Source organism: Amia ocellicauda, chromosome 12 (assembly GCF_036373705.1).
Source record: "Amia ocellicauda isolate fAmiCal2 chromosome 12, fAmiCal2.hap1, whole genome shotgun sequence".
In the NCBI taxonomy this organism is placed as follows: domain Eukaryota; kingdom Metazoa; phylum Chordata; class Actinopteri; order Amiiformes; family Amiidae; genus Amia; species Amia ocellicauda.
The window spans coordinates 2,113,631-2,240,988 of record NC_089861.1 but is presented as its reverse complement, the minus strand read 5'-3'; the positions used below and the strand labels follow the sequence as shown (position 1 = coordinate 2,240,988).

At 42.3% G+C, this 127,358-nt stretch overlaps 1 protein-coding gene across 2 annotated transcripts; it reads right to left on the bottom strand.

Moving 5' to 3' along the window:
* Positions 1 to 44,245: 44,245 nt before the first annotated feature.
* Positions 44,246 to 114,809, bottom strand: tll1 (tolloid-like 1). Of its 2 annotated transcripts, XM_066718057.1 has the most exons (22): positions 113,551 to 114,809; positions 90,159 to 90,272; positions 86,629 to 86,709; positions 86,036 to 86,191; positions 84,515 to 84,632; positions 82,212 to 82,390; positions 81,357 to 81,462; positions 80,911 to 81,035; positions 77,039 to 77,154; positions 74,429 to 74,531; positions 73,786 to 73,902; positions 73,172 to 73,317; positions 72,062 to 72,257; positions 67,644 to 67,769; positions 67,365 to 67,525; positions 66,961 to 67,141; positions 64,850 to 64,972; positions 61,899 to 62,024; positions 56,004 to 56,131; positions 49,899 to 50,112; positions 46,694 to 46,944; positions 44,246 to 46,504 (listed from the first exon to the last, which is right to left on the bottom strand). In XM_066718057.1, the coding sequence occupies exons 1-22, from the start codon at positions 113,693 to 113,695 to the stop codon at positions 46,370 to 46,372; spliced, it is 3,147 nt and encodes a 1,048-aa protein (XP_066574154.1). In that variant the 5' UTR covers positions 113,696 to 114,809; the 3' UTR covers positions 44,246 to 46,369. The 2 variants fall into 2 exon arrangements, with proteins under 2 accessions (XP_066574154.1, XP_066574155.1); XM_066718058.1 differs by lacking the exon at positions 64,850 to 64,972 and having other exon boundaries at positions 113,551 to 114,808.
* Positions 114,810 to 127,358: the final 12,549 nt, after the last annotated feature.

The window sequence follows — 127,358 nt, the reverse complement described above, 5'->3', positions numbered from 1 at the left end:
ACTGGGTACGTTTTTGATCAGTGTTACTAATATGATTATTTCTCTTTATTTTTAGGTAAAACTACGACAACCCTGATTGAGTCGCATGGTATACTCTGCTCCACCGTGTAAGAGACGGTATGCAGACAGATTATAAAAATAAGGGCACAAGAAACCTTTGGAATTTAAGTACAATGTTAAACAGAGTACTTAATGATACTGAATTCATCTGGAGAAATATGCTATAAGACATTAAGTGATTTAATAAATAGATCAACATTCAATATGATAATGAGTCTTCCGCATCCTGCAGTTATCACTCCATGAACACTGGTTTTCCCATAAATTAAAGGCAATCTGTAGATATTTCATCATCATCATCATTGTCAGCCTATATCCACCCACTGCTATAGATTAGTTCCAGTTTTCTTGCTTGAATCCAAGGGATCGTTAATTTAAAGCTGCAGGTCTTCAGGTGACAAAGTCTCCGCACAAAGTTTCCTCATTGTTTTGATTTCTTAGAGCCCTGATGACTGAGTTTGGAAACACTGAATAAAATGCTTTCTCACAGTCACAGCACAGAGGAAGCTCACATCCTCTGCATCTTTCCAGTCTCTGAAAACTTGTATATGATCCATCGTGTTATAGACACTTCTGAATCCTGCTGGCTCTCTTAGTTGGGCGAGGATGAGAAGTAGACCTCTAGTGCTTCAGGTCTTGTATCCTTTCTTGTGAAGAAGAATGACAGTTGTGTTGTTCTCGGTTGTTTATTTCTGAGACACTTTGTGAAACGTTTTGCAGGAATCGATTCCATTTATTCTCCAGCTTCCATTTAACAGCTTTGTTTAATCTCAGAAAATGTAAGCAGATCAACAGATATTTCAATAAGTCGAAAGTTATGTCTATCTTGGACAACAAATCAGTGCAGATGGAGATATTATAGAAGAAATCAAATGAAGAGTTAAAATGGGAAGGAGTACATTTGGAAGAAACAACTGTTGAGAGGAAATCATCCCTCTCAACGAAAGGATCTTGGAAAGATGTAGGTTTAGAATAACAGGAAGAGAGAGAAAAAGAAAGGAGGACAAACTAAAATATGTGACATCATTAAAAGGGAGAAAATGTTAACCTGGCGATGGGACGGACACACTGCGAGAAGAACTGATCAAAGATGGACAAAAGAAGCTATCGATTGGATCCCAGTTGAAAAGAGACCTAGAAGACGAACACAGAGAAGATGGGAAGATGAAATGACTTTGCAGCGTGAGGTGGACAAGTGGAAACATCTTGAGGAGGCGTTCATCCAGCAGGGGATCACTATAGGGGGAGGATGATGGTACACATCATCTTTACATCTGTATTGGGAGATACGGGCGGTTTCTTCAGTCAGATATCTTCTCTAAATTAAGTTATTAAATAAAAGCTGGCTCGTTGACCTGGAAAGCATAAAAGCTTTTAGTATGAAAAGAGACTCTTTTCAGTTTTATAAAATGCATTAGTATTTCTGCTGTGGGCTCAAAGAAATTCAGCTGAAAATAAAATGTTTGAAGAGAAGGACAAATAAAGGAGATGAAAGAACACTACTGTCTCAACATGTTATGTCCAAGAGTGTTTTTCATTTGTTTAACACATTTTTAAAAAGATACATCTCCTAACGTGTCACTGTTGTGTATCTATAATGTATATAACAGCACAAACACTGATAAGAAAGAATTGTAACTGTAAGAGCTGGTGAAGATTAAAAAATCATCAATTCACATTTCTTTCCTGTAAAGATGATAATAACAAGTCAGTAGTTTAAGATCAGGAAACGACTGTATAAATATGTTCACACTTATGTTCCTTTACCGCAACAGGACGTGGGAGGAAAGATGATTTTGGATTTGAATCAAATAAACCTCCTTCCTAAATCAAACAGCCGCCATACCAAAAACAAACTAAACGCCTTGACGTACTGCTGAAAACCATCAGGATTCACAAAGATGAGAATGAAAAGCAGCCTGCCAGCAGGGAAAATCTAAAACTGTGAAGTGGAGATTGTCAAGATGGGCACAAACATGTCAAGGTGCATCTGGCTGGAGCGCAAGTGAGCCCTCATGAATAAAGATTGTGACCCTGATACAGAAAATCAAGTCCTTCATGGAAGTGGGAACTGCTGAGTGCAGTATAGGAAAGTCCAGCTACAGTAAAGTGCAGAAAAAATCTATGAAATTGTAGTTATGTGGAGAAATATATTAAGGATCTGTACCATGGAAATTCAAGGCTCACACATAGGAATAAACCATAGGATAAAAGCCAAGATACCATGGAATTCTTGTTGTGGTCAACTGTGATATGGACAAAGCATAAAAGCATTAAAATATCTAAAATCACTAGTGGCAGAGATCACCTGAAACCCTTGTTGTGTTAGAATGATTTGATTTCTTTGCCAAAAACAAGCTAAATGTGGTGCTGGTGTGTGTTTGTTTTTACAGGGTGTGTGTTTGTATGGATATTCAATACATACAATAGCTTTGCATTGTCACTGCTGTTTTAAAATCCGCAGGAGGCTCTTGAGATGTCTTCACGGATCATTTACTTAAGCGGACAATTCAAATATTGCTCTCGGGGGCTGGAGAACGTTCTTAGACATGAGCAAACGCAGCGAGAACCAACAAGACAGCTGCATTCGATCTGCCCTGAATCAATCGCACGCCCAGGTCGGCCCTTGGGACGCGGCGCGGCTCTCTGGGTGGTGAGCGGGGCTTAGGCCGTTATTGGGACTAACGGTGTGATCTAAGAGTCGACTCGGGAGCACGATTGGACGGATGGATGAGTGCAATGTTAGACTGTTCCAGCAGCTGTTCTAGATAAGATCACTGTTTCAGGATATTTGGGATAACGGCTAAGCATTTGAACAAGCGATTCACAGCAACAGGTTTACTCCTCTACACCTGCAAGCTGGATGTGGTTTTCCATTGTCTATCTACTCGTGGAAGGATTGCCTGTGTCTCTCTGGAGAAGAGATTTACTCCAAGACAAATCCCTGTCAGAGGAGGTGTTTATTCAATGGGTTGTTATTCTCTCAGTTGTTCCAACATTTTCCTCCAGATTATGTAGGTGTGACGGTGGATGTTGGGATGCAGGTCAGCTCTTTACTTGGCCGATTATTAATCACAATGTCTGGGGCAGAGGTTTGCAAAAGTAGAGGAAATGTTTTGATTGAAACTAATCTTGTTTTGATAAGTGGTTATAGTCCATTATAAAAGGGAAATTTCTTTTAGTCTACTGTAGGTGGAATGAATAACGCAAGCTACACTGATCAAAAGTGTACAAAAGATCATTTGGGTCAGCTCTTCTGTTATTAGCTTTAATCCCCCAAAGTTGTCGTTATTCGATACACATTTCTGTAGGCACACGTTTATATGAGAAAAGTTTGTGATTTAGGTGTCTATTCTCAAGTTAACTTTTTGTTGAAGATCCTTTTGTGGGGATCTTTTTAGGAATCTGACTTTTTAAAGTTTCATTATCATTATTAAACCACTTTCCAAACCGTTGTTACTGCCCAACTGCTATTATGTCCCCATTTATGTTACTGAGTTGTAGTGTGCTTTCTTATAAAATTATACAGTCCAGATCATGAAAAATTAATGTTTGTTTTGCCAAAAAGAAGATCTCACATTGGCTGGTGCTTTTTTCCTCCGCAGTTCATTCACAACAATACAGTCAGTTCTGTCCTGATTATGAGAGAAATGTAACATGGTTTTAATTTAGTTTGTGTGTCCATGACCCATTTGCTTATCAGATTGACCTAATTTATAGGTGGACAGTTCAAATCCAATTAAAAGAGTTTCGCCTTGAGCACAAGCACATTTTTAATGGCTGTCATTCAGATGTCTGATGCAGCATTTCTAAGTAGTTCATGACGCTGTCCATGTGACCAAAGTTGTAACTGGCAGTTCACTTAAAAACAACAACTGAAGCCCACCGACTAAGGACAGTCCTTTAAGAATGTACATTTGCACTTTGTAGAGTGCTTTGTCATGTTATACCATGATTCGGATGAGGGTTTACCGTACTATACTGTACTGTACCAACCCCTGCTTTTCCGTGATTTCACTTTGCTTTCCAACACTTTCCTGTGGTTGTACCGCGGTGTACAGCAGTGAACCAATGAGGGCAGCTACTCGTCGAACTGATTGGCGATGATTATTTGGAGAAATTGTCCATTTTAAGAACACAAACTGTGATTAAGGAACTAGGAATGATGAGACCTTTAACATACATTTTAAAAAGGTCTGCATTATCAGTCTGACTCATGCCCTTTTATATGAATATCAACTCCTCCAAGACGTTCACTTATCAAGGTGTTAAATGTCGATAAACAACTTCCAATCCTGACATCAGCACCTTCCGCTATTGACCGCCGCTGGTCGGACAAGGCTTCTTCCTTGTCAAGCCAGCAGTGACAAGACCAGCCGTCGTCATGAAATAAATTGATCTGCGTTGACCAGCCTCTGGTACCCGTGTCCTCACGCTATCGATCGATGTGCGGCTGAAGTTTGTCCTGAAAACATAAGGCTGCTGCTCATCTATGGGAATTTGATTTACTATTGCAGAAGATGTGTGTAGTTGGTGTTTTTGAAGCTCTTCTACATGGCTGCTTAAAATGATTGCCCCTGTGCAGCACACTTCCGCTGCTCATTCCTCTGAACTGTGTCATCCCCAATTTGCCTTTCAATTCCAACAGTGGAGCAGACAGAGATGTGTACTCACCGATCTGGCTGTCATAAATAAATAAACACATCCCTACAGACACACAGTGGGAATAGGACGTATTCATCCACCTTGGATTTTCACATGTTGTGTTGTTACAAACCACAGCTTCCCACAACTTTATCCTGAAGCTTCATGGTAGTGTCTTTGCTTTGAGTGCACTACCCAACTGTGGGACCTTACAAAGACAGGTGTATGTCATTTAAAATCATGTGAAACACCTTGACTGCACACAGATGGACTCCATTCAGCTTATTGTGTGAATTATGAAGGTAATCAGTGTCACTTGAGCTTATTAAACACACACACACACACACACACACACACACACAACAATCACCACTGACATTAAGTGCATAATAGCGTTGGTGGTCCCGCTAGTTACGGAGAGATTTCCTGTCCTCTTTCCCCCCTGTCTTACAACATAAAGACTCAAAACACCCAAACGTGAAGAACACACGTGCGTCTGACATGAGTCGACATCTCCCGTCTGCAGCGGAGGACAGAGTTGGTAAGAAATAATGCATTTGCAGCCAGTAGGCTCTGCTGTGTCCTCATGCGTCACTAAGTGCCAACAAACTGAATTGTGACTTGCCTCATAGGCTGCTCCAGTCATCTTTCTGCAGCCCCCCCCCCAAAAAAAAAAAGTCTGTCAGAACAAATTAAAGTCACTAGTGTGTAAACAAGGTCATTAAAGGACTTTGTAGTGCCTTCAATTTACAGACAATCACTATGTACATCCTGGGGGGGTGGGGGTGCTGTTCTTAATTCTTTAAGGATATCAACAAGCAAGAGGTCTGTCCCCATTATTTATTTATTAATTAATTTATTGGTAGGGCTTGCTTTTTGTCATGGATGTTAAAGGTTTTCAGTTGCAGCAATGTAGTGGCCCATTAACAGAGCTGAACTAAACTTGAATCAAGACAATTATTCACTAACAATCATTACTGACTTAATTAACCATAATAATGTTTGAAGACCACATGGCTAAAGATGTACTGAGAAGGAAAAGCTTCTCCTGGGATTCCAGCAATACATTGAGAAGGTTAATAAATACAGAACACAATAAAAATGCCTATGCCTTCAACACAGAGTTGTAGCAATTCCCAGTAGGAAACCACCACAGTTCCTAACATTATAGCTTTACATGTTGCTATAGTGTATAAGTAAGATGTATAGCACTCTTCCAGATCTATGTTATCATTTAATCAACTTTTAACGTAATGTAACACATAATGGTGTATTTGAAAAGCTCATCCAGGTTTCAGGATGTGTGGTGTAATAATTTCCACCATTAGGAGTTGTAAGCGCATTAGAGATGGTTTGTGCGAGTGAACAATCCCACATTCAAGAAAGGAGGCTCCGTGATCTCCAGAACCTTCTGAGTCCTTCTCTGATTCCTGCCTTCTGATTTGGCACCAGATTAACCTTGACCGACCCGTTTATAGCAAACTGTAGATCTGTACTTCACAGTGATTGTGAGTAGAAGGACAAAAATGACAGAATTGAACTCAAGTTTGCCGTCTTCACTGTATATGGGTGTCAACGTTTACATTTAATCCCAGCCTCCCAGAACCACACCCAATAGAAGTGGCTCAATGTGGAAAACTCACTGGCTGAGTGCGACCAAAGCTCCTGTTACCAGTTTCTATACAAACAACACTTCAGGATATGGTTACAGACATGTTTAAGAATAAATTAGGAACAGATTGAATTTAACACTTCCAAAAGTTCAGAAAGTCAATGTGATATGTGCTGAATAGCAATGAAAGGGAGCTGATTTGGTAAACTATATAAACGCATCTGCAGTCAGGAAGAAAATGAGCCGGAGGCTTTCCTCAAGGCCAACAACTATTAATAATACATTTGTTCAACACGTCTGGTGCACAGAAAGCTGATAGTTTTTTAGTTGTTGTGTGTGTGTGAGTGGGACAGTATTCAGGCTTACATATGAACAATATAGACCTGTTACTGGCCACATCCACATGACTGCTGATGATCTGCATGTAAACAGACTTTTCATAACAAGTTTAGCCTCTTATATGACTTTTTAACATTTTGAGACTCTTTCAAGGAGATAGCAAAACCTTCAATGAAACAGCTAGACAGTTTAACTATATATACACCTATATCGCCCATACCGATCCACTGCTGGACGAAGGCCTCCCTCAAGATGTTTCCAATTGCTACAAACACAGAGTTTATGATTTCTGTCTGTCTTCTAGGTCTTTTCTCATCTCTTAGTATCCATTAGATAGCTTCCTTTGTCCATCTTTGATCTGTTTTTCTTGCAGTGTGTCCGGCCCACTGCCATTTTCACATTTTCACATTTTCATTGGTTCTAAAATGCATTCATTTATTTTTCTATCGCTTCTTTTTATTCCAGTCATATACCTCTCCATACTCCTTTGTGTCGTCTGCAAGTCTGCATCTTTTTTGCATTAAAGTCAGTCCATATCCATATCAAGTGAGCGCTGGTAGTGTGCATTGATCAAATACTTTTCTCTCCAGGCAAGTGGGTAGACTCTCTTTCAACTGCATTCTGTTCCAACCTCCAAATGCATTTTACTCTTCTTCTGATTTCTTCCATAATATCTCTGCTGATTTGTTGTCCCAGGTAAACATAATTTTTGACTTCTCCATTGATCTACATCAGTTTTCATAGATTTAACAAAGCTGTTAAACATGACATTAGACTTGTATATGATCCATCGTGTTAGATACTTCTGAAGTCCTGTGTGTCTTGAAGGCGATGTGTTCATATATTTGTAAATACTCTGTATAAGATGGGAAGGAGACTAATGGGCCTTTAGTTCTTCAGATACTCTTTGTCTCCTCTCCTGAGAATGACAATTGGTCCCTTTGTCTGCGATTTGTTTATTTTTCAGACACTTTGTGAAAGGTTTTGCCAGAATCTTCTCCATTTCTTCTCCAGCTTCTTTCAGGATCTCCACTGTGAGTCCATCGTCTTCAGGAGCTTTTCCACTTTTCATCGTCTTCATGGGATAGCATACTTCGTCTGCAATCATATCTGCTATTTCACGTGTTCACAGACACCTCTTCTTCTTTACTGCTGTCATCACTACTGTATATGTTCTGTAGAATTCTTCCACACATCTGATAACCTTAGTCCAGCTACTGGGGACTGAGGGACGTTTATTCAGTTTCAACATCATGGGGGTCTGTTAGCCATAACTCACCATGTTGGCCAGATAGGTTGGTGAGTACCGCTTTAGATATATTTGTTAATCTGGTATTTAACATCTGTTAGATAAAGTTTTATTTCACCTTCCATCTAGTTACTGTCAGTTTATCAACCGAATAAATATAATTAAATAGACAGACAGCAAACAGTCCAACACGTATTCAAGTTCAATTCACTTCTCCTTGTCTCGGTCTGTCTCTCCAGATATGTTTATCAGTACTAATGGCAAACAGATACGATGTGAATTGTGTGAAGTGTAGACAGTGACTTTCATACCAGCAATTGAGTGCATGAGAATTAAAAAATAAAGCAAGACAAAGACACGTCTGTTAGTGTGTTGTATTCGGTTTGTCTAAAGACATATCTAACATAAGGAAGCTAAATAATCCATCTGCTATATGTATAGGATACCAACTGTCATGTAAGCTCTGTGGAGCAATTTCTTCTGAGCCAGAGAACAAACAATGACCTTGAATGTAATGTCTCCGTGTCTTTTTTTTTTTTTGGCACATACCACTAGCACACACAAGGAATTACATGTATATTTCTGTTTTTAAGAAGTAGAGTTAGAGCTCATTTTACAATAATTAAAATGTACAATAAAATAAAAAAAGGTCAAGACTTTCTTAAACACTAAGATGTGCTAATATGAGTTGAATCACAATGCAAACATAAGTTTTGCAACAACAGTCTGATTTATGTATAAAAATACAATGTGTGTGATTGATTATTATTATTTAAAAAACTCAGCTCTTTTTTAATGAACATGTCATTTATTTTCTTTTTTTGGAGAACACAATTGGTAAAATTGCTGTCCATTTCCTCTGTTCCCTCTTCTCTTCTCTCCTGCAACTTAATGGTCTTCATCTGTTGCCCTCAGTCACTAAGGACAGCTTTGCTCTTTTTTTCTTGTTCTTTTTTAAATAGAGAAGTAGAATAGTGTCTACTATTCCTTCAGCATTGGTTTCTACATCGTTTATTGCCTAGGCATGTGACAGCACGGAAAATAATTAAACGCAGATTATAAAATCAACAAGCAAGCATTTTAGTGCACTTCCAAAAATGCCATTGTTTCAGAAAATAAAAATAAATCTTCATGATGTAATCAGATAATTGTGCAGCGTACAGCCCAGTGAAATGAGATCCAAAGAACCTAAAACAAACACATCGACTCTTCAGGGGTTGGGATGACATCCAGATATGTAGAGATATAACGTCTGTCAGTTCAGTAGTAATCCACGAGACACTCTCCCTATGGGATGCCTAGGGCTTTCAGAGTGTAGAAGTGATAGAAAACTCCCACATCCACCTGCTGTTAGTCTACAAACAGTGTAATGAATTAAAGCCGAGGACAGTGGCATCTCACAGGTTGGACTCTGATCTCAATCGGGTCTTTGTTCTTCTGTCCTTTGTCACATTCAGCTCATATATGGGGTGGGGTGATTTCTCACAATACAAGTGGCTTGACCAAATTTGACCGTGAATATTTTATCTTCTGCAACGGATTATAAATGTTTTCAAAAACCTTGTCTTTTGCCTTTTTCCCCAAAGATTCAATGTATATACCATTATTGTAAATATACTGTGATTGTAATTAAGCAGTTGTTCATCTCCTCGGTACCTGTTTTCTAAATATTGGTGGCGTTTACCAGGTAAAGTAATGGCCAGTTTCTCTTGTGATGCAGAAATGTGTTTCTGATTTAGGGTGAGGAATAGGCCATGCAATTGCAAATGAATAACTGCTTAATTGTCTTTGGGAGGGGAAATGTATATGTATAATCAGGAGGAAATGGTCATGCTTTGCCATATAGATTCAAGCATTGGCGTGTTTAGTGAGTGTGTGTTTTTAGTTACGGCTTTTGAGCTATGGAGTAATGAAAGATGGCAGTAGGCAAATGAGATCTCAACTGCAAAAACCTGCAGGCCCAAATACATTTCCTTTTCCACTTTACCTGGCACTTTAAAGCAACTGCATGTCAACCCAGGCTTATTCAGCTCTTGTAATTCAGTCGTGGTTCTCTCTTTGAGGCTGCAGTTTGACAAACATTTAGCAGGCATTCGTTCTCAGTGTTCAAAGCTAAACCACCAGGCAACACATTCCTCAACCCTTTCATGTGACAATTCAATCAACACTTTTTTCAGAAAGCTTGAACTTTGACTGTGACTCTGACTGCTGCTCAGCTCATTTCAAATGATACCAGGTTGTGCGTTACACAACAATATACAGCGACCAATCAACCTACCCTACGGGAAAACGGGAGCACCCTGAGAAAACCCACACAGCCACGGGGAGAGCAGGCCCACTCCTCACACCCAGGGCCAGAATCGAACCCGGGTCCCTGGAGCTGTGAGCGTTAACCCCTGCACCACCGTGCCACCTGCATTTCCTGTTAAATTCTTGACATCATTTCCTTGATGTCTTATTAATTTACCAACACTGCAAAATATCACCACAGCATCATACGATCTTATTTAAAGCACGTTGTTCCTTTACCATAAATGTACAAAGGTTGACAAATGTCCTTACAAAATTAAAAATGCAAAATGTAACCATCAATAAAATAACAAAAGATGATATGTGAACTTACTTTAAACCTCTCACTCTCTCTCTCTCTTTCTCTCAACACTTTGCATTTAGGCCACATAGTTCCATTTTTGTTTCATCAACAACAATCTTTTGCCACATCTTTTCAAGTGGGATTTTATCTGTGTTCAGAAAATTATTTCCTTGAAGCCACTATTCCAGATTTGTGGAGCAGCTGAGCTGTTGATGACACTTCGACAGTTTCTCTCATCTCAGTCATGTTTGTTTGTGGAATAATGATCCATTTGCTACCACCACTTGTGTTCACATATGACTGTAAAATGAAGCTGAATTTACATTATTCAAGAGATTATTATCGTTTTATTTTTATACACATTTGTTATTAGTAATAGAAGTAGCAAAGCTCTTTATTGAAGGCGACGTCAGTCTCAGTTCTCCGTTTAGTGATCATTGTTGTCTGTACATAATCAATGTGTGGATTAGTGCTATCAGCCTATTGCTGTGGGTGGCCGATTTCATAAAACAGCTGGAACATGCGTGGATGGAGGTGCCCATGACGTGGCCAAGCAAAAATATATATTTATCTTATAAGGTGGGCACTGACAGTTTTTTTAACAGAAAATAAATATATAAATCTAGAATGCTGTTATTTATGTCTAATAAAAAAAAAACCACTACACTGTATCAGACCATAACTCTGTGCAAAGTCAGTACTCAGTGCTGCTGCAGAAGCAGATGTGGAGTCACTTATGCCAGCTGTGCTTGTGTTTATTTGTCAGTGAATTAATGCGTCACATGACTCCCACTTCGCTGTGACTCATGTGAGGAGAGAGTCAGATCAGAGATCACAGGTCACACAGAGACACCGTCCTGCACACGCCCCAGGCTCGTGTCTCTACTCAATATTCACACCGTATAAGATTCACAGTCCCTGCTGGAAGTTACATTTAAAGCTAAAATTGTTCATGAGCTGAGAGGGTGGCAGCAGGAAATTAAATACAGTAGTAGGCTTTAGCCAAACGAACGAGCACAAGATGCCAGGTTCATCTTGCAATTAATTTAGGTTAAAAAATAAACAGAATACAATTAATTACCTGTGTGTTTAATTAATGTGTGTTTTTTATAGCAGAGCCTCATTCACTTGATTTGAAATAATTAAATTAAATGTTGTATAACTGCAGATCTGCTCAATGAAAGCATCTTGAATTCTGTACAGAAATTGGCACAAGGCATGTCTTTACTACGATCTGCTGTAATTCAAAAGCATCATCAATACACTTTGAGTATTTTTGGGCAGAGTTTATTTTAATGTAAGCATTCAAATGTTATCATATTTGTCCTGTTGCTTTATCACACTGTAGTGGTCTCAACGGTCAAGGTGACAATTACAGCACAGTCCTGTCTGATCCAGGAGCAGGGCTTTGTTCACAGTGGGGAATTACACAGTTTAAGGGAATTCAGATATTGAGGAGAACCAGAGCGGAGCTGTACGTCAGTAACCCAATGCAATATCACAGAAACATGGCATTGGCTGTTTTGGTTTATAGTGCTAAAGATCTGGGTTCAAAGTTGCTCCTAATGACTCTTATGCTACTGACTGAATAACTGGCCAAAGACCTCACTTGGAAGATTATTCCTAAGTCTTGATGATCATCATGTGTCCAGAACAGTTGATTGCTCTATACTAGGACCACTGTAACCTAATTAAGACTCAAAGAAAATAAACCCCTACCCCTAGGTGGAATTAGCCTTTGAGTTGTAGATACGCTGGTTCTCTCTGTAATCTGTCATCCAAATTCTGGTTCCCCGTGTAGGAATGACAAATGCTAATGGCCCACTCAGATCCCTGTCTAATACATATCTGCCCATGATGCTGCATGTTTAATCTCATACCTCTGCTGACAGGAGCCATTTCAGAAATGCATTTCTTGGAGTAAGTGGAATAATAACAATACATACATACATACATGAATACATACATACATACATAACTAACATAAGTAATTCTGTATTCATTGAAAATGGATTTGGGGTGGTGATGCATGCAGATTCTTAATTCTTAAATAAATCGAGTTGCCTAGGAGGATAAGTTTACAAAGCATCTTCAAAAGCCGTGCTCAGTAGGGTTTCTCATCTTGCCTAAGGATTAGTGTGAAAAAAAACACACAACACAGCGAATTTAACAACGATAACAAGTGTACAACAGCACGTCGAGTAATGCCGCTGGATTTGGAATTGGTGTGTTTGCCTATTTGTTTGCAATGCGAGAGGGACGTCCTTCAGGTAAACACGTGGATGGAAGGATTTCTGCTGATCTTTTATTTGCAGTGTCACCGTGTGAATCAGGGTTATATTCTGGATGATTTCATAATTGATTGTGGAGGCAATTCATGTTATTTCTTGGTAAGATTCTACGCGTTTTTGCATGAGAGAAATAGGTTGTGTAGGAAGATTGATCTTAGGCCGACATCACAAGCTGTTTTTGTAAAACCTGCTTGGATTTAGGTTTGTGTTGGGAAAACTGTCTTGATCCCTACGTGCTGTTAGACCTAATACTAGCCAAGACTTCAGCGCTAGACAGCAGCACCATTTGAAGCTCAGCTCACCCGAGAGTTCAACAGCTTAACACTTCATTGGAAACCTAACAAGATCCCAACCCAATCCCTGTCTCCAACCCTGAGAGCAGGGCGAATCAAGAGAGGGATTATATCCCAAGGGGTAAATTACACCTTCAACACTCCAGTTAATACAAGCAAAACATGACATGAGCAAAACCCCACTCTTAAACTTAAACTCCACCAAAACTGTTGAATGTCTTGAACCTTATTAATCTGTGATTCTCCCTCATCCGCCCCCGAGGGCCACGCTGTCTGTGTCAGACCCCTGAAGAGCACAGAGAGATCCTCGTTACCGGCCCACTGCATTAGATAGACAGAATATATTACCACACACTAATACTGATCAGAATAGACGATTTGTCTGTCCTTTTATCTCCATGCCTCCCAAAATCACCAAAGCCCCCCTTTGTGGCTTCATCTGTCCTTATGTTCTGTGGATTTAACACACTTGAGCCTGGATTTGCTCAGATTGCGGGGATTACCAGATACTTAAAAGCTGTAATCCAAGAGGTTTCTCAACCGATTTGTTGATACGTTCTCCAAACGCTAGACAATATATTGAAATATATTTTGTAAGAATAATTAAATTATGTCTGTGTGTATTTATATAGAATATGCTTTCTATACCATCATCATCCCCATCAGCCCATATCGACCCCCTGCTGGATGAAGGCTCCCCAAGATGTTTCCTCTTGCTTCGATCTACAGCTTCTCTTTTCCACGTCATCTTCCCATCTTCCATGTGCGCGTCTTTTAGGTCTTCTCTCATTTCTTGGGATCCATTCAATAGCTTTCAAAACCATTTTTGATCTGTTCTTCTTGCAGTGTGTCCAGCCCATCACTATTTTAACAAGCCATTTATTTATTTATTTTTCGATCTCTTCTTGTTAATCCAAGCAGACATCTTTCCATTCTCCTCTGTGTTGTCCACAGTTTCTGTAAAATGTTTGCGTTTAATGACCAGGTTTCTCTCTCACACACATACATATCATTTTTTCCAAATATATTTCAATACAAAAATATATTAAATATATTTTCAGGATATGTGTTGTTGTTATTGTTGTTTACTAACTTTTCCTTTCCATATAGTCAGTTAAATAACTTGACTATATTCCAATTTAACTTGAAAAAGTGTGGGCAGACACACAGCCAAATTATTTAACTAACCGCCATCTCCACGGTTTGCATATTAGTGTCAACAGAACAGCCTGCTGTGCTTAATTCTGGACACGGCAGCCGGCGCAGACCTCCCAGCTGCTCCGCGGGTGAAGGAGGAGACGAGACGTCTGTGTGGAAGCTTTAGGAAAATGACTGATAGCAGCTACACACTTAACCAGGAGGCTTTGAGCTCCTGTACCTTCAATCCCTCTCAACTGGCACATGCGGCTGGTAAATTAGTTCAATTACAGGAACTGGAGTGCCTGGACTCTCCCTGGGTTCACCTCATTGGACCATAGAGACCACTTTTCATCGACACATGAACGCTCCTGACCCCACGTGGCACACAAGCGGCTTTTATGCGTTTATTTGTTGTTGTGCTTTGAAAGTTAACAATACATGACATCACTGTCCACTGACGTCTACTGCCTTAAAATGCACTTTAAATATTTCTGCAAATGACCATATGCATATGGTTAAAATTAATAGGTGTTTGTGTGTGTGTGAGCGTGCATTAAATGGTTAATGGGATCTGTAATGTGCTCAGCAGAATATTTTGAAGAATTCATCTTATTGTAAACCAATTAGAGTATCAACTGTAGCTTAATAACAAATCTGCAAATAAATGTCAGTTCACACAGCAACCCACTGCATAACAAAGGGTCTTAATCCGTGATGCTTAAATCATAAAACTTATTTTTAAATGATACTGATAGGAACTATATTGAAAAAAATAATTAATGTAAACAAATATATGTATATACAGACAGACAGGAGTAAGATTGTGTTGTTGCTGTGTTTGGTGTAAGTGATTAAGTACCTCACTCATCGCACCTGTGCTGCATGTCTTTTATTGCCTGCTGAGGAAATGTTTCTACGAGACAAAAACATTACTAGTAAGACAATTCACTCTTCACTAAGCACAGTTCATAAATATTGCATAATGGGCATCTCTACCCCGGTCCTGGGGGGAGATAAAGAAAAGCCATGGCACCTCACCACTTTCTCACTCCAACACATTTCAGATAAAAGCACCAAATTAACCTGTCACTTTCTAACAGGGTCTTTACCCAGAATGCCCTTTGTCCGTGTTGCCTTTGCACAGAGAACATTCTAGGCCAAAAGCCAAGGGCTGTACTTCACATTTTTGGTGAAGGGGAAGAGAACATGTCTAGTAATGGCAGTTCTTACTTTAAATAGGTTCCTGAATACAAACCGCAAAGACCAGACTCTTAAAATCCCGTCAGAGAAAGAACAATGAAAGAGAAAGATGAATATGGCAATACGTACATACATGCATACATGCATAAAGCAAACCGCGCATCTGTTGTGCTATACAGTACATTAATCTTGCAAGGAGTGCAGAATAAGACTACATATCAAGATGGGAAAACATTGTGGAGGTCAGTGTCAACTGTAAAACAAATCAGACTTCAGCACTTCATTTTGTGTGGACATTCCACACCAATTATAATGCAACATCAAATGTTTTAAATAAAGAACAGACTTGCAGACTATAAATACACACTTTTCTGCCTCCCTCAGCACACTCCTTCCTTAATCTGGGACGAACATGACATTGATATATGAGAACCCCTCAGACTGAATTGACAATATTTATTGTCCCTCAGGACTCTGGGAAAGATGTCACATTTGATACTAGCTTTTATTAATCTGCTATTTTATTTCACAACCTGAGCCTGGATTCCCTCCACCTTATGTGTATCCAGAGTTTCTTCTAAAGCCTTTTTGTTTGGGTTTTTCCCTAATGTCATCAAAACGGTTTTCAAATAACAAAACATTCAATAATGGTTCAAATGATGCCTGCCTGCTCAACTTCAATCTTAAAATAAGCAACTGCTAATAATTGATTAGCAAATACACTCACCTAAAGGATTATTAGGAACACCATACTAATACTGTGTTTGACCCCCTTTCGCCTTCAGAACTGCCTTCATTCTACATGGCATTGATTCAACAAGGTGCTGAAAGCATTCTTTAGAAATGTTGGCCCATATTGATAGGATAGCATCTTGCAGTTGATGGAGATTTGTGGGATGCACATCCAGGGCACGAAGCTCCTGTTCCACCACATCCCAAAGATGCTCTATTGGGTTGAGATCTGGTGACTGTGGGGGCCAGTTTAGTACAGTGAACTCATTGTCATGTTCAAGAAACCAATTTGAAATGATTCGACCTTTGTGACATGGTGCATTATCCTGCTGGAAGTAGCCATCAGAGGATGGGTACATGGTGGTCATAAAGGGATGGACATGGTCAGAAACAATGCTCAGGTAGGCCGTGGCATTTAAACGATGCCCAATTTGCACTAAGGGGCCTAAAGTGTGCCAAGAAAACATCCCCCACACCATTACACCACCACCACCAGCCTGCACAGTGGTAACAAGGCATGATGGATCCATGTTCTCATTCTGTTTACTCCAAATTCTGACTCTACCATCTGAATGTCTCAACAGAAATCGAGACTCATCAGACCAGGCAACATTTTTCCAGTCTTCAACTGTCCAATTTTGGTGAGCTTGTGCAAATTGTAGCCTCTTTTTCCTATTTGAAGTGCAGATGAGTGGTACCCGGTGGGGTCTTCTGCTGTTGTAGCCCATCTGCCTCAATGCTTTGCTGCATACCTCGGTTGTAACGAGTGGTTATTTCAGTCAAAGTTGCTCTTCTATCAGCTTGAATCAGTTGGCCCATTCTCCTCTGACCTCTAGCATCAACAAGGCATTTTCGCCCACAGGACTGCCGCATACTGGATGTTTTTCCCTTTTCACACCATTCTTTGTAAACCCTAGAAATGGTTGTGCGTGAAAATCCCAGTAACTGAGCAGATTGTGAAATACTCAGACCGGCCCGTCTGGCACCAACAACCATGCCACGCTCAAAATTGCTTAAATCACCTTTCTTTCCCATTCAGACATTCAGTTTGGAGTTCAGGAGATTGTCTTGACCAGGACCACACCCCTAAATGCATTGAAGCAACTGCCATGTGATTGGTTGGTTAGATAATTGCATTAATGAGAAATTGAACAGGTGTTCCTAATAATCCTTTAGGTGAGTGTATATTGTAAAGCACTATCAGACTCAATATTATATATTGTTGTGACCGAGCTAGACTCTGTCCCTTTAAGACATGTCTGATCCTCGGACAAAATACATTTCCCAGAACTCCATGCAGCCCAATCGATGAGGGGAAAACACAAACAGATAGCTTGAGGCAGCTGGCCTTTGGTCAAGCTTGATGATGGTTCCTACCATGGAGGTCTTCTGGATTTAATCAGTGTTGTGCTCTGCCTCACTGTCAAGTATTTATCTTTGAGGTTATTTCCCCGGGTTGTCTGAGTAAAATTATGGTGTTTGTGTTTGACGTGTGTAAGAGAGAGTCTGCCTTGTAGTCATTGTACCTGGGCCACCATAGGCATCTGGCCAACAGCACCAAGACACCTCCCACCTAATAAACATCTTACCAAATATATTAAATAAAAACAACGACCTGGCTCTAGAAGAAAATTCCTTCATATAGTTAATCTTCTTTAAAAAAATATGAATAATTTAACCTAAATGAATGGAATCAGCGCATGGACTCCCACAGAAATCAATTTATATCTGATGAGTAGAAGGAAAAAGTGTGATTCTATTATTTCGTTTCATTCCATTTATTTTGGAAGATTGGAGTTAATCATGGGTCTAATTCTGTTTTAATTGCAACTGCGACGAAAGGGCAAATTGGAATGACGATTGATTGGGTCTAACCTGTTTGCTTTTCCATTCCTGTCTTGTGAATTTCAGTTCCTGTCCCTTCACTTTTAAAAGTCTGCATTTGCAACTAATCAGTCAGCGGTTAGCCTTTCCCATTGTAGTAAAGATCCTCAGATGGGGATGAAGGAGATTGTGTTTTTGTATTTGTGTGTTTGTTTTGTATTGTACAATTGCTCTTCACAACAAACTCTACAACAACCCCCCCGCCTTTCCATTTTCTGTTGGAAAAATATAATTAAATAAACACATTTTAAAAACTATAATGAAGTTCCTGGTTTTCCAAGCAAAACACTAGTCACTCCAAAACTATTTATACCTTCCACAACAGGACAAAATGAAGAAAAGTCTTACATAGGGTCACAGGGAACAGATCCATATTGTGAGCCCAGCAACAGGTTCTCCGGCCTGAACTATGCAAGATGAGGAAGAACTTGTGTGATTTTGGTCACGACTGACTGAAGGACAGGTCATGGATGACACCGGCATTGACGCTTCATCAGCACTGACACGAACTTAAAGTTTTACTCCAAAAACTCGTGGCCGTTAATCACACGTTCATCGATGTAGGAATGAAAGATTCTGAATGGAGAAGTGTCACTTTAGTCACTTGCCATTTCCACAGCCATTTCATCCCAGTTCTGGGTTTCCCATGAATAACAAAAGCAGGTGGTGGAGCTGCTGTGTTTCACAGTCCCAATCCAGTATCACACAACCAGTGTTTTGAGACCTCTGTGTTCAGCCAGGGGTTTCAAGAGTCCAGTATTCCTGCAGATGGGAAGACCCGGGGCCCACGACTGGCTCTTACAAGTGGTTAGCAGACGTGTTGCTAAAATGAGAGCTACACGTCATCCGGTGCACCATTTCGACAGCTGGGCTGAAGGTACCGACCCAACATTGGTGGCAAAGCATGCTGGGAGCTCTCTTCTGTGTCAGTCACTGGGCCAAGGAGGAGCTTCTCTGTATATGTGCCTCTCACGCAAGAGGACATGAAAGCAGCGCTGCAGTCCGTATATCAAAGACAAGCACCTCAGGAGGCATCCGGTGATCACTGCTGTTCACCCTAATCATTCCCCATGACTAGAGGTGTGAAAAGGTCTTCAGCTCCCAATGTGGGCCGTAAACAAGCCCTCTGTGATGCGGCTGTGAGAGCTGATGAAGAGAGTCCTGCCTTGTTAGAGATGTGCACAGGGTTGCATGTGCTCACGTTATGCCGGGCTGAGAACGGCCAAAGCTTTTAGTTCGTCCTGATCAGGTTGTATCAGTTTCACTGATTGATGCCTTGTAAGATAAACAATGCTGGCACTGATGGCTAGTTTTGAAATCACAATGAAATATATTATTTGTGTTTTTCTATTATGGGGCATAATCGCTTTTTCTTGCTTAATGCAGCCCATTCAATACATTCAAACAATTTGAAGTTAATAACTACAGTAATCAGTCCTGCAAGAAAGCGAAGCAAAATGGAACAAGGCACAATACGTCTCATTAAAGTTTTGCTTCCTCTTCTTTTGATGCCATATTTTAAAAAGCACACACTGAAAATACTACAAATATTGTTTTATTTTTACCAGGAATAGCTGTCGAAAAAAGAGCATTTAAACTGCAGTTTTCTAAGTGCAAACAGCTGTGATGACACACAGATTTAGCACCACCTGATACGAGGAAACGTGTGTCCAACATCCTGAGAAATCACTATTTAATTACGAGTTCAACAGTTTCAAAACCCCCTGTGAATGAACACATAACCCGATTACTAAAGATGTAGAGAGAGGCCCTGGATTCCCCTTGATATTCAAAGCTGTAAAACAATATGTTCCTGTATTATTACCACCCGTACTTATTTTCTATATTGACCTTGTTTCGTGCGCTTACCTTCTGTGTTCGTAGCCAAATTGGTTTTGTTCAGCAGGGAAGAGTAGCCCGCCAAAGGAGCATTACAGGAGAAACAAATCCATATAGATAAACGTCAAAGAATCTAAATTAATAAACAAAAAACAAGAATCAGAAAGTCCATCCCTGCTCACAAAACAGATTCATTATTATTTGTTATTGATGTAGTAACAGACACCCTTACCCAGGGTGATTTACCATTTTCACAAGGAACATTTTCAAAATATGCAATCAAACGCACTATACGCACACATCATTATTGATATTGTCACGTGATCGTCTGGAAACCTGTGAGTTGATACAATGTTGGAACAATGACCTCAAAACAAACAAACCAACATCAAAGCCAATGATGGTCCAATGTTTCCAGTTTACTGTCATTATAGACACTGAATCTACATTTTCCTCGCATTGAAGCATCGCATCAGACATGGCGGCGGTTCGTTTGATTTTTCTAAACCTAGCGGACAGATTTTGGCTGCCCTCCATGAATTCACATTGGCTTCACAGCGGACTGCGGATGTTTTCCAAACAGACCAACCAAGTGCTGATAAATCGTATACATCAAAAAAAGCTGTTTTGAAGTCTGTGAGTAGCTGTTTTATCTCTGAAAAGCAGAGGCCCTCCGCGGGGAAAGGTGAAGTCACGGGCGAGTGAATCAGGCCTGTGTCTGAAAACACGCGGAGAGCGAATCTGCGGCTCTGAGTGAGGATGCACGGGCCCGGCAACAGATTTTCAGAGCACCGAGACCGAGGCATGAACAGGAATTAAAATGCAATGCTAAGCACGGAGTATAACATCCAGAATCTTCTATTAAAAGATGGCTAGATTGTCTTTGGGGCGTTTATTAAATTGAATTTGGCACCGAATACCTGGAGGTTTTTTTTAAAGGCATAATCCGTGTGTGCGTGTGTGTGTGTGTATAGGCCAGTTGTAATACTGACTCAATTCTGTTTGTCTTTTTTAATTTAGTGGATATGCTCCACGGATAGCCCAGGGCCTGCTTTGTTCACTGATATTTTACAATCGTTCTCCTTTTCTGCTCGGAATTTGGCGACCACTGCGGTGGCTGAGAATAAAATAATAATAAAAAACCAACATAAAAGCATGTCATATAAAGCAGACTTAACCTGATGGGACATCTTATCTCATTATGTTTGTGGCTTTGCAGCTGTTCATTCAAGGCTTATTTTATTGTTCTTTGAGCTTTTGTTTTTTTACATATAGGGGGAAAAGGCTCCCTCCTTTCAACGAGGACCTTGAGAAAAGAAACCATACTGTACAGGACCTTAATATACATGGACTTTTCAGAGCAAAAGGTTATTGTATGGGTCACAGACGTTCATACTAGAGGCTAATAGCTGGAGACCAGGGGCCGTCGAGGTCATATTCAGACCTCTGACCTCGCTGGGCAGACAAGCAATCGCATAAAATTAACTTCAAACAGCCCTGATCACAATGGACTGCTTTTATTACCCAGGCCTCAAATACCCAAACTTCTAATAAAAAGTAAGATACTCCGCCAATAAAGAAACATAACATGCCACCAGTGGAAATAATATAGTTCACATTTTCAGCTTCTATCGCTGCAGAAAAGCTTTTTTTTCTCCCCTGCATAGTTAGAGCATTTCGAAATCATATAACATCACGCATTTTCATTTTAATTACTTTTCGGGGGTTTCGACCTTATTACAATGGTCTTTAGTTTTTGATTAATAAGTAAACAAAAAAGGATATATACACAGGTTAGTCAATTCCAGATTCTGTTTAGCATGTTTAGCGTTTAAAAATAGAGGAAACAAATATGTTTTGTGATTATTGATTTGATCGACAATATTTACCAAATAGTCTCCTATAAGGAAGTTGCAGTTTTACGGTTGAAAGATGTAGATACAGGGTCGGGGTTGGGGAGAGGGTGACAGACCAGGTTTGTCATGTCAGTGGAACTTCATGAGGCGTTACTTCTGTGGGATTCGTACATTCATTCATTGCGAACTGGTGCCCATTATTGTAAAGTGTTACAATTTCCCCCCCCCCCCGCATTTTACATATAACCTATTCCTGTTAATTCTGAGCTCGCCTGCGCTGTGAGGGAGTAATCTCCGTGGGTCGGGTGCTCTTCTCAGTCTGATTGTTGCCTGCAGCTCCGCGGCTTCTCATCTTCAGTTTAACCTTGAAAGAAGGGTCGTGAATCATCGCGTGGCTCTTCGGTTCATAACAAGTCCCCGTGCAGTACCTCTCCAATCGACCCCTAACACACACGGAGGGGTTATACCTTTTTTATACCTTTTTCACAGAATCTGTCCTTGCCCAGACCCCATAGATAAAAAGCTCCTCTTTAAAATCCTCGCCGAGGCCATTCCTTGTCATTATTTTTTATTTTATTTCAGATGATTAAACTCCACATGGTCTCTCTGCACGCCAGGTCATGCAGAACAGTAAATATTAGTTAATTTGCTCTATAAATCTATATCCATTATCACAGCGCAAGGGCTCTGGAGATGGTTCGACAAGTCCCATAAGTGTAGGGTAGGGTAGTATAAATTAACTATCCAGGGGCTCTTATCTCATCCATCACCAGGGATGGAGTAACTGCCCCGTGCATTACAGACGCAGGACCCTCAATCTTAAAAACATGAAAGGACAATACTCCCAGCCTCCTCTTTTCTTTGCCCCCCCGTGTCTTTCTCTGCCAAGACTGCCGTCGTTAGAGGGGCGAGTACATCTCTGTAGCTGTGTGGCTTTGGCAGGGAGGTACAAAGACTCTTCTACCGGCGCAGTTAATTTCTCTTCTTAATGATAATGATAAATCAAAGTAAATGTAGTGCAGATCTCTCCCCCTAGGTGCCTGGCCTGATACCAATGCTAACAACAGTGGAAGAAAAGTGCCAAGGAAGGCCGTTTCTAAATGGATGCAGATTTTCTTTTTTGTCACCGTCGCTGTGTTTGTCACAGTTACATGTGATTCGCCTCCGCTAAGGGCCCCCCAGGGATGACATACTTGACAATACGAAAAGTTGCATTCGTGTGCACGGTTTATTCATGAACGCGCATGTTTTAAATATTGTGTACACGATGTCTGAATGGGTGCCCACGGTTTAGTAATCCGTGCAGACAAATGACTTATGATGGATTTGTGTGCACACAGAAAACCACGCGCACCACTACAGTGCGCTACCACTACCTCTGGTTTGTTTCTTTGTTTGTGTGTGTAAGTTAACTCATAGGCTCCATACTTTTGCGTTGATTTCTAATCGGTCTGCTTGTGATTCGTCGTGGTGGTTGAGTATGAGTAATTTTGAAGCAGAGATCATATGTATGTATGTATGTATGTATGTATGTATGTAGAATTAGAACAACAAACTCACGTTCCCTCCTTGGCTGCTGGTTTGAAGGCTGAATTATGGTCTTGTTTCCAGACACAAACACATTTTATCCCAAACAAAATCGCATAGGCTGGAAGTCCATTGCCAGCATCACCCCAAGCGATTCATCTATACGACCCTTTCACTGGTTAGTGGTTATAACAAGTACCCAGCAAAGTATGAACAAGTGTCTTTGGTAAGTCTGTGAAATATATTGGTCCGGCAATAAGGCACAATGTCAATCTAAGTATAGTTGGATGACAACGCTGGGTTCAAAGTGCAGGTCCTCTGAAGGTCGCCTCCATTTTGTACATGATTGAATTCATGATATTTTCTTGAACACAATATTTCCTTTTCAGCCTGTTATTCTTGTCATTGATGCGAGGGCATTTGCACAGCTGCATCATAAACACTAAGAGGCCCATGTAAACATTAATCTGTGCCTGGACTCTGGTGCCAGTCGCACTTTCCAAGTTGAATTCAATCAATAGAAGTACTGTAGAGATTCTGGCTGCCGAGTTAAGGATGCAACACATGGTTATATTCGTTGTGCACCCCGGAGTCGGGGCTTCGCCGGCTTGTCACAGTCCCACAAATCAGACCACACCAGTCACAGCCGAGGAGAGGACATGGCAATTACAGCCCCTACATAAATCCCAGCGCTGACAGAGAGCCACACATTAACACACCAATAACACTCCATAACTGTAAACACATGACGAGACCCTTGTGGTTCCCTGAGAGAAGGATGGTTTGTTTGTGTCAAAACCAACGACGACTAAATGCACAATAGTGTCTCGGCAAATGGTGTCCATGGAACATCGATCTGCCTCCATTAGAGAGATCCTGCTTCATTTGTAATGATCAGACTCTTGATAAAACCATTTTAATTTCAACCGGGAAAACCACAACTAAACTAACCATTGTTTGAAACATGAACACATATAAATGTAAGTATGAGGGTATTGGTAATGACCTCTTTGTATGTGCTGTATTGTGTTCTGTTAATTGAAAGTTAAATGAGATGTCGTCTGCAGAGATCCCCCCCAAGGTGTAGGATTGTGACAATAAAACGGGAAGAAATGGGAAGAAAAAAGGAAGTCAGGCTGGGGGAAATAAATAGACACATTTGAATATTGACTATTAACAACATGGACTAGAGCTCGGAGTGTTGTTTTTTCTACTTTTCCCCCGCAGTAATATGCTTTTTAATTAGTAACCTTTCATACTTTGTGAATAAATAATGAATTCGACTTTATCCGCCAGCACACACATGCTGCCAAACGGAAACTGATTGCCTGCTGTCACCTCTATTAAACAGACAACTGCTTAGGTAAGACAGAAAGACACTTCCTAAACACTCACTTTCCGCCTTATTTGAAGCGATTTCCATATGTTAAAAGATTTCTATTATCGATGCGAGTCTATAGTGGCGACAGCGCTGAAATTGAAGCGAAGATGAATACAAACAACTTCCTCCGACGCTGAATGGGAGCCAAGGTGCAACGCCATTCAACGCTCCCGTCTAAAGACTTCATTCACGGCCCTCTTTTAAGAGATATGATGTCATGGCAAATCCATTGGAAAATGTTTATGTTGCTTTTTTCATTCAGAGGCTTTTAATGCAGCCCGGGGGGATTCATATTTAATTTAAATTGACCAAAACTATTCAGAAATGTTGAATTCATCAAAAGCTGACATTTTTTTATAGTCTTTATGTTTCCTACCTAAAATAAGTGGGCCATTCATGAATTACAATTTAAAGGCAATGTATTGAGATCTTATAGCAAAAGGCACATTGATGAAAAGGGCAAAGTTGATATTGGGAACGCCCGAAAATGTCCAGAGCTGTCCGCTTGAGTTTTAGTTATGTTATTTTTATTGGAAACCATTAAATCCACACACACACACACATACACACACAAAGTCTTACTGAAACAATACAAAGAATTTCCCGCCATTTGATATTTATCTTGTATTAAATATACACACTTTGAAACAATAATTGCATTTAAGACGTTTCATTAACAGGATTCTGTGAGCCCTAGCTCTATTGCAAGATTAAATTAATCAGAAATTACACCATTAATCATTTTTGTATTAACTGTGAATATAAATGGGCTTAGTGATCAACAACCTTTTATTTTTTTCTAAATGAACCAAAACCCTTTCCTCAGAGGGAAATGTAATCCAATCACACTCCTATGACAGTGAATAAACACACTGTACTCGCACAGTAATGCCGAGCGCCTCAGTAAACAGCTGTTATGGATATATCCTATAGGAACATTAATGTACACTATCAATTAACAGCCTAACTACCTCAAACGATGGACAGTAATGTGATTCCTCGAAGAGCATCCATCCATCCATCCATCTCCTGAAGTGTAACTGGTCACCTGGTCGTTTTTTGACGCTGCATCGCTACGCTATTTTCCCATCAGCGGCTTTTAACAGACAAAACCAGTAACCAAAGCAAGTCATTCCTCCAGTCATCACCTTGTTTTGGGAACCCATTCAATCCGAGCACCAGGAAATGGCAACACTTTAGATTAGGGTTTGAAAGTTGCATGTATATTATAATGTCAATTACTGATAACCTGGAATACATTCACAGATTATTATTAGAATCTGAATAACCTGATCATTAATGGCCTCTGTGTGTAATTAGCTCAATGCCCATTGTTCTCAGACCATGTATAAACTCTTTGTACGTTAGTAATTGACGGTTACCTGCAGGTGTTTATATATATCTATAATGTATTAATAAAGCATCTGGCATCTGGCACAGACACTCGAACGCGGGCCTCGTAATGACTTACACCAGCTTCCCTTTAATGGCCTGTCTAATTATGAGGATATGCATTATGAAATGTGATCCACAGATGACGGTATAATAGAGTATTAGGGGAAAATAATTATTCTCACAACATCAGAGAGGATTGTCATACCTAGTATATCTTCAAGTGTCTGATCTGGGATCACGATTTAAAACACAGACAATCCAGAAAAATAAAAAAAATAGCTTTTCTGCACACACCTCTGTTTTTGCAGCTTACTGTAATACGGGTCTGTGGAGATTTGTTGTCAAGTCCGCTGAGCAGATGATTAAAAATAACGACTTTCAATTGACAAGATTCACCTTGAGAGAGAGAGAGGGAGAGAGAAACAATATGATCTCTTTGGATGCAGTTATGTGCCATCCTTTTAAAACGGCTGAATCACTAGAAAAAATTTAACTAAATTGTAAAATCTCTCTCATCATCACCTCCACGCTGCTTCACTGCTCCCCCATCTTTTCAGCCTCAACTTATAAATAAAACTATAAATAATAACATCACAGCAATTTGATGCAGGAAGCACTATAGTGTGATTAGGGAGGATTTAATAGGTGTAACAAAACAAAACCAGAATTTAGGTTTTAAAGGAATTTAGGAATTAAAGCCAGGTTAGTGGAATGTATTGATTTCTAACGAGATATTCTTCCCATGGGCATCTGAGACACAAAGCCCTCGACTCTCCTGCACAAAGCGACACACTGGGCGGTTCTCCGGGGACACGCTGGGAAATCACGCACTCCTGCAGCCCCTCCTGTGACCCCCTTGCAGTGCCGAGGCCTCAATAGCCTGTGCCAGCTTCTACACACAGAGCGGTGTTGATTTATCCGCACAGTGCAGCCCTGTTTCATGCATGGCGCACTCAGGTTTGCCTCCCAGGCAGATAACAACATTTCAACACAGCCTAAATCCCCAGTTATCACACCGCCTGGGAGGTATATTTGGTTGCCAACCTCTGTGCCTGGCTCTGGACAACTCTCTCTACCTTCCCTCTGTGGGGTGTAGAAAATAAGTATATTTCAACTCCAAAGAACAGTATAGTCATCTCACAATAAGCCATGCAGTGTACGTTTTCTGTTTGTTTGTTTGGTTTATAAAATCCACAGCCAAACATGATGTTCCGCACAAGAACAGGTGTTCATTTATGTGTCTACCTCCACAAACATTTGTGACACTAATGACTAATTCTCCAGTACAGGGTGATCTAAAGAACCACCAAGGAGTTTACGTTAAAGACATTTTGTGAGAAATAATGCCCTCCTTGTTTGAGTCATTTGTATAGGACACACATCAAGCAAATGCATGAAGCAGGGGGTGGGGCTGCGGTTTAACAATGTGTTTTAAAATATCTGTCGAGTTCACCGAGAGCTTCTAATAGCTGTTGTTTTCAGAAAGTGTACCTCGTCCACATTAGGCCAAGGCACTCATATTTAAAACACACACATTTCCAAGCTTTTCTACCTAAACCACTGCCGCATGTGGAGGCCTGTCGGCTGCAGCGTTATTCGTCCAATAAGGATGTTTGGCACACTTCCTCCTTTCACACGCACCACACTGCCTTTGAACTTCGCCTCTCTGTATTTTTGGAGGCGACTGCCGCTCTTGACGATAACATCCCAGGGGCCGAGTGCGCCATCCCAGCGCTGGGCCATGTTGGTTGGAGTCCCATATTTGCAGCAGAGCTCAGTTAGTGTTCTTTGGGTTATTTTTTTTACCATCCGACTTTGTAGCGCCTCCAAACGCCTCCCCCTGGACTCCGCTTCGGCTCTGAAATGGTTTTTGTTCGTTGCTACAGGGTATGATTTTTTAATGCTGTTCTCACACAGAATCAACTCCATGTACATCCCGGCGCGAAGCTCGCGGTTTCTACCCTGACAGCAGGTTATCACGATATGAAACCCTGGACTCCACAGAACTCTCCTTTTAAACTTCAGAGAAATAAATAATTTACTGCATCAAAATATGAAGATGAAATAATGATGGCTGGTTGTCTGTTTCAGATGACAGAACCGAGCTTAATACTCAGCCACGTTCGAACAGCAAAGATGTTGATGTGAGATCCTGGCCTCGCTTTGGAATTATAAAGCTTCAGTGTCAGCAATCTATAGTTTTTTGTTTTTCTACTAGGTGACAGGACTTTTGAGTTTATTCATTCAGCATTATGCTCCAATGTCTATACATTTTATGCAACATTTCAATACCTCCAACAAGTCTATCATTGGTTTTAATGTAGGCATTGCTTTATCTTGGCTTCTAAAGTCTTGTATATGTGTTGCACCTTTTCATTTTTTACATTTATAATACGCTGCTTACTTTCCTCTGTAATTTACATTTAAATGCTAACTATGAAATACACTATGAATTATAGATTGAAGGATGTTTTTCTTAGGTTTGCTCAGCATTTCACCTCTCCATTCTAGCCTAGTTTGTGTACAATCTGCATTCATTATTCCCCAAGCAAGAAAAAAAGAAAAAAAAATCCCCCGTCTTCTGCGCTGAGAAACACAAACGTAGAGCAAAATAATTAAATACAACCAGACAGCAGAGCTTAAACACACACACACACACACACACACACACACACGAACAGATATGATTATTGTAGCTCTCGCCCCCCCCGTTGCTGATATATGTTTTTAGCTTCCTGAAAAGTGATGTTGAATGCACTGGGTTTATATTCATTACCCCACAGGCCAAGCTGCCGAGTTCACAGCTGCTCCTCTGGGGAACGAGGGCACGCAAGGCTGGCGGGCAGTTCGACGGAGGGTTGACAAGAACATGCAACCTGCCGTGGCATGGTGCCGGCGCACGGAGGAGGATGCTTTGTGGTGCGAGGAATCGCTCACCATCACACCTAGTTTACAGAACCGGTCAGACGGCAGGTTCGTTTTGAAAATACAACACAATATGAACACTGTAGTGCTTATTTTGTTAACAGATGCTGGCACACGTCTTCGGTTCATTTTGGATAATTGCAGGCTGGATGAGTCAAGTACTTTGAACAGGGTGAAACAGCCGATCTTAAACAAACCACACTAGCAGAAGGATGCAACAGATTGATGTAAAAAACACAAAAAACAGGGCAGAATTAACTTCTTAAAAGCAAACGCTGATCCTAGCAGTCACATTGACCGCAATTCTTTTATCCACTTCTAATATCTCAGCGCTCTGCACCCCTCCAAAACCTGCAACCTCTTTATACATGATTGACTTAGAAGTGAAAAGACTGGACAAAATCGACTAATTCCCTTCACAAGAGCCTGTGGGTTAATTCTGCATTGAAGGAGTCTTGTTAGGCCCAATAGCACGATCTTTCTGGATTTCAGATAGTTATTCGGTTTTAGAGGTGACGGTAAAACAGCCAAGCACAAAGCCTGCTATTTCTCTTCTTTGCACACCTTATTCCCCTTCTGTCCATTTTCAGTGATGGACTTATTGCATTTGTTTATTTCAGACAAAGAACAGTTTGATACACTGAATAAACGTGAATTACTATTCCATTGTGGGGTCAGGAAATACATAGAGTTGCAAAGGAAACTTATTTTAAACAAACTGGCAACACTAACCCTTCAAGAACTCAAAACAAGAAGCACAATAAGTCTGTGCCAATAACAATGACATGCCAGAAATGAAACTGAAAACAGAAATGCCAGACCCAGAGACTTCTCTAGAGCCCTCATCTTGGCTTAAACAAAACTGAACTGAAATCTGTATGCTTTGTCTTGGCCCTTCATGAAACTGGAGGTATCTCCCAGGTGACTGTCTGATCAGCTGATTGACCGGCCAATGAGAACACAGCATTCAGCTGCATTCTGATGACGGTCAATCAGCCAATCAGCACTCCAGTCCCGAGGCCAATTAAGGGTGAGGAAGCCTGTCTTGCTTCAAGGTCAAACAAGTCAAGCATGAGTTCAAAACAAAACAAAACTAAAAAAGCCACACAGTACTGAAAGGTGAATTGTCAATGGGTAAAGGAAAGAATTCTCTGTCCAAGAAGAATATAATATACATATAATGATCACGACAAGAGCATCTAAACTGATCTGAAATGCAGTGTTTTCTCATGGGAAGGGAGTGGAAAGCTGAGGGTGAATTCTCTACACAACAACAAACCAAAACTGCGAAAGACAAATGTTATTCTTATTCTGGACACTTTTTAGCTTTCACTTTTTAACTTCATCACTTATTTATACGTGCAGAGGGAAAACCCAAAAAGCTCGATGATGGATAACTGATTGTAAACAGCATTGTTATGAGTGTGATAAAGACCACAAAATGTGTTGAGTGACACGGCATTTCCACCGCGGCCTTGTCCTGAGGCCGAACTGCGCTCGAAGGGCCCTCTGGACAAGCTGATAAGGAACTCGTCTTTAAGAACAGCCTGCTTTGCATTTTATTACATACAATTCCTATTCATGTCAATATTACAATATAGGTGGTAAATATCAGACAGCAAATTTACTGTCATCTGACATGTATTTCTTTATTATTAAAGATCAATACATGCATATATATTGATACGTATATAAAGTAAGCAAACAAATGGGGCGAATGGCCTCCTCTCGATCGGACACTGTCTTATGTTCCTTATGTTTCTAAAATATCTTCATGTGATTGCTGGTATCTTATGAATCCAAGTTTCTTCTTAAAAATCATATCCTGCCTTTTCTTTTTTTTTGCAGATCTATTCATGACTTGTCTCACATATATAAAATAGGTGGAGATAATAATAAATGCACTAACTAACCTACTCAAATGAAGATATCTCACAGAATCATAAATTAAACCACCGTTCTTTTCATTTGAATTCGATGCCATGTCGTTTTCTCTTCCTCCAGAAGTTTCAGACAGAGAATTGATTTATTGTTGATGAAAGTAAACCTTGGCGAGTTCATTAAAGCTTTACATATGCAGATTTGTTTTCAGAGGACGTGAGTCACCTTTAGTCTGAAGAGGGAACGGGCCTCCTGTTCGTCCTCGGCTGTGCGGGGTGCGGCGGCCTTGACATCCCAAGCAGAACGCCGTCTGCGGGAAGCACTTTGGCTTGCTGCCCTGTTTCAGATGTTTTTTTCACATTTCTAAAGATATTCTATAGAATTCACCTTCGAAACGCAGGAGAAAAGAATACAGCAGCAGCAAAACTGAAATCATGTGGCCCCATGTGTATGAACATATATAATAATAATAATAATAATAATAATAATAATAATAATACAAAGTTTGATCTTTGATGTGCTGAATGACATCATACTACATTTGATGTCCAAGAGATGGAAATATGGTTATAATTTCACTGGCCTTCATACAGGGAAGCAATAGCACTCCCGATTGTGAGCAACGTTCCCTGTGCCAAGCATTTGATCAGTGACAGCCTCATGCTCTCCCAGCAGATGTCTTATTTTCGCTAAATTGCCGTGTTGAAGGAGGTAAATTGATCCGCTGACTGGCCGAGCAGCCTATAAAGAAAGTGATCCAGAGATTGGGGAGGCGAGTGGACAGAGGAGCAGAGTCACAGCAAGTTCACACTCCCCAAACACAGGAGGCAATCTGAACTCAAAACTGAACACGTAGAGTCGCTATAGATGTTCGATTCGAAGGTGGGGAGGATGAGGGGGCAGAACTGTTTTACACAGGACAACCACAGCATTTACAATACCTAGAGAAAGTGTACACCCCCCTTCAAATGTTCACCATTTCTCCCCTGAACATGTGGATATGCTGTGTAGTTAAGTGGAAAAAATCCTAATTTAAACGCATGAAATTCTGAGGCACCGACACAATGTGGAAAATGTCCCCGAGACAACAGACTGTGCTCAGCGTGGCCCGGCTCCATCCCGCAAGTCTGCCCCAAGCGCCGCCTTCGAAGCCTGGAATACAGCGCAGAAAAAGAAACGAGGGAGTGTAATTATTATTTATTAATGACGACTGTAATAAATTGTTGAATAATTGAGGCCCAGGCTGTCTGGCTGCTGTCAGGCCCGGGCAGGCTTTCCTGACGTGTGCGCTGATGCCTCTGTTGAGTCAGGCGGCCCATGGCGGCGCACGCTAACCTTGCGGATCAGTTTGCTGTTACTTGTCCACACAAATGGAATCGATTTTTTTTAAGACGTTATGTTGCTGTGGAAGAGAAAACACACCCTGCACTGAGGAAGATGTTTTTTCTCCCGTGACAACAGTTGTAGAGAATTTATGCATCCATCTGCCCTGCCTTCCTCGGGCTTGTCGAGCTGACTGTGTGCAATTTCTTAGGCAGTAACGGCATATATAGTCATCCTTGTTGAGGCACACTATCAGTGCTGTACATAAAGTCCATTATTTGTTTCCCCCCATTTTATTTGAGAAATCGAAGGAAAGCGATAAAAAGGCTTCACGGAGGTCTTAGTCAGGTAATGAATAGACACAGGTTTGCTCACCTTTTGGTGCAAAGAGACTGTTTACATACACTTGTGTAAACCGCCTCCCACAGTCCAGACTCCGGGCTCAAAATCACATCAAAACTCTAACCGACCCAAGACACCTTATTTTAAGTTGTAAAGTGAATTCTGACATTTAAATGCAATAGGATTCAGGTTTGTACTTCGGGATTCGCTGGGAGGTCATCGTTTTGTTTTGTTCCCCACATTCCTCGGGTTAAGCAAAATCGCATTCATCATAAGCCTTCAAAGGCAAGGCCAGTAACTTTCTCTTATTTAAAATAGCTTTAAATTGCCAGGTAAATGGGAACAGGACTCGTAATGGGGGCCTTGTGAGATTTCAGGCAGTCAAGATCCTGTTTATCTAACGTAATCCCACGCTACGCCTGACCTGAACTAAGACGTGCACTCAAAAAACATGTCAACTAGCAGACAGCGTCTCTCTTCCTCAATGAGAAGTGGCCTGAAAGTTATGGCCAAAGCATTTGGGGAAAACAGACACATTGTCCATATAAACACAGCTGTAATAGTCATACTTTAATCATCAGAGTCACCCAGTAAGCCAATTAAAGGACAATGTGATATAGACTTCTCCTGCAAATACGATCCGCTGAAGGGATTTACACAGCTGGGCTGCTCAGTTTAAGTGATGAGTTACACCGTTTATTAAAGCCGTCATAACTACATATTTTACCACAAATCGGGCGTTTTTATGCGTTGATTTGTTTATTTTTAAATTACCTCCCCCTATGGTAGCTCAAAGCCTTAGATCACTTTTCATGAGGCTAAAAATTAAAGCCGTAAACCAAGATCCGAAGACGCCGAAGTTTTGCCTTTAAATGTGCGAATGATGAGAGGAGGCCACCAAGCTGTGTTGTGATGAAAACCGCGGGACGGGCGTTTAGGAGCCGTTTAGCCCGGGTCACCAGTCATGAGACACAAGTCGCACCGTCTGAAGAGAGGGAGAAAAAGTACACAACCCACACGGCCTCTCCACAACAAACGCGGCGATGGCAGAGTGCAGACGCTGTAGCTGCCTCAGTGTGACTGTGTTTTTATTACACAGATACAGAGCTGATTTACAATGCACATTGCACAAAATGTATTTTAATGATTTCCCCTTTGCCAGCTCTAATTCCTTCCACATGGCTATAATTCGTTTTCCACAGCACATTTGCTTTATTATGCAGCAGCAGCCTATTCATCCCACCTGTTACCTCGACTTTAATGAAACGGATGTCACTGAAATTAAAATCCTCAGAATGCATAAATATGAACCATGTGGGGAGACGTGCGCTGTTTAATCCGTTCAATGTAAATAAAAGACATTTATATAATTCCCTGTTTCCCCACCGTTCTTTATTTATATGTGTTCAACGTACACGTTTCCAGACAGAATTGTAATGGCTCTTCTGATTGGTTCTCCGAGTTCTGCACCAGGATAGATAATTATCAGTCTAAAAGCTCACTTTTAAAAATATTAAAAGAAAGGAAACAACAAGAAAACATCACCATCGGTTTAATTAACGATTCAAAACAACTGCTGAGGAAAGTATTGACTCAATCTTCAAAAGCTTAAAGATGTGTCAGAAAAATACCACATAAAATAGTATGCAAAAGGGGAATAGAGCTCCAGCTAAGATTTTTGATCCCAGATATTTTGACTGGCAGGAATACAGTTCCCCCCCGAATGCTGTGATTGGATATCTTGGAATAAGTGGACGATGCATAAACACAGCCGTGTGGCTTCTGAGACATCCTGACAGGTCGACTGCTGTATAAATACGTTTAAACAAAGAGCATGTGCAAGGCCGTGCCATACTTTGAGGAACAGTACAGCTCTGTGCACAAACTGCAATCTCTCAAAAGAAACAAATAAGAGTGAAAGGGTATTTTTAGAAGCGGTCCAAAATCACCCACAGAGAGCTTTGCTTTACACAGTTGTAAAACGACTCGGAAGAGGAATGTACCGGGTGCTGCTTCACAAAACTGGCTCCGGGAACATTATTTATTTATGTCAGATATTTACGGCACGAATCCAGTGTGAGAGAGCAGCCGCACAGCTCGCTTTCCTGGAAATCCTCAAGCACCGAGCGCAGAGAAGAGACCGGAACGTCTTTCAGTCCATTACGAAACGTCGCTCCGTAGAATGTGTGGCTGGGAAGAAGCTTTACTTCACCTTTATGGATGTCAGTGTGTAACAGTTCTTCACTTTGAGACAGGCAGTGCGGGGGGGCAGGTTTCATAGGTCTCTCTAAATCATTCAGCCACTTACAGAATCAATGAAGGGATGAGGGAAAAGGACTGGATAGGCTTTGTGGACCCTTCCCCCAAGATGCCCAGCGCTGACATCGTTTCTAAACACTGTGCAGTGGAAGTCTGTTTTTAAAATGTTCTTCTTCGAGATGAGCTCTGTGCAATGAAGGAAATGGATGGATGGATGGGTGACTCAATAAATAAACACATCAGTGCTTTAGGGTCAGTGTGGCGGTGCAGTAGTTGGCGCTGCTGCCTCATGGGTCCTGCGAATGTTTAGACTCACTGTGACCTTGACCTGGGTGGGGCGGTTATGGAAACTGGATGGATATATGTTCTGGATAAATGCTTAATGATGTACCTAACAGTACAAGAGTGAAATGACTTAATTCCTCTGTCAGTCGCACCATTCTGGCTTTCGTTCTTGAAATGTTTCTGATACCACAGACCAAACAGGGAAGAAACAGATTCTTTCTGCTCTTTCAGAACGACAGCTGATTAATCTGTGGAAACTCTGAAGATCAGTGGGTCACGGAGAAACAACTACTTCTGACACGCTGTCGCTGGAGTGCGATTTTGAATAATTGAAGACTACGCAAAAAAAAAGTCCTGCGTTACAGCTGCTGCCTCACAGGCTTCATAATAGAGGCTCAAAACAGGATGGGAAGTGAGGAGCAGACAGCCAGCGATGGAAACGATCCACAGAATGAATCATCTGAGTAGTTGTACAGCACAAAGTCAGACTGCGCTTCAGAGAGGCATCCTGTTCCGCCAGTGATGAACTGCAAAGCGACACAAAGCGCAGGAACGAGACGCGGGTGGCGTCGCCCTTCCGTGCCGTCTGAGCAGCTGTAACGATGCCCTGATTGCGCCGCGTTTATGACTAACATCTTTATTGAATCCGAGCACAGCCTCGTGAATACCTGTTCTGAATAACCAGCAGAGCTGCGGCTGGCTCTTCTAATGGCATAAAACACGTGCAAATCATTGAACTCCTGTTCGGTGAGCAGCAGTCCCTGGGGCCCAGCCAGCTACTTTATTTATTGCTAGTTGATAAAATGGTCTTCACCACTCCTTTCCCTTCCCCTCGGATTCTCCCGTCGGATAACATCGCACAGGGTGATTGTGTTGTTGCAGTTGCACAATATCCGCATTCAATGCAGTACAAAGAACAGACCACACCGTCAATATGCACCTCTTTATCTCTTGGAAAGCATCCGTTACGAAAGGCTCGGGCCGATATGAAGCTTTAATGTTACCACCGTGTGTCACAAGTAGATCAAAATGGTTCTCAATGCGCTACATTCATGTGCACCCCTCTACAACACACACTCCCTCCACTCTCCTAAACAAGCCTGTAAGTCATACAGAAGAAAGATTTGCTAGACTGAGAGAAGGTAATTCAGTCCAGCTTTTTTGTTCGATTGTGAGTAGCTTTAGATCCAAGGACCTCGTTGAGTCGTTTTAAAGTCATCCTACAGCTGAGCTTCAATTAGTTATTTTTAAGGAAGTCAGACCATCAGGGTCCATCCAGGTAAGATGCTTAACCTCACTTTACCCAGTTCCCTCTGTCTCCTTCCTTTGACCTTTGACCTCTCTGGGGGAGCCATGTATGCACCTGCTTCCTTCCTTGATGCACGTTCTGTGGGCCGATGGGCAGCTGTGTTGAGGACTCCAAGAGCCATGACAAGGAGCTACAATACTGTACATAAGTACATATGAAGCATGTTATTATTTCAAGAATCATAGCATAATACAAGGCAGCGAAATGCAGGACTGAACTTCTCAAGACTATAAAGAAACAGAAGTGCCTGAGAAGATCTGAAGACCAGGTTCTTTGTTGTGCTTGTTGGTCACCATCAGAACCTTCTAATTTGTGATGTAATCATAATAATACAAAATAAAGGTCTGTATGACTCCTGGGTTGCAGAATCCCATTGGTTTTCCATCACGTATCTCTCAGATTCACGGTGGCTCAGCACTTCTTTCCCCACCAGTACGTTTTAATTAAAAAACGAGATTCGGGGGTAATGTAGCTCCTCCTGTTTTGTCCAATGCGTCTCCTGAGGAGGCTGACTGATGATTTTTAAAGAAACGCCTTGTTTGGAATCATCAGTCGGGGGACATCTTCAATCAATGGTTCCCGATCTACAACTAAGTGCAACATAATGAATCTCACCTTTTTATTACGTGTGATGACCGCCACAAAACATAAACACCGCGGCCGTCCGTCTGACATTCATAGAATATAGAAATGACATCTTTCACTCGCGTTGTAAACCAGTGTCACATGGTATATGTTAATAGCACTGGAGCGCTGTGTGTTAGAGTACATTGCATTGTGGGTCCTCTCCCGTGATAAACATGGCTCGTTCAGATAATTGTATTGTGCCAGTGACAAATAAATGTATCCATTAATATAATATAACACATGGATTTGCAGTCTGAGACCAGTCTTGGCATTTGCTCGGGACGTTCTGACACCCGCACGATGGGTATCTATTTGCTACTGTGGCTCCTGTGCTGCTTGAGTGAAGCGTTCCCCTGCGTCGGCCAGGAAAGCGGGCGGTTTAAAGGTTAAGATCTGCTTTGCTACGAGGCTGATTTCCACCGTGCAGCCCAGCCGGTATTTCTGTAAAGGTGAGTGGATAAACCTCAGGAGAAAAACATAAATCTCCTCTGCTGACAGTAAAAGGTCGTTCTCTTGATCTGGAGCAGGCATTAGTCACCGTGAGGATGTGGCTTTTCCATTTGGGCTTTATCCTGTGGGCAGACGGGGCTTCGCAAGTGAGAAGTAGGAAGGGTGCCGGACACAGGGAGAGAATAACAAGCAAAATGAACGACAGAACCAAAAGTAAGTACTTTGAAATGCAGTGTGCACTCAAACACAAAGAAGCATGCACTCTCTGTCACTTTCCCTCTCTCTCTCTCTCTCTCTCACGCATTCAGACACACATACATGCAGACACTTAATGGCCCCAAGGTCAAAACTGGAGCAAAGAGACATCATGCACATGCAGAAACACAGAGGCTGTGCTCTTTGAAATCAAGAGCACAATAGAAACCGTTTATACATGCCATATCTGTCTAGATGTTATTTCCTTCGAACCAAGACATCTTGTGCAAATTAAACTCGCACAAGAGAGTCTTCCAATCGCTTGGACCAAACGGATATTTTGTTATGTTTTCATTTTGAAGCCCTTTTTAAAAATAAAAGAAGTTTCCTTGTACCAGCTGGATTTTGCACGTCAGCTCTGGCATGTACTTTCGAAACTGTGTATCTGCTTTGAGTTGTTACTCACACAATCTGTGATGAGAACATGAGTTCAGTTGGGATATTATCAAGGGAAATTAAAAAGCAGTGTGTTTATCAAGTCAGGCTTTAGAAATATGTTCCCTGCTCTCATCTCGGCATCGGCACCCATTTCCATTTATAATAGCTGTTTTTTTATGAGCATGAGGAAGTGATACAGTCGGTAAAAATGGAAATGTAGAGCAATTAGCTGTTTCTCAGGTAACAGTCCCTTGAAATTAATTTTCTACACTATCATCACTGATTAATTAATTCATTTTAATTGTTTGTATTTCTAGGTGGGGTTCAGTCTGATGAACAACTCTTTCTTCAGTTTGGCTTTCAGGCAGATTTACGTCAGATCCACAGCAATGAGAGCAGGAAACTCAAATTACTCCTGAGCATCACCCTTATGCTTAGGGTGAAATGAAAGATGAATTCAAACTCTCACAACATTCCCAAATAATCCTTCATAAAGCGTGTGGCGTATGGGGCTCTCTCCCTCTTTAAAATCAGAAGGGGCAGCTTGTGGAGGTTTCAATCGATCAGTTTTTAATCCACATAAGGTATATTAGTGTGTGTGATTTTTATTTGCAGGCTAATGCTGAAACAGAAGGCGTCTTTAATGTCGGGGCCACTGAGCTGCTCATTAAAGCTCCTGTGTCTAATTGAACGCAGCGCAGGGTTGCGTGTTCGGGTGAAGACTGAACAGTGCCGCCTTGTGGTCACACAGCAGATGGCAGCCTCTCTTCATTCTGCACACGTAACAAGGTGCCACAACTCCGAGCTCAACAAACATCTCCAGAAGGAAAAACAGCAGCACTGTCACTTTGCATTTCATATTTAACCCCTTTCATCAATTATTTTTAAACGCAAAATGCACATTCTTAACAGTTCCCCAGCCGTGGGTTTGAGATGTCTTCTGCACCGATGAGGCTGATGGCGTAAGTGCCGTCTTGCCTGCAGGAGAACCGCGTCCCCTTTGTACCAGAAACATTTGCATTCACGCAGAGCTGCGAGTGCGGGACTGGCGGCTGGTGGCGGGACACCCCAGCACTCGTCAAACCATCCGCAGCCACGGCGAGCTTTAAATCAGCGCTTTGTCTGCATGGGGGGCATCGCTGCCCCTTAGGGTTATGTTTCAATTGTTTCTTTTTTCCATATATATTTTTTAAAACTGCAGCCATGTGGAAGACAACATCCCACATCTCCACAGCTGGTTCGTTCCTAATGGGGGCTATTTATAGAAATGCAGGAGTATAAAAGCATGACCTATCAAGCGGCGGTACAGTGAGGGTGGTGGGGGAACATGCGGCAGTCATGGGATTATTACTGATCAGCGCTAATTGAAGGAACTGCTGCCATCTAGTGGACAGTGTGAATATTGCACGCACTGTCTGGTTTGCCCTGATAACATTCATATCTTAAACATTATCTTCTAAGATCTGAAAGTTGAATTGCTGAAGCTTACCGGAGCAGCTACATGTTCAACATATTGGCAGACATTTCAGGTGTAAATGTCACTTTATGAGCTGTTTATAGTTCCCTTTTTAATTGCTTCAAGTATGTCTACAGATACCTATAACTGGAGCTGGGGCCACATCCTTAGGCCCGTGTCGGTTCAAAGCAATGCTACCATCACTCCCAAATCAGCTACACACATCTACCCAAGGAGCGCACCTTCATATGAGTGGGATTGTCTTCATTTTTACTGAATCAATTCTCAATGTATCTTTTTCTTCTTCTTTGCCTGTCGTCTCTTATACTCTCTGTGGACAGAACAGCTTAGCGAAACCCATCTGGCACAGTATACCCTTTACAGCTGTGCTGAAAAATTCAACAAAACATCCCTCTTCTGTGTCTAATTTAGAGTTATTTCATTGCATCTCAATGTTTTAATATATATGGGGAAGGCGGTGTATGAAATTGACCTCAGTCAGAGTCTTCTATATTTTCTCAGGTTGTGATTTACAGAAAGGGGGCGCTGAGCTCAAAGCCCTTGACAACAGAGAATTAGACTGAAATGGAAGAATCGTTCTTTAGAAATGAACGGGCATTAATAATTTGGTCCTCGACTATTCATCCTGTCTGCGCCAGAGCCTTCCTGGAGTTAATACGTTTTATTTTTTGCCAGAGAAACATTCAGTCCCATTCTGTGCCTCTGTTATTCTCAGGCTTTTCTCCCAAAAATATGTGGCAGCAGGAGTCTCACTGCAGTCTCCTGGGAATCTCTGGGACGTCTTCAGGAATCATTGCTGAAAAAAGTGAATGCCAAGGCCTAAAAATAAATGCCTGTAGTCCCATCTGCCCTACTGTCCACGTCTGTTGAACCTGCTGAGTGTGTCATTGAAAACCACACACTTCTGCTGGATCAAAAGCAGAGCTAATGTACGAAACAACACAAAGATGGAATTAGATTAATTATGATGATAATGATGGTGATGATGGTGATTTTGTATATGAGGCACAAAAGCAAAGACGCAGTTATCTAATTGTGTGTGTGTGTGTATTGACACTGATCAGCCAAAACATTCTGCCCACTGACAGGTGACGTGAATAACACTGATAATCTCGTTATCTTGGCACCTGTCAGTGGGTGGGATATATTAGGCAGCAAGTGAACATTTTGTCCTCAAAGTTGATGTGTTAGAAGCAGGAAAAATGGGCAGCGTAAGGATCTGAGAGACTTTGACAAGGGCCAAATTGTGATGGCTAGACGACTGGGTCAGAGCATCTCCAAAACTGCAGCTCTTGTGGGGTGTTCCCGGTCTGCAGTGGTCAGTACCTATCAAAAGTGCTCCAAGGCGGCCAAGGCTCATTGATGCACGTGGGGAGCGAAGGCTGGCCCATGTGGTCCGATCCAACAGACGAGCTACTGCAGCTCAAATTGCTGAAAAAGTGAATGTTGGTTCTGAGAGAAAGGTGTCAGAACACACAGTGCATCGCAGTTTGTTGCATATGGGGCTGCGTAGCCACAGACCAGTCAGGGTGCCCATGCTGACCCCTGTCCACTGCCGAAAGCGCCTACAATGGGCACGTGAGCATCAGAACTGGACCATGGAGCAATGGAAGAAGGTGGCCTGGTCTGATGAATCACGAGTTCAAGGTGTTGACTTGGCCTCCAAATTTCCCAGATCTCAATCCAATCGAGCATCTGTGGGATGTGCTGGACAAACAAGTCCGATCCATGGAGGCCCCACCTCACAACTTACAGGACTTAAAGGATCTGCTGCCAGATACCACAGCACACCTTCAGAGGTCTAGCGAAGTCCATGCCTCGACAGCAAAAGGGGGACCTACACAATATTAGGCAGGTGGTCATAATGGTATGGCTGATCAGTGTATATACGGTTAATGAGTAAATATGTTTTATTTGATTTCTTGATCAATAAACAGCAAATCCGTGGGGATGATTAACCCTTTAGTGGTGTCATTGTGCTCTGTCTGAAAACGGTGCGATGATGCCTTTCTACAACATGCAGACCATTAATATTGTGGATTAGGTTTTAATGCCCACGTGTTAAATTAGTGATTTCCTAATGCAGGGCACTAATCCACGCAATCATCCCATCATCTCTATCAGATGACAGCACGGCCAATCTGTGCTGATGTTCCCTCAATCATCTACTGACCTAACGTGACCCAAAAACACACATCAGTTAGTGATCTGATTGTTTCAGGTAAGTTAGCTGGATACTGCCGGTGCACATACTGTATATAACACAGAGTGATTAATTGTCATTCTATTATTATTGTTTTCATTGAGGTATTATGTGCAATATATTGTATTCACCTGTTGCTATAGTGTATTGCTCTTTAAATGTTAGATGTAATGTCCGACTCGGACCGTGTGGTGCATTGTGGGTGTTCACTGCTTTTTCCACACCCTGTTGTACACATTGATCACAGATCACTTTCTGCTGTCACACATTTCAGTGGCTAGAGACGTGGCACTCTTTATTCTACCTCTGCTTTAATTAATTGAAAAATGAACCCCCACAGGTTTACCATGAACTGACCTCCACCGAAGACTAACTGTGTTTTTAGTGGAACGCACCGCGTTCCCTCAGAGCTGGGATAACTCGGCACACGCAGCTCGGATACTTTAGAAAGTGGTTGGCAGCCCCTACAGGACGGTTTGTGAGGAATACCTGCTGTGGTTCAGCATTATTTCCAGGGCCACACTATCAAATAGTTTAGGCTGATGTCACACATTTACATAAAGGCCAAGTTACATAATTGTCGCTGTGGGCCAAACCTATCACCTCTGACACCTCCCAGCCTCGCAGACCAGACACGGCTCAGACGGCACTATTGCCCCAGCCTCGAGTTGAGACAGTTCCTCTTATAAAATAGTTCTGGGGATTCAATCATGAAGCAAGACAGACTGTCTCCCTCTCTCTCTCTGATTCTATGTCAGACCATTTGTGCGTCATCGGATACTCTGGGAGTACTACAACTACAACACAGTTCATTAATGCATGAATATAAAATAAATTCATACATAACAATGTGCCCTGTGTGGCTCCCAGCTCTCCTGTCACTCGCAGTGACAAGAAGTGATTGGGAACCTGATTAAATCAAAACCGCTATGCCGCCCCCCGCATCGCTCAGGGCAAATTACAAACCAGCGCCGGGCCTTGAGATTTCCATGACAGACAGGAACTAGGGTGGCAGTGTGAGGAGGGGTTTCAACTTGTGCAGCTGGCAGGGAGGCTGAAGCTCCAGTAACTCCAGCCCAGCTCCTGCTGTAATTGGGCCCCAGCGGAGACTCGCAGCCCTCAGACGGATTGATGGCCCGGACCTGCGTGGCGCCGCTGGTTTGTCTCAGAGTTCCCAGGGGGCTGAATCATCCCAGGTCCCAGCGGAACCGGTCTCAGCGCTGGTACGGAGGGTGGGGGGGTTTGGACTCGATGCTCGTAGTTGCCGGGAGAACCTGTGAGGAATCGAGGTCAGCAATCAGGACGACAACTCGTCTGATGGTAATAGCAGTCATCATCATCAGCGCCCGCCGGGAAACAGACAGACTTAGAGCTGCACACAGAAAGCTTCCTGGACCTCTGTTAGAAAAACTAGAAAGTCGGGGGGGAATTGACTGAGAGATGCCTGGAACGACCCCGGCCTGGTTTTAAACGCGGAAACAACTGCCATATCGGTATTTCTAAACATTCCCGTAAAAACGCTGTGCAGACTGTAATTATCTTGTGCTGCATCAGTTTGTTAGAAATCTTTTGGTTGCTTGTGTTGTTTAGTTCTGGCAACGCACTGCTCCTTCACTCCAATCGTATCATGTAATCATGAGACGTGGGCGGCACCACTTTACCGATTCTTCATTTGAGACGACTCGATTCCCGACGATAAACAAACATACAAACAAGGGAATAAACAGAAACCGCTCCAGAGCGCGCCGGCCGAGTTCGTAAGATGCTTACTGGCGACTCCCAACACGGACTCCGAGTGAAAGTTTATTTGGTCGCCTTTATTTAGAGGCCGCCTCTGGGAAGAGGATTAGCCTCTGATTACAGCTCGGACACTGCAGCCGGGCGCGCGGCCAGAGATTCGCTGTGCATTGTTAGGAATTAGAAACCACAGAGGCAGGTTTGGGGAATTATAGGTTTGTCTAAATCTAAATACCATACATACATGTTTGTCCTTTCCTTTACACAGGGAAAAAATACTAATCAATACTTTAGAAATCCACTGACACGCACACACACTTTCCAAGGGCACAGTCTACAAAGGATGAGGTCATTGACTTCCCTATACAATAGGGAGTCCTGAGTCCTGAGTTTGTCACAACAGACAGTAAATGAGACACAAAGTCCACTGCCTCACTTCGAGAGGCAAGGGATTTGCAAATGACAAACTTGTACCCTATTGTGGTTTTATTTTTAAGTGGTAGAAAGTGGCTTTGAACAAATAAATGATCCTCGACTGGGTATCAGTCTGTAATCTGCTAGGTTTAGTTCGGCCAGAGTTTGGTTTTAATAAATATTCACAGCTGTAATAGAACAGCTGATACATTAGTCGGCACTATTGTTACTAGTAATGTGTTACATTTCTTTCTAACAACGCCCCACAATTCAACACGATTCCAGGGACACGTTTCTGCGTACAGAGGCAGCAGGTGATGAAGAATATTCTCAGGAACACAAAGGTTTAATGTCAACCCGACAAGAGGTTTTAATGACTTTTGCAAGCCACCGAAATCAGGCTACAAACGCTGGGGAATGAACATAAGTGAAACAGATTCAAGTGGAAGTTGGCACATACAGTAATCAGTGAACTGTTCGACCTTACCACGTCAATTCATTTCCCCCCCGGTTCCACCTTGCAGACATACACAATGCATATACACCTTAACTAAAGCTCGGATATCGCCCTGCTTACATAACACACACATAATGGTTCACCGCTTCGCATCACAACAAAACTCTAGAAAAGTGGACGCCTGGGAAACATGGGCTGGAGCTCGAAATTTTCTCTTCGATTTTTTTTCTTTTTACAATGAAATCTGCGAGTTCTTGTTATCAGATGGAAAAAACAAAACAAAACGAGAACGAAAATAAATCGACAACGCAAACCAGATATCTACGAAGAAACATCATGTGCAAGAATATACATTGTGTTCTAAGGCATTAGTTTTCTTCTTCACAGGACGAGTGCTGCCTGTCGATGACTTTATCCGTGGTTTGCTCTTCGGTTCGCAGCCAGACACCGGTCCACACTCACACGTGTTTCTGCAGCTCGTTGGCTCATTAGACTCTACACACAGAGTACTTTAGTCATGGAATAGCACCATAGGAAATCCATTCAACGGCAGCTGCCCGTTCTGCACACGCTTTGCATCACACTTCCAGAAAAGATATCCCTTAGGCAAAAAAAAAACCATCCCAAAAGTGGCTTGTCCATTTACCTTTACCTTTAGTCTGTCTCTGCTACTGAAAGTATCTCCATCCTGGTCTTTTGGAAGGTCTGCCCCAAGGTTTGTTGTTCCTCGTCAGTGTGAACAGGACGACACGATAGACATACAGGGAGCCGCTACCGAATTTCCTCCGTGATTTAAGTGCATAAACAGAGCACGATATGATGGTAGCAAACTGATAGAAAATGAACATTTGCAACGCACAATATGCAAGGCTTCACTTGTTTTTGTTTCCCACAAAGCCATAAGCAAGAGACACCTCTGGCAGACAGGCAGACTTACAGCCACCCTCTCTCTCGGCATTGCCAATATCAATCATAATCATCATCATCATAATAACAGTTTTGGGATGAAAAAGACAGTTCAGTAAACAAGTCCTTGGGCATCAAAGGCGTTCAAAATTGACAGTTCTGGTCGTGGATTGTTTTTAGGTTCTTATTGGTTCGAACCAGAGACACATCATGTTGGCTGAAAGCATCTGTGCAGGAAAATATAGATGCCGAATGGAAAACTGTCACCGGTTTGAATCTCTGGACATCGATTCTGTTGATAAATAATGTTTTGTTCTGCTCTGATATACTCAGTCTGGTCAGAGAACTACCAGGCATACACAACACAACACAGCTCTGTGGCATTTCCTGAACTTCCTGCAGTGATGTCATCTCCCTGTATCCTGGTAAACATACCTTAAAACCGAAATCTAGGAATGCATATAACTCCTTAGCAAGTCCTGTGCTATAAACCCTGGAGTTTTAGTCAGACCGGGTAGACAAACACTCAGGGGTTCACAGCGAACAGGTAAAGCTGAACTGAAGTGTGCACACAGAAACCAGGGACAACCTCTCATACCTTTTCTTTTAAGGTGTAAGGAATAAAGGAATATTACAAATACAGTAAAAAAATAAAGTCCTCAGCGGTTTATTTTAAAGCACCCCCGATGTTTCTCTCAGCGAGCGGCCGGTGAACTCGCAGTACATCAATGGACTCCAGTTCAAAACCGCCATCCAAGCATCGGCACTCCTCCCGTAAATCTGCGTACGGAGAGGACAGGTGCGACGACGACACGGCACTTGTCCACTTGTAATGGTCCTTTTTAGCGCCCTCCTCGCCACTGAAATCGCGAGGCATCAAACTAATTCACGGACAAAGGTGTCTTTCAATTACGACATGCACTGATGCCACCGACGTGGAAAACCTGTTTTGTGTTTGGGATAGAACAGCTGAGTTTGGGTCAATTTTCCTTTCCTTTTTACTCGGACATTTTGCATTCCACTGACAGAAAGAAGAGTCATTGTACTTTGCTTGCTTCTGTCCGATTTTTTAAATGCTGTGATTGCCCGTGACGAGGTCGTCCGGTTTATTTTTTGGTGTGCAGCGCCTCCTGGAATTTCGTGCTCGTGTATCGTATATGGAAGCCCTTCTTGCTGATGGTGTCGTCTGTGTGGAAGTGGAGCAGAACCGTGTCTCTGGGAGAGAAGATCTCCTCTCTCGGCTGAAACGAAGGAGAGAAATATGTCATTAACACAATATTTGAACTTGTGCTTTTAAAATGATCTCCTATACTCTAAGGTCCCTTCCACTCTATAATTTAAATCGGCTGAAACTCGAGCCTCGAGCATGGCAAGTCTCTGTACTGCGCCACTGAACGCATCTTGACGACTAAAGGTACGTTGTCTCTTACCCCCGAGCCACAGAACCGCCCGAGTCTCTGAGCCGTGGTGTCGTAGCCGTCGAACAGCTCAATGTAGTCGTAGCCACAGTCCGCCTCTTCTTCCACCTCGAAGGTCTGGAAGGTGAGCTCGATGCCATAGCCCTTCTCCGCCATGATCATCCACTCGCAGTCCGTGTGGCCCGGGTAGTTGTTGTCTCCGAACTGAGAGTGGGAGTACAGGTTCTTCTGCTTGGCCTCGGCCTTCAGGCGCCCCCCACACTCTTAGGGAATCAAAGGTGTGGAAAGATTTTAAGTAGGAGGTCATTTGAGATGCTGTTTAGGCGAGTTAGGCAGGTGATTTATGGTATTTATTTATTTGCCATTAAATTCTTTCTGTCCTAAAAAGGTTTGGTGCGGACACAAATTTCAGCTCTAAATGAGAAGACAAATAGGAAACAAATTGTCCATTTTGAGGCCTTATAGTCCCTCCTGATAAAAAGTGGAAGGTTTTTGCTGTTTCTCTGGGGAGCAGAAGGTCATGTAAAAGGTAAACATCATTCTGTTTTCCAACATCGTGAAAAAGACTAATTAAGCAACCTTGTGGGTGGCAGGTTTGTTTTTCAAAGTGTTAATGCCCCTAAACACACAGCCAGACTGAACCTAAATCACTCTGAACAAGTCATTTTGACAGCTGTCTTATGAACGTGATGAAATGTTCTCAACAGGACAGTGAAGAACACTTAGGGAAATGAGAACCAAGTGGACAAAATAAAATTGGTGCTGCACTGTAGCGTGTGTCAGATAGTCACCCTCAGGTGTTTGGCGTACCGGTCTGTAATAAATCAAATGCACCTTCTGAATAAACCTGCTTGTGTGTCTGAACGACTTGAAAAGATACCTGCAGTTCAAGGAAATATTCAGTGGGGAAAGTCCTTGTGCTGAAAGACTGTGGAGAAGACGCATTAGTCTCAGTCTGTTGCTATTAAAAGGTTCAATCTCTGTAATTAAAACCCCTTACAACCACAACTGCTGCCAAGAAAAACCCTCGGCTTCCTGATGAACATTACTTCAGAAGCCACAATCAAAATCTCTTCAGTCAACCAACAGCTGGAACACAGGAGGTCAGTCTACGTTCGTGTTATTTTCTGTGAAGAACACGAGTCATTTTATGTGTTTTATGTGTCAGCCTCTTGTTTTCTCTACTATTCCACTTGTAGTAAATCTTAAATGGATTATAACTCCACATGTTTCAAAACAACTCCTAAAATGAATGAACATGATGCTGTTTTGTTTGAAAATGAATACCTTCAGTTTTTTTCTCCTTCTCTCTCTCATTTAGAGATAGCACATCAGTAAAAACAATAACAGACTCGCTTATATTCTTATTGCGTGGGAAAGCAACTGGCATAGCTTTCAATACTAATTTTAATTAAATGTATTAGCAATTTCAATTAACCAATACAGATTTTGTGGAAGAGAATCACAGAACTATTGCTATAATGATACAAGAAAAATGCTTAAATCATAGCACTCAAAACTTTGAATAATAATATTGTAATTATTAGATTGTATGTGATCCAAACAGTTTCATATAAACTAGTACAGAGACATAGTGAGAAATCCTACAATAATGTTTTGTCTGTTATCATCTCCTCTGTATTAATCCTGTGTGTGTATTCTAGAGGATTATAAGCGTTTCTTCTCCCTCCCTGTTTATTTTCTGTGCCGTACCTATGTTGGGCTTGTAGCAGCTTGAGTGTACATCCTTAAAGTGGATCTGTGGTTAAAATTGCTCTGTGCGTGGCTGCCTGGCTGTCACACATTTCAGGAACCATTAATCAATCAGCAGCCTGGCGCTCCTCCACAGCAGTGAGGCCTCCAGTCACGGGACGGCGCAGATCAGGAGATCAAAGCGCGGTTTGAAAGCCCCCGGTACAGACCCAGAGATCCGATGAAGACAGTGTGGTCGAAACATGGTCGCTTAGAACTATTATTTTTTTCTCCCTGAGTGGAAATAATTACCTCCCTAGCTGTGAGAGCTTGTGGTCATAGAGTTTCACAAGAAAATTGTCAGGGTGCCACCCAGACGTATGGTTAGTGACACACAGACTCAAATGTGTCTCATGTCTGTGACAGTAATATGGCTCTTATGAAACAACGCCTCTGAGAAAACACAGCAATCAGTCTCTCCACAAACAAGAACACGTCCTCTGTTTGTGAGGAGTTTTAAAAGCATGGATGCCTTATTATGCCTGTTAAATATTTTCAAATCCCAGATGCACTTGTTTTGATAACATGTGTTTTGTGTTTTGTTGTGTTTTTGTTTTGTTTCAATAAGTAACGTCAGCAACTGATGTGATGTGTTAAGAATTAAACGGAGAGAACTGTGATGTTTATTTTCTTTAATATATAAAGCGTTTAATTTATTTACGATGTTTGGCAAAGTGAAACACATGAATAAAGATGTTTGAAGATCTCTGTTGACTCCACTAGGTGGCACTAGATCCTTTAGTGTGTTGGGGTTTGCTTTAATTCTGGTGTGTTTACTTGGAAGGTTCACATATCTGTTTGACGTTAAAAGGGTTTTAAATGCTTTTGATGCTTGTGTTCAAACGAAAAGAAAAACTCATTCCAGTAACTTAATTAGAAAAAGGTTATTTAAAAACTGTAATTTAACATAATTGTCAATGTGTATTAAATACTTCTCTAACTCGTCTTGTGCCACACATGTGTCGTTAATTCGGCATCTGCTCCTTCTCTAATTGCCTCCCTGCTCCTCGAGTGGCTGCTGTAAATTACATGTGTGTGTGGTGGGGGGGGGGCAACAGCATCCTAGTACACAAAAACTGCCCTCACTTGGGGTATGGAGAGCCAACACATCATGTATTACTTGTTAACAATGGGGTAATAAACGTGTTAATGTACTTACTTATTGTGTTGATAATTAATTGTTGGTTAGCTGGGCGATCGGTTATTGATTATTGGGTGGCAGCAGTATTTTGGACAACTCGGTTGTAATTTACCGTTATTGTTGAATTTGACTGTTAGTTAATCTAACTGTTAGTCATTATCATAAAACAATATCATAAATCCTTTACGTAACAATAAAATGCCCTACTTTCTGCTAACTAAAAACTAATTAAATAAAAAAGGATTGCAATCATTTATTCATAACCCTGTCATTAAAAAGGGGAGAAAAAAACTGAAAATAAAACCTGATGCGTAGTGTACTGACCCGTGGAGTGAGTGGCCTGGAAGCCCTTCCTCTGCACAGAGGCGTCTGAGATAAACCGAAGGTACATTTTGTTGCCGGTCGAGATGACAGGATCCGGTATCTTGCTGCCACACAGCCGTCCCAGTATGGCCGCTTTGTCACTGTTCCCATCGAACACCTCCAGATGGTCGTAAGCGCACTCCTGGTGCTGCTCGATCTCAAACTCGTTAAAGGCCTGAAAAGCAAATCATTACGACTTCTTTAGTTCTTTAAAAAGAAAAGGGGGGATTTTCAAAGCCAGCCAGCGCTGCTCGTAGCTTCTGTCACCACTTCACAGACCCTTGTTCAGAAAAGAAGAAGAGGAAATCCAGCCCTTACTCTTAATGAATAGAAAATAAGTATTTCTACAAGCCAAGCAGGGGCTAACAAGCACCTGGGAGACACTCCAGACAACGGGGAGTGGGAAATTAATACATTGAATGGACCATCCAACCTTTTTTTTTTCGTTTTGGTTTGCTTTTCATTAAAAGTCTTTGCTTTAATCGAATGACAAGAGAAGGCGCTTTTGTCAAATCTTTCCTCACTGAAGTGAATGAAAATGGATGTAAATCTACGGTGATTGAGATGCTGTTGTGAAAATGAAAGGGACTTGGATCACTGTTCTAGAGTAGGACTTTCTGTCACTCTCAGCCATTCTCTCACTAATTATGCTTGTTCCTCGACTATCTGTGCATCGACAAAGACCTTAGTTAGTTTTGTGTGTGCGTGTTTTGGCAGAATTCAGTTTCGTGTAGGATGTTGAGAACTTTGCATGTTGGCCTACATCCACTGATTTGCTAGTATCGTACTGTTCTCTGTTACAAACTCGCATTTCAGATTCTATCCAATGATTCTGGAATAAAAATGAGTTACTGCTTTGACAGGCAGTCCTGCTTTCCTCACCTTTGTTTCTCTCAGATCTGGCCCAACCTGTTGGCCTGCAAGTCTCTGCAATCGATCTCGCTGTGCTGCTAATGCCGTGCGTGTCTGTCTGCCATTCGGGTCACGGCCCAGGGACTCCGATTTCACTTTGTTGCGACACTTGGGGCAGCATTTTCTGTCACTGAGGCCTAAAGTGTGTCAGCATGTCTGAAATACATGCTAATAAATCTCAGATCTGAATTTCAAAGCATCCTTGTCAGTGATCTGCTGATATTATTTATTTATTTGTTTGCCTATTCGATTTAAAACAGCGCTACAGGCAACGTGACGAACAGGGTCCTTCGTTTGGTCTTCAGAGCCCTTCGCATGCAAGACTCAAACTAATCTGTGACAAAGTGGATCCAAGGCTCCTGTTCCTAATTGATTCTGAATTGTCACACTGCGATAAAGTCTCCGTCTAGTCTCTGTCTATGCATGGAGATGCAGACTGGTTTTATAAATATATATATACACTGATCAGCCATAACATTATGACCACTTGCCTAATATTGAATAGGTCCCAAAACAGCCCTGACCCGTCGAGGCATGGACTCCACTAGACCTCTGAAGGTGTGCTGTGGTATCTGGCACCAAGACGTTAGCAGCAGATCCTTTAAGTCCTGTAAGTTGCGAGGTGGGGTCTCCATGGATCGGACTTGTTTGTCCAGCACATCCCACAGATGCTCGATTGGATTGAGATCTGGGGAATTTGGAGGCCAAGTCAACACCTTGAACTCATGATTCATCAGACTAGGCCACCTTCTTCCATTGCTCCGTGGTCCAGTTCTGATGCTCATGTGTCCATTGTAGGCGCTTTCGGCAGTGGACAGGGGTCAGCATGGGCACCCTGACTGGTCTGCGTCTACGCAGCCCCATACGCAACAAACTGCGATGCACTGTGTGTTCTGACACCTTTCTCTCAGAACCAGCATTCACTTTTTCAGAAATTTGTGCTACAGTAGCTCGTCTGTTGGATCGCCAGCCTTCGCTCCCCACGTGCATCAGTGAGACTTGGCCGCCCATGACCCTGTCGCCGGATCACCGCTTTTCCTTCCTTGGACACTTTTGATAGGTACTGACCACTGCAGACTGGGAACACCCTACAAGAGCTGCAGTTCTGGAGATGCTCTGACCCAGTCGTCTAGTCATCACAATGTGGCCCTTGTCAAAGTCGCTCAGATCCTTACGCTGCCCATTTTTCCTGCTTCTAACACATCAACTTTGAGGACAAAATGTTCACTTGCTGCCTAATATATCCCACCCACTGACAGGTGCCATGATAACGAGATTATCAGTGTTATTCACTTCACCTGTCAGTGGGCAGAATGTTATGGCTGATTGGTGTACGGTGATTAATACATTAATTAATACATTCCTAAAACTCTGGTTCAAGAGAGCTACTATATATACCCCCACTCTGCGAGCTGGGGACGCTGGTGTGTGCCTGCGGCCGCGGTGTCTGTGATGTCTGAGAGCATTTGCTCTGAAACGTGAAGAGACCCGCCCCCTGGACAGGAAGTCCAGATACATGATACTCAATGCTGGCGTCTTCCGGCATGATTTTACCAAAAAGGGTGCAAAACTAGAAGCTGTCTGCAGTCATTTTTAAACAACCACCTTTCCCAGGGTATATAGAAAAAACGCCATTGCATATGAAATGAAGTGATAGGGTTACATCACGGACCCAGGGACACAAATGGAAATTGGGCTTCAAGGCATTCAAGACAGAAAACAGGAGACACTTCTTCACACAGAGAGGCGTCACAATCTGAACAAACTCCCCAGCGATGTGGCTGAAGAGACAATTTGGGAAGATTCAAAAACAGACTGGATAGGATCCTTGATCACTTAGTTATTAATGGACACCAAACGAGCACGATGGGGCGAATGGGCTCCTCTCGACTGGACACTTTCTCATGTTCTTATGTTCTTATCAATCTTATCAATTCTCGACTCACTTTGAGACCACCTTCTAATCCGTCACATTGAGAACATCAAACTACAGTGAGGGAAAAAAGTATTTGATCCCCTGCTGATTTTGTACGTTTGCCCACTGACAAAGAAATGATCAGTCTATAATTTTAATGGTAGGTGTATTTTAACAATGAGAGACAGAATAACAACAAAAAAATCCAGAAAAACGCATTTCAAAAAAGTTATAAATTGATTTGCATGTTAATGAGGGAAATAAGTACTTGACCCCTTCGACTTAGTACTTAGTAAGGCAAAACCCTTGTTGGCAAACACAGAGGTCTCTTATTCTGTCTCTCACTGTTAAAATACACCTACCATTAAAATTATAGACTGATCATTTCTTTGTCAGTGGGCAAACGTACAAAATCAGCAGGGGATCAAATACTTTTTTCCCTCACTGTATGTGTGTTTATTAATCAAACAAGGGACTGACAACTAATCTCGGGGGATATTTCGAAGCAGGCATACTTTGGTCTGAGAACAGATTACCTACCAGTTTGTCTGAGACCAGGAGGGCAGTTGTTTTGCAAACCCCCTTTTTCTTAGAAAAAGTAAAGAAAAATGAATCTGTAATAAAATGTCAGAAATTACGCCTCTCCAAGAACAGCCTTTCCACGTCTCAGAAACCTAGAACTGAACTTCGTGAAGCTGGGCGGCCAGGCAGGGAGATTAAGCGAGAGCTTTTGTAAATGAATAAATGGAAAACAGTCAAACATTGTGCAAATAATAATGCATGCTCTGTCTAGTAGTGCAAAGCTGCCTTAATCTACGTAATCCTCCCACCGGCCCCAGAATATGAATGCACTTCATGTTAACAGCTGTCCTTGAAGAGAAGAGGAGAGCAGAGATTCTCCGAATCTGAGGAGTACAATACTGGGATAGGTGTGGTTGTCTGAAAGGTGTTTGTGTCGGTGTTATCCTGCTGCCTTGATTTCAATGTGTGAGCATCTCAGATAATCTAACTGATTGTGTGAGGAGACCGTTGACCCAGCACTACACTGTCACACACTGAGACAGACCTGTACGAAACACAGCACTGTCCTCTATGGCACGTTGATGGTCAGAGGCCACGTCCTAGTACTTAATACAAATACAACCACAATAGGGTACAAGTCTGTGGGATCGCATTCCTTGAATCCCATGTCCTCCCAGGCCGTAGAATGTCTGGCTCATCGACTATTATGACAAGCTCAGGATCACTATTAACTATGGAGGTAATTATTTACATCGACGACAGACTTATAGACCGTCTGCTTGGTCGGCCACTGCAGTTAATACCGGAAATCTTTTAAACATTTAAACATCTATAACAACAACAAAAACCTTTTATGGCTCATTTCTTTAACTTAAATAGTTTTCTTTGCATATATATATATATATACAGTGAGGGAAAAAAGTATTTGATCCCCTGCTGATTTTGTACGTTTGCCCACTGACAAAGAAATGATCAGTCTATAATTTTAATGGTAGGTGTATTTTAACAGTGAGAGACAGAATAACCACAAAAAAGTCCAGAAAAACGCATTTCAAAAAAGTTATAAATTGATTTGCATGTTAATGAGGGAAATAAGTATTTGATCCCCTATCAATCAGCAAGATTTCTGGCTCCCAGGTGTCTTTTATACAGGTAACGAGCTGAGATTAGGAGCACTCTCTTAAAGGGAGAAGAAGCAATCAATCAATCAGATTCCAAACTCTCCACCATGGCCAAGACCAAAGAGCTGTCCAAGGATGTCAGGGACAAGATTGTGGACCTACACAAGGCTGGAATGGGCTACAAGACCATCGCCAAGCAGCTTGGTGAGAAGGTGACAACAGTTGGTGTGATTATTCACAAATGGAAGAAACACAAAATAACTGTCAGTCTCCCTCGGTCTGGGGCTCCATGCAAGATCTCACCTCGTGGAGTTTCAATGATCATGAGAACGGTGAGGAATCATCCCAGAACTACACGGGAGGATCTTGTTAATGATCTCAAGGCAGCTGGGACCATAGTCACCAAGAAAATAATTGGTAACACACTACGCCGTGAAGGACTGAAATCCTGCAGCGCCCGCAAGGTCCCCCTGCTCAAGAAAGCACATGTACAGGCCCGTCTGAAGTTTGCCAATGAACATCTGAATGATTCAGAGGAGAACTGGGTGAAAGTGTTGTGGTCAGATGAGACCAAAATCAAGCTCTTTGGCATCAACTCAACTCGCCGTGTTTGGAGGAGGAGGAATGACCCCAAGAACACCATCCCCACCGTCAAACATGGAGGTGGAAACATTATGCTTTGGGGGTGTTTTTCTGCTAAGGGGACAGGACAACTGCACCGCATCAAAGGGACGATGAGAACCTCCTTCCCTCAGCCAGGGCATTGAAAATGGGTCGTGGATGGGTATTCCAGCATGACAATGACCCAAAACACACAGCCAAGGCAACAAAGGAGTGGCTCAAGAAGAAGCACATTAAGGTCCTGGAGTGGCCTAGCCAGTCTCTAGACCTTAATCCCATAGAAAATCTGTGGAGGGAGCTGAAGGTTCAAGTTTTCAAACGTCAGCCTCAAAACCTTAATGACTTGGAGAGGATCTGCAAAGAGGAGTGGGACAAAATCCCTCCTGAGATGTGTGCAAACCTGGTGGCCAACTACAAGAAACGTCTGACCTCTGTGATTGCCAACAAGGGTTTTGCCACCAAGTACTAAGTCGAAGGGGTCAAATACTTATTTCCCTCATTAACATGCAAATCAATTTATAACTTTTTTGAAATGCGTGTTTCTGGATTTTTTTGTTGTTATTCTGTCTCTCACTGTTAAAATACACCTACCATTAAAATTATAGACTGATCATTTCTTTGTCAGTGGCAAACGTACAAAATCAGCTGGGGATCAAATACTTTTTTCCCTCACTGTATATGTATATATATATATATATATACACACACAAGCCTGGGACAAGACATTCAAGCTTAAAATAGTAAATGGGGTTGGCTTTATATACCATCTGTAAATCAAAAAAGCGAAATCAACTAAATAGGTCCAATGAAGCACATTAGTGAATGATTTATAGCCATAGCACCAAAGGTAAAGAATCTCAGGAGGTCCAATACAGAGACATTCGTTGAGTGCTGAGGCCCTTCATGTAAGAGACAACAACAACAGATGTGAAGGAGACTGTGTTCAAGTGTCAAGCGTGCCCATGCCATACTCACTATTTTCACGCGGTGTCCCGGGGTGGCGGTGATGTCCCAGGTGCATTCCTTGCGGCTGGGGTACTTGTCTGGCCAGTTGGGGCTGGTGAGGATCCCCGTGGCGCTGTGCACTTTGTGCTCACACTCGGCTGTGGTGACAAAGAGTGGAAACCAGTGAGCAATACAACAGAGCAAAAGTGTGCAGCGGTGGAAACAAAAATAATATAAATAATAATTATAATTATAAACAAAAACATGATATAATGGTGATGTCATGGTGTAATAGGTGTATGATGTCATGGTGTAGTAGTTATATGATGTCATGGTATAGTAGTTACATGATGTCACAGTGTAATAGTTAAGTGATGTCATGGTGTAGTCGTTATATGATGTCATGGTGTAATAGTTATATGATGTCATGGTATAGTAGGTACATGATGTCAAAGTGTAATAGTTATATGATGTCATGGTGTAGTAGTTATACGATGTCATGTTGTAATAGTTTAATATCTTATTTACTGATGTTCATTCCCATCCGTATGGGAAATGTGTTTTAGGCAGTTATAAAGTTTTTAGTGGTGAGGTCACACGGACAACTGACAAATATCGAAACAAAACACATCAAGAATAGTAATGGATTTGTATGTAGTGCAAATTGGATTGCCAGGTGTAAGACAACCCGAACACAAATTATCCCCCATTTCTCTGGCACTATGATGACACTTATCAATTTTTGACACCTCTCATGAGCCAGAAAATACATTTTTAAACAGGAACAGAATATCTGAGCCGAGATGGAACGTGAATAGAGTGTTTAAAATAGTTCTGTGTTTTTATTTTAAATACAGCATATTAATAAAACATTAATAAAACAAACTGGAAATCCGAGGTGTTTGCTTCAAATTATGGATTAATCACAGCCAAAAATTTCTTAATATTATCCAGCTGTTCATTTATATAAATATTAACATCACTTCACAGAGAAGGCACTGAGTGTATTTTCAGACCCCAGAATTAGGACTTCAAACTTCAGAAGCTGGAGGGAAACACGGCCCACAGCTCCAACACCATCACGGATCACAAAGCTCAAGCAGCCATGGCACACCCTCTCACTTCAGAAGAAGACCTTTTACTGAGTTTTAACACAACCGAAAGTAAAGTTACCCTAAAGAAATGCCATCCCTGTCCACCGTTTTCACACATCAACATGACAGTAACCGCTGGCGTGATCTCTGACACTGTTGTGTGGCGTGTGGAGGGCTGGGTGCCATATATCAGGCCTCCAGCAGTGGGCATGCTCATTCAGAGAAGCAGGGGAAGGTAGGAACTTTTTAACAGTTCAGTCAGGACAACTCATGCGATCATGTGATGTTTATTAACAATGTGTTACAACCATTTCACATAGGCTTTGGCCTCGGCCTTCCAGGGCCCATGTCTGCCGGTAACTCGCCGATGTCCACATGCCTGACCTGCAAATAGCCGGGACGCAGGTGAAGGTATTTTGGGCGATTTAAATAAGGTGGCCTTGCCATTCACTATTGCCATTCTTTCTCTGTGGTAGTGGGCTTTGTCTTTCTGTGTTTAAGTTAGTTTCCTGCCCGAAACATCGCTTTGCTTTGCTTAATTTCCATCAAGGTTGATTTTAGAAATAAATATTCTCTACTTTCGCTGAATTGTGCACAAGAACCTGTTGGTGACAACAAGGGCTGGGATTGAGGCTAATAATGATGTTGATACCTTAGAATGCAGCTTTGACCAACCTGCAAATCATAAACTGCAAACTTGTACCTTTTCGTATTTTGATTTATAAGTAGTGGCTTCTGACTGGTTTGCATTTCTACTAAATTGTAAATATTTTACTATTCAGGTATCAAGTCACCGATTGATGGCTTGGTGACGTTGACACAAGTCACACTGTGTTGTTTCTTGGTGACCTTGGATGTGGTTAAATTACCCCTTTTTCACGGAAATGATGACGCTCGCTGTAAGCATTGCTCGCTATATATTTAGTAACACAAATACTGCATAAAACATGTGAAGAGAACAAACCAAAAACAAGAAATGCCCACGTCATTTACGCACAGGTCTGTGATGTCGCTCACCCTCTGCAGGCTATTTTTTTTTCCACATTTGGAAGTCATAAAACAACTAATCCCAGAGCTGCAGTAAAAACCATCACAAATTAATAAAGAATACCATCTGAACTAATGTCCACCATTTTCTTTCCTTTTTTAGCTGAATATTTCCCTACACGTAGCTTTCTAATGAGAAGCTGGTAAAGTCGAATGCATTTTCAATTAATGAAAAGTTAACAAGCTCTAGTAAATGTTACTGTGGGCGCAGTGATGGCTTCACATGTTCCATACAAGCTGAGAAAACAAACTAATGGAAACTTTTGGACTGAAATTCAAACAAATCCACCTAAAGCAGCACGTTTTACAGTACCTCTCGTACACGTTTGGGTAAATAGTGGCACATTTTGGTCTTAAGAGCTCTCCATTGTGTAAATATTTGGGTAGGATTCATGGCCTTTTTTTATGGAAGGAAGTGAAAACAGACACCCACATGTGCTCTGAGTATATGCCTTGTACTTCTCTGTATTTTTGCACTTTGTTTGCACTTATGTTGTAAGTCGCCCTGGATAAGGGCGTCTGCCAAGAAATAAAAATAATAATAATAATAATATGGCAGAATTAATGTACAAATCCTACAAGGAAAAATGAATCAATTAAGCGTTGACTCTAAACTTCAGTGTCTGTCCTCTGAGTTCGACTACTGCTCTGAAAGAGTCCCTGCATATCGAGAAACACCCATAAAGCCCTGCAGCCTCCCGATCTCCAGCCATCTCCCCCTGCGAAGACGCACGTCTAAAACAATCTGAGCAGACATGTGCGCCACTTCAGAAATAATGGGCCGGACTGCACCTTGTGGCTTATAAATAATCAGTGGTGTCACTTTGGACAAATACCATTACCAGGTGATTAACCTTTCACATACTTACCTGAGCTGATGTATTAGCCTCAGAAACAGCAGTAATTAGGGAAATTAGGTCAGAAATGAAAACTATGTGGAGGTTTTGTGCACGAGACCAACGTCCATAGCATAATAAATTGAATCACTCTCTGGGAGAGGAGTTCTGTCCAATCCCTGGTTTATTGTGTGTGTGTTTACTTCCAAAATGATTTTTTAACATACACAAATGCATTTCAAAATGAAACAACTGCAGAAATATGCTTTCAAGCCATACAATCTGCAAACCCCAAATTATTTGTTTAAAAAGTGAAATATCTCTATATAATAATAAAAGTAATCCGTACACATGTGATTTTTTAAAGAAACATGGAAGCATCTTGCTCAGCTTTGTACTTCATTGATTAAGCATCATGTCTCATCACGAAAATATCTCGCTCGACCGTTCAGACCATTTCGGAGGGTTCTGAACATCTGGCAACACAAACCATATGTGTGACAACCAAGCACAATAAATACATCTGGTAGGCATTTTAATAAATGTTGTTTTCACATTTGGGTGATTCTGGCATTTCACAGTACACCCCTACATCATAAAGAGGCAGGCAGGTCCTGGCAGAAAAACCCAAAAAACGAAGTACAAGATACAACGCAGACGGGAGACATTTCAATTAATGCCCAGAACTGACTCTGATTCTAGGAGTCGATGTGGTGAGAAGTATGAAACTCAATTAGGTAATTAAGTCCACCGTGTCACATTCTTTCTTTACTCTGTTATCTGTGATTTTTAGATTTTTTGTTTTTGCTTATACTTTGAATTAATATTTACCAGACTAATTTACCAGCTTCTAAAAATATATAATAATAATAAAAAGTACCATTTATTTTTGTTATATTAAAAAGTCAAATACATGTGGAATTCCAAGTTTAATAGTTACGTTTCTAGGTTTGTATCTATTTATATTGGACATCAAAGCAGTGATTGTTTATACAAGGACATTAGGTCAGAGTCTTGTGTTTAAAAAAAAAAACACACATTTGTCACTTAATCCATTTGTTAGTCAAATTTGAATGTATGTATTTCTGAGTGCATATGTACACATTAAAATAACTCCACAGAGATGTTTGTGTCTTTACCACACTGAACTGGGCAGCTACTGTGTGAAGCTTGAACTGTCAGAGGTTATTAAACCTCAGGATTGTTACCTTTTGATGTCAAACAAACAGTAAAATACAAACGCCTGCAATATGTCTAAGGATCATATTATATTAGTGCAAGTGTCCTTTTTCCCATTCATTCGGAGATGTAACTGGATGACTACAGGCTCAGAATGACTTCTACAAGATCATGTTTCATCTATAGGACATTTTAAATTACATAATTGCTTCTTAATGATCTTCTGTACATAGAACTGTATCTGATGCCAATCTGGCTGGAATCTCCCCCTCGGTCTAAACAAGCTGCCTGGAAATTAAAGGTTTTGAAGAACTGGCTCCGGCTCCACTATTGTCTCCCTTGTAATCTCGTTTAGGGAGACGGTTCTCTATAAAGGACACTGCCATGATTTCATTTTCCTGGTGACATGAATCTGTGATTGCTGGCTCTAGTGGAGAGAGATAACTAATTCCATTACTGCCATCAGAATTGATCTTGCATTAGCCATGTTAGTACAACAGCACACAGCTCCGATTTCAACTTGTAGTAACTTGACTTAATTATGTCTTCATAAATGATGTCAAACACGATCATCTGGACACAAAAAACACAGCTTTGATATCCAATCCTACCAGACAGCTGATGTCATATGAAAGGAAACAGGACAGTATGTAAATCAGTCAAACAGGCATTGTAGAATTGTTGTCTTAATAGAAAAGTACCCACAATCATATTCAATTGCACATTCAAGGATGTGCTTTTTCCAGATGTTGGTGCCCTGGGAGTTATCTCCAAATCTAATTTAGAAAAGGAAAAAACCAGCTGTTCTGAGGGTTAGGAAGACTGCTTATGAACCCTAGAACCTGAATATCGAGTACAGCCACATGTTTGATATCTAAGGAAACAGTTAAGGTCATATTGTCAATGTTCCTTGTCAAGACACCCAAACCTACAATTTGCTTTGTATTTAATGTATCCATCTATTTATTTATTCATCTACTAATAATAAGTAATTCCTGTGTAAATGCTGCTACTTTTATCAAAATTGTGTCAACACAATGTGGTATTTATACTTAATGGCTTTTATGATAACATTTAGGGAGGAGACAAGTCTGATTTGTGTCCTCCACTTCTGCCCCATAAAGTATAAGTATACTCCAGGTCTGAAGGGAAAGTCCTATTGAGAGACTGAGGACCTGAACCTTTTCACCCTGGAACAGAGGAGACTACGTGGGGACTTGATCCAAGTCTTCAAAATCATGAAAGGCATCGACCACATCAAACCAGAGGAGCTTTTCCAGATCAGCAGGGACACACGCACCCGGGGACACAAATGGAAATTGGGCTTCAAGGCATTCAAGACAGAAAACAGGAGACACTTCTTCACACAGAGAGGCGTCACAATCTGAACAAACTCCCCAGTGATGTGGCTGAAGAGACAATTTGGGAACATTCAAAAACAGACTGGATAGGATCCTTGATCACTTAGTTATTAATGGACACCAAACGAGCACGATGGGGTGAATGGCCTCCTCTCGATTGGACACTTTCTTATGTTCTTATAAACACCCCGTCCTTCTCACACACCCCTTTGCTTTGCATCCCACCTCCCACCACAGTTCACACTGGTTCTCACCATTATTTACTTTAGTCCATTATTAATACCATCCATGGATGGACCCCCCAACCCAATGCTTGTTGTCTCTCAGTGCATCACAACGACTCCATCTACAGCTGAAACACCCACTTGACCAAACACAACCTCTACACAGAGAAAGCGACGCACGTACCTTCCTTGCAGTCATGCTTGTTTTCGTGCAGCACGAATCCGTTGCGGCACTGACACACATAGCTGCCTACAGTGTTGACGCAGTCGTGCTGGCAGCCGCCATTGTCCTTGGAGCACTCGTCCCTGTCTGTGGAGAGTGTGAGAGACGCACAACATGCACAGATCAACCGCGTGTTAGAGAAGAAGAGGAAGGAGACGAGCAGGGAAGTAAATAATCATACAAGAGAGCGGTGTGTTTGTCCAGAGCAGGGTAAACTATGGCACAGGGGCCACAGCACGAGTGACACAAAGGCCGCGGCTCTGTGCCATATTTGTACCCATTCATTAGTGTGTGGGTCTATCGATCTCAGACAGATTGCCAATCAACTCATGAGCAACAGTCATTAATAATACTGATACACAAACACTTTGGTTGTATGATGATATAATCTAAAATGCCCCCCACGCCTACCTCTGTCCTCCTGAACATCTTTAGTACTTCCATATATTTGAACGGTACTGTTTATATGCTTGTTACTAAATCCTTGGTCCAGGGGTTAATAAGTATATGTTTGTTACCATTAATGACTGAATCTGCTTTCTATAATGAAGGATGAGAGCAGTTGAAACTGTCAGCACATCAGTTGTAAGTAACACATTTGTGGGTCACTATCAAAATCACAAAGAACTGTGAAAGAGGTAAATTAAAACAATTACCCCATGTTGTAATTATCATATTATTAATGTAATCTTAAAACAGCAGGGGGGCAATTAATGTTCCCTTTTATACACCCTAATCTAATTATCCTCCTTGTACAGATTATAGAGATTGTCTGTAATAAACTGCTGTCTATTAAATTATACCCCGGGTGAAGAAAACATAACGTCTATGTGAGTCTTTTATTATTATTATGCTTTAAAACCCCTTTAGAAAAGAGACAATGATTTGAAATTACAGTGCATTATATCAGAAGTTCCCGGTGAGGATTGTATGCAAAGCAGGTCTCCAAAAAGTGTGATTTAAATGATTGACCTCTGATGAATCTGGACAAATCAAAACACACAAAGACAGCAGAAGAGTTCAGACAAAAAACAGAAGTATTCATATATATATATATATATATATATATATATATATATATATATATATATATATATTACTTAAAGAACATATCTTTTGTAAAACAGCTTAAAACATTATAGAAAATGATGCTAGGAGTTGAAGGTCGCCGTAATAAAGCAAGACAAGACTTTGGTTTAATGAGCTGTCATTCGAAACAGAGGTTTTTACTGGGTTAGCAGGAGAGGCCGAGGGAAGCAGAGGAAACACGACCTGCGAACGACAGCCACGGAGATCCCCGAGGCGGGGGAGATGCCAGACCACATTAGCAGGCAGTCGTTCCAGCGAGAGGCAGCGGTCGGAGGCGATCGCTCAAAATCAACCGTCTCTGCCGGCAGGGCAGGCTGTCCATTAGCCCCAAACTGGCAGACTGTTCCTGACACACACACTAGCTGTCATTCCCGCATGCAGTGAGGTGAGTTGAAGCGCAGGCTGCTGGTTAACAACAATGTCTACAAACGCACTCAGTTAATCAATTAGACAGTGAGCGGACAAATGGAGGGATGAATGGGGGGACTTTGGAAACTGAAAGGGAATCTCAACATTGGTTCCTTGTGTGAGCAGAAGGAAATGTTCACCCTGGGTTTCCTCTGGCAACAAGAAGACTGGAAAACAAGTAGGCTTTTCACAGCTTTAAATAAAGTAAAAAAAGACCTCCAAATCTTCTGGAAGTGCTGGTCCTATAATATAACGAGTTTTTGTGGGAATGATAAAGTTACAAATCTGTATTTTGACCCAATTCCAGAAAATTCCTTAAAATATAAAAATGTTTTGTGGTTTTGCTTAATCGATGCTTCTTTCTGGGCATGGTCTCCCACACCTGCAGTCATGCCCTCCAGAAAAACATAAAAGCTGCCCCTTGCATTTCCCACCACTTACAGAGGGCTGGAGACCATTGTATCAACTCACACAACCCTTTTCCTTCCTCCAATTCGCATTGACTGTGCTGTTAACGAAGGCAGTGCTCTTTAACGAGTGCCTGTCTTCCCCTCATCTGCTTTATCTCAGTATGTGCTCTGATATTTGGGTGCTAAATAAGTGTTAAATATTTTCTGTCTTTTCTTGGTATGGACATTATAGAGGAACCCAGATATTTCATGAGATTTTTCAGATTGTATAATGAAAATGTTTGTTGGAAAAACACTCTAGAGAACAGCATATTTACTGATGATTAATAAAGTTGTTGGTTTTTGTTCCCCAAAAACAAACAAGGTTGAGCTTCTCCCTCAGTCCGTCAACACGATGAGTGATTGCTGCTAGTGATCTGCTAGTATTGTGACAGTAACACATATAAAAGTGGTTACGATGAAATTAAGGGAGAATTTGTGAAGCACTAAAAATAAATTAAAAATAAACACTTGGGGAGAAACAATGACAGTTTAAACCATCTTGGAAACATCTTGAAAACAGAGCTGTGTAGCTTTTTGAGTATAACATGTATACAAGTATATATAGTGCGATCTGAATCAAAGAAAAATCCCTCTTTCTTGCCTTGGCTCGGGGCGAACGACCCCACGCAGTTCAGTTGCTTACAGAAAAGACATACAGATTACCTTCGTGTTTACAGTCAATGTTAGTCATGACTCGGGGGTTATAGCAGAACCACCCAACAGATACAGATCATCGAATCAACAGAGATACAAGCAAAGTGCCCATTAACACCGTAATGGCCACAGGTCCCTCACAGTGTTAATGAAGAAGAACAAATGCTTTTGCGAGGGCGAGGACGCAAAACACATTTGTTGCCAGCCAGGTGGAAACCAGTCTCCCAGTCTTGAATGGATGCTTTTCAGATCCATTCTCAGTACAGTTAACGTGTTAGGTTTCGGAAGCCGGGGGACAATTGGCCGTACCTCTGAGACCCTCAGAGGTCGCCAGTCTGTCATTTATACGTACTCGGCCGGAGGGGGGAAACCGCGCCAAGTCCTTGCAAGACTCAAAAACAAAAATTCTCTCTTTGCAGGGCGCATCTTTGTCTGTGAAAGAGAACGTACCAACATGGCAGCAGAGGTGAGTGTGGGCTCGGGGTCCTGCCCTGCCAGTCAACATCAATGTGTAGAAGTTAAATTATACAATTAGAATCTGAAAATGTAACCGTTCTTTGTTTTCTGCACTTTTAAGACAGCACTTCGCTTCGCAGGAATGGTGTGAATACCAGTAGTTCAGACAACACAACAACATTAGAACTGAAGCATAAATGAAGATTAATCCACCCATTACTACTATTTGTTAGAGGTAGTTTTCCTATTCACTTGTTTCCCGGATCCCTGATTCACATTGTACCGCTTTAAGTAGCTGTTAACAAAAAACACAAAGAGAAACTGGTATGTATTTGTCATTTACTTCATCATACACTGGTTGAGATGGAAACGCACCGGATGTTTTGGCCTCTGAGCTGTGTGAAAACACTGAGAATGGCTTCCCGTTCTCAAACGCTGTCTTGATTTCCTGCTCAAGACATTTGGTCATCAGGTAAAAACATTTCCAGCCCAGTTTTGTCATCTCTTCCTCGTTATATAAGTGGCTGACGGCTATACGGTAGGTAATTGACATCCCGTTTCTAAAAGGCCAGAGGAAGGAGCTGGGTTCCTGTGCATGAGTCGTTCCCAAACCAAAGACGCAAACAGAATAAAACACTCTGTTTGGCTAAACAGGTGGCGCTTAACTGTGCTCTGTGTTTATTATACTCAGTCTCAGGTTGCATCAGCACAATCCACACAAAAAGACAAAGAAAACACTCTCTCTCTCACGCACACACAAACACACTCACACACACGTGCACACAAGCATGAGAATATTACACACAATTCCTGCAAACCTTTCCAGAAAAAAAAGCTATTTATAGGACAAGCACCATATTTGTGCGATTGATGATGAAGAGGAAAGTCATTAAAACTGCACGGACCCTTTTGCACGAATCTCATTCCTGGCAGTTACGGGTTTAGACTATTTTCCCGGTTCCAGTCTTGCGTATGGCAGGAACTAATCCTATCTCAGGAACCAAAGGCCCGACACTTTCGGCACACTGAACAAACACAAATACTATCTGCCGCCACCACCTGCCTTTTCGATTATCCCACAATAGGTTCAAGATCGCGCTGTTGTTGGGTGCACAATCAAGTACATTAAGTTATTAGCTGAACAAATTCTGCATGTCGTTTTCATTTTTGTATTGATTTATTTTTGAAATAAATCATAGACACACATGTGCACAAACACACACACACACAACTCTCATCAGAACTCAATTTGCCACACATCACATTTTGCAGTATAAATGCTCTACGGCTTTGTCAAAATAAGACACCCCCAGTTACGTTGCTGGGATATATTTTTAACCAGATATTGTTCATTAGCTTTCCTGCATCTTCCAAATTAGATGTGCATTTTTTGCGAGTTAATTTAATGTAAACAAATGAAGAGCTGTCAGCGTAAATCAGCGATGCGGCGGCTCGATGCCACCCGTGAAATACATTGACAGGGTCCATTAGAATGAACAGAAAAGCATTTTTAATAAGTTCAGCTATACCACTTAGTCCAATACGGCTAAGTGATGCATGCGCACAAAGAGACAACAAGACTGACAGCTGCGATATTCCGTTTTCCTATTTCTCTCTGAGTTTACGGTCAGGTGGAAACGGCAATTACCAGGGTGTCTGAGGATAATTGTTGAAAGTGGTGGAAGTTGTCAATCATCTGACAGCAAGTCCTCCTTCGTAATGAAATATCTGCAGTCAATTCCGCTATCTGGTCTTCATAAAATGTATTCAATACCAGGACCAAAATAATCCATTTCCCACCATTTAGACATTTGTTGGCTGTGCCAATAAAAATCACGGCACCCAACTGCGATCCCTGCCCCCTAGACTGGGTCCTGAGAGTCCTTCCTGTTTGAGTATCAATGCCATTACCTTATCACAGCAAGTGTAAATAAAGAGCAGAGCCATGAAGGGCAGTTCTGTACCTGAGAAGAAATGGGCCTTGAATCCCTTCTTGGACACGGTGTTGTCGGATTTGAACTCAATTCTCATGTTGTTGTATTGGGATGTGATGACCTCAGGCACTTCGGTTCCACAGTACTTCCCGTGGAGCTTGGAATCGGAGGAAAGGCCACTGCGGACTTCCACGTAATCGTATTTGCACACCTTGGAAGGACAGAGGAAGACAAACACTAAATATAAAACTGATGGGCAAAAACAAAATATATCAATCGAATGAGGGTTACTGTTTGGTCCAGTTTCGGATTAGGGTAAGAGTCCCCAGTTTTATTCAAGTTAAATCCTAGCTTTATCAAAGGGAGACCACAATGTAGGGGCTTGGTAATGAACTCTATACAGATTTGTAATAATTAGAAAGTCAATCACTTACTTCATTCCCTTCGAGCTCAAAATACTCAAACTGCATGGAGATCCGGTACTGCGTGGGAGCCACCACCTGCCACACGCAATTCTTATTGGGGGGGTATTCCTTGGGCCAGCCGGGGGTGGTGACAGTGCCATTGAGCTTCGTCAGGAGGCCCCCACAGGCAGCTTTGAGAAGAGGAGGAAGAAGATTTACACCTTGGTGCGGGCTTGGTCATGTAGCAGTTAGTGGCAGTGCAGATATGGATGGGAATCAACCATAAAAAATGGACCCCACGCACGGTACCTTCACAGCTCTTCTTGTCGGTGGCGAGTTCGTATCCCGGGTCGCAGGCACACTTGAAGCTCCCCAGCGTGTTCACACAGCGCTGCTCACAGCCCCCGTTGTCAGGTTTGGCACATTCGTCTTCCTCTGCAGAGAGGGGTCAGTAATCAGTGCACAGTGTTCCAACCCAGTTCCCAGTCCCTCAATGGGTCTAATTAGCTGACCAAATGAATCAATATCAAGCTTCTCTGCAGGCTTTAAATATTATATCAATTCCAGATTGTTTTTAGACCTTATCAGTATATATTGTGTCAACAGGAGCCTGTCCTGTTTACCCCTCGGTGACAGAATCGATACCTTAACTGTACCTTAATTTAAGTCAATTCAGTTCAGCTGCTGAGTTGGTGAAAGTAAATAGGTTGAAGGAAAGGTGATTAAGTTATGCCAGTTAGGTGTGAATTGGGGGCAGGTAGCAAAAGCTGCGCTGTTTCTCGGTGACAAAAAAGTCAAGTAGTTGACCAGGGGACAGAAACCAAGAGCCAAAAAAAAAAAAAAAAAAAAAAAACTTGCAAAATTTAGAAGCATGTGGCCACTACAGTGTCAGGTTTGCAGAATGATTGCCTTCCTGGATGAACTCATCCAAGAAGATTTCATTTGTGAACGTTGTCGGCAGGTTGAAATCCTAGAGATCAAGGTTCGTGATCTTGAGGCTCAGCTTGTCGATCTGCGCTGTATTAGGGATATAGAAGAATTGGTCAATCAGCCCATGAGAGAGATGGTGTGCAGCCAAAACCTAGGAGAGTTGAGACCTCAGAGCAGGACAGTGTAGAGAACTGCTGGGTTACAGTAGGTCATAAACGCAGAAAAGGGCATGCACAACCCCTAGAGACACCCCAAGAGCTTGAATTGCCCAACAGGTTCCAACTGCTGGACATTGAGTTGGACAGTGACAGCTCAGAGGGTGATGGGAGGGCAGTTGAGCACCAGAGCACCATGGTGCCCACTCCCCCCCAGAACAGGGAGGTAGTTATAGTAGGAGACTCGATCCTTAGAGGCGTAGATCACACAGTGTGTTCTAGTGATAAGGAGACCCGCATGGTATCTTGCCTGCCTGGTGCTCAGGTTGCAGATCTACCTAAACTAGTAGATGGGCTACTGGCCAAAGCCGGGGGAATCCACTGGTCATGGTCAACATTGGAACCAATGACATAGGAAAAGGTAGGACAGAGGTTCTGCAAGACAAATTTAAAGAGTTATGAACAAAACTAATGAGCAGAACCTCCATGGCAGTTTTCTCTGAAATACTTCTGGTACCACGTGCCAGGCCAGGGAGACAGGCAGAGATTAGAAAGTTTAACACGTGGTTGAAATCTTGGTGTAGGGAAGAGGGGTTTAGGTTTATGGAGCATTGGTCTTTCTTCTGGGATAGATGGGACCTGTACAAACCGGACGGTCTACATCTAAACAGAAGGGGGGCTAATGCATTGGGAGAGCGTATGTGCAGAGAAATTGAGAATCTTTTAAAATAGGGACCAGGGGGGCAGGGAGCTCTGACAATGGGAGATGTTCCACTAAGTAAATAAAACCAAGGGAAACTTCCAGTAGGAAAGTCCTGAAATGTACCAAGAGTATAAGGAACAAGATGTTAGACCTAGAAGCCACAGTGCTGGCATGTGACCATGATGTTGTAGGAGTGACAAGCAAAATCGAAGAGGGGGTGGGGTAGCATTATATGTGAAAAATCACATTGAGGCAGAAGAACTCAAATTAGATCCCAGTAACGAAACAGAATCTTTGAAGGTTAAACTTTTGAATAAAATATCCCCAGGATTAGCAGTAGGAGTGTGTTACAGACCACCCAACTCAGATATTCAGCAAGATGTTGCATTGTACAGTGTAATCAGGACTACATGTAGCAAGGATGTGGCTGTTATACTGGGGGATTTCAATTTCCCAAACATAGACTGGGAAGATCAGGATAAATGAGGAGGAGGTACTAAAGGGACTAGCAGAATTAAAAACAAACAAATCACCTGGATCAGATGGGATATTTCCAACAGTACTTAAAGAAATGAGGGAAATTATGTATAGGCTGTTAACTCAAATATTCCAAATGACACTTAGAACAGGGGATGTGCCAACTGACTGGAAGACAGCAAATGTCATACCAATCCACAAGAAAGGGGACAAAACTGAGCCAGGAAATTACAGACCAATCAGTCTCACCTGCATCACCTGTAAAATGTTGGATAAAATGATTAGACAGAAAATAGAGGAGCATCTTAATGAAAACCATATTCCTGGAGATAGTCAACATGGGTTGCAGTTGCAGCTGTAGATCACGTGAAAGCATATGATATGATATACTTAGATTTCCAAAAAGCTTTTGATAAGGTTCCACACCAAAGACTGATCCTCAAATTGGAAGCTGTAGGCATTCAGGGTAATGTAAGTAGATGATTATGAACTGGTTGATGTCTAGGAAACAGAGGGTGTCGATTAGAGGAGTCGCTTCTAACTGGAGTGAGGTTGTTAGTGGAGTTCCACAGGGATCAGTACTAGGGCCTGTGCTGTTTCTAATCTATATTAATGATCTGGACTCTGGGATAGTTAGCAAACTTGTCAAATCTGCAGATGATACTAAAATAGGTGGCTCAGCAGATACAATCTCGGCAGCACAGGCTATTCAAAGGGACTTAGATAATATTCAGTTGTGGGCCGACACCTGGCAAATTAAATTCAATGTGGACAAGTGCAAGGTATTACATGCAGGTAACAAAAATGTCCACTATAATTACACTATGGGAGGAACAGAACTAGATGAAGTAACGCATGAGAAAGACCTAGGAGTCTATGTGGACTCCTCACTTTCTCCATCCAAACAATGTGGGGAAGCAATAAAAAAGGCAAACACAATGCTAGGGTATATCGTCAAAAGTGTAGAATTGAGCACAAGGGCAGTGATGTTCAGTCTGTACAATGCACTAGTTAGAGCTCATCTGGATACTGTGGACAGTTCTGGGCTCCACACTTCAAGAAAGATATCGCTGCTCTAGAGACAGTTCAGAGGAGAGCAACCAGACTTATTCCAGGTCTGAAGGGAAAGTCCTACTGAGAGACTGAGGAACTGAACCTTTTCACCCTGGAACAGAGGAGACTACGTGGGGACTTGATCCAAGTCTTCAAAATCATGAAAGGCTTCGACCACATCAAACCAGAGGAGCTTTTCCAGATCAGCAGGGACACACGCACCCGGGGACACAAATGGAAATTGGGCTTCAAGGCATTCAAGACAACAGGAGACACTTCTTCACACAGAGAGGCGTCACAATCTGAACAAACTCCCCAGCGATGTGGCTGAAGAGACAATTTGGGAACATTCAAAAACAGACTGGATAGGATCCTTGATCACTTAGTTATTAATGGACACCAAACGAGCACGATGGGGTGAATGGCCTCCTCTCGATTGGACACTTTCTGAGGTTCTTATGATATAATGACAAATAAAACTGTCAAACCAGGCCGTTTCTTCTAATCTTTACAATATTTTTTTCTTGATTTCCTCCATCCTATTTTCATGTTTGATTTACTAGCACGACAGCTACTGAAGGTATGAATATTTTGCATATCGATGTAGATATTGACACAAAAGTTCAGAAGAAACCAGTGTTTTTAAAAGGCCTCCAATCATGTTCATGCGGTAATATGGAGGGGTAAGAGGATGAGCTGCAACCGTTGACCTAATACACTTAGACAGCAGATGTAGACGTTGGGTGGCTCTGTGGCGATCGTCTGTAATCGCACAGGTAGGGCTGGGTCTCCAGCTCAGCCTGCTCTGTCTTTTTAAAAAGCTAATGGAGTCACTACATCTCTTGTTGTATGTCTTAAGCTTCTCCCGTCACTGCCCGGGCGCTGGGCAATCTGCGCCATCTGCGGAGAGTCCCGGCATCAGAACCTCGGATAATAACTCCCCCGTTGCAGGGACTTATGCGCGGCTCTCTCAAAAGGCAGGATTGGAGATTGTAATTCCTTACAGTTCAGCATAATGGAGTCAAGCTGTTGTCTGGAGGGGCTTTTGACGAGGCAGTACAGTGGTAGATGTCAAGCACATTCAGTGTGTATCTCTTTGTCTGATTGCCAATGTGTTAATCAGCCCACACAGAGAAAGACTGCAAAGACTAACACACCACGAACAGGAAATTAGCCAGGTTAAGGTTTGCTGTTTTAACATATACTTATGGAAGTGCATATTCAGATTTAACTGCTGGAGAACGATGTGTTTAATTGTGAAGATTATGGTGTTTACGCCTTGTTTCTTTTCTCAATCGCTAGAGGAACAAAGTTGTGCTTTTTTATCTGTGTATCTACTTATTTTAATATACAACCACTGCAGTGTCAGAAGGTGTAAAGAGAAAAGCGAACCCTCTTTGAAACACTACCTTTGAAGAAGTTTGCAGCGAATCCAGCTTTGTTGACCGTCCCGTCAGAGATGAATTTCATCCACAGGTTGTTTGAGGTAGAGCGGATGTCGTCCGGCTTGTCATAGCCGCAGAAACGGCCAATCAGAGGGCTGGTCTCCGAGTTGCCGTCTCTCACTTCCAGGTAGTCGTAAGCACAGCTGTCGTGTCTCTCAATCTGCCGTTACACAATTATGATTATTATTATTTGATCTCACTTTCATCCGACAACATTGGCATGGGTTACATAATTGTGTTTTCAGTGGTGCATTCTGGGTAAAGTTCCTTCTCTCAAGGGTACGACACGCTGCTGTTGGGAGGCCTACACAATACTGTACACGTGGAAACAAAACAACACCATACAGCGCTGCTTCCAAACTAGAGAGACGCGTGTGCGTTTCCCCGCATCGACACACATGTGGTTTGTCCATTTTGCGCATTAACAATTACTTTTTTCCCCCTTTTCCTTTTTTTATTCAACAGAAAGAATCACATGGTACTTTTAAGGCTGGGATCTAATCCAAGGTAAACAGGATTTCACAGATCACAGAGCCTCTTAAATCCTGCATCCATCAGGGCTAATTGGCGACTGTAAAGATGGAAGCAGGAGTCCACAGGAACCGCAGGAACCACGGGGCTGAATTAATGGAGTTGGTCACAAGAGGTACAGAGCAGCCGGGCTCACAAAGGACTGGGCTCTGAGATAAAACACGTTTAACAGAACAACTGAACGGGAGAATCGCTGCTTCGCTCCTCTCCAATCCATCCAGTTCAGGCACACGCAACACATACTGCTTACAGCTTTTTATTGTTGTTGTTTTTTTTTTTTAAAAGATACCTGACACACAAGCGAGTAGCCGCGTTTAACGGTTAATTAAAGAAGCTTTAAATAGTCAAACAGTGCTCTCTGTAATCGCATTTAGAGGTTATGCTGCTGGAGAAGCTTACTGTGCTTGAACTTTGCCTTCACAGCGGTCGGTGTCAAAACCCATAGCTTGTCATTGTCACCGCCGAGGCCTGTGTCAGCGTGCCGTCCCCTCCCCCCCGAGCGGCGAGCGGCCCCTGAGGGAGAGACGCTGTCACAGATGTTACCTCGAAGGCCTGGAAGCTCAGCCCCACGTTGTAGTTCTCGGCCACCGTGATCTTCCACACACACTCCTTCATCGGCCGGTAGTCATCCGGGTAGTTGGGGGATTGAATCTGGCCAGCATCTTTGTTGATCTCACCTCCACAGATGGCTAATTTAAGATAAAACAATAACTATAATAATAATAACAGATGATTTATATTGGCTGTCAGGAACTTAAAATCAAATCCAGCTTGCAGGCCGGTCTGTAAGAAACATCTTCACAAAACGTGCAGCAAAAACAACACAAACATTCGGCATCGGTACAGTTAGGTATTATTCTCCTCCTGGGTACAGCAATCTTTGTGTAGACATGTTTTTATAATGCAAAAGAGTTGTTTCTGCCCCGAACAGGGGAGAATTATCTGCTGGAAGTCAAGATCAGGAGGAGTAACTGAATTCTCTCTCAAAGGACTGGACGAATTCCACATTAATGTTCAAATGAGAAACGACAGTCATAAAAAAGGTAATGGTTCACATTAAAGCTCCTAACTGGGCTTATCCTCCTCATTTCAACACTTCTCTGTGCTCTGTATTATTCCTCAGCCTTTACAGAAACAGATAATAATAATTAAAACACCTTCGTAGGAGGCGGAGAAGCCTTTTCCCACCCAGTTGCTGCTGCTGCGAAATTCGATCCACATCCTGCTTTCGGTGGAGATGAGGACCTCGGGGACTTTCTCACCGCAGAATCTACCTGCAGAAGAGCAGACATGGTTATAGAGCCGCTCTGGAAACGTACAGCACTTACGGTTTTGGGGATATATTTTAGCCTGCAGTACGTTCATTAATTTTCTAATTTGCAAACACACAGAGAGGTTAATTTCAACAATATATTTTCAACTTATCAATATATGGATTGCAGACTAGACTATATTTTAAAGATGTATCCCATCTAATTTAAATATAGAAAAGGGGGGCAATTTGGCATGTGGAAAATATAAGGATCACACATCTCTAACATATATTCAAAATATAGGTGAGTCTCATATGGGCAGCACGGCCCTTTCAAAAACATTCATTTCCACTCCAGTGTGACGCTCTAAGCTAATATATTGAAGTTTTAAAACACAAACACGTCTCACACTGAACCGATTTGAATTTAAGTTATAATTCCAGAAGCAGAAAACTTTCAATTGTCCATGTCTCACACAATCTACAAGGGTCACATGATCAAACATGGAACACTAATTTAAAAATGAACATTTGTATTATTTCTTTACCAAGAAGGGGCGCTTTCCTCCAATATCCGTCTCGGACTTCGATGTAATCATACCAGCAGAGGCTGCTCTTGTAGAGATCCATCGTTGTAAAATTGAGCACAATCTAGGGCACACAAGAAGACAGCAGAATAAATATGTGTTTGTTGGTTTTGTTTTCTTGTGTCAATGACCAGAATCACATCCATGTCTTTTGATAAAGGAGCTGACCTGGATATAGAAGACAGGGTTCAAACATAATACAGTAATATTTGGTTGACAAGCTGCTCATAAAATCTTTATAGGTGACTTTTTCACATTTCACTTCCATTGATAGTGGAAGGCACTGCCACTTCTGACAATTTTACATTAAGTCTACGCCCGAATTGGAGGGAAAAAGGCCGTCTGGAGCGCAATGCTGAGAGAGCCCGAGGCGCTCTCTTTGCCACTCAAGCCGACGGGCAGCGGGGGTGCGCGGGGCCGGCGTCTCTCGGCTCGGGCTGAAGATGGCACTGTGAGGCTTTGAGAGACTCTGGATCCGAGCGTGTCTGTGGCAGAACCTACGTTGCAATATCATAATCCCTCTGACATGCAGACTGCAGCTCCCAACAGTTGCTTAATGTTTGTATTACCACAGGATTACCCAAAACCCACACAGCGAAATATTAATATCCTGAGCAGCGAAGCCGTGATAAACTATATACTCTTTGATCAACCCTTCAGTACCCCACCCCCACAACCCATGATTTTGCCTTCTATTCGGTTAAGCAATCGGATTTAGTAACAGAACCATTTATCTTGGGGCTTTCTGGATGAAATGCAGGCCTTTCAGGGGACCCTTGCTGGCAAAACATTTTAAATATTGCAACTGCTGTAAGAGAGGCTTTCGTTCTGCCAAATATTTGCCCTGGATGCATTTTAAAAAGTCAGTTTTGCAAATATGACGAGACGGTAATGAAAGACATTCAGTGTCTTTGGTTATTGTCTTACAAAGAGCAAGGACTATATACGGGTACATTTCTCTAAATAATGCATTCATAATTATATTGAAAAACCTGTAATTATGAATACATAAGATATGGCCTGAAAATGTAGTGTAATTCTTAACATACAGAATAACTACAGAACACTGGATATCATTTTAAGACCATTGAAGCAGTTTGTTGTTGTTGTTGTTTGTTTGTTTTCTTGAGAAAGCCTTACATTTCCACTTCTTCTCCTCCTGATTGCTCTCAGGACAGTTTCAATTCTCTTCTGCATCATATTCATTGCTTTCACTCATGTATCTATTTATAAGATTTGATTCCTTCAGATATAAATAGCAATCTGCATGTCTATGTTGCTTAACATCCCCTTAATGCACCCCCACCCTCCCCCAATACCCCCGGCAGTGCGGAGAAGCTCTTGAACCCGGGTAACCCCAGATAAGCAGAGACACTTCTCTATCAGCTGGAGCGGAGAGCGGAGAGTCGCACATATGATCTTTAATTCCTGATTACCCAGCGTGTGGACGGGCCTGACTTCAGAAGCGGGATCTTTTCTACGGCTCTCTTAATCAAGTGATAAGCTCATCGCCTGCTGAGAGGCATGCTGAGCTTCAGGCACAAAAGCCTTCAGGCATGATCTCACGAGTTTATGGAGGACGGAGCGAGAGAGAGAGAGAGAGAGAGAGAGAGAGAGAGGAAAACAAAAACGTATATATATACATAATGGCATGGTTTCTCATGATGCTGATGACTGATTATTATTATTCTTCAATAAATCCAACAGGTGGACTGTGTCCCATTATCAAATTAAATAATAGCCACAGAAAATATATGCAATTTCTTTTCCTTCTTTTCTTTCTCCTTTCTTTGGCTCAATTGTAGAGGACGGGGGGGAGTAATGGCCTTGGTTATTGGAGACAAGCAGTCATTGAAAAGGATCGTTCTGCAAACGCGGCAGAATCGTGGAGCCAAACGGACGAGGCAGACCCGCGGTTCAAGGGGGACAATGAGGCCTGGCCTCCCAGGAGAGGATAATCAATGGATGCATGTCAGCAAATGTTCGCACAATTATCGGCTATGCAAGCACTTTCGGCCAGGCCGCGGAAAACCGCATGCAAATCGCACCGGCGCTGGCTGCGTTCCCCAGCCGGGACAGTGAGGAGAAGAGGGAAGATCGGGGCACAAGCTTATTTATTTATTTATTTGTGTTTAGCGTCTTGGCTGAGTGGCCCAATGTCACAACCATTTTTTTGCTGAGGACGCTTATGCACAGCTAGGGCGAGAGGTCGGGGTAAAGGGTTTCTATTTGTCAATTAGGCTTGTTGAAACTGCAGCTTTCACAATTACATTTTCTGTCTTGGAGACATTTCACTGGGCCGGGTCTCAGCCTGGGAGCCAATTCTGTGGTTTTCATAATTTTTCTGAGTCTCGACTGAAAGCCACCATCGTGTTTTTTACACCTGGCTTTATTATAGTGTGTTTGTTTTATTAAAAAGTTATTCTGTCTCTCCAGAATATCAATCGATCCATCTTTATTGGGTATAGCACCCTGCACAAGGCTGCCACAGAATAAAAGAGCAATATAACATGGTAATGAATCAGAACCACCCCACTGAGCCCTTCCTCCAAAAATAAAATAAAAGCCTACCTTTTCCCCAGGTGTGACCGATATTCTCCAGACGCAGTGAGTGTAGGAGGGGTACCCGTTAGGGAATCCGGGGGAAGAGAAGTTACCAGTGGAGTCTTGTAAGGTCTCTCCACAGGCTGCAAGACAAATAAGACACGGTTGAGACATGGGTAGTCATTGTTCACTGCATAGTTTGGGTCATGGATCTCTGAACCAGTTCTTTACATCCAAATCTCATCTCTGCCCCCTTTACATTAATCTAAATGTACTAATATTCCTATGATGCTTCAGGTTATTTAATTCCCTGTACATCACTGCATAGTTGTGGGATACATTGTCGTGTTCATAAGCATCTGTATGTCTGAAACTGCCGCTGGGACATTCAATCTAACTATTGAATGCTGAGACGTTCCTCAAGTCTCATATTCATACTGATGGATTGTGTGAATAACTGTTAATCCAGGACAAGCAGACCACTTTTCAATTATTTTTCCCCTCAGACCCGAGACTGCAGTCTTAGATGGAGAGGGTTAAAACTGGGGAACATGACATTCAACAACACTATTGGCAGGATTACTTAACATTGGATTTATTTGCTGAATTTCACGACTTCTGTCTTAACGAGCTTCAGAAAATGGTTTGCCGATGACTGTTTCACCCCTGAGACGGTTGTCACTGATTGCCTGAGTCAGACCGGAGCAAGAACACAAAACGCGCACGGTATTAAACTAATTACGGAAGGAATGGAAGTAATCGAGCTGTAATTTACACAACCCGAGTTCATTAAAGTGATTGACATATTCCCATACACATCTGACGTGCGGCTCAGAGGAAGTAATGAAAAAGGTAAGCAGATTAGGCGGAATCTGTGAGAGGTGAGAGAAGAGGCGCCGGTACGAGTTCAAACAGACCAAGAGCACAGCCAGTGCCAAGACTCAGACCCAGGAGCTGAGAGCAGGAGGCCCGTCTCCTGGCCCCGGTGGGCTGCCGTGTTCAACCTTCCTTCTGCACCATGTTTATATACAGAAGCTTCATTCTTAACATGCACATATTAGATACTTTTTAGACTTCATGTAACAAACACAAAACAGATATATTTGTAATATACTTTTGTTGTAGCAAACGGAGGGTGTTCCTTGAATTTGCATTGGATATGTTAATATAATTAATATATATACATTTTTAAAGAGGATTAAATGAGACAGTGTGATTGTATGATTGTAGATGAAGGTCTCAAGGTGAAATTTTGATTGCAGTGTTCAAGTGACATTAGCCCATGCATTGCAAACCCTCGCCTTGTGTCGTCTGCATCCTTAGATATATTGAACCTAGAGAAGAGATTGCGAGCAGGATGTTTCACGCTCAACTGGGCTCAATTCCTTGAGTTTTAATAATAATAATAGCTCTACAGATGCTGTGTTATTGATGAGTTGTGTGCCAGCAAAAGCTCTTTCAATTAAAAACTGTCGAACACGTCCGTCCCACTCCAAGATGCCCAATACATAGCTGACGTCCCATAATATTAAAACAGTCATGTTTAGCCTGTATCCTCAGCTTCTCTTTGCACAATATGGCACTGCACTGCACGGTTCAGTCATTGCAGAAATAATCAATTAATTTATCTTTCTGTGAGGGTGATTAGCCCAGCGTTCGTCCTTTCAATCATTCTCTCCTCTCCTGAGGAATTGATTAATGGCTTTGCCTCCTGCTGGATGCCCCCTCCCCCCCTTTTGTACAATTAATGATGTCTTCCATGCGAATGCCACTCAGCGGCAGCCACCCTACTCTCTGGGCTTTCAATCAACGAGTCACTGCCCCTGACGAAGCCGCCCGGGTGAACCCGAGCCCAGGCCAATCACTCTGGTTCGCCCCGGTGATGGAGCGCCAACAGTCAGACCACAATCAGCAAGATCATTAACATTTCAATGTGTTACTGACGCTGAGAAGGAAGGAGGGGGCGAGAGAAGAGGAGATTTGCGGTAAAAAGGAAAAAAAAAGAAGAAGAAAGGAGGACAATAGCACTTTAAACACGAAGGCCGCCTCTGAGAGATTCGATGTGACAAGGGCTCAGAAACAGCGGGAATAGTTCTCCTGCTGGGCGCTAAATATGGAACTTCAACATGTGGTGACCCATCAGGTAGGCTGGAGGAGGACTGAAGTCAGCAACGGGGGGAAAAAAATTAATAAATAAAGGGGTGCCAGATTCCGCGGCTGCACAGTAAGCAGGACGTCTAAAAACAATAAAATCTCACCGGGCTGGTCCCTCATCTGCGAAAACAAACCTGAGCATCAGCAATACTTCATATCTAACTGGAATCCACAGAGGCTTTCATCCAAAGAAAATAACACGATGATTCTTCATTAAATTTCCACCGAACACTGAGGCACTTATTCTTATTCTCTCTCTCTCTCTACGAAAAAGAAAATGCTGATAAATGATGTTTCTGGCAACTTAGCTTTACTTCGTTTTCACCAAATAAAGGTTGACAAAGAACCTTCTCAGTCCCGGTTGAAGTCAGTCATCCAATTTATTTTGCTAATCACAGATGTGAGAAATTATTTTATTGAACTGTTCTGGTCATTCATATTAAATTATTCCTGTTTGGGGACCTACAGTATTTTAAAACTTCCCATGTCACAGAAAGAACAACACACTAACTCATACTTTGCTTCCAAGCCGTACATCTGAAGAGTCATTCCAACGTCTTAATTATTTTGAAGTTACTCTTTCCAGTCATAAAGCACTGGCAGGTAAATCAAAGCCTCGTAGAAACACTGAGAGCTCAGTACAGAACGACATTTCCAGAAGACTTGATTAGTATTTCAGACCCATCTTGCGAGACCTCGATTAATTACGCTTGTTAGCCTGATTGCTGCGACTTAAACTCAAATCTCAAATCAAAGGTACATTTGACATCCTCCCCACTGGGGCAGGACTTGAGTAATCACAGCCGTAGAGCAGGAACTGTCACTTCGAAACAAGCTTTGTGAACCTGAAGAGCTGAAGGGAGGATCTGTCACGAGAAGCCGCACATCCCACATGGCTATTCTTAACCTCCTTCCTCGAGGACAAGTTTAATAATTCAATTAAAAACAAGACGAGAAAAATGTCTTTGAAGTAAAATATACGTGTGGCCTTTATATTCCCTGTAAAAACATAGTGAGATGAATCCATGTCTCTTCCTACGTATCATCCACAATTTTGATGGGACACAAAATAGGCATGAAAAAGAGGACAGAGGGAACATGCTGACTGTAACTGGACCCAGATTCACTCTGGACTGAATGACCGATTGACAGAGGCCATGTGTTTAAAAGTAAGCAAAATAATCAATCAATCAATCAATCAATCAATCAATATGCGCTAGCAAGCATAGTGGTAAGGGGTAAACGTTGCAGCCTCACAGTTTCCACCCACATCCCACAGTCAGGCTGCTGAGATTGATTGGCTTCGCTACGTTGTTCTGCTGTGTGTGTGTGTGTTTGTGTGTGTGTCTCTGTGTGTGTGTGTGTGTGTGTGTGTGTGTGTGTGTGTGTGTGTGTGTGTGTGTATGTTTGTGTGTGTGTCTCTGTGTGTGTGTGTGTGTGTGTGTGTGTGTGTGTTTGTGTGTTTGAGCGTTTGTGCATGTCTCTGTGTGAGTGTATGTGTGTGTGTGTCTGTGTGTACGTGTGCGTGTGTGTGTGTGTGTTTTCTGTGTGAGAGTGTTAGTGCTGCCCTAAGATGGCCTGGCGTCCTGTCCAGCGCTCCTAACTGAGCCACCTTCACAAGCACTTCACACTCACACACACTAAACACACTAAGTGCTTGTGGCTTGTGTTTAAATGGGTGGTTTGAAGGGGTGAATTCGGGGGCTGATTGGTGTGCTTATCGTCAGGGGTGTGAAAGGTAGTACCTGGACATCTATACAGCTTCCTTGCCTGTGCAATGTCTCCTTTACTCAGCCGTGTGCGCTGACCGATTGCGGGCCGGACTCCGTTGTCGTCTCGCGACGGGAGGATGGTGTCCAGAAACATGCCCCTAGGAGGGAAACAGACACACATCAGACATGGGGAAAGAGCAGAGATATGAGTCGACACACAATCAACACACCAGCATTCCTCGGTCCCAGTCCCCGCATCACACTTCCAATCAGCCCCTGCGTTACACCTCAGAGAGCGTTCAATCGCAGTGTACACCTATATAAGGTTTAAAGGCATATTATTGAGTGGCAAGTGCTCATTTATTCAAAGCAGGTTCATTCCCTGATGTCAGGCTTAAAGGATGTCTTTGCAATCATGGACAAATTAACACCGGCGTCTATATGGTAAAACTGTGAGATATGTAACCTTAGAATCCAACCTTGAGAACGTGTTCCGGGCGTAGTGCATAATGCTGTCGAAGTCATACGACTCCCCCAGAGAATTCACTTCCCCTGGCTCCATCTTCAGGAAGTTGTATTCCTGACCTGCGAGCCAATGTATAAACAAAGACACGGATTAACCCTCCAAGAAGGTGTGTGTGTGTGCGTGTGTGCGTATGTGTGCGTGTGTGCGTGTGTGTGCATGTGTGTGTGCGTGTGTGTGTGCGTGTGTGAGAGGAAGGTTAGACATCAATACATTCAATCTATTGTTCTTCCTGTACATTTCTAATTGTATTCATTAGTTACGGTTGGTCACGGATGGCTGCTCTCTGCGCTCCGAACACTGATTCTTCATTCACAACATTTTGCTTCTCTTGGTCAATGAGAATTTCTATAATTCTATAAAACTGGAAATAACATGAAGTTTGCATTATATTCTACCTTTTCTCAAGCCAGTCTTCAAGACAAGAGAATATATCCACTAATATTGGTAGCAGAAATTAGTGTCTGTATTTTTCAGTTAATAATAATAAGAATAACACAAAAGCTGTGTGTGTGTTCTGTGAACTATGAGGTTTGATCTTTCAGTGAGTGTGAGAAATCGTCAATGTTTTTAACATTTATTCAAAGGTCATTTCTCACTTGGTACCGAGGTTTCTTTCGATGACCAATCCAAGACTAATCCCAAAATTACATATAGAAAGAAAGATGTAAACCTATGCCATAATACATTATAGCTGTAAAGAATATGGTCCTGTTTTATTTATTAGTGGATCATTTAGTTTAATGGGGGGATTTGGTTTAACTTTTGAGGCAATAAACCGGTGACAAATTTACGCAGATGCGTCCCCCACCTGGCTGGATGTTCTCTCTGATAATGGTCACGTGATCGTCCCGGTCTGGTCTCGTGTGCTCGTGCCAGAACCCGATCACGTGCCCCAGCTCGTGAACCACGATGCCAAACTTATCGCAGTTCTTGCCGATGGATATGGCCTGGGGCCCGTTCCCTCGCCGGCCCACGTAGGAACAGCACCTGTCACACAGAGCGGGGAGAAGTCAGAGCACCCTGCGGCCACACAGCCCCCTACACTCCCCAAACAGCAGGAATGAGGGTGTACCCCCATACAGGACAAACACATGCTTTTAATATCTGTGTATTTTTCACATGCCAACACTGTCTCCTTTTGTGTATCTGTAAAACCTGTGGGATGAATTTTAAATCATGTCTATAATCCTTATATTTACTTTACATGTTGAAAATATCGGGTGAGATCAATTTCAACGATATATTTCAACCCACAAAATAAATATATGGATTACAGACTGAAGTTCATTACAAATATCTCCTAAAGGGGCCAGTTTTGGCACACAAAGCCTGTAAGGATCACACACGTGTTTTATACACAACGCGGTCATTCTGAACGGTTTGCTAAGATTGTTTCGTTTTCCCGAGTATTTGCCAAGCTGCCTTACACAGCCTCGCTTGGCAATCTCAGGAAAACAGGACCGCTCCCCCCCATGACACTTAGCTGGAACAGGCTTAGACCTAGAGGATTGCGCTGTGAAATATCCCAGCCCTGTCCTGCCCTCCTCCCCGAAGACAGCATTCACTAAACACACAACTCACAACTCTCCCTGTTGTGTATGTGTAGGGTGGTTTTAAAAACAGATGCCAAAGAGCGCACCCAAACACCACACAAGGGCGTAATTGGACATGTCATGTAGCATCGCCCGGCCCGGTGACATCACTTGACATGCACATAATCTCCCCCCCGCCTCAGACATCGGTTTCGGATGGCATCTATTTATACACAAGATTAATTCTTCCCTAATCTGATTTAATTGGCCGGCGATAGCAGCGAGGGGCTCTCGGCCCATGGCGAAGCGCTAGACAAAGGGTGTCGGCCGCTTCACTGGTTCGTAGACACACACGGCAACAGATTGCTCTGCAAACACACACAATAACAATTATAAGCGTTGGAACGGTCATCTAAATATACCATGCCGATCTGTTAACGATTAGCATCTGTTATGGCTCTTCATCGCAGAATAATCCATCTCCTGTCGAGAGTCATTAGCACACGTAGCAGAAGCCCGTGTCATGCTATGGCACAGGAAACATACACAAGTGTGGTCGAACAAACACTAAATTACTGAAAGAACAAACTCTATCAACACAGATGTTTAACTTCATTATAAAGTGACTAATTATACAAACACGCTATGTTCTTCATTACTGTGTAATCGAGTTAAAGAGCCGTGGTCAGTGTTTCCACATGTTGACCCTATAACAGAAGGACAGATAGGTATGTAGATATTGAAATATAATAAACCAACCTAGCGGAGACTCACACTTTGTATTAAGAAGGCACAGGAGACCGTTACCTTGATGATCTTTGTATGCTCATCGCTGTAGACATGTTTCTGGCGTGCCTCCAGAAAACAAAACAACCCTTGCCAAAAAAAAATGGCTTAATACAATCATCTCGACTCAAATGACAGTAATTTAATTAAATTGTGTAAATAAAGGCATCTGCCGAACACTTAGCAGGTCTTTAAACACAATCATGAATACGTAAGACCCTGGGATGCTACAAATTGGGGTTTATTTATCTTGCACACGTAAGTGGAATGGCACACTTCTGTTGGCATGATATTGTTGACTAAACTACACTTCTTTATCGGCGATAGTTTTTCAGATTCTGTTGAATGTGGCATCAGCCTGGAATAAAATGCAAAGACTCCCGTTGACCCGAGACAGTTAAGACAGGTGAGGTATGTGAGCTTTTCACAGCCACTCCACTCATTTGTATAGAGCGGCAGTCAGGCTGTTGTTTCATGATTAGACAGAGCTCTTGAGATGCTGCGTGGCCTTGCCTTCCCCCGACTCCTGTTCCTAGTGTGTCCTCCCGTGTCCTCCCGTGTCCTCCCGTGTCCTCCCGTGCCCCCACACCGATTAAACGAGCCAACTCAGGACACGAGGACGGCGCTGCCTCTGACGACATGCCGGCTCCCTCGTCACACCGCACACCCGCACACCCTGACGCTCTCTCTCAGCTCTCCGAGCTCGGTAATGCCTTTACTACAGCACACACAGGGACCCCATGCTTCGAACGGGAAGTCCTTTCCTCCATGTTGTCGTTCCACGGATACTCACCCGCAGGGCCGGTATGTGAAGACGATGTAGCTCTCCTCGTCCGTGCGTTCGATGAAGGTCACGCAGGTGTACTTCTCCCAGTGTCGCATGGCCTGTTTGAACATGGCTCTTTGACTGCCTAAAGGAATCAGAGCATTCATTAAAACAGCGGCAGAGTGGAGGTCTGACCCAACGATGCGGTCGATATAGCCCATCACCTATACCAGCGCCGGACTAGACTCACCATGGTCAGAACCTGTGCCCTGCATTCAAGATCTGCAATAGTGTGTTTTTAAATGTGATTGTGAATTCTAACAGAGGTGGATTTCCATCTGGGTGTATTGCTGTTTGTTTGTTTTGTTCTTAATTTTCTTTTCTTTTAAATCATGTTCCATGTCTCTTGATTTTATGAAAACACGTATCAAGAATATTGATCAAGCGCCATTACAGGACAACAAAATATGTAATATAAAAAACTCCAACACAGTTTATCAAACACTTGACCTGAAAAAGAAGGTTTCAAGATTTTGTATACATATACACTTATATATAAACTTATATAAACTACCTGGGAAGAAAATCATACTGTTTCAATCTTAGCAGGAATTTGGGAGATTATTTCACAAGGTATTGTGCTCAGTCTGCTTTCAAAAAACATAAAGACAATGTCATGTATTGCATATTGTCGTTTAATATACCACCAGTGCAAGAAAAAAGGAAATAATACATTTCTCTTTTCATCATCTCTCCGTCACCTTTATAACCCTGTTCAAAGACCCACAATGTAATGATTTCCTTTAGCTCCCAGTAAAATCTCTCCATGCCGTTAACCTACAGTAATAACTCTTTAGCTCGTAACTTTGACTTCTTTCTTCTGGCAACCAGCCTTCAGTGTCAACCCATGGGCTCTCTTCACACATAGAAGTTTGCTTCTACATAAGAGCTTCGCAGCATGACTGAGAGGAACCAAGCAAAACCACGCAAACTCACATTTTATCGTGGAACTGTGAGAAAGAAAGATAAAATCACGTGTTCCTCTAAGTCTGAACGGAGGGATGTTGTTACAGTTTTATAACGTCCGTGTGGCTGTTTCCAATCACACTTTTTAAGGAGTTCTGACACAATTCATTTCTCGGTAATGTTTGCCCTGCACAAGTGTTAACGCACGAGCACGGTGTAAATCTGCCCGTGGCCTGTCGGTGTGACCTTCACCCTCACAGTGACCTGCTCCTTTGCCTTCGGAGAGGAAAGCTGAGGCAACGCTCTCTGTGCCAGTGTTTCGGTCGACTGCATAGCTGCTTAAGAAACCCAGACTTCACAGACTGCCAGTAAATCACAGGTGGGTCTGGTAGTTTAGGGCTCAGGGTGGATTGAAAACCCGACCAAGGGGCGCCCCTTTAGGACCAGGCGGTGTTAAGTGTGTGAGGTGATCGGAGGCGGGCGTTTGGTTCTAGTTCAGAGTTTGTTTATGACCGTGATGGTGTCCCCTGCTGTGACCCTGACACACCCCCCCTCCCGGCCTGCAGAGGAAGACTCTCTCACCAGTGAAGTTGCCTTGGATCACGTATGGGATGACGCCCCCTGGCCAAATCCTCTCGGCCCTGGAGGTGGCGGCCCTGGGCACCCGGCTCCTCTCACCCCTGGCCGGAGGCTTCGGGCTCGGCGGCGCCTCTCTGCTGGCGTTCTTCCGCACGTTGTCTGAGAAGGGAGAGGAGAAGCCCCTCTATTATTATTGCCCAAGACTGTTGTCTGTATCTAATCGTCTCTCTGGTGCGATTCCAATGAAGGAGAACAAACAATAAATGTAATTTATACGCCGGCTACATTCATACCGCCAGGAAAACTATCGAGTTCGTTATGACAGTGACATCAGATTGAGAGTCAGTTGATGACAATCCTTTTAAAGAAGATATTAAATTAAGCAAAGAAACATTAGTCACAATCCAGTTTAACAGCAGTAAATTAGTGGCTACCTCCCCAGCTTTAATACGTCCTGTGTGTTTTGTGTTTCTTGGTCTATAGTCAATGGTTACAGCAAGATAAACAGAGGGGAAAACAACAGTCACATTATAAAGATATTCTGTGTGAAACAGTTTATTAGATAGCCTTGCATTTGGACTAGCAAAAGTGCATACCATAGGTGAACCTCCTGATCCGGTCTATGAGCTGGTAGAGCGATCCTTTCCCCTTGGATAAATCACGCTCTCCTAAGCCACCTGTGGAGACACAAACATCGCATTGGCTGCCGGTGAAGAGAATTAATATGAATAACCTTCTTTAATCTCAGGAAGGAGATGGGGCACAATCCAGCGAAAAGCAGATTACAAGCATTTTTTCTTCTTTATTATTATTACTTTCAAATTATAGTCAGTATATTAATACTTTCCTCAAGAGAGAGAGACACAACAACAAGCCCTTATGTAATAAAGGATTTGCATTGGACACGGCGTTTACAACGTTTAATGAAACCGTGTGTCTTAATTGGCGGATATATTCTGGGGACTTTGTGTCGATAGTGTCATGTGATTCTGACATCGTTCAACTGCCATCATGTTCAGAGAGAACAGCTGTAAACAGATGTGGATCTACAGAGAACAGATCTGCTCTCATTACCTCATTTCATGTACAAAGGCAACACACAACTGAACCACACATCGTAGAAGGGACTCAACATGACTACACACGTCAGCTCCAGATGAGTGCTAGTCCACGGGGAGACATTTCCTCTGTATGTAAACTGACTAGGCTGTCAGTGCCGGTGCAGCCATGATATTGTTCGCTCCTCAGGAATAAGCCTTGAGGAATAGTTTTAGGCCCGGCGAATGAAAGCACACGCAGAAAGAACAGAGGCAGTCTGGCAGTCTGACACCAAGACACAGGAAGCAGGAGAGAGGATATAAACAACCCTTCTCACTCAGCCATAACAAAAGGCCAGATAGGTGAAATTAATCGTGGTATTATTATTTGTCTTCCTTGCGAGGACAAACAATGCGTTGCCAAGCTAACTCTTACAAAAAACTTCAGCCAGGTCTCTGAACATTTTATTTTCTCTTACGCAGCATTTGCTTGCTAAAACCCTGTTGTGAACAATCACATTGCACATTGGAAATGAAGTCGAATACCTAGTCAATAACCAGAACCCACTGCATTTCAGGGATTGCATTGAAACAGTCCTGACTGTGTAAAGGAGCATTCGTGACTAAGTTGTAACACTTCACATTTGTAAATCCCTGAAGCAGGTTTCGTAGACTTTAATGACCGGGCTTTATACCCTTGTCTGATTCTACGTTTCTTCACCTCCGGTTCCTGGAGGATTTTAATGCTTTCTGAAAGGCAGACAGAGAAGATGGCACAGTATTGACGGCTGGAGATCCTTCCAGTTTGGCTGAGTCAGCCGGTAACTGAGGTGTGAAATTCTGTATTTCCTCCGTATTGATGTCTTGCACAGGCCGCTGGATGTGTGCCATGTAAAAAAAATGTATCTTGCGTCATCTTTTTCCTCTGAAGGAACAGAAAGTTAGAACCAACAGGAAGACCAGGAACGCAGGTAATTCTACCCGTCAGAAAGCAGGAAGAAGTTGGGTTTTTTTGTGTACCAGTGCTGCAAAAACTCGAACTGTGAGGTGTTTGTGTTGCTGTCTGTTGTTGTTTTGCCCAGACAGATGGCAAACCTCAATGAAAACAATTCATAATCTGAATCAGAACAATTCTTGATGCTGCACAAATAGAGCATGTTTTTGTAAAGCTAAAGTAGATTTTGACTGGTTTACAGAAAAATAATCCAGGCTCTCGGGAATATTTAATAATAATAGTATTAATAATAGTAATAATAATAAAAATAGCAGTAGTAGTAACAGAACAGACTAGCAGGCACGGTGCCCTGAAGAAAACAATAGTAAATACTTCTGAAAGCTCTTGCCCTCTGTTTCCAACAATGACTGAAAAGGCCAAACTCACACGGTGGCGCTTGACAATATAGTATCTGTATTATTACTGCTGATATTTTCAGAAACCTCAAGATGAAGTTCAGTGATTAAGAGGTCGTTGACATTTCTGATTTTAACACTTGAATCACACCAATTGATTATTTTCCAAAAAACCCTGGAAGTTTGATACTATTTATAAATGCACCTGTGACACTTTATCTTCCAAGGGGAAGCTGACATGATTGTAGACTCTTACACGAGATCTAATACATTTAAGATAGCAGTAGCAATTGCAAAGGACTACTGTACAAGGTTTTAAAACTATGCAAGTGCCGTTGGCAGCTTCAGTCTTCTCACAGAGGAGTTTTGATTTGAAAAATACACATCAGGTAGGCTGTATTGTTTTTCTTTTGTGCTGGTGACAAGCAGGAAGCAAAATAGCTGTTTGAATAAAATCTCGTTTCTTTGGAATCAGGAGTGGTTCTCCTGGTATGTGGGTAAACTTCACTTCTGTATGTCTTGGCTTTAGCCCTGAACTGCACACAAATCCTTTATGTGTCTTGTGGTTTCTGGGTTATGATTGATAATGCTCTTCGTTTCCAGCACTGTTTTTACAGGTTTATTGCATGAACACAAACACACACAGACACAGACACACACACAGACTGTGGGAAATGGTTTGGTGTCATTTTAGAGTTCTGCTTTTCTTTTAGATTTGTGTATCAAGGGTGTAAACGAGATGTCACCTAAATCTCGCCAAAATCTAGTCTATTAATATCAAACACCAACACCGTAGCACTGAGTAATGACCGATACAGGCCAGGATGCAGTGAAAACGTGTGTATTTAAGGTGGATATAGCAGATTACAGTTTTAAATGGTTTTGGTTGAAGACGAAACAAACACAAATCAGCACAACAAAACATGAAGTTCCAAAGCAGGAATTATTACACTAATGCTGTATTAACTGTATTGATGCATTTGTATGCACAGCATTCATATGTACAGTATTAACTGTATTATTATGAATGAACTGTATAATTAAGCTGTACTGCCTTAAAGGAAATTATGACACAACCCCTGCTGACTTTTTACCAGCATGCAAACGTGTCAGTGAGTGAACTGAGCCTGAGAAACGCCGCACAATGGGTCAGCTATGAGATGTCACAGCATACCCGTCAATCACAGCCTCCCGTTGTGTTACTGGCAGTCTTTTACAGTCGTTTTGCAGTTTTTCACCCTTCTGAAAGAGTCACACAACTTATAAAAAGTCTACTGCATCTATATTTTTGGGAAATTCCCTTCAGAGACAGGTGTCTCCAAAAATAAGATGAGATAAGCTTCACACAAAAAGAGCGAATTAAATAAACATAAAGGGCTCGGGTTGGATTATGTTTTGAGTTGCTGCCGAGTACAGTTGGGCAACAAAACCGCTGGCAGAATGGGATCTCCACTTGAGGAGCATTACAGTGTGAAGGCCATAGGTGAGAAGCTTGTTAGATTGAAATCAACAGGCATTTTCTCATTGACGTACGAGAACCAACAGAGAACGCAGTGACGATGCTTTCTGATAACCATGTCTGCACTGGCAGCTTATTGCGCAAGACACATAAGAGGAAAACAATACCAAATGACGCTGAAGAAACAGAGAGAGTAGTTGTAGACCAACGTGTACATATTGTGCAAATACTCGTTTTTAAGCTTCACATGCAGGACTTTTGGCCGAGTCCGGGTACATACCTGAAGTGTGGCCCAGTCTTTCGTGTGTTGCGTGTTGCGTGAGGTCTATCGTTCTGTCGATGTGAAACATTTTTAAATCATCTTCGTCTAAGGCAATATCTCCCCAGAAGACAGCTGCAAAAGAGAGAGTCACAATCAATATTGCGTTTTAGCACAGTATATTATAAAACACAGATATTTTTATATGATTTTGAGCAACATGACATCAAGAATATTAGTGTTGTTTGGGTGGGAGATGGATAGACAGACATAGATAGACAGAGAGAGACAGATGACACAAAACAGTTTAGAGAAGTTGATTGCATATTCTGTACAGTGAGTCCTGATTTATCAACTTTTTTGTCCACCTTGTGCAATTCTTTGTGTAGTAATTGGACATGGGAACGTCTGCCATGGAAATGTCTAGAAACCTTAACTCCATATATCTCCATGACACGACAGCCATACCTTTTCACTCCACCCCTGCTGTTCAGGTAAGAATATGGCTTGTGTTTCCCAGTTGGGGGGTATTATTATTAAAATGAATGCTTTTTGCACTGATTCTCCCACTACCTTCTCTGAACTGCTGCTTTAAATCATTGCTCTCTGGGATAGGAAGAGCTCCTCAGCCCTTATGCGTAGGTCTGTAAAATAACCCTCAGGTGCCGACACAGAGAGGAGGTGAAGAGGAACTCGCAGCTGCGCTCTCCCTGCCAGCTGAGATACAGTAACCTCGGTCTGAAACAATAAACAATACAGCATCTGTAGCGTGGTCTCTCCCTAATCCTTCGCAGGCACTTGCATACCTCGACCGAGGGAACGAGTCCAGCTCTGAATCGCACCCACCAGACCGGCGCATTCTTCTCATGCGTTTCTCTCGGGTGAGAAACAAAACAGGACTGGATTCAGAGAAAGCAGGCCTGCCTTTCTATCGTGTGCAAACTACTAATAACACAAAAGTAATTACAAACAAGATATTCGGTAAAGGAAGAAAAAAAACTTTACTATGGTTTATTGCTTCTTCATAAAGATGTTTTTTGTCTTCTTTCTGGTATTTTTATATTGTTATTCTTTAACAAATCTGGCCTCTCATTACTTCACAATAAAGTTCTGGAGACATATATCTACACCTGCCTTTCTGACAGCTCTGTCTTTAGAGTCCTCTTGATCAAACGCATAACAACACAATCTTTTCTTCTTCTTCTTTATTGGTAGCATTAAATGTTGTATCAGAGAAACCCGATCTCCTATCAAGTCTCCATGAATGGAAGACACCTTTTTCAATGTCAGCCAGCTTTGAAGAGCCATTGATTTTGGAGTTCCTGTAAATCCCTTGTTATATAAATAGAAATTAAATCTGCCGAGGTACAGCAGTTCACTAGCTTAATGCGGCAGACCGCCCCGGAGCCTCAGCGGGATTGATTCAGGACTGGACCCATTCATACTGACATGTGCCCGAGCACCCACCGCCGGCCGGTCCGAGTTGAATAATGGATGTCCTGCACTCCTGGAACTGATAAATGGCCCGACATGGACGTTTACTCGATCACATTGATCAACCACTTCAAGGGCTGCTTATAAGTACCTCTATATATAAAAATAAACAGATCTCTTGTGGCAAATGTAAAAACAAAAGGTGTCTCAGATCTCGGATGTTTGTCCGATGAGTCTGAGCTGGCACTTCATTTTTGCATCTAAGTAATAACAATTAAAATACCACGATGTAGAAGCTCCTTTCCAAACTCAGTCCGATGTCAATACAGAAATAAGACAACACCTTCTGAGATCTCTTCCTTGGTCTCAAATAGGCACATACAACATTTATCATTTTACTCTCAATATTTACAGTATATTAATGACCTCAGAAGCTGTTTTAGGGTATCTTTGTGTCATATTATTGCAGCAGAGAAACGAACTGGGACTGCAGTCTGCTTTTGGACAGCTTACTTCTACGTGCGATACTTAGGGGGATGAAGTGAAATCGCTGTACACTACAGCACAGAAAAGTCCAGCCTCCGAAAGATGCTTGTTCTCATGTGCCTGTCTGCTGGTGCTCAGTGTGTTTCTGACCTGGTGCAGACCTGATATGGGGAGATGTTTTGCTCGGACAGAGTCTTGACATCTTCCCCGTGATCCTCCACAGTAACAGTAACAGTCTCCGCTGGGAGATCACTGGACAGATACAGTTTCACAGAAGTCAAACAAGTTTTTATGCCACTTTCTGTGGCCCCCTCTCGAACGCAAAGGGCCTGGGAAACGTGGGCAGCTACACCGGAGTCTCTCTGGGCTCCCTGGGTCAATTGAAAAGATTCCCAAATTTCACATTTTATACATAATATTTTTGCTATAGCATAAACGCACAAACCCGGCCTTGTTTGTCCCTCTGGCATAGTGAATCGGGGCTTGTTCTGCCAGGGACAGACTCCAGCTCTCTGGGCTTCCAGGGTGCGCGGGCGCAAACACACACAGCCCGCCTGTGTCTTCGGGGAACGTGTAATTACTGCAATTCTGCTGCTAATTTCAGAGACACATGAACCGAAACAAGCAAAGCAAAAAAATTACACGTTTTTTTTAAAAGCAACCCTAAGACCAAAACCACTAGGATGTAGTATATATATATATAAATAGATCTTTGTTATGAAAATATACATTTCCACGAAGCAAAGCAAATATTTGTGTCTTTACGAAGCTTTGCACTGCAAGTGGGTAACTTAAAGCCTCTGTGTTAAATCAGAACATATGAGCTACGCTGAGCTCTTCTGGGCTTGGTCAGACAGATCCTGTTCATTTTTGTCCCCCCTTCCACGCCATTCACCTCGATCAGGACCTGAAATCAGTCTGGTGCAATCACAACCATTACAGCCCTTCTGTGTCCACATGGTAACTCATACGTTTTGATTTGGGACTTAAAAGAAGAGCAAAATAATGTCTTCTTTTAATTCTTTCCTCTTTCCCCCTTTTATGTGCAGAGCTGCCAGTTTTTCCACCAATGCTGGATGAGGAAAGTACACCATTATTCCCATCCTGTTCCTCTCGAGGGAAACCCTTTCCTTGTGACGGTTTAGGGACATCCACATTCATGAGCGTCCTTCTGTGTGGGCATGGCACCTCGCACGCTGCCCACGCCCGCCTGTTTCAGAGCCAGTTCCTAGAAGCCAAGTCAGATCGCCAGCTCTGTCATTTGGGTTAAATGAGGAAAATACTTGATGGACCATGTAAGTATGAGAATATAGACTATGATTTTGTTTATAAGTGTGCATTTAAACTTTTGGCAAATGTCGGTTCTCAGTCACCAGCCATGTTTTCTACCCTTTCAATTAACTTATTTTTTTAGTCATTACCCCTGTGAAAGTTTATATGAGACGGAATAAAAACAAATCTAGAATGTTGTTGCGACTGTTCTCCTAATAGATTTCAAACCCCTTACTGAAATATTATAAAGGGAAATATATGTATTTAACCGCCAGTAGGGCTGTGTTTCAGGTCACTGCTTAGAAATGTCTCACAACTCTTTTCTTCAGAGGATTTAACTTAATTTACAGATATTGTTTTGTAGCATCGTAGGAGTTCTGGCCATGGAGAGGCTCGAACCCCAGTGTCCTGCGCCGCAGCACAGAGATGTTTCCACAGGAATAAAGGCCTCGGCCCCTTCACAAGGCTTCAGGATCGCTGTAGTCTGTGTATCTTAAGTCACCGCAAGCCAAGGAAGGAAATGGGCGTCTTCTTTCGGGCTCTAATTGTGATGTGTGGCAAAAATGTGTCTAATTTGAATCATCTGAGAGGTTAGAGGGTTCCCTTCAATACCAGCATGCTTCCCTCGCTTAATGACATGTTTCTAGTTTTCACCAGTTGTCTGGATTTGCTCTTGGCACTTGTTTTTGGTTTTCGGCTCTGGAAAAAATTAAGAGACCACTCCAAGTTCAGAAATCAATGTTAAGTGGTCTATTCATTTTTTCCAGAGCTGTATATATATATATATTTCTACTCGGGAGAAATTCTTTTACATGCTTTTATGGCATCTATCTGAGGAAATATATGTCCAATTCAGATCCACGCCACCTTCATGTCAAAGGTTTTCCTCTCACCCCTAATAATCACGGTGTGAGACACGGATCTGAAAACCCCATCCAACGCCATGCAGCTGTTAAACTGTGTTTGTTTTGTCAATGTTTTCCAGCTGCTGCACACAATGCTGGGATCCCTACAAATAAAAACCTGCTTATAACACATCGAACGCTTAACAAACAACAACAAAAACATCAAAACAATCATTTTCCTATAAGAATGATCCCACCAGCTGTTGGTTGACGTGAGAGCTTAAACACAGATATATTATTAGACTCGATGCTACAACACGTGAGAGATAAATTCGCAAGCTATTCATTAAGGATAGTCTAATGATTATGAGGAGTCTTGCTGCACAGATATTACATGTGTGACAAAACACCGAGCACAAAGCAACAGAGATCAGTCACAAACATGGCAGTATCTTGGCAGGGTCCCATGATACAGCTGATACTGACACGACAGGGAAGCAAAGAGTTGTTGGAACATCATGGGTGCTTGTTTTAATATGACCAGCATACTTGACTCATACAACAGCCCAGAAAACGTAATTTTCACAGCAATTTTCTAAATTGGTTTTAAAATTGTTTCTGGCAGAACAGAATCATTATTGAACAACAAAGTTGTGAAACTACGGTTCACAAACTGGCCCCTGTGCCCCTGAAATCCACAGCAACGCTCACCTGTTGGCTGAGAGTATAAGGGCATGTGAGAGGACACACACTGAAGCGATTATCCTGCTGCAGAGAAACACCCAGTACTTTTACTAACACGGCTTATCTTAAAATGCATTATTATTCCGCATATTACATGTTTGCAAGATTTTAATAACTTAATTGAGGGTATGCTTTTCTCAGCGGTGCATAGCTCTTATTGCCTTAAGTGTTTGAAATCCCCTGGAATAGTAGTCCATGGAAAGAGGCGGGGTGGGGGGGCAATACAAACAGCAGATGCTAGCAAACAATATTTTGGGGGGTGAAGCTGTTTAGTAATTAGAGCCATGAAGTCATGAAGGTCCTCAGTGTTGATCACATGTTCACTGACATCACAAAGTACTGGTGTTATTGTTGCAGCATTTAGAACTGAATGTTCTAGAATAAGAATAAGAATAAGAATAAGAATAAGAATAATGATAACAAGCCATAACAAATCACAAGTTCTGCTGCTGGGCATTTGAAATGGCAATCCGATCCTCCTGTGACGTGTCACACATGAAGAGTTCAGTCAACCCTTTTGTGCCGCTGTGACCGCTGGTAACCCCCTCTCAATGAGAGCCGAATGACAGGGAGCAGTCTTCCTCGTGGCCAAACCATGAGAGGACTGGCCTGGGAATGGGAGCGCTTTTTTCCGAATGACACCCATAGCTAAAATAGTTTTACAGCGTGGACTGAAATATGGGAGGACTGTAGCTTCTCAGGGACGCCGGCCAGCTGTATTCTCTGGAGCCGTTCCCACATGGACACAGGGCTGGTACTTATGTTTTGAAACAAGTGTTAACACTCCCCCCTGCCCCCCGTTACAACACTCTCTGTGATATAGAGGCACGACGATGCCAGGGGGCTCGTTATGACAAGCCCCACCCCCTTTCTGCTCTTCCCTTCGCCACAGAAGCTTATATCTCTACCTAAAAACAGTCAGTCCATGAAGCCCTAAAAGCAGCTGCCAGGGTGAGACACGACAGGTGCACAGGTGTGTTTTATTCACTGTGGGGGGCATTTGCCACACAGTTATTATCTGTGCTTGAAAGCTGGTCAACCCTGTTTTTGACCCTTGCCCCATATTGACTGGCACCTTTCTGTGTTGTTGTCTTCTTTTAAAAATTATTAGTAACTTTGATTAACCCAGCTGAAGTCTAAACTATTCCGCTCTTAAAATGTCAGAAGCGCCACGTTGTCGGGGAGAGGGTACACCTTTAATCTCCATGTGGAAGATTCTCAAATATGTTGAACCCCGGTGTCAATTTGCATGCTTCTCCTACATACTGAAGCCCAGTGTCTCCAGGGAAAGACACATTTCCACGGGTAAACACAGCCGACTCCAGCCTGAACCATCGACTTAATCCCGGGTTTAAAATCACTCTTGAGTTCCCAGAATCGTTTGGCGCCCCCGAGGGATCGATGTAAATACTTTCCTCTTAAGAAAAGGCTCACGGGAGTAAAGGTGACCCCTGGTTATCGAGCATTCGGTGAAGCTTAACCAGGAAACTGCAGACAGGTCCTGCTGCTGCCCATTTTCATATCTGATGGAAACGATACGCACAAATACGCTATCTTTAGACAGCTCCCTGAGTAATGCAAACACAACATTTGGAGGGACCATAAAATGACCACCCTTCAAGACTAAATTGGTAAGCCCTAATTCTTATTAAAATATAGTGTTGATTGGGCAAATACTTATGGTCAAAATCTAAAAGGGATACAAGCACAAAAATCCTCTTAGGTTTCTAGCAAAGTCCTTTTCAGAAAGTGGTAGTTTGGTAGTTTGAGACCAACTTTATGTTCAATGAAAAGTTGCATACAGACCAAAAGTTAAAAGAAGTATTTTAACAGTTTAGCAGACACCCTAACCTTATAATCAGCTGCCATTTTTAGTTATCAATCATTTATTTTCAGTCATTCATTCATTTAGTCAATATGAATTAACGAATGAATGAATTCAGCTGTTTGTTTCTGTCTTTTTCATTACTTCCTATACTATTTATTTTTAACAATGCCAATTAGTACAATCTTGTGAGCTTGTTTCTTTTTCTGTGGAAACTCGGTTCTCAAACACGTTCATGTCCAATCAGTTAAACACCATCAGCTTGCATTAACTCCCATAATGCACTCCTTCCAGGTAGCAGAAAACAAATGCATCTGCCTTAAAAGGAGTTGCGTACAAATTAGCCTGGCCGCTTAGTTTAGAAAAATTGTGATTTTTGAAAAGGCGCCACATTCACAATTTCCTACGCCTCTCTGGACTCTATGAATGATGCCCCCCTCACCCTTCCCACTAGTCATACACAACAAAAGCCTTGTATTTCGGACATGCCACTAGCCGCGGGTGCAAGACCGTTTCACATCTTTCTCAGGCGGTGATGAAATATTAAAAGGTACAGGCTGTGCTTTTTTCTCTGTCTGTTAGTTCTCTTCCTTAAGAGGGTCTTTTGCCACTTTGTCTTGTGCACGGCCTTCCTAACACCTCTTCTGTTTATCTCCTCATTCAGTGAGAGGACAGAGGAGGTGGGAAAACAGGCCCGAGTTGCTGATATTGAATTATGAAGCAGTGGGATCAGAGGATGTGACCCAAGTCTTAAAAAACAACGTCTGTAGCCGTTGGTTCAATCCAAAGCAAACACTGGCCTTTTGTGGGGTGTTTTGCTGAGCTCACCAATACCAGAAGATGAAGGAAGCGTTGTCGGCTCACTTTGCGCCTTGATAGACTCGCGTAGAATAATAACCCTGTACACTTTATTTCCTCTCATTTACACTAAATCCACTCCACACCAGGGCTCGTGTTAGAATAGGATATTATTATTATTATTATAAGTACGACATACTAGTCTTGGAATGTTTTCGTGAACGTCTCCAGCTTATTAAAACCCGTCACAGGAGTTTGTGTTTGTGTGTTACGGCTCTTTACACCCAATATCAGGCCCCGGCAGACAAAACATTCCTCTGTGAAGATGAGTGATGTGCAATTAACGGGGGCGGCGCAGTGTCGTGTCACAGGTGCGTCACTCCGGCTACAGCGCACTCCTCAGCCGCTGCTCTGTTGTTCTACCGGTCGAGGACGTGTGGGAGAGACAGGCGATTAAGACCCACCAGCGCTCCGTGTCAGCCGTGTCCGAATGGCTTTGCGGCAGAATGACAATGAATACGGCAGAGAGAGTACGAGAGGTCTGGACTGGCTGAAGTGTTGCGAAGAGGAATCCTCAGTTTGTGGTTTATGGTTGGGGAGGATGAACACTGTTGCACAAAGATGAGCAATGGATTCACCTGCTGGTCCTCAGCTTTACAAAGACAAGAAAATCACCATCTGTTGCTCTACACACAATAGAAAATGTGATCGTATTGAACAATCAGAGAGAGAGAGAGAGAGAGAGAGAGAGAGAGAGAGAGAGAGAGAGAGCGGCTTCAAAGTTGAACTCTCCAGAACTGCAGAAATGACTCATGGGGTTTCACCTTCACTCCCATGCCTCTCTACTCCAGGATGGGACTCGTATTTTTTATGCAACTGCCTATTTAAATACTTAATTGCCTTCATTAAAACTCTGCCGTCGGCTGAAGTGAGCAAACTCTACCTGCAACAAACACCGCAAGACATTTCCAAAACCCAATCCAGCGGCCGCTAACCTCACTCAGCGCGTTTACCAGAGCGCTCTGCCAGAGAAGAGGCTGCACTCTGAGACCAGGAAGGCAAATAATGATTGTGCATTTTCAACCTCCCCTCCCCTGGCCCCCCCACCGCCATTGTTTGTTTTGCTTTGTGTACATTTTCTTCTCCTCCTTCTTCGACTTCTTCTTCTCCTTCTTCGCTAAAATGAAAACAATCATTTGTAGGCCGCATGAATGAGCCGGAGTGTGTGACATTTCCAGCGCGGAGGCAGGATACAGACAACCAGGAAGAGATAACCAGGTCAACACCGAGAGCTCGCACAAAAGACCCTGCGGGGCTTGGCAAGGGCCCGTACTGTATACAAGTCGGGAAATTAGATAACAAAAGGTGGGAAATGTGCATTCTGCTCTCTAATAGAAGAAGAGATAGTATCAGATAAGCAGACAGCCAAATATTCACGTTGTGTTTTTCCTAACAATAACATGGATCGGAAAACCTGGCACTCCGGCCGTTTCCAGAGGTGCTGAGTGTTGGGAATGGGCCGCACTTCCACATCAAACGGCCAGCGAGGAAAGCACAACTCGGCTTCCGAAAGGAGCGCGTACAATAAGTAAGCCTTCCCTTTCGGCCTCTCAGAATAAGCAAAACAATTCCGGGTTTGTGTGTGGTGTTACTCGCTGATGATTCACAAATGTGAAGAATAAGACACACACACACACAAACAAAGCCCTCATTGCTCAGAGGACATATACCTTTTTCCTTCTTATCTTATAAAGTTATAAAGTTATAATTATAAAACTGTCATTAGGAGGAAATATCACAAAATTCAGTAATTTTCTGCATAACTGAAAACACTGGAAAAATGTTTTAGGATTTAATTGATGATATTGTTAATATTAATCCACATTGACTCATCTTCTATTTTGATCACTTAAATGGGGAGACCACTGGACACCAATCAATGCACCAAACATATAATTAAATAAATATCTATTAGAGAGAAATAAAAGTAACTTCACACACCAATGCCTCACAAGTCTCTTGATATTAGACTGAGAGACTGTGTGTGTATGACTATCATCGCCGTTTACACACTGATTAAAACCCATTCACTCATTAGCGTCTTCTCAGCTTACAAAATAAACTGTCACATTGTGAGTCCGATTGAAAAGTCTGAATTCTTGAGGCAAGCGGTTCTGCTTGCTTGGCTACAGCTGGGGCATTGCACAACTCACTAGTTTATCTTAATTGCTGTTCACTTTTATCAGCTAATTAGGGACTGCAAGACAGATAGGAGAGCATGAGCAGAAGGGATCAAACAGCTCTGCCTATCAGCCCAATCATCCGATCATTAGTGCGATCCTAGAAGGAATGTGTGAGGAGAGCATCACACTGACTGCAGGGGAAAACAACGACTCCACTGAAACACCTTTGCAGATGTTTACAGACTGCAGAGATGATGTGTTAATATGAACCTTTGCTTCTCACCACATCCTGCAGCCTCTTCCCTGAACCCAGCCTCCATCTCCTACTTATTATTGTATGTATTGAAGAGGGCTTTATGGACAAAATAACTCTCGTGTTTTTTCTAAGAGCAGCCAAGGAGAAAGACTGTTTTTAAACCTATTTCACATTTAGGAGACCACGACCCCCAACCCCACTTCCCTAAACACTCACACATAAACACACACACACATACTGTATATACACTCAGACACACAAAGTACTTCATTTATCTGTCAGAGATAGTACAGTTAGTAAAAACAAGCCAGCTGTGAGAGCTGTGAGCATGCCAGTGAACAAAATATTAAACTTGTAAAATGTCCCCACATATAATGGCCCCAAAACAAGCACCTCTACTGCCGGCGTTTCATATTGCGTAGGAATGGCTCCAGCTGCTTACTATGTGGCCATATTCCTGTCCTGTCGCCCAACACTTACATGACTTCACTGTCCCGCTACACACAGCCTGCATATGTGTAAATATATCACACGTTTTCACACTCTTTGCCCCATGGTGCCCCCTAAGACCCCCAGCTACCTTGCCAATACAAGGCTGCGACAAAGCTCCCAAAGCAAGGAGATTTCAATATTGCTCAACAGGGCTGCGAGCGTTGGGCCCAGGGCCCGGCATGGTGTGATGCCAGCGGGAGTTACTTCACATAATCAGAAGTTATGCGCTGCTATGCATGCTTTTGTACATTAAGATTCGTCTGCCATGAAAGCATATAGAAGCGGTTTCTCTTCCTCTCTCTCTCTCTCTAACGTTACATGACCTTTCCAAACACTTGTACTCAGGCCTGGGGTAGAACAAACACTACCCAGAATCCAGCTGTTGCCTATTTCACATCTTACATCACTGTGTGTGTGGGGGGGTATTCCTCTCTTTTCCAGGTGTTCTGTTTCTTACGCAATTGCCAGCTGGGCTCTCAATGGGGTGCACACTTGCACATCTGGCTGCATTCGTACATTTTTAGGAAGCCTGGCATGTATGTGTATTTATATGTGTATATGTTTTGTATAATGTGTGATGGTTTTCATACCTTAACTTCAAGACACTGCATAAGCTACAGTGACTGCCATGCACTTTAAACAGGCTTCATGTTAAAACATAACTTCAGTTCCTAGCACATATGAAAGCCAGTGTGTTCTTGTGCTCCAGGGGCTTTCCTCACAAGACGCAGGGGGCCATGAGAGACAGAGAGAGAGAGAGAGAGAGAGAGAGAGAGAGAGAGGCACGATGGTGCTCAAGGTCCTATCGCTCCACTGGAGTCCTGTAACTCCTTTCACCCAATTAGGACATGTAAGTGTGAAAGTCAGCCCGGAGCAAATGGGGAGAGATGATTATCAGTGGAAAGCTGCACTAATCTCCAGTGATGTGGCTGAGAGAGACAAAATGTGTCTCGCATAATTGAAGGTTTTCTCCGAGATAGCCAGGGGAGAATAACAAGGCTGAGACCGGAGTAGAACCTATCAAACTGAGGCCATTTTAGGTCTCCTCAGAAGAAGCTGAACGAGGCTGACAGTGCCTGTAACTGAGTCCCACTGAGTTCAAATCTCTCTTCTCGTCGTGTCTCAGGGCCCCTGATTTTCATCGGGGAATGAAGCTTTCTGCTTTAATCCTCTGCGTCACTCTGTCTTTCTGCAAAGAAAATCTCTAGGCAGTTATGATTAGCTGAACAATAGCCTCTGCCATCGGACAGATAGTGCTGATAAATGACTGTGTTTCCGATTGCTAAATGACTCGAGGCACATTTTGTACAAGACGCTGTTTTCATTCAGAACAGGAGAATGTTCTGGGCCACTTGGGCTTTTAGAAACATTAAGCCACCTTCTGTACAGCGCTGCCAGAAAGATGTGATGATGCTCACGATCGGCCGTGGATCTTGCAACATCTATTTATTTATTTCAGTAATTGAAATTAAATCTGCTTTCATCTCGTGTGGGGTTGACAGAAACTGTGCTGGAGGCACAAGAACAGTCACAGATTCCTCAGTCAGGTGGTCACAGCTTAAGACTAATATCTCCATGTGAGCACAAGTCCAAAAACCTGATTAATTGACTTGAAAAGGATTTACACTTTCGCTCAGTAGACTTGAAAATATCCCTTTCGCTGAGATACTGTTGTACGTAATCGCCAAGACCATTGATCAACACAAAACAAACGGGAGAGGGGGCAGCAGGAAATGCATTGGTGGTGTGCATTTCATTTGCACATTATGATACAGCTTATCTCAGCACCTGCATCCAGGCCTAATTGGGAGCATTTTAATTGTGACTTCACTCGAAAAAAGAAAGAGGGAGAGAAAGAGGGTGGAAAAAAGAACAGGAATTCATAGCAGGACTGGCAAACTGGCACAACCGCTCTGTAAAAGCGACAGATGAAGAGCCAGAAACTGACGGAGAACGAAAAGGACTCGAGGCATTCGACAGGTGACAACAGCCCGGCCTGAATGGACAATTTTACAGATATCAAAGCTGCAATCCGATTGGCACGGGAGGATCCTCGCTCCAGAACACATCAGCTGTGAGCCGGGGCGGGGGGGGCGGGCAGGACCTTTAATCCCTCCGCATTAATCCCGGCATGAGAACAACAATGGGGAGCCCAATTTGCTAGTCTAGTGGCAGACAACAAAGGATGGTGTTCATTTATTTATGTCTCCAAACAAAGGTAATCTTCATTAGTGTCTCCCTTACTGTCGGAGACTTCTTCGCCGGTCGCCAGAGGAGTTCCTCTCAGCACTGCTGGTTTAATTGAGGACAGTCTTACAAATGGTTTTAATTGCCTCTCGGGGCGTTTATCTTCTGAGCAGAGCAGTTAATTAATTTGCAGTTTAGCTCGGTGGGGTATGAGTTTGGTAAAGCTGAAACGCAAAACCATTTAAGTGTCTTTAACGCAGCGTTGAGAATAATTCCTGGATTAGACCCTAACTGGCTCTTTGGTCATGTGCTGCTGGTGAAAGAGACTTTGATTTCACCCAGACTGCCCACCAGTCAGGGTAGATTGGGTATCAGTAAAAGGTTTGTTTTTTGTTGTTGTTAAACTCTTGAATCCAGGAGAGGCGTATTAACAGAACATGGACAAGATTTGTTGGCTTCCTTATTACACAGAAAACAAGAAAAGAAAATCCCAGCCCCCTCGGCTCTTACACAAATGGAAGATGAAGCTGATAAAATCTGTGAGCCTTGTTGTAACTCCACCCTCAGGTCAGATGGCACCTTTGTGACACTATGAATTGTGACACACCAGCTTAGGTTTCACGTACGATTGTTTTGAAGCTACAAAGCCAGTATTCATCTGGTTCACAGTGAGACACCTTGTTCCAGTCCAACGTTAGGAGTTTATTGTTGAAGCAGTCGTGTGTATATATATATATATATATATATATATATATATATATATATATATATATATATATAATGGTTACAGTATTCAATTTTTAATACATCCTCTGATCAAGGGTTTAATGTTTCTGCATTAACTTGTGCAAGAGTCTGAAAGAATGCGTGTCTTGGTCTCTTTTGATCCTCACAGCATTAACCTTGTGAAAATAGATATGCATAATAAATCTGTTTTTACTGTTTCGCTGGTGCCGGTTACAGGTTGCTCTTTAGCCGACTGTTCCAGTGTTTATTTGAAAAACATGATCTCTAAAAAGCATGCAATGAGCCAAACTCCAAACTTGCTTTCTATTTTATAGCTCTGAAGATCTCGTCCAGCCGTTTCCTGATCGAAGATCCTTCGGAATCAACTTCAACCACCTGGCTGGGCAGCTCGTTCCACACCCCCACCACCCTTTGTGTACAGGAGTGCATCCCATTCTGCCTTAAGCCTGGACCAAATCAATATTTTGTCCTACCATAGGATGGGGCTTAACCAGTGATCATGGTGGTTATTAGAAAGGAGTAATAGAGAAGAATCTTATATCAAGACTTTAAATAAAGCACCTGATTGAATCTAGACGCCCAGCCCCAGAGAGTCACACATTCTGAAACTGCTGTAAACAGCACATGCAGGGGAAGCTATTCCCACATTGATTTCACTCGAGATCTGACCTCCAGAATGTCAAAACACTGGGAACTGCTTTATGGTTTTGCACACATAAGAAAATTACATATGAAAGTACTGACTACTTTAAAAATCGGTAAATCAATATAGCAAAATAAAAAATGTAAGAATATATAAATGCCTTGTTTCCATAAAATCACTCTTTAAGCTACATCATTATGCAGTAAACTATGTGTTCATAAATAATGCATAAAGTGACATTTCCCACCGATTTGCTTAAAGTTTGCTTTCTCCTGTCGAGCCCCACAATGAGCAATGAACAAGTAATCTTGAATAAATGTGTCTCCTAACTATAACAAGAATAAAAAGAAGAAGAAGAAAAATAACTCCTATACTACAGTGTCGACAAAAATATTTATTTTCTCAGTCTGATACCCTAGGGGAGGCTGTATTTTGTTTCTTTTCACTGTGTGTAGCACTCACTTGTTACGAAAGAGGCTTTACTTAATAAAAACTGAATTGAATTAAATGTAATTGAATTATAGATTAAAAAATAAGGCATTTCCTGGGAAGATGTGGACAAATTTATTCGCAGCTGCAAGACAATACCGACGCAGTGAAAGAACGCACTGCCGGGTGTCCGATCTCTTCTCTGTGCTGAATCAGTTGTTGCCCGTGCAGTCTGATTCGATACCGGGTATTGTGTTGTTTGATTGTTGTAGTGCTGGATGTGTCTTTAAATGTGTCTTTTACTACACTGTGCAGTCCCAATCTGATTTGTCTCTGATAATAGTTTTTTGTTGTGAAGATACACTTTATTTACATTGAGATCCTTCACTGTGCGCTTACTGCCGATGACCTTTAATGTCAGACACTGTGTACTGCAATGACATTATTCAATAAGCTTTCATCTGGAATCAAAACATAGAGTCTTTGTCTCACCCTGCTAACGTCTGTTGTTGTCCCTCTAAACAACTTAACAGTATAATTTAAATCACATGAATCCCCCGATTAAGAAGTGCCCGTGTGTGTAAGTATAGCAACAGTCCTGTCCAGTTTAAATGAGACTCGAAAACACCAATTTCAAACACATGAAACATAATTTGTGTTTATCATTCTCAACCAGAATGGAGAATGGACCTTTCACAAAACGTCTGTTATGCAATTTGTTAGAGTTGGGAGTATATGGGGATTTTTACATTGTGTTGACTGACAGCTTCTTTAACTTAATTTCAAGTACAACGTGAGTCGGACCCCAAAACTGTGACCGTGTCTGAACAGGTGGGGTGTGATTCCGATTTGATTTTGGCCTGAAATCCCACTGACTTAAATACTCACTGTATTTTAACAGATGGAAAACTGCGGTGCTTTGTTCTTGAAAATTCATAAGCTTATTTCTCATAATACAACAGACACTGCTTTCATATCAGGGAGATGTGAGGCATTTTATTCTGACACTACAGTCAATCAAAATGATCTCATCCTTTTCCACTGCTCTCGAGTCGCACAAAGTGTGTGGCCCTCTCGTATGTTGATCAGACACGATCAGGCTTTACTATACAAGCAAAACGACAAAGACACATTCGTTGAACACCATAGAAACACACTGGAAAAAAGTTGCATGCAGTAGCTATTTAAGATTAAAAATTATATACCACTCCAAAAAAGAAAAAAGGAATTTAATGAGATTCTGCAAGTCAATAAATCAATACCACCTATTTCTTTGAAACTAAGCCTCCAAAGGTTTCTTGTATCATTTGAAATTCAGATTATCCTGCCTGGACACGCGGCGAGCGAGACTTGCTGACACAGCCGCGCAGAAATGTTTTCATCTCGCAGAGTGGGGCCTCGGTGGCGCATTACCAACGCAGAGCGCTCGATGTTGTCACTTGTGTGTTCAATTAGGATGGAAAGCAGTCACGCTCGTCGTTGACTTGAGAGGCTCGATCTCGGGAAGGGCAGGAGGGTCAGCTAGTGTCCAGAAGTTGGAGAAGAAGCACTTGTGTGTGAGGGAACCCTTTTCTAGAGCTGGATTAACAACATGGCATTGATACACATGAAAATGCAAGTTCATTCATATGAAACTAACAGATGGGTGTGCATTGATGAGTGACATACATGTAACCACTGAAGATGCAGGCAACACTGCGGTTATTTCTTTCTTTGTGACATTAGTAATAGTACCGCTCTGCTTTCCATGAAGTGATAAGAGGTTACGCTCTCCCTTTAACTGCTTTAACTGCTTTGGGTACGTCCCCAAAGAGGAAGAAAGAAATCCTTTTGATTTCAGTGAGTCATCCATGGAAGAATTTTGAAAGCTCCTCCGTCGCTTCCTGGCTTCTGTGTTTACGGTGGCATGGCACGGGACTCCGACTTCTTGGGATGCAGATTTTACACGATGGCGTAAAAAGACAACAACGCGGCACTGCAGTTGCACTCTCAGTGAAGGAGGCCTGTGCTAGACCCGGAGAATTAGACATTTGATTCCATATGCTGCATAAGACCAGATTGAACCCAATCCTTGACATCAGTTCAAGCCCCTCTCCCGAGTCAGAGCCAGGAGGCTTCCATTAAGCAGACTCGAGAATATTTGTGGCGCACGAGCAGACGCCAACAAACGCTGGGAGTCGGTCTTTTGCAAATTCAAAGCTGGTGTGAAGTTCTCGTGGAATCCAGGCTGCCGATTATAGTCAGCTTTGCAGGCATCTTAATCAGCCGGGGGCGAGAGAACACTGCCTGCGCGTCTCGGGGGTGTCAGGGTTGTTTAATTAATGAATCTCGTGTTCCTACAGGTCTATATCAGAGCTGAGTGTTTTCTATCACAGTCTCAGAGGACTAGGAGACACAATTTTGGAACAAGCACTCTTAAGACAGTTACTTCATTACCAGCTCACTGCACACAACCGCCACGCTTTGGAAAGCACAGGCCGCTGTATTGGCACGATTTTCAATTAAATGGTTTATTTTCTTGACGCTTCAGAACTATTCAAACGTGTCCCTACCCACAGAAGTAGGAGTTGCAGTCCCAATTAAGGGTTATCTATTCCATGAGTGAAATTAAATTAATTATTTAAATCATTGTCTTAAGACTCTCTTTGAGAGTAAAAAGCAGCAGGAAACCCATTTACACACTGTAATGGATGACGGTCCTACCGAGACTCAGTGTTCATCCCAGGACAGAGTTGTGGGTCCCAGAGTTCTGGTCACGGATTGTAAAGTGGTTTTCCTGCCCAGCTTGCTTAAAATCATTTGCTGCAATTGATCACTTGCTTCCCTGAATGTGGCCTCAGAGACCTTATGAAACATATGCCTCCCATCCGTTGATATCAAAACAAAAAGTCACCCATCTTTTCTTTTCTACAGCATATCTCTCTTCTTAAAAATACAGTCAATGTCAGGCGAAACTGCTTAGTAGTTACAAGATTGTTATGTGTACCATAAACGGCAATTTGAGCCCACCTGTAATTACACATGGAAAAGGTACTATTAAAAAAAGACACCTCCTTAGTGCAGTCAAACCCCATCATTTTGACATAAATGCATCCTTCTCCAAGAGGCAATTTCATTAGTTTTAACGGTTTTGAGTGACAGATTTAAACACATAATTAGGCCAATTTCTATTTAATTAAGTGCCAGAGATGTCTTTACACAAGAAAGGTAGAAATGTTTACACAGTTATTTGGTCTGTTTTCCCTCCTCAGTGCATTTGTATAAAAATCCCCAGATTCTGACTAGAAAAGGTGTGATCTTTATTTAAAACGCTTCACTACAATTAAGCACAGGTTTATCTTATCTTATCTTTAACCTTGTAAAGATAAGACCTGCATGAATGGGGATTGACGAACTCAACATTCATTTAAATTAGGTAAATGCAAGTCAACAATCATACCTAACAAACCAACTCTACACATAAATAAGAAGTTGAGAAAGTTGCACATTTTCCTTTTCGTTTATGTAGACATTACTTCGGGAACAAATGCAGTGCTAGTTATCTGGAATTCTGTATTTAATTAGATCAGTTAAAGAATTAGCTTTATGATAGATTTAAACCACCGGAGAATACAGCAGCGAAACGCTCTCCCGCCACCCTCCGCCAAATTACCAGTGAGCTGCTGCAAATTAGCTTTGTCAGTAATGAAATGTGGCATCAATTTTTAAAGGCAAACCACGATTCGCTTTGACCTTGAGAGCATCCCGGCAGGATCTCAGGAAAGGGGATCAGCAGAGAGGAAACGCTGGAGCTGCGGGGAGGCCTGAACGGCCATTGCGGGATGAAACTTTCCCCACTGATGAGCCATCGTCCGTCACTGTCACGTTTTTATGAGTGTGAAGGGGGAGCTTCTGCAGCTCTAGCTGAGTTTAGATGGAATGATTTTGAATTAATTTAATCTCTCTCTCTCTCTCTGCCTCTCTCTCTATCACACACTCTTTCTTTCTGTCTCTGTGTCTGTCTCTCTCTCTATGTGTCTGACAGATGCTGGGGACACACCAATTTGATGAGGTAGTAAGTCAGCGGTTATGGTAGTCAAACTATTAACCACATCCAACAACCTCCAAAAGCCCCATTCACACAGAAACGTTTGCAGCCTTTTCCGTGGCATTCTGTTGCCGGAAACGTCTGAAAGGGTCTGAGCCGGCATCAGGAATTTTCCACCTCGGGACCTAGTCAAGATGCTAGGTGACTGATTTAGCTTAAGACCGCAGGACGTTCGTTAAACTCTAGTGACGCATCAGCAGTATCAGGGAGAAAAGATGTCCAGATTCCAGTCAATTACAGTGAATAAATAGGGGGGCTCATCATCTCACCAACAAACTCTGGATAAGCATCAGACGGGTGGGTGATAAATAAGTGAGCTTAGGTAATGACAATGAATAATCTAAACAAATCATCAAGCAACACTCTTTCAGATGAAGGGTGTAGATACTATACTGTGGCCTCCCTGCTCCAGCTGGCCAGTGATGAGAGCGTGCCAGTTAGCCAAGCCGTGCGAAGGGGTACCTTACCGCAAACGTGTGGAATGTGTGAATGTATTTATGTATGGATTGAGTAAATATTGCACTGCCTGCGCTCCCCCGACAGAAACACAGAGCAAACAAAGATCCTGCTCCATTAGGCCCCAGAGCAAGTGTGTTGGCAGAGCGTTTAGTGGGAGCTGTTACGCCTTTTACGACAGGCTACTGACGAGCTCTCGCAGAACTGCTCTCGCACAAACAGGACCAAATGGTTTGCTTTACTAACACTGTGGGTAATTACAACAAACACACACACACACACACACGCGCACACACACCAGAGGAAGAGATCTTATTGTCCATGCGTATCCCGTCACCTTGTACGAGCCGACTGAGACTCTAATCCACAAATTTTGAAGGTCTTTAGATAATAAGCATCCACAAGCTGGTCTGGCAGTCTGTTGCACACACACACACACACACACAATTGTTCAGGCAAAGGAACGCCCCCTGTTCAGAGGCCAGAATCTACATGGGCTTAGTGCTCATGTATACACTGAGATCCTCCCCACGGCGCTATGATCTGAAGCATTTCTAACACGTCACCTTGCTATATAGACTTTGTGAGGAAACACAAACACCCCCAAAAGGCCATTTGTCTTGAATAATGCACACAGATGGGGACGGGGGCTGAGGTTTACCTTCGGACCCCGGAAGACCCACGCTGGAGATTGAGCGCCCTGCGTTTCTACGGCCCTGTATCCTAATCTGTTCCTTTTAGCTGCTCAACACTACCATTACCGTCGTCCTCTTGTGTAATTGCAGGCTTCTGTGTGGCAGATCGTCGGCTATTCTCATAGCAGGCACAGCGCTAAGGTCAAGACTCTCGAATTCCACGACAAGTTCGAACATGTAATTACTCCTGCATCGAAGACATCAAATGTGCGCCTGCTGTGTGTGAGGGCCTCACAGCGGAGGAGAATAACCCAGCTCTAAGGCAATTAATCCGGGACTTTGATTTTGTCTTCCTGTGTTCCAGCTGTCTTTCAGCTGTCGATATGTATCCACTTTAAAACGCGGCCTCTGCCCCATCATGTCTGTCAGTGGAGCCTTTTTAAATAGTATGAAGTGACAAGGACATTAATCCATTGAGCGATTATATTTAGAAAATGCATGATGTTTATTTGCTCTGAAGTGAGACCGCATCAGGGCTCGGGCTTTTGTAACAGAATACCTACAGCTTTGCCAGCAAGATAGATAGCTTGATAACATCACCTTGACATCTGAAAATACTTGCTTTTAATCGTGGCAAATGAAAAAGCATGAGATGTATATTATAACAATGTTGTTTTTAAAATGTCACTGTTATATTGGTCTGCTTTTCTGGGTTTTCTTTGTTGCAGTTCTGTATCAAAAAGCCGTCTCAGCCTGCAGCCTTGGCTCACCTGCAGACTCCCACATTTCCATCATAAACACTTTATGCGAATAAGACGCAAACTATTGCTCTTATCAGAATCAGGCATTATTGTCTTACGTCAACACACACATTTGCGCCTTCTCATTTTAGATACACTGATATGTGCTCATTTCTCTATTGTTCGCCATAATTATGACACTGAGTTTTGTATATCTAAAGGGCTACAATATCAAAACCAAACATGACTTTGCTGATAATTTAACACCCGCTTTAATGTTCATGTATACTTAACGATATGCATTGATATTCATTATATAATTGCAGTTATGATTCTATTATACACCCATGTCTCTATGAACTCCAGTCGTTGTCGTGCACATGCTTTGATATGCTGTGATATCAACGAGTCATGACGTAAGTTCTCAGATGTATTTGAGTGTTTGTAAAATCCAGAGGATAAACCGGTGCCCTCGGCATTGCAAAGCAACCAATGAATCTGGATGCACATAAACTATAGCTCAATTAAGACGTTTGCAGAGAGACAAAGGGTTTACGGGCAAACACACCGACCCAAGCCGATCAAATAGGACATTCTGAAAGGCTTAATTAGATTCAATGGAAATGACATCTCATCAGATTACAGGTGACCACGACCCTTTTCACTTCCCAGAATGAAAAGTAATGCAATCACTTTAAGGAGATTAGTGTGATTTTGCAAACCAATCAGTTATTTCAGAATGCGCGGATATGATTGCCTCTCGCTCATTATAACTGTGCAAAGCGAGGTCTGAGTGTGCTTTCACGCCAGGAGAGAAACGAACAGGCATTCTGTTATTTATTTATTTTCCGTGCAAGCAAAACTTTTTTTTTTTTTTAGCTGGTTTCAGGCATCCTGACAGCACAAAAAACTACACTGTCGCAATCCTGCCTTTTCAGGAACAGCACCTTACTGTATAAGAGGCTCTACAAGACCTTTTTGAGAGGCAAAATCATGACACATCTGCTCTCTCCGGACACACTGCCCTAGCACAATCACTGGGGAGTAAAGACCAAACCACAGAGGGGTGAATGAGGATGCACACACAGACTGATGTATGTGTTGTCGGATTTATTGACCATCCCGTTTTCAATGGACAGAAATGGTCTATTAAAATAACCAGAATTGTACAGCTAGTTGTAGTTGCCGCCCCCCTCGGTGGTGGTCACAGTCCTGGGGGGAGGCAGTGAACATATTCCCCTCTTCACAGAAAATCAAAGAGATGGTCAATTTGGCACCAGTTAACGAAATAACAGGCTCTTATGGGTCTGGCTCAATGGTTGCATATATACATGTTTTATTATGTGGTAGAAACATGCAACCCTTCTGTTTTTTTATGTGTCACAAATGTTGTATATTTAAAACCCATTAAATATACTCTGAACACATGTAAGTCTTTAATCAAAATATTGATTTGGAATATTGGAAATATATAGTGGAAATCAATCTCACCATATATTTGCAACCTATGAAATAAATACATGGATTACAGACTAAAACATATTTAAAATACATCCCAAATATGTTAAATATACAGAAGGTTTGGTGTTTGGTCCGTGTGGGTAAGCTTGGAACATGTTAGAGCCGGGTCTTCTGTTTGAGATTCCCGCCAGCATGCACAAAATAAAGGACAGACATACCCCCTTGTTGTTATTTCAGTCTAAAACCTATATTACATAGAAACTCCCACCCACTTCCAAGCATAAATGAACCCCCCAGCCATTGATATTGAGACTGGGTTCCCCACTGCGTAGAAAGCCTGAGACAAACGCAAAGCTGCCCCCGACACTGGCTTGTCGTTTGTGACTGTGTGGGTTGGTGGACAGTGTTTAAAGTCTGATCAGGTGGAACTGCACGTCTTATCTTGTGGGTCCTACTCAACACTGCAAGGAAAACGCATTTTCTCATGGGGGTGTGGGAGGAGGGTCTTCAAATATTTGCTGTTCTCTGCTGGATACAGTTTTGGTGGATGACCCTGAAGGAAACTTAAATTACATTTTCTAGTAAATTAACTCTTTATGATGCAGACTGAGCTGGTGGCCCATTCCCCCGCAGTCTGCTTATGTATGCATTTAATTTAGGTTTGCAAAAAAAATATGATAGTGAATAATCTAACCAGTTAGGGTAACCTAAAGCAATGTCACCCTACCGCTATAAAATCAGTCAAAATCTTATAAAGGCTAGAAAGGCTCATTTAGATCGAGACCCCAATGATAGAAATTAACAAAGCATCCACAATACAGATGACACTGCTTCAACAGGGGGAATATATATATATATATATATATATATATATCATGGAAACAATAATACAAAGATCAAAATAATCACACCGAAGCCTCTTAACGTGCACTTGTGCACAGTCAGACCGTGCCTAATCCCCAGCTGTAGGATCTGCACACACACACAGGTGAATGGGTGAGAGGATGGACTGTGCGTAAATCTGTGCACACTTTCTACGCATGACAGAGACCTGCACACGGCTCAGGACAGGGGTCACCGGGGGAAACTGTCCTGCTACATATTAACTACATACTAACTATAACTACTACTACTACTACTACTACTACTACTACTACTAATAATAATAATAATAATAGTAATAATAATTGTTGCCACTTTTATGTTATTACTTCATTTGAGCTATTGCATAAAACCAATTTTTGATATTTTATTCTATGTTTATAGTCTGTGTGTGTGTTTTGAGAACCAGGGGGGATGAAGTTTCAAAGGCAAGTTAAGGATAAAAGTAAAAAGACGGGGTTTGAAGTGTAGCGCTTTATAATGTAGGGAAGAGTATTCACCTCCTCTTGCCAATGAAGCAAGTTATTCTCCGACACCTGAGTGGAGATCAAACACGTCTGCAGGCCATTTGAGGTGAGCGCACAATTCGGGACAATGGTCAATTGTCACCGTGGAGACTATTGTCATTCTTGTTGTTCAATAAATATTTGACCATTAGATAAAAATCGCTGACTAATCGCTAAGTGGCGAACCGTTTACTTAAAATCAATTAAAACAAATAACTGTGTAACACCGCCTGTGTGTTGAATTCATTCAATCAGGTATTAGAGCAGTGATCTCTGGCAGTAATGAGTTAAACAGCAGTACTTACCAGCTTTGCAGGGGTCCTTGTAGTCAATCGACTCAGCTTTTTCTTCTTCATAATAGTCATAACTGTATTCATAGTCTAAGCCATTGGATATTGACAGCTCCCACCAAAAAGTCAATCCGGCCAGTAAAAACGTGATCCAATGCATTTTCAATGTCAGTGCCCAGAGGATGCAGACCAAGTAATGAATGGACAGAAGAAAAGAAAGCTGGATTTTGCCCTTTCAAGAAATAGATTGTCTCCCTTTTTTCTGTCGGTGAGGGGCTGATAGAGGAATGCAGAAGGTCGCTGCAAAGCCACCGTGGCTTTATATCATCTGATGGATGACAGCCCTCCAAGTTACCAGCGTGGTCGCAGTCCGGTCCCTTTATGCATCTCGGCTCCCCTGTGCGGCTGCTGGATCCGGTGGGCTTCTCTCTTCACCAAGTGCAAACCCTGTTGGGAAAGTAGAGGTTCCAGATCTGCATCACAAACAAATGAAGAAAAAAAAAAGTGCAACAGGACGCAAATGTTTAAAACAACACTGAGTCACTGGAGCTCACACTCAGAGGGTCCTGGTGGCCAGCAGCGCGGCGGGGCACGGAGCCAGCCCTGGCACTTTTTCTGCTCACTTACGAAAATCCTACAGCCATCTAACAATCGTCAGCATCCTGCTTACTTATTCATACAATCAGGGTCAAGATCCGGAGCGCCTCTGATCCGCTCTGTGGATAATAAACACAACTTCACACGGGCTGGGAGAGAGCAGAGGAGAGGAGAGGAGAGGAGAGGAGGAGGACTTGAACTGCGGCTCAGTCGGGACGCAGCAACTCCGCAAGACGGGAGCTCCGACACTTTAGGAGAAATGCCGACTTTAGCAATGCACACATGCAACGAGCAACAATGCCTCTGTGAGCTTTAGACTTGGCTAAAAATAACCGCGGCTGGACAGCTCCGTCTCAAACTACCAATATCGGTTTCTTCTATGGTTACATTTCGCTGTTCCTGCGCAAGGCTGGCTGTCTGAGATATCAATCAATCAATCAATCAATTTGTATTTTGTATAGCGCCCTTCGCTGGGTAGTCACAGATCGCTTTACAGATTGATAAACAGACAACAAAAATAAACGAATAAATCAACCATAAACAATGAATACAATTAAATTAAATGAAGCATTAGGCATTTAGAAGTCTGTGCTATAAGGTTGAAATATAGCTGGACTGTCGCTGTTAAAGCAACAATAAATGCACACATAAAGACATGAAGCGTTGCGTGTGGCAGTATAAAAGAGAGAGCAACCCTGACAACTGTAGCCCCCTGGTGTAAGAGTGCCGGATGCTGAGAGAGGGGCAGCTCCCATCTAGGTGAGACTCCAGTAATAAAGCCCCGCAGCGGCTCCTGTTACAGCCCCGGCCATGGGGGGTGAGGCACTGTGCGGGTGTTACTTTCGACACATTAACACATTTCATTGTTTCTGAACAGATTACCCTCCACCACGTACCAGTCAGGCTTTAGATACATAGATAGATACATAAATAGATGCATAGATAGTTTGAAATAGAGTTAAAGTTATGCTATACATATTCTCTCTCTCTCTCTCTCTCTCTCTCTCTCTCTCTCTCTCTCTCTCTTGCTCTCCCTCTCCAAACTAAATTATGCTCCTCCCAATTCATAGCATCCCAATAACAGACTGGGAAGCACTAAGAGACACATGGATACATTGAATGGAAAGGAAGAGTGTATTATTTCTATATGTATTTAATTTGCATTATCGTAAAATGTATTTCAGCTGGCCCTCCAGTATGTTATCCTACCTCGCACGTCCCTGCTCTTTTAAATCCCACTTTCCACCCGTATCTGTCAATGCCGGGGTATCTGGGTGGGAGGGACACAGGGCGGGTACATGTGTTTCAATAGGATCAGATATAAAACGAACCCAGGAGCGCAAGACTCTGCAGGTCTGCCTGGTTTTGAACATTTCCACCATGATGCAAAAAGCACAGAGATTGCCGAGTTGTTGTTGTTGTTGTTGTTGTTGTTGTTGTTGTCATGTGTATTGCTGTAGTTTGCTGTGAGCCCTTCAGCTGTAACCAGGCTCAGCCTAGGAGGTCAATCTGCGGGATCTCCCTGGGACGGCACTATGGAGTCATCACAGACCGGTACTGTTACTCTTTTTGTGAATACTACAAAGACAACTTTTTTTTTAAGCCACAAGTATTTAAAATGCCTGTACCCTGGTTTTGCAACTTCCAAAGAAAATATCATTATTCCTTTTTCGCGCAACTGAAGACGGATGCATTGCGCTTGTGGTTTCTGTGTCAACGAATCTCCGGGATAATAAACTATATATTTAATGTAATACATGTCCTGTTGAAATAACAGCAGGTCAATACAAGTTCACGCTGCGCTGGATTGCAGTCCCTCTGCCTAAGCGCCCGAACACAGCGGCTCGACCCGCATACATACCGGGCGCCGGGCTCAGCTGTGCGCAGCAAAAGCGCGACTTTTCTGGCTCCTTGGCGGCTGCATGTCCTCCAGGTCTCGGCAGCTCTTCAGCAGCAGTAATAACCCCAATTCTGCGTGTCCCGGTGCCGTCTGCCTGTGTCCAAACCTGCCCATGTCCCCAGTGAGACGGGCGCACTGGACCTGCGCCTGGGGAGATTAGTCCTCTCGGCAAGGTGCGCGGTGACGTCACGCCGCCAATCCCCCCGGCTGTCCCGACCCGGAGCGCACGGGCTGCTGCTCGCTTTATTTGGGTTTATTACACATATGCCATCTCTATCTGGATGTTTAAAACAATAATGCAGCAAATAAAAATAGATATAATGATCCTTCATGTGCGAGGGGGTGTGCTTGCTCTTTCTGTCACTGGACGCCTGTGCTATGTCTTGATACAGTAACCGTCTCTCTCAAGGGGACCCCCAACGCACTGAAGGTGGCTGTTAAAAACAGTGTGACAATTACACGGCCGCAGAAAGGCTGTCACAGAGGATGGAAGTGGGTGAAAAGGAGGAAAGCCGTTACAAAGAAGGGAAGACCGGGGAGGAGACTAGCACAGTCTGTCACTTTGCTTGTCTCTGAAGTTACTGACAGAGTCGCCTGCTACCCAGTTGCCTTGTGACAGTATTTGGAAATGTAATTATAACCTCCAGTCTCTCTTTCCTAACAATCCGGGACAGAAGGAAGGCTTTCAATCGCACATCAGAGACCTCGCTTTCCTCAAACCACAGACACGGATCCTCCTTCCACCTCCACTTCCAGTTTCATAATCACTGAGTGCTGGCGATGTGAAACAAGGTGAGCACCAATAGCAGACACAGGACACAGGACACAGGACACAGGACACAGGACACAGGGCACAGGACACAGGACACAGGGCACAGGACACAGGACACAGGACACAGGAGCGCACAAGTGTGAGCAGCGCTGTGCTTCAATAGCGGCGCACTGGGCGGGTCGTGACGGGACGCAGCTGCAGGTTCATCCGTCTGGCTGTCAGATTGGTTTTCTGACTTCTTGCGACCCCTAGTGAATGCCAAAGGTTAAAAGCGACCAATACAAGGTGTTGAATGGGATGCATAAGGACACAGCCAGTGCTTTTGAGATGCCAACACCAGTGTTTCCCAGTATAAAGGGCACCTACCATCCTCTAACCTCTACTCTACCCCAGTTGTAAACTTGAAAACAAAACTGACTTTCAGTGAGTGAGGATGTCCCCATGTAGAGTTGTGTGGTGTGTTTATTTGTTGTATACAGTGGGGTAGGGTTGGTTTCAGGATTGGGGGGTTCATGCATGTAGTTGTGGAGTTGTGGAGGGTCAGGTCCACTACTTATATGAAGTTGGGATTGGGAACACATTATTGGGCGGGACAGTTTAACGTTCTCGCCCCTAAACCTACGCCTATGATTGGATATATTAGTTTTTTCGTGTGGGGTGGAGTTACCCAGCTAACAAAATCAGGTTACTACAACCTTGTGGCGACATAGTGTTGGCCTCAACCAACCCACAACCTCACTACAACGTTGTGTGTAAGCTGAGTAGACACTGTTGACAATGGGATGTCTTAGAGCAGGTCATTGCTTATTGAAAAGTCTCCCCGGTGGACACTGAAATGCATGGTTTATAATAAAGATGAAAGACAACAATAATGTGTAATGATCAAATTTGTGTTATTGTTCTTGTCATTAGGGTTAGAGTTATTTGAACTGGGTGTATTTGTATTGACGTAGCTTGAACATGTGCTAGGTGGTGGAGGGCCAAAACTGAGGTAGGTAAAACTGGGTGCAATACCTAACTGTATTGGGTATTATATGGTCACTCTCTTCGGTAAGAGACTGAAGTTTTGTATGTTTGTTTGTTGTTGTTATTTTGTAGCCTACATACATATTAAATATATGATCGAATTAGTGAAATCATTAGTACCATGCCTTAATATATAATTGCACTAGCAACACGCATTAAGAAATAACTTGCATGTCCCAACTGGCACTCCGTAGTACGGTTGACAGCGGTCAGTGGTTCCTGTAAAATTCCAAGGCCGTCAATTTCATGTTTCAGTTTTTTTTTGCAGGATCAACATGCAGGTCTGACCAATGTGGACCAGTGACGTCAAAACTTTGACACAACCGCTAGAAGTAAACTACTAACTTGTGCTTGTGCGGTTATATATTCAAGTTGAAGATAGAAACATCTGACAATGAAATAAAGCCACAGGAAGTACAGATGTTTAGTTCTCTATCAGCAGGTGGCTTCAATTTTCTGTGAATGTGGCCCCTGACCATTTTTTTTTTAATTAATTTGTAAAACAAAGCCATCTTTGTAATGATATGAATATACAGTTCATGTTTTGTGTTTTGTTTTTTTCATTTTATGGGCATATGAGTGTGTGTCTGTGTTTGTGTGTGTGTGAATCCATCCAGGAGAGAGAATAGTGTGTCCTTTGAATGAACCACCCCTGGGTCAATGCAGAAAGCATCGTCACTAACAGAAAGCTGTCATTACACATCGTGTGAGCAATTTATAGTTGTCAGGTGGTCTGAAGTTGTGATTTAATACAGGCCAGTTGTTGCTACATTTGTAGGGTCCAAATGTGACTGGTTTTCGAGACTTTCTCAATTGTTTTGGTTGTAATGGCTCTGTTTTGCTTTCGTGCTGGTTTGCTGCTGTCAGCCTTACACACATAATGAACCGAGCGTCATTAAAACCAGCAACATAAAACAACAAACACCACAGCCCACTCCAAAGCTGTGTCATCCGTTGCATCATGCAAACAACGTACGCAACAATCGGTCCCAAGAAAGTGCATGTTGTTTGTCTTCCAAAAAAGAAAAGAAAGAAGGATGACATTTGGATTCAACTCTCTGGCACCACGGTGGATTATTAAATTAAATCATGACGAGTTAAAAAGACCTCACAATCCCGTCTCTATTACTGCTTAAAGTCAAGAGAACAGGGTCACTGAGACTGGAGGAGTGAAGCAAGAAGCAAGTGCTGCAGGCAAGAAGATCCGAGCCATGTGATCCACATCTGGCCGGGTGTCGGAGCACTGCGTCTCCTGCCTGGGAGAGAGACGCACAAAAGCGATGCACAACTTCTCTCTGTGCTAAATGGTCCCAATCGGCATCCAAGAGGATATCTCTTACACATGTTCTGTATAGCTGCCATGCTTTAATTCCTGTATCTGTTAACACTTGTCCGATACTCCCCCTCGACACACACACACATAAACACACATACACACCCCCACCACTCCTCTCCCTGCAGCTACAATCCCAGCCCCCTCTCCAAGTGGGATCCAGGCCGTTTGACTGTTAGTTACCCTGCGCTTCGTCCCCGTCCCTGGTGGGAATGGCTTGGAAGGCAACTGGTGTGATTGAAAATGAATTCAGTGTCTTCGAAAGCGAACAGATGTCCAGCCCAGGGTGGGGGGGCTCTGTGTAGCTCACCGCTTCACAGAGCCTTGGAGTTGTGTTTGTTTGAACATATAAGCATGTAGCAATTTGAGTGGCCTTTTAACGCATCTGGCCATAGTGTACATTTAAACATCTATATTGACCGTATCAATGGATTATTTTTTGTTTTTTATTTATTTTTGACAGTATTAATATTAAGAACCACACAAGTAATCAGTAATATATCATTGTGACTGTGTGCATAATACCTCTCACGAGACACCACAACTGTCAGAGTGTTTGCAGGTGCGTGGGAAATTCAATGTTTTCCAGAAAGAAAGCGATATGAGAATCTGGTCAAAACTGAGATTGTGCCACAGAGGCATTAGTTCCATATCAAACCAAGTTACATATTGTTGGAAAGCTGCATTTTCAATTAGCTTTATGCAAGGGATTTCCCACGGAAACACGGAGATATATATATATATATATATATATGTGTGTGTGTATGTGTATATGTGAAATTAAAATAAAACAGGAAAGCTCCAATTTAAAGTCACAAATACTAAAATAAAATGCATTTCTTGCTGATTAACAATATTCTATATGGGCATGCTTTTTAAATTATGGTTCACCGTAAAACCAAACACAGCTGTGCATTAGTGGTAGTGTGCCGGAGTGCCACCGAAGTCTCAAACAAAAATGTAACAAAACATCATCCTGCCAACAAATGTAAGTTTTTTCCCAGCATATTTCCTTCACTAGATGTTTAAAATATGTACTGTTCAAACAACTGTCATTGAGGGGGAAAATATCTACTACAAATTTGTCTTAAATGCTGGATAATCGATGACTGGTGTGTGTGTCATCGGTCAGAACCTGCGCTCTGGGAGGTCTGGCCCACAGTGCTGGGTTTGGGCAGAAGCTCAGTGAGTTACATCGAAGGGCCACACATTATAATGGGCCCCTAGACAAAATGTCATGTTTTACATAATCAATTGAAAGATGAGGTGGACAGACTCTCCCTTCCGACATGACAAAAATATGTTATAGAATTATTGGGCATACTGAGTTTATGCAGTGGTCACACCAAATATGGATTTGATGTAGTTTTTTCTTCTGTTCACTCACTTTGCATTTAGTTAATTGATAAATATAGTCTATTAACATGTCTATTTTTGAAAGCATTCTTACTTTACAGCATTTTTTCACACGTGCCTAAAACATTTGCACAGTACTGTATCTGTGCAGGAATAACTATAATTCTGTTGAATGTATGCCTTGTTGATGGTCACAGCACACCACAACTCTAATGCAATGCTTTTCTCACCTCAAAGAAAGCACAAAGCCAACACTTGAGACTAGCCTGAATTAAGGATGCAGTCAAACTACCTGTGCCGGAAATGTGCACCATAATAGATTAGCTGCCTCCACAGCCCTCGTCTGAGCTGCACTTTCCATGAGCACGGGGTAACCAAGGTGAGACTTGTTTGTGTATCCTCGAGTCACTTGTTCCTACACATACAGTGAGTCAACACGGCCAGAAGTGTGGACTTAGGTGAATAATGTACACCTACAAGTGCTAGCAAAGTGCTGTGATGTACTCTGTGCACCTTCACGAGAAGTAATTGATTATTGAGGGAAAAACAGAGCTTTGGAAATCCAGTTTAAACCAAATGAGTGGGCGATGCTTCCTCACCGCCTGCTCTTTAAACAGTGCATCGATCTGCATTCTCCAGGTGATCCCCATGTGCCCTTCCGCCACAAACATGTCATCCCGGCCTCGGCCCTGAACCACGTGTTAATCAGAGCATCGATTCCCCTCGCCTCACTTTCCCTTTCTGCCTCGGCACCCATCACAGCTCTCACCACCATGCGCTCGGTGTTTGATCTCGGCTCACGCAGCCCCGGAGTCTTCAAGAGAGCGTGACTGATGAGGCCGAGGAAGATGCAAACTGGAACGGAGCGGAGGTCCGCCGGAGCAAACATCTCCCACCGAGGTGACTTGTCCTCAGCTGGTCACTTGACAGCAGGTTGAAGTTCACTGAGAAAGAAGAGCACACACACACACACACACACACACACACAGTCAACACAAGCATGTTGGGCTGTGCAGGGCAGGCATGCGTTTCCTCCTGTTTCCATCTGATCATGACAACAGACCGAATTGTACATGAAGCCAGGCTGCATTATTAGATGTGTGCAAATAACTAGAAACAAAGAAACAAAATCAATTGACAGAGCACTTCATCATGACAAAGCATTTCAATCCACTTCTGAAAGAAATGCAGGATTTCAAATAATGGTACAGAAACATCAAAACATGGTTGTAGAAAATGCACATCCAGTTCATTCATGTCATATATAAATACACTTTTATTCAGTTCTGGATTCTCACAGGCTGAGGACCTAAGCCATGTCTGTCTTAAGAGGTTTCATTACCAAACAAGTGTGTTACAGAAATACCTAGGGTTAATAACTAGGTAAAAACTAACTTAAAACCCAAAAATGACTTTAAACCACGTTTGTTTTTAATCCGACAACCTTTTATTTGATTGCACTACTGAATAACAAGCCACTGTTTACATAAATGTCATAATTGATTCCAGAAGCGTATTTACGATCTCTTGTGCACCGATCACGAAACAGCGGTGCTAAATAGACTGTAATGACATTTCAATTTCAATACACACTCACTATGCTAAATAAATCTGTAACCCTATCAGTATAAGTCTGTCGTATCAGAAGGATAATGTCTGTTTTTAAAGAGTCTTTTTTCCTTCTCCTGAATTTTGCACCACAGTAAAACTTGACATTTAGTTTTCCTATTTAAAGGCCTCCCATTATGTCAGGCTCTAAATTGTAGCTTACTTAGCTTATGCCTAAATCCAGAACTGCTTTTGACCTTGTTTTGGTTTCATATGGGAAAGCGCTTGGCAGCAGCGTCCTTCCATTTATATACATCCCTGATGCACCGTGTTTTTTTTATTTTCTTTTGCAAAGAAAGTCTAACATTGATGAAAAAATAATTGGCACTGGGATTGTATTCATTAGGGGCTTTTCAGATGCTGGGGGTCAGCCAATCACCTTAAGATATCACTTATCCTCATGATCAACAAAAGACACTTCAATATGCTCAACTGTTTATACAAAGTGCATGTAGGCCGCACACATGTGGCATGGAAGGAAATCTGATTGTGCAACAGTGATACTTTTTCAGGAAAGGATCTTCCTCCGTCCTCATTCAAATAGCATGTGGCGCCATCTACAAGATTTTAAGTCTGAGAGCCAATTCCGATGACTCGCCTGACCTCAGACCATCGCTTTCTGCCATTTGTTCAGCCCGTGGAATTATTACCCTCTCAGCCAGAAGGCTGGAGACATCTTTCCGGAATAACTGAGACAAAGGAGACGTGAACATCATGATCAAGCCGGACGAGGGGCCTCACCCAACTGAAGAGCATTGTACAGTGACTTCATGATTTGCCCCAGGAAGGAGACGAAGTACAGTAATGATGTGGGCTTCAGAGAGCAGGCTGACCTCCACCATGCTTCATCACAGCTGCTCCTTTGACATTGAGACCGTAAAGAAGGGACCTTTTGTACCGCTAGAGTTGCAGCTCACCATCATGTCTTCGGAGGAGGACACTATCAGTCAATGGTCAAAGCAGCGATAGGGAGGAGTGGAATGGGCAAAGGAAAAAAGAGTCAAATAAAATAATAATTGTCACAAAAATTCCATAATAACTACAGTATACAAAGGGGTGGCTGTTTCATGGATTGGATTTACTGACAGGGGGTTTAGTTTAAATAACAAGTCAAAATAATGTCATTCCATTCTTCACAATTGTGCAATATGTTTATTAAGGGGATTCCTAGGTGAAGGGTTGTTATTTCAGCATAATGATGACTCTAAACACAATTTTATTAGCAAGGAAAACCCCTGGGGCTCAGCTGACGAACTTGACTGATTTGTTGATGTCACTCAAATCACTGGCAGAGCAATTCCTGCTTATATGGAACCCGGGTGTAAAGAGTGTGTCATAGACCGATTCAAATGCAAATGCTGAAACTGAAGTTCGGAGTTGAGCTGAGTGCAGAAGCTGGGCGATGCATGTGAGTCGGCTACATGAACCACTCTGGCACTTTGTGACTCGGGGATAGTTACTTTGAGCATTAAGGAACATTTATATCATGAGTCATGATTTCAGAAGTGGTAACTGTGACCTTACAGGGGTGAATGATTTTCGCCAAAAGCCGCTCCACGCTGTGCACGTTTCAGCCGGGTTGGCCAGTGGGATGTCCCGGGGCAGCACGACTTACTGCAGCTACATGCGCTTGTCTGAGTCGGTCAAGTCAAATTGTCACAAGCAAACATTTGTTTGTTTCCAAATCTGTAACTATAGAGGAACCGTGTTACATCTGACACTGTATTCTTGCAGGTGTTCGTGTGTCTGTGTTTATTTGTTTGTTGTTCTTGTGATGTTGAAGATGATACCTAAAAATGTTTCTGTTTTGTAAATATTGAAATTGCAAGAGCCCAGACACAACACAATTACCCAGAATGCAGTGGAGTTGCTTAATCTTCCAGAAACACAATTGCACACTATCAGATATTGTTGTTTCTTTCTGTGTGTTTTGCAGTTCTGCCACACACACATTAGCACTACATAAGGACTTTAATAGGGCGTGGCTCTGTCACTGATCACAGACATTTCATGATTTTGCCAACTGAATTACAATATCGTTGTGGAGGGCGATGGGAGATGGCAGATGGCAGTGAGGGGCACACTTGGTCAAACCAAGACTGTTGCTGTGCTTTGAGACGTGACAAAATGGAAAGCAGAATAAAATGAAAATTAACTTGTAATCCACTAGTCATTTGCTGCATAAACCGAAACATTACAAACAGCTGTGCAATAATTTGGTATGTAAATGATTTCTCTAAAGTGGGGTTACAGAACATGAACAGGGAAATAAATAAATCAAAATCTTCCAGAATGGGTTCTTCAAACTTCTGAGAACAAAAATGTGTTTACATGTCAGGTAAACATTGATGGTTTGTTTTAATTGTTGGTTTCTTTGTTTAGCTTTCTTTCAGTATTTAAATTATCGTTCACCTGTGGTATTGTGTAATTGCTTTGAAATGTAAAGGTTAAGGTCAGGTGATCATTTTCTGTTTGATTTAAACCTCTGTTCGGCTGGCTGCTCTGGAAAGTTCCCTGTTGTGTTTTTTTTGTTTTGTTTTGTTTAGTTTTTTGAGGAAGTAAAACAATGAAATAGTCCAACTGAATAGTCATAAGAGAGAAAGTGATATCTGTAAATTGCTGGTTTCAAGTAGTTTAAAGACTGTTTTGTGAGGTGTTTGTTCAGAACCTGCTTATAGTATCTTCTGAAAAGCCCTCTTATTTGAAGTGTATTTTTAGTGACTGACAGACAGAGTAATGATAGCTTGGGCAGCATTGTGGGTACAGAGAACAGTACATTGAGTCATCCTGTTCACATTGTGAGGCTCAGGGGTGAAATGTGTACAGCTCTATACTGTTGGTGTAAGTGTGCTTTAATACACACACTGACCTTTGCATAAAGTACTTTAGGTCTCACATGTTCTGCTTAATAACCTGTTGTAAATTTGCAAATGAAGGAAGACAGTTTGTTTACCGGCTCTCAAACCATTTGAGACAAATACTTATTTTTAATATGCGCTACAAATGTGTGATCCATATCATAGTCCATATATTTATCCATAATACAAATAAATACACAGCTTTAAGGTTGTATAAAGAAAACAACAAAGAATACCTTTACAGGGAAAATAACACATCTGTTAAATGTAAAATTCAAATTCCTGATTTAAACATGTTTTGTTCTGTGACTATCTGTGACAGACCTACAGTACTTATTTTTTAGATCAATCATGTTACACACTGGGTGACATTTATACACAAAATAAGAGGAATGGGAATGTTTGGAAATGCTCTGTGATTGGTTGGTTTCTCTCATGTGATCTATGATGATTGAAAGAGAAAAAACAAGTTCTGACATCAATGCGCTCGTCTCGCCAGCTGCCTGACTTCTCAATAAGAACTGTTTGCCCTAGTAGGTGACAAACATTTATTAACAATAACGCTGATGATGAAGAATAACTTGTTTTTAAAAAGCGTGCATTTTTTTCTCCTTCAAAAGCAATAGTTTGTTTCTTTTCTGAGCTGAACAGACACAACAGGATTTCCAAGCGATCCTCTTGTTTTGAAAGAGAAAGAAATGTGAGAGAAACAACTTGCACAAAGTAAAAATACAAAACATTGTGTGCTGGTTTACTAGATGTTTAGTTTTACCTGTACTACAATAACACTAAGTCAAGAAAAGTATTATTTTATTTGTTAAGCTTATACAGATGTGATTTCATTTTATACTGGCAGAAATAGTAATTAAATAAAGAGCACTGGCTGTAAAAAAAACACATAAACATGTTTCCTTTAAATCCTCTGTGAGATGGAATAACGACAAATCAAAGGGAAATAAATATACCCTGAAGCACCAAGCTGCTATTTATATTCTCAAGGACTTTGTGCGTCCGCGGGCCCAACTGTGTATGAGTATCAGTAAAAATGATCACTATTAATAAGACATTTCTGTAGGCGACAAGCTGAGTCATACAACCTCCACAGTAAGGTTACATTCTGCTGAAGGATAGACCCTGGCTTTCTCAGAGGAAAAGGTCACAATGTGGGTTCACTTTACTTCCATGTGCTTGTTTGTGAAGATGCCAACTGATCAAAGTTGGCCCAATGAGAAGTAAATGCTGCCGCAAGTTTATTGGTCACGTGTGGGCAAATCATTCGTCTTGTGAAAGTCATACCATTGTTCAAGTAATAAGCAACATGAGGTATAAGAAAATATTTCCTGATTCTGCAATAGCAACTTTATATTAATCTTATTATCATATCTTAAAGGATTGGGTTAGTAAATCAACTTAAACCCAGTGAACAGAAATCCAGATAGAAGTCATTCCTTAATTGAGCTTTGCTGTGCAACACACAGATTTCTTTGACAGCAACGTTTCATTCTGCAGCGCGAACAAGCATGGACTGGCCTTTAGGAATGTAATCCATTGTTAAATACTTCACATTATTGGAGAGTGTCCTCAAATTCATTTTTGTTGTGCCCCAGCGCTGCCTAGGCCTGTAAATACTGGCTGTATGGTAATATGGAGCCTCAGCCCTCAGCCCTGAGAACTGATTACTTCTCTCTCTCTGTTGAGAATTTGCCAATATTGTGTATCCCTCTCTCTGCCCTGTCATAAATGCTCCGTATCTTTCTGCGCTATACTGTGGTTTTACCGTGCTATACTGCAGTCATTGATTACAAGGTGACAGCAGTACTAATTTATATAATGATGTTATTTTTGTATAACTGAAGAGGCCTTTTGGAAACAAACACACTTGACAAAAAAGGAGATTATTCGATTATTTGATCACCTGGGTGTCAATTTGAGTACCAGTATGTGAGAGTTTAATGTCAATCAATATATTTTTTGCATGCATGTATTCATATCTATTCTGTGACACCTTTTAAATCTTGGGGGGATGTAAAGATCGCTGGGATTCGTTGCAGATGGTTTTGTTTAATTCCTGCATGGCATCGTTGTTGGGCACTTTGTAATTTACACTTGTGTACATTTGTTTTACTCATTATGTCTTTCTGGTTCTGATTGTTCCCTTATAATTTCCCAAACCTCACTGCCTTTTGTTAAACGCATATTTCCACACACATGTTTTGCAGATTCCCTTGTTGCTTTTTATAACAAATTTTCTCACATGCGTGTCATTGAATATTTCCTTTATGTATACTAAAGTCTGCTCACACACATTAATTTCACATTACACTCGTTTCACTGAATCAAAGACACGCAAGTCATGGGAAGAATGGCAGACAG

Coding starts and splice junctions, on each gene's coding strand:
- tll1 (XM_066718057.1), bottom strand. CDS start 113,695: ATGCATTGGATCACGTTTTTACTGGCCGGATTGACTTTTTGGTGGGAG. Junction 86,192..86,628: donor GATCAGGAGGTTCACCTATG/GTATGCACTTTT, acceptor CTCCCTTCTCAG/ACAACGTGCGGAAGAACGCC. Junction 77,155..80,910: donor GAAGCTGTATAGATGTCCAG/GTACTACCTTTC, acceptor TTTGTCTTGCAG/CCTGTGGAGAGACCTTACAA.